The sequence below is a fragment of the Hypanus sabinus genome, chromosome 6 (genome assembly GCF_030144855.1).
Source record: "Hypanus sabinus isolate sHypSab1 chromosome 6, sHypSab1.hap1, whole genome shotgun sequence".
Taxonomy (NCBI): domain Eukaryota; kingdom Metazoa; phylum Chordata; class Chondrichthyes; order Myliobatiformes; family Dasyatidae; genus Hypanus; species Hypanus sabinus.
The window spans coordinates 119745708-119870570 of record NC_082711.1 but is presented as its reverse complement, the minus strand read 5'-3'; the positions used below and the strand labels follow the sequence as shown (position 1 = coordinate 119870570).

The following is a 124863-nucleotide window of genomic DNA, read 5'->3' as shown; positions in this document are numbered from 1 at the left end:
TTGCTTTGCAGACGCAGTACAGAGAAATGCATAATTTTAAAGAACTATAAATTACAATGAGTACATATAAAATAAAATTAAATACGTAGTGCAAAAATACAGGGAAAAATGGTGAGATAGTGTTCATGGGCACGATTGAGAGCATCCTGACTGGCTGCATCAATGCCAGGTGTGGGAACTGTACTTCCCTCAATCGCAGGACTCTGCAGAGAGAGGTGCGGACAGCCCAGCACATCTGTAGATGTGAACTTGCCTCTAATCAGGACATTTACAAAGACAGGTGTATAAAAAGGATGTAATGAAGGATCATTGGGGACCTGAGTCACCCCAACCACAAACTGTTCCAGTTGCTACCATCTGGGAAATGATACCGCAGCATAAAAGCCAGGACCAACAGGCTCCGGTACAGCTTCTTCCACCAGGCCATCAGACAGATGACCTCACGCTGACTTCAGTATAGTTCTATGTTACATTGATGGTTCTATTTATTATAAATTACTATGATTGCCATTGCACATTTAGACAGAGATGTAATGTTAAGATTCTTACTCCTCATGTACGTGAAGGATGTAAGAAATAAAGTCAGTTCAATTCATTCAGTTCCACTCAGAAATCTGATGGGGAAGGGGAAGAAGCTTTTCCTGAAATGTTGAGTGTGTCTTCAAGCTCCTGTACCTCCTCCATGATGGAATAAGTGAGAAATGGGCAGGTCCTGGGTAGTGGGGGTCATCGATGCTGGGGAGGTTCGTGTCCATGATGGAGCTGGCTGAGTTGACAACTCTGCAGCTTTTTCTGAACTTGTGCAGTGACCCCTCACACCAGATAATACGTACACGATGCTGGAAGAACTCAGCAGGTCAGGCAGCATGGGTGAGAAAACAGTAGCCAAAGTTCTGGGCCGAGACCCTTCATCAGGAATGGGGGGGAAGAGAGAGCCGAAGCCCAGTAATAGAGACAGGGGAGGGGGAAGGCCTAGAGGCGTCAGGTGGAAAACCAATCAGAGGAAAGATAAAGGGGGGAGGGGATAAGCATGAAAGAACTGTGGAGATAAAGGAGCAGAAAGTTGAAAGGAGAGAGAGGCAGAGAGGGACCTTGGATAGGGGAAGGGGGAGGGGGAGGGAATAACCAGAAATGGGAGAATTCAATGTTCATACCACCAGGCTGGAGGCTACCCAGACGGTATATGAGGTGTTGCTCCTCCAACCTGAGTTTGGCCTCATCATCGCAGTAGAGGAGACATTGTATGGACATATCTAGATGGGAATGAGAGGCAGAGTTGAAGTGGGTGGCAACCGGGAGATCCTGTCTGTTGTGGTGGAGGTGCTCGACGAAGCAATTCCCCAATCTGCGTCGGGTCTCGCCAATGTAGAGGAGGCCGTACCGTAATAGACAACTCCAGCAGACTCACAGGTAAAGTGTTGCCTCACCTGGAAGGACTGTCTGGGGCCCGAAATGGTGGTAAGGGGGGAGGTGTGGGGACAGGTGTAGCATTTGCACTTACAGGGATAAGTGCCGGGTGGGAATTCTGTGGAGAGGGACGTATGGACCAGGTAGTCGTGGAGGGAACGATCCCTGCGAAAAGCTGAGAGGGGTAGGGAGGGAAAGATGTGCTGGGTGGTGGGGTCCTGGTGAAGGTGGGGGAAGTTGTGGAGGATAATGTGTTGCATCCAGAGGCTGGTGGTGTGGTAGGTGAAGACAAGGGGAATCCTGTCCCTGTTGTGGTGACGGGAGGATGGGTTAAGGGCTGAAGTGCGGGAGGGCATCTTTGATGACACCAGAAGGGAAACCAGATAGTGTTGCACCCTGTCAGAATGCTCTCCTCGGTACACAAGGTACAGCTTTTTCCGATCCTGTGCAGTGTCCCCTCACCCCAGCTGGTGATGGAACCAGTCAGAATGCTGTCTTCAGTACATCTATGGAAATTTGCGAATGTCTACCTAACATATCTGGGCTACTATTTCCCTCTGCTCACTCCATCCTTGTCATTATTCCCAACCCTCTCCTTCTATGCCTCACAGCTCACCCACCACTGATCTCTCACTTGGCACACCTCGACCAATGTTCTTTCAGTGTGGCCCTCCCCCTTCTACTCCCCATCCTTTCTTTTTATTCACCACCCTCTCCCTTGCTTTCTAACCCCGGAACTGCCCTCTGGCCCCAAGTCCCTCCCTCCCTCCATCCAATCCCATTCTATTCCTCTGTCCAAGTTTCCTCCCATCCCTCCCTCCATCCAATCCCTCTCCATTCTGCCTCCGCCCTCTTCTTCCCTGCTCTAACCTTCTTCCTCCTCCCTCCCCTTCATTCCTCCTTACTTTCCCTATTGCATCCCTTCCATCTCCCTTAATCTACCCTCCCCATCCTTTTCTCCCTCCACTGCTCACTCTCCCACTACCCTCCATCTCTCATCAGTCTGCTTCCCCATCCCATCCCTCCCTCTTACCCCTCTCCTCAGCCATGATCCTCCCTAGCCTTTCCTTTCCCTTCCCTCTTTCTCTATTTCTCCTCAACTCCTGTTCATCTCGCATGCCTCCCCTTGACATCCCTCTCCCTCCCCTACAACTTCATTCTCCAAGTACCACCACACTTGTTTTTGTTTGTGATTTTATTGGGAATCATCTTGGTTAAAGCAACACACAACAGAAGAAAGGTGGGGCTTGCAGCTGGGGCAAGTTGTGCATAGAAGTGGGGCCAAACTGAACCCAAGGTGCCTTTGGCCGAGCGGGATGTCTCTGGACAGCCGAGAAAGCATTTGCACGTCCCCATTGGCCCATCTCGGACCCTGGGCTCTCACTGCGGGTGGCTGACAGAAGCTCAGCACCTTCTGCTCAAGAGGAGCCAGGCTGACCATCCCAAATAAGGCCCGGCTGGATTTAGGTGACTGAATTCCGGCAGCCCCGGGTCTGGCACAGTGCCCATGTCTCTGGACACTGGGCAGCTGCCCGAGCCAGGGCAAGAGCTTGCCATCAGCAACTCTGGTAGGCCAGCAATCGGTGGGAGTCGTGTTAAAACCCCAGATAAGTGAGGTCTTTTCCGGAAAGGTTCTTGATGGGCAGTGTGCCCCTTTGCACTGTAGGGGGCGCCAGAGACAGACGAGATAGGAATATAACAAAAAGAGGCAGAACACACCAACAACTAAGGAACATTACTTAACTTTCAAAGATCACCAGTGATCAGCCGGTGGTTTCCACTGATGGTGAATGGTGATTGATCTCACAAGCAAGAAATTCAAACATACAGTGCCCCTATTCTGGAACTGCTTGCTGATTTTCCTGTTCAGACTTCGGAAGTGTGGTGACTGGGGCCGCGCACAAGCAAAATGACCTGTGGCTGAGAAGTCAGTGCGGGCGTGCTCTCCGTCCAGTTATGCAGCGACGGCAGACTCGAGAATGCCTCCTCTGCTGAACTGCAGACTGGTGGGCTATCTGTCAGTGACGGTCCAAACCAGCACATCACCTTACCATTCCCCTTGCACTGCTTTGTTCAGTGGGCTGGATTGTTCAGCTCATTTCCAGTACACAAGTGTAAAGGAGAGTGAAATCATTGTTACTCCGGATGCCGTGGAGCACAAAATAAACACAAGATAATGAAGGCAATAATAAAAATCAGAAAAATATAAATATATAGGGCAGCTAATATCGAGAGTGTGACCATTATGTCCAGTCAGTGATGCTAGACACAGAAGTATCTGTACTTAAGGGGACTCTGACAGGAAATGATACAGTAGTGGTGGTTGGGAGTGTGGAGGGGTGGAGGTGTTGATCAGCCTTACTGCTTGGGGGCAAGTACCTGTTTTTGAGTCTGGTGTGGATGTAGCCTCCTCACTGGACTAACAGTCCATGAGCAGGGTAGGTGGGATCCTTCATGGCTAGCATGAGAGGGCACAGGTTCAAGGTGCTTGGAAGTAGGTACAGAGGAGATGTCAGGGGTAAGTTTTTTTACACAGAGAGTGGCGAGTGTGTGGAATGGGCTGCCGGCGACGGTGGTGGAGGTGGATACGATAGGGTCCTTTAAGAGACTCCTGGATAGGTACATGGAGCTTAGAAAAATAGAGGGCGATGGGTAAAGCCTAGGTAGTTCTAAGGTAGGAACATGTTTGGCACAGCTGTCTGGACCAAAGGGCTTGTATTGTGCTGTAGGTTTTCTATGTTTCTACGATGTTACTGGCCTTTCCTCAGCACCTTTCTGTATATATGTGCTCGATGGTGGGTAGGCTGGTGCTGGTAATGCGTTGGGCCCCCTACATATCACCTCCACTGCACTGAGCACCCTATCCTGGCTAATCACCCCTTTCTCCCTGAAAGATCCCTCTTGTAGCCATCTTCCCTGCAACATTATCACCTCTCATTTTCCCCTCCCAGCCTCTGACTCCGGCTCTGCTGGCTGAACAGCCTTCTCAAAATGCTGGAGCAACTCAGCAGATTGGGCAGCATCTACGGAGAGGGATATAGAGTCAATGTTCCAGACTGAGACCCTCCATCAGGGGTACGAGGGAAGGGGTCAGAAGCCAGAAGAATATAGAAGCACAAACTGACAAGTGATTGGTGAAACCAGCTGAGGGTGAAGGTGGGGGAGGAGGGATGAATTGTGAAGATGGGAGGTAATAGGTGGAACTGTCACAATCAAGAGAAAATCTGCAGATGCTGGAAATCTGAGCAAAACACACAAAATGCTGGAGGAACTCAGCAGGCCAGGCAGCATCTAAGGAAAGAGTACAGTCGATGTTTTGGACCGAAACCCTTTGGCAGGACTGGAGAAAAGAAGCTGGCGAGTCAGAGTAAGGTGGGTGGAGGGGAAGAAGAAGCACAAGGTGAGAGGTGAAACCGAGGGTGGTGGGGGGGGGGGGGTTGGGAGTAAAGAACTGGGAAGTTAATTGGTGAAAGAGATAACAGGCCAGAGAAGGGGGAATCTGACAGGAGATGACAGAAGGCCAGACAGGAAAGAAAAAGGGGAGAGGAAATGGGCAGGGAAGATGAGAGAGGGAAATAGTGAAGCGGGGACATGACCGGAAGTTCAAGAAATCAACGTTCATGTCATCAGGAGTTGCGTCTCTAGTCTGAGTGTGGCTTCATCACGACAGTGGAGGAGGCCTTGGGCTGATAAGTCGGATTGGGAATGGGAAGAGGAATTGAAATGAGTGGCCACCAGGAGATCCTGTTTTCCCTGGCAGACGGAGCGAAGACCCTCACAAAGTGGTCTGTGCTGGGTCTCACTGATAGACAGCAGGCACTGAACACAGTAAATTACCCCAACAGACTCACAGGTGAAGTGTCGCCTCACCTGGAAGGACTGTTTGGAACCCTGAATAGTAGTGAGGGAGGTGGTGTAGGGGCAGGTGAAGCACTTGTTCCATTTGCAAGGATGAGTGCCAGGAGGGAAATCAGTGGGGAGGGACAAATGAACAAGGAAGTTGTTTAGGACATGCTTGGTGGTGGGATCCCGTTGGAGATGGCGGAAGTTATGGACTATTATGTACTGGATGGGGAGGCTGGTGGGTGGAAGGTAAGGACAAGAGAAACCCTTCCCCTGCTGGTGTGGTAGGAGGATAGGGTAAGAGCAGACATGCTGAAATGGAAGAGATGCGGTTGAGGGCAGCGTTGATGGTGGAGGAAGGGAAGCCCTCTTCTTTGTAAAAAGGAAGCCAGCTCCTTCATTCTAAAATGAAAAGCCTTATTCAGAGAGCAGATGCAGCAGAGTTGGAGGAATTCAGAGAAGGGCATGGCACTTTTACAAGTAGCAGGGCGGGACGAGGTGTAGTCCAGGTATCTGTGAGAGTCCGTGGGTTTCGTACAGACATCAGTGGAAAAGCTGTCCCTGGAGATAGTGACCATGAGATCGAGAAAGGAAGGGAGATGTTGGAAATGGAACAGGTGAATTTGAAAGCAGGGTGGGTTTTAGAGTCAAGGTGGATGAAGTCGACAAGTTCAGCCCAGGTGCAGGAAGCAGCAACAATGCAGCCGTTGATGTAGCGTAGGAAAAGTGTGGGACGGTCACCAGTGTAGGCGTGGAACATAAACTGTTCCATGTTGCCGACAAACAGGGAGCTGTAGCTGGGACCCATGCGAGTGTCCATAGCTACCTCTTTTGTTTGAAGGAAGTGGCAGAAGCCAAAGGAAATTATTTAGAATAAGGACAAGTTCTGCTAGGTGAAGGAGACTGGTGGTGGAAGGGAGCTGGTTAGGTGTGGTGTCCAGAAAAAAATAAAGAGCTTTGAGGCCTTCCTGGTGGGGGGTGGAGGTGGAAAGGACTGGACATCCATAGTGAAAGTGAGATGATGGGGGCCAGAGAAATTGAAATCATTGAAAAGATCCAGAGCCTGTGAAGAGTCACGGATGCAGGTAGGAAGGGACTAAACTTGGGGGCATAAAACAGAGTTGATGTAAGCCAATATGAGTTCAGTGGGGCAGGAACAAGCTGCAACAGTGGGTCTACCAGGACAAGCATATTTGTGGATTTTGGGTAGGAGGTAGAAATGATGCAGGGTGCAGGAACTATGAGGTTGGTGGCAGTGGATGGGAGATTCCCAGAGTCAATAAGGTTGGTGATGGTGTGGACGACCATGGCTTGATGTTCCTTAGTGGGGCCCTGTTCGAGGGGTAAGTAAGAGAAGGTGTTTGAGAGTTGGTGCTGAGCTTCAGCAAGGTATAGGTCAGTACACCAGGTTACTAAAGCAACTCCCTTATCTGCAGTTTTGATGGTGAGGTTAGGATTGGCGGAGGGAGTAGAGAGCAGAGTGTCTGGAAGGAATGAGGTTGGAATAGGAGAGAGGGATATTAAAGTCTCGATGGTTAATGTCCTGTCCGCAGTTGGCAATGAAAATGTCCAGATGGGCAGAAGATCAGGACGTGGTGTCCAGGAAGAGGAACAGTGTTGAAGCTGGGAGAAGGGGTCATCGTTACTGGATGGGGAGTCCTTGCTAAAGACATGGGTTCAGAGATGGAGGGGGTGGAAGACGACCTCAGTGTCATGGCGGGTGCAGAACTCACTGAGGAGTGGGCACAGCGGGACAAAGGTGAAGCCCTTACTGAAGACAGAACCTTCTGCCTCAGAGAGGGGAAGGTCGCAGGGAACTGTGAAAACCCAGCATGGATGAGAGTTGGGATTGGAGGGCGAAGGGGTTGGTAGTGTCTGAGGGGAAGGGAGGTTTGGGGTGTTCAGGGGTGAGAGGAAGATGGAGTCTCCGAGGACCCGAGAGCTGCTGGTGGAATCTGAGAAACATGGGATTGTGTCTCTCATGGGAGGTGATATGTGGAAGGTAAAGAGCTGGAGAAGAACGAATCTGATAGGAGACATCAGAGGATCATGGAATAAAAGGAAGGAGGAGGGGTACCAGAGGGAGGCGATGGACAGGTACGGGGAAGAGAAAGGGTGAGAGGGGAATCAGAATGGGGAATGGAGCAAAGAGGAGGAAGGGGGACAAAATGCTGGGTTAGGGTAATCAGGTTGGCTAACCTGAACGAATGAGGTGTTGCCCCTCCACCTTGGTCGAATACGAGGTGTTGCCCCTCCACCTTGGTCGAATACGAGGTGTTGCCCCTCCACCCTGATCGAATACGAGGTGTTCCCCTCCACCCTGATCGAATACGAGGTGTTGCCCTTCCACCCTGATCGAATACGAGGTGTTGCCCTTCACCCTGATTGAATACGAGGTGTTGCCCTTCACCCTGATCGAATACGAGGTGTTGCCCCTCCACCCTGATCGAATACGAGGTGTTGCCCTCCACCCTGATCGAATACGAGGTGTTGCCCTTCACCCTGATTGAATACGAGGTGTTGCCCCTCACCCTGATCGAATACATGGTGTTGCCCCTCCACTCTGATCGAATACGAGGTGTTGCCCCTGCACCTTGGTCGAATACGAGGTGTTGCCCCTCCACTCTGATCGAATACGAGGTGTTGCCCCTCCACCTTGGTCGAATACGAGGTGTTGCCCCTCCACCCTGATCGAATATGAGGTGTTGCCCCTCACCCTGATCGAATACGAGGTGTTGCCCCTCACCCTGATTGAATACCAGGTATTGCCCCTCCATCCTGATCGAATACGAGGTGTTGCCCCTCACCCTGATCGAATACGATGTGTTGCCCCTCCATCCTGATCGAATACGAGGTGTTGCCCCTCACCCTGATCGAATACGATGTGTTGCACCTCCACCCTGAGTTGGCCTCACAATTTCCCCTCCATAGATGGTGCTGACCTGCTGAGTTCCTCCAGCATTTTGGGTGTGTTGCTGAAGATTTTCAGCATCTGCAGCATGTCTGTAGTTTAACCTTCTCAGCCAGTCCCGGATTGAGAGGGAACAAAATGGGACGAGCTCCCTCTGTCCAGTGAGGTGGGACAATGTGGGATTAGTTGGGATGAAATGGGACGAGGTCACCCTGTCCAGTGAGGTGATATGAAGTGGGTCAAGCTCCCTCTGTCCTGTGAGGTGGGATGGTGTGGGACAGTGTGGGACGAGGTGGGATGGTGTGGGATGAGGTGGGATGGTATGGGACGAGGTGGGACGGTGTGGGACAGTGTGGGATGAGGTGCGACGGTGTGGGACGAGGTGGGAGGGTGTGGGACGAGGTGGGACGGTGTGGGTCGAGGTGGGAGGGTGTGGGATAGTGTGGGTCGAGGTGGGACAGTGTGGGACGGTGTGGGACGAGATGGGAGGGTGTGGGACGGTGTGGGGCGAGGTGGGAGGGTGTGGGACAGTGTGGGACAGTGTGGGACGAGGTGGGACGGTGTGGGACGAGGTGGGAGGGTGTGGGACGAGGTGGGAGGGTGTGGGACAAGGTGGGAGGGTGTGGGACGAGGTGGGAGGGTGTGGGATAGTGTGGGTCGAGGTGGGATGGTGTGGGACGAGGTGGGAGGGTGTGGGACGGTGTGGGGCGAGGTGGGAGGGTGTGGGACAGTGTGGGACGAGGTGGGACGGTGTGGGACGAGGTGGGACGAGGTGGGACGGTGTGGGATAGTGTGGGTCGAGGTGGGACAGTGTGGGTCGAGGTGGGACAGTGTGGGACAGTGTGGGACGGTGTGGGACAAGCTTTCTCTGTCCAGTGAGGTGGGATGGGGTGGGACGAAATGGGACGAGCTGACCCTGTCCGGTGAGGTGGGATGAGGTGGGACGGTGTGGGATGAGGTGGGATGGGGTGGGACGAGGTGGGACGAGCTGACCCTGTCCGGTGAGGTGGGATGGGGTGGGATAGTGGGGGACGAGGTGGGATGGGGTGGGACGAGCTGACCCTGTCCGGTGAGGTGGGATGGGGTGGGATAGTGGGGGACGAGGTGGGATGGGGTGGGACGAGCTGACCCTGTCCGGTGAGGTGGGATGGGGTGGGACGAGGTGGGACAGTGGGGGACGAGGTGGGATGGGGTGGGACGAGCTGACCCTGTCCGGTGAGGTGGGATGGGGTGAGACAGTGGGGGACAAGGTGGGATGGGGTGGGACGAGGTGGGACGAGCTGACCCTGTCCGGTGAGGTGGGATGGGGTGAGACAGTGGGGGACGAGGTGGGATGGGGTGGGACGAGGTGGGACGAGCTGACCCTGTCCGGTGAGGTGGGATGGGGTGAGACAGTGGGGGACGAGGTGGGATGGGGTGGGACGAGGTGGGACGAGCTGACCCTGTCCGGTGAGGTGGCAGGAGGTGGGACAAACTCCCTTATCCGGTGGTGTTGGGATTAAACCTGGTGTTGCTCTATTCCCATCAGATGGTGCCATGCCATCTCCCTACACCCCACCATGGCCTGCTGACCCCCTCTCCCACCACACCGATTTCTCAATGTGTCGCCATCGGCCTCCTACGGTTGGTCGTCACAAGGCAGACTCATTGAGGCTGCCGTTGGGTTGCTGGGTCACATCCCCTTTCCCTTCCTTCTCGCCCTCGGCCGTCACGGACGCAGGGAGGGCTCCCTCCTCCAGCTGGGAGCTCCTCAGCCTCGGGGGCCGAGTGACGGACCAGTAGAGCTGTGCCTCGGCCTCGGCCTGACGCTCGGCCAGATCGCGGGCGCTGCAAGTGGGGGTGGACACCTCGAAGGTCTGGTGGAACATGCTGTAGTCCACCTGGTAGTGGCCGTCCTCCAGCGACAACACCGAGGTGAAGCGGTGGCCCCACAACACCTCCTCACACAGGTACGAACTCCGTGCCTGGCATGTCATCCCTGCAGCACGAGGGGAGGGGCAGTCAGCATGGGGGGGGGGGGGGGGGGAGAGAATCACATCCCTCTGACCCAAATGCAGATCCTCCAGGACTTGCATCACCACCCGCCCACTGACCGTCCAAAACCCTATCCCTCCTTCTCAACCCTCCACCCTTCCAATAACTTCCACCTACCTCCCATACCCTCCTCTTCTGCACCCCACGCTCAGGCTCAGCCTTCGGCATCCTTCAGTCCCTCGACCTCTCTCCTCTTCCTCATCCCCAAAGTCTACTGGCCACTACAAATTCCCATGTGTCATCTTGCCTCATTCCTCCATCTCTACACTCACCAAACCCCTCCCTCCTCCCTCTTTTCAAACCTCACCGCTCCCTCTCTCCACTCAGCCCACGGACCGTCCCTGGTTCCTCCCCTCTACCTCCCTCTTCCCTACCTGTTGCGTCCCACTCACTCTGGGCCTTGCTTTCTCTCGCCCCCCCCCCCCCACAATCCCCCCACCTATCCCATTCCCTGCCCCTCTCACACCTCCCCTTCCTGGACCCCACCTTCACTTCCTCAGCCTTGATCTCTCCTCTTTTCCCACCTGAGGCCTCCTTCCCAAACCACTCCCACCTCTTACCCCTACCCACCCTGAGGTGGCCTCATCCAACCCTTCCCACTTCCCTTCCTCATTTTCTGCCCTCCCCTTCCTCTCTTTTTCTCCCACACACTCCTCCCCTCCCTCTTGCCACTCCTGCCTCTCTCACATTCCTTACTCCCTCCAATCCTCCTTCTCCTCTTTATCACACCTCCCTTCTCTACCCTACAACCTCCTCTACCTCTCGTACCACCCCTTTTCTCCACTACCTGTTATCTCCACCAACCCCTCCTCCCTCCTCACCAATACACCTTCCTCCTATACACCCCCCACCTGCTCCTCCACCAGCAGCCCCTCCCTACCCGATCTGCCTTCTCCCCACGACTCTCTCCATGTCTGCTCCTTCCCTCCCTCACTCTCCTACCTGTCGTCGCCACCAACCCCTCCTCGTTGCTCACTAACACATCCTCCTCCGATCCACCACCCCTGACCTCCTCCTCCATTTCATCAGCCCCTCTCCTCACACCTCTCCTCATCTCCTCCTCCCCTCCCCTCACTCTCCTCCTCAGGAACCCCTCCTCATCTCCTCCTCCCCTCCCCTCACTCTCCTCCTCAGGAACCCCTCCTCATCTCCTCCTGCCCTCTCCTCCTCAGGAACCCCTCCTCATCTCCTTCTCCCTTCCCCTTACTCTTCTCCTCAGGAATCCCTCCTCATCTCCTCCTCCCCTCCCCTCACTCTCCTCCTCAGGAACCCCTCCTCATCTCCTCCTCCCCTCCCCTCCTCCTCAGGAGCCCCTCCTCATCTCCTCCTCCCCTCCCACTCTCCTCCTCAGGAACCCCTCCTCATGTCCTCCCCTTCCCTCACTCTCCTCCCCAGGAACCCCTCCTCATCTCCTCCTCCCCTCCCCTCACTCTCCTCCCCAGGAACCCCTCCTCATCTCCTCCTCCCCTCCCCTCACTCCTACCTGTTGCCTCCACCATTCCCTCCAGGATGACCACGATCTCGAAGTCCTCGGCCTGCAGCCGCTCCTTGCTCATCTCCCAGAAGGGGCTGCGGGAGTCAATCTCGTGGCAGATGATGAGGGGCGAGACGAGGAAGAGGCGGTCATCACCGGTCTCCAGGCCCACGCCCACTTCGGTCTGGTCGAGGGGGATGAACTCGCCCTCAGCTGTCTGCTTCGAGCGGATCAGCTTGGCGCGGATGGAGGCCTCGACGATGTGCGAGCGCCGGAGGTCTCCCACCCGGAACATCAGGCAGAGGCAGCCGTCCCGCAGGGACACCACCGCCCGGTCAGAGAAAACCAGCGTCTCGGCGCGCTTGGTGGGCTGCGAGATCTTGACAAACATGCAGCCCACCATGAAGGCATTGACCATGGAGCCCAGGATGGCCTGGAGGAGGAGCAGGGCGATTCCCTGCGGGCACGAGTCAGCAATCACCCGGAAGCCGTACCCGATGGTGGTCTCCGTTTCGATGGAAAAGAGGAAGGCAGAGACGAAGCCGTTGAGGTTGTGCACGCACGGTGTCCAGGCCTTGTCGCCCAAGTGCTCCAGGTCACCGCGGCAGTAAGCGAGCAACCACCAGACGAGGCCGAACGAGAGCCAGGTCAATGTGTAGGCCAGCACGAAGACCAGCAAGCTGACCCGCCAGCGCAGGTCCACCAGCGTGGTGAAGATGTCGGTCAGGTAGCGGTATGTCTCCAGCACGTTGCCGTGTTGCACGTTGCACTTGCCGTTCTTCTCCACGTAACGCTGCTTGCGACGCCCGCTGGACCCCCGGCCCTCCCTGCACTGTCTCCGGCCGCCGGCCGCTGGCGGGGAGCCCGCCAGGCCACAGTACGTACCGTCGCGGCCCATGGGAGAGCGGGCGGGATCAGCGGCCAAGGTGGCAGGCAGCCTGCAGCATCGTCCGAGGCCTGTGGGAGTTGGGCAGAGAAAGAGGATGGGTCAAGGGTCAAGGGTCAGCAAGCGAGCAGGGAGGGCGGGGATGAATGGTCCATGAAAAAAGCAAGGAGGGATGGAAACAGGAGGGGCGGCCCACTAAGGAGTGAGAAGAGAGGGAGCGGTAAAGGGTCTGGGAGGGAGGGAGAGACTGGGGATCCACGTGGAAGAAGAAGGGACAGAGGGAGAGAGAGATGGATGAGAGACAGGAGACAGGTGGCGAGGGATGACAGGGAGTTGTGCCAGAGAAAGGTGGGGAAAGGCGAGACACAGGGAGAGATGGGGAGCGAGTGAAAGGGTGTGTGATGCGAGGGGTTAAGAGAAGGGGAAAGTGAGGAGTAGTCAGAGCAAGAGGTTGGGAGTGGAGGATTAGACGTGGAGGGAGGTGAAGGTAGGGAGTGAGGAGGAGTGTGTGAAGAGGGTGCGTGGGGAGAGAATGAGGAGGAACAGAGGTGAATGAGAGTGGTGGGGGAGGTGAGCGAACGGTATGGTAGTGGGGGTGGTTTTGAGGGAGTGGACGGTGGGGCTGAGAGTGTAAAAGATGATATTAGATCATAAGATCGTAAGACATAGGAGCAGAATTTGGCTATTCAGCCCATCGAGTCCGCTCTGCCATTTCACGTGGCTGACTTATTATCCCTCTCCTTCCTTCTCCCTGTAACCTTTGCCCTTGCTATCACAAACCCATCAGCCTCCACCTTAAACCCAGCGGATTCCACTCAGCTCACCGGGTCAGCCCTTTATTTGGAACAACTCTTAAAGAACAAAACTAATTGAGAAAATTGCCCAGTTTCTCTTCATTTATTTGTGACACCTCTGCTTAATTGCGACAGGACGCTTGCCAAATGGTTTCTAACTAGCAACAGTTATGTTGTGTGTTTTTTCTGTTCGAAGAGCAGAGGTTTTTGTCACTGATCATCGGTGAGAAATAAGCAGTGAGACAATTCAGAACTGACTTGCTCAGTGTGGTTTCAAGCATTCAGGCTCGGAGATGCCAGAAACAGCCAGGAGTGAAAATAAAATTATGTCCCTACTTCAGCAAGTTAGGACCTATGAAGAATTTGAAAGTATCTTGAAGGTTACACTGAAAATGAAGGTGTGTAGGATGTAATTGTTAAAAGCATTGTATGAAGACAGTCCACTATCTGCACGAGGTGTCTGTGCTATTTTCACTCATTCACAGTCAATCAAAAGAACACAGCACTGTACAGAGGATGAATTCCTCCAATGATAACTATTAGCAACTAATAGTTTTATAGTATTGATAGTGTTCCAATCCATTCTGTACTTCATTGAAATATGTAACATTATTCAGTTATGTGGTAATTTGTCTTTTTTTCACACCCTTTAACTATGCAGTAGAGGGCTATGTGTAAACCTAGGTAATTTCAAAAATAAATACATGGTCTGCACACTTTTGTGGGCTGAAGAGCCTGTATTGTGCTGTAGGCTTTTCGATGTTTCAATGTCCCTGTTCCCTTGAAACTTGATTCAGCTGCTCCTGATTAATCATAATCCACAGTGACTTGTCCTCCACAGATGTCTGTGGTAATGAATTCCACTGACTCAACTCACCACCATCTGGCTGAAGAAATTCCTCCTCGCCTCCAGACAGCCATCCATTCTGAAGCTGTGCCCTCTGATCCAGACACCCCCATTACAGCAAACACCCTCTCCACATCCGCTGAATCTAGGCTTTTCAATATTGAATAGATTTCAATGAGATCCCTTCATTCATAAACTCCAGTGAATACAGATCCAGATCCTCACATATAACCCTTTCATTCCGGGAATCATTCTGGTGAGCCTCCTCTGGACCATGTCCAGTGGCAGCACATGCTTTCTGCTCACAATATTCAAAGCGTGGGCTGACCACTGCCTTATACATCCTTGTGTTTACACCCTAGTCTTCTCAAAATGAATGCTACCACTGCACCTGCCTTCCCTACCACCAACTTAACCTGCAGGTTAACCTTCAGGGAGTTCTGCATGAGAACTCCCAAGTCTATTGGCACCTCTGATTTTTGAAATTACTCCCCATTTAGAAAATAGTCAACACCATTATTGCTCTGGCTGGCTTCTCTGCACTATGTGTCATCGGTCACAGCTTTGTCCATCTCCCACTGTCTTTCTGCAGGCATGCTGCTTCTTTAACACCACCTGTCCCATCAACTATCCTCCTATAATCTGTAAACTTGCTCACAAAGCCATCAATTCTGTCATCCAAATCATCGACACTTAACAAGAAAGCAATCAGAGTAGATAAATCCCCAGGACCTGACAGGGTACTCCCTCGGACCTTGAAGGAAAGTGTTGAAATTGCAGGGGCTCTGGCAGATGTATTTAAAATGTCCGTATCTATGGGTGAGGTGCCGGAGGATTGGAGGATAGCTCATATCATTCCGTTGTTCAAAAAAGGCTCTAAAAGTAATCCTGGAAATTATAGGCCGGTAAGTTTGATGTCGGTAGTAGGTAAATTATTGGAAGGAGTACTAAGAGATAGGATCTACAAGTATTTAGATAGACATGGCTTTGTGCATGGTAGGTCATGTTTAACAAATCTGTTAGAGTTTTTCAAGGAGGTTACAAGGAAACTGAATGAAGGGAAGGCAGTGGATGTTGTCTACATGGAGGCCTTTGACAAGGTCCTGCATGCGATGTTAGGAAGATTCAGTCGCTAGGTATACATGGTGAGATAGAAAATTGGATCAGACATTGGTTCAATGGAAGAAGCCAGAGAGTGGTAGTGGAGGATTGCTTCTCTGAATGGAGGCCTGTGACTAGTGGTGTGTCACAGGGATCAGTGCTGGGTCCATTGTTATTTATCACCTATGTCAATGATCTGGATGATAATGTAGTAAATTGGATCAGCAAATTTGCTGATGATACAAAGACTGGAGGTGTAGTAGACAGTGAGGAAGGTTTTCAAAGCTTGCAGAGGGATTTGGACCAGCTGAAAAAATGGGCTGAAAAATGGCAGATGAAGTTTAATACAGACAAGTATGAGGTATTGCACTTCGGAAGGAAAAACCAAGGTAGAACATACAAGGTAAGTGGTAGGGCACTGAGGAGTGCAGTAGAACAAAGGGATCTGGGAATACAGATACGTAATTCCCTAAAAGTGGCGTCACAGGTAGACAGGGTAGTAAAGCGAGCTTTTTGTACATTGGCCTTTATAAATCAAAGTATAGAGTAAAGAGTTGGAATGTTATGGTGAGGTTGTATAACCCTATAACAATTTCAGCACGGAAACAGGCCATCTCGGCCCTTCTAGTCCGTGCCGAACGCTTACTCTCACCTAGTCCTACCGACCTGCACTCAGCCCATAACCCTCCATTCCTTTCCGGTCCATATACCTATCCATTTTTACTTTAAATGACAATACCAAACCTGCCTCTACCACTTCTACTGGAAGCTCGTTCCACACAGCTACCACTCTCTGAGTAAAGAAATTCCCCCTCCTGTTACCCCTAAACTTTTGCCCCCTAACTCTCAACTCATGTCCTCTTGTTTGAATCTCCCCTACTCTCAATGGAAAAAGCTTATCAATGTCAACTCGATCTATCATCATCATAATTACCTCTACCTCTATCAAGTCCTCCCTCAACCTTCTACGCTCCAAAGAATAAAGACCTAACTTGTTCAACCTTTCTCTGTAACTTAGGTGCTGAAACCCAGGTAACATTCTAGTAAATCTCCTTCGTACTCTCTCTATTTTGTTGACATCTTTCCTATAATTCAGTGATCAGAACTGTACACAATACTCCAAATTTGGTCTTACCATTGCCTTGTACAATTTTAACATTTCATCCCAACTCCTATACTCAATGCTCTGATTTATAAAGGCCAGCATACCAAAAGCTTTCTTCACCACCCTATCCACATGAGATTCCACCTTCAGGGAACTAAGGTAAGGCATTGGTGAGGCCGAATTTGGAGTATTGTGTACAGTTTTGGTCACCCAATTACAGGAAGGATATTAATAAGGTTGAAAGATTGCAGAGAATGTCTACAAGGATGTTGCTGGGACTTGAGAAGCTGAGTTACAGAGAAAGATTAAATAGGTTAGGACTTTATTCCCTGAAGCATAGGAGAATGAGGGGAGAATTGATAGAAGTATACAAAATCATGATGGGTATAGATAGAGTGAATGCAAGCCGGCTTTTTCCACTGAGGCTAGGGGAGAAAAAAACCAGAGGTCATGGGTTAAGGGTGAAGGGGGAAAAGTCTAAAGGGAACATTAGGGGGGCTTCTTCACGCAGAGTGTGGTGGGAGTGTGGAATGAGCTGCCAGATGAAGTGGTAAATGTGGGCTCACTTTTGACATTTAAGAAAAAACTTGGACAGGTACATGGATGAGAAGGCGCATGGAGGGATATGGTCCAAGTGTAGGTCAGTGGGACTAGGCAGAAAGATGGTTCGGCACAGCCAATAAGGGCCAAAAGGCCTGTTTCTGTGCTGTAATGTTCTATGGTTATAAAAGAAGCAGTTCTAATTTCAACCCCTGCGGAACACCACATGGTAATCAGTCAACCTTTATTCCCGCTCTTTGCCACCTGTCAGTCAGCCAACAGATATTCCTGTTGATACCATGGGTTCTTATCTTGGTACGCAGCCTCATGTGTGGCACCTTGTCACTTGCCTTCTTAAAATCTAAGAAAACAGCAACCACTGACTCTCCTGCTTATCATTTCTTAACTTAAATTCCAACAGATTTGTCAGGCAAGATTTCCCTTAAGGAAACCATGCTGATTTTGATTCACGTTATCACAGGCCTCCAAGTACTCTGAAACCTCATCCTTAATAATGGATGCCAACTATTGAAGTCAGGCTAACTGGCCCATAATTCTCTTTCTTGGGCCTCCCTCCCTTCTTAAGGAGATCATTCCAGAATCTGGTGATTCTTGATATATCACTACTATAGCCTCTACAATCTCTTCAGCTGCTTCTTTCAGAACCCTGGGGTGTAGTCCATCTGGTCCAGGCGAATTATCTACCTTCAGACCTTTCAGCTTCCCAAGCACTTTCTCCTTAGTAATAACAACTACACTCACTTCTGCCCCCAACACTCTCAAATTTATGGTATACTGCTTATGTCTTCCATAGTGAAGACTGATACAATTTCCAGATTGCCCCCAGAAACTCCAGCCATTATTGTTCTGCCATCGTCCCTGCTAATGCCCCCTTCCAATCAACTTTGGCCAACTCTCTCATACCTCTGTAATTCCCTTTGTTCCACTGTAATAGTGATACCTACGACTTTAGCTTCTTCCTCTCAAACTGCAGGGTGAATTCTGTCATGTTATTATCCTTCCCTCCCATGTGTTCCTTTACCTTAAGCTCCTGATTCAAACCTGGTTCATTAAACAACATCCAAGCCAGATTTGCCTTTTCCTCTAGTGAGCTCAACCACAAGCTGTTCTACAAACATGTTTCATAGGAACCCTACAAATTCCTTCCTTTGAGATCCAGCAGCAAGCTGATTCTCCAACTCTTTCTGCACACTGAAATTCCAGTGGCCATGATAACTTTGCCCTTCTGACATACTTTTTCTATCTCCCCTCCTCATTTGTGGCATACATCCTGGCTACTGTTCGCAGGCCTGTATTTAACTCTCATCAGGGATATTTTTACCCTTGCAGTTTCTTAAATCTACCCACAAGAATTCTGCAACTTTTGATCCTATGTCAACACTGGTGCTTGATTTTCCAGAGTCTGCAGATTGTCTCCTTTGTCACTGCTCTAAGGATTCGATTTCCATTTTTTTGCCAACAGAGCCAGTCACCTCTCTCTCTTTCTCCTCTCCCTCTCCCCCTCGGCATCCCTCTTCCACTCCCCTACACTTCCCACCCCTCCCTTTTCCCAGATTCTCTTCGCTAGCGGTCACGCGCACGAGAGCGCGCAGAAGCATACAAATGCATGTTCACACGTTTATGTATGTCCGGGGACACAGAGACACACACGTTTATGTATGTACCGGGACACAGAGACACACACGTTTATGTATGTCCGGGGACACAGAGACACACACGTTTATGTATGTACCGGGACACAGAGACACACACGTTTATGTATGTCCGGGGACACAGAGACACACACATTTATGTATGTCCGGGGACACAGAGACACACACGTTTATGTATGTCTGGGGACACAGAGACGCTCCCACGGACCCCGATCTCTTTCTCACACACACGGACTGCCATTGACACACACCGGGGGCGCGGGGGAGGGGGGGGGTACGTGCACACTTACATAATCACGAACACATTGGCTACAAACACAGACATGCACACGGATACGCATGAGACCCACACAGGTTCAGGTACAAACACTGCATACTGCGGTCACATACGAGCTCCGCGCACGGCACCTCGGCCTATGCCCGCTTTCACATACACGGGGAACGAGCCGGAGCCCCCTGTCGCAGCTCAAAGCCGTCCGCATCACCCCTATCCCTTCCCGCGGCTCACCGTGATCCGCCGGGTTCGGCTGCTGCTCTCGCTGCCCGTGAGCAGAGAAATCTCGCCGTCTGCCGAGGAGGTCGGCACAGCCGGGCCGCTGGAAAGGGGTCTTTGCTCCCCAGGGCTCAGATTCGAGGCGCTTCCGCAGCCGCAGTGAGCGACGGCCGGCCTGACGCACCGCTGCTCCCTCCAACCTCCCGCCCACTCCTCTTTCTCCTCTCACCTGTCCTCCCCATCTCTCCTCCACTCTCCTCATCCCCTCCCTCCTTCTCCGCTCCCCATTTCTTCCCTGTCCTCATCCCCTCCCCCCTCAACTCAACTCTCCCCTTGTCCTGCACTCCCCCTCACCCTCCTCCCTCTCCACCACCTTCACCTTCCGCTCCGCCACCTGCTCCTCCCCTTCCATTCCTCCACCTAACACCCTCCGCCACCTTCCCCTTCCTCCAAACCTCTCCATTTCCTGCATTCCTCCACCTCCCCACCTCCTTCCTTCACCTCCCCCTCCTCCCTCCACCTCCCCTCCTCCACCTCCCCCTCCTCCCTCCACCTCCCCTCCACCTCCCCCTCCTCCCTCCACCTCCCCCTCCTCCCTCCACCTCCCCTCCTCCACCTCCCCCTCCTCCCTCCACCTCCCCTCCTCCTTCCTACACCTCCATCTCCCCTTCCATGCCTGCTCCTTCCCTGCCCTACACCTCTCCCTCCACTTCCCCTTTCCCCTTTCCCCCTCCCCCTCCCCCTCCCCTTTCCCTTTCCCCCTCCCCTTTCCCCCTCCCCCTCCCCTTTCCCCCTCCCCCTCCCCTTTCCCCCTCCCCCTCCCCTTTCCCCCTCCCCCTCCCCTTTCCCCCTCCCCTTTCCCCCTCCCCTTCCCCCTCCCCTTCCCCCTCCCCTTCCCCCTCCCCTTCCCCCTCCCCTTTCCCCCTCCCCTTTCCCCCTCCCCTTTCCCCCTCCCCTTTCCCCCTCCCCTTTCCCCCTCCCCTTCCCCTCCCCTTTCCCCTTCCCCCTTTCCCCCTCCCCTTTCCCCCTCCCCTTCCCCTCCCCTTTCCCCCTCCCCTTCCCCTCCCCTTTCCCCTTCCCCCTTTCCCCTTCCCCCTTTCCCCCTCCCCCTTTCCTTCCCCATCCCCTCCCACTTCCCCTTTCCCTTTCTTTTCTCCCAACCACTCCTCTGCTCTCCTCCTGCCTCATCCTGTCCTCCCCCCTCCCTCCTCCTTCCCCTCCATCCTTCCTTTTCTCCCACCCACTCACTCCTCTCCTCTCCTTCCCTTCCTCCCCTCCACCCTTTACCCTCCTCTCCTCTCCCCCTCCCCCTTTCTCCCCTCACCTGCCCACCCTATCCTCTAGCTCTCCTTCACCTCCCACCCTTCCATTTTTCCTTTCCCTTCCACTCCTTTCTCCTGCTCTCCCTCCCTTCCTCACCGCCACCCCTACACTCTCCTCCCCTCCCCTCTCATCCTTTCTTCATCCCTTCCCTCCCCATTCTCAACCTTTCCCCCTCTGCTCCACTTCCCTCGCTCCTCTGCTCCCCGTTCTCTAACCCCTCCTCTCCTCCCCTCCTACATCCTCCCCCCTCCACCTGCACCCCTACCCTCCATCTATCCTCCCATCTTCCCTCCTGGTCTCCTTCTCCTCTCCTCTCCTACACCCTCCTTCCCATGTCCTACTCTATTCTCCTCCACTCCCCTCCCCCTCCTCCTCATCTTTCTCCACTCTGCCCTCCTCCCCTCCACCCTCTCCCTGCCCTCTTTCCCAATCACCTGCCCCTCATCCCCACCCCGTCTCCTCGTCCCCTTCCTTCCCCAACCTCCTCCACCCTCTTCTCTCCCTGCCCTCCCCACCATCTCTCCCTTCTTCCTTCCTCTCATCCCTCCCCATTCCCTCCATTCCTGTCCTCTCCTCCACTCCACTCCCCCTCCCTCCCCCACTTCCCCTCCCCATCTTTCTCCTCCTCTCCCTCCTCCCTTCACTCCCTCCTCTGGTCACCCTCCTCCCCTCTCCTCCTTCCTCCCCCTCTTTGTTGCCCCTCCCTATTTCTTCACCACTCCTCCTCTCCTTCATTGTCCCTTCCCTTCCCTTCCTTGTCCCTCCCTCACAATCGTCACTCCTGTCACCCTCACCATGCTGATTTTTTCCCACCCCTTTCCACTCTCCCACTTTCCTTCCCTGACTCCCCTCCTTCCCCACTAATCCCAGACCTCCCTTCAACTCCTCCCTGCTCTGCAACCCTCCACCACGATCCCCTCCCTCCTGTAAGGTCCATGGCCATAAGTCAAAGAATTAGGCAATTTGGCCCATCAAATCTGCTCCACCATTCCATCATGGCTGATATATCATCCCTCTCAACCCTTTCTTCCCATAACCTTTGACACCCTGACTTGCCCACACGCCCCTTGAGGTGCACTTGTGATGAAACAGCATTTAGGGTGGCACGGTAGTGTACTGGTTAGCACAATGCTTTACCGTCCCAGTGACCCGGGTTTGATTCCCATCGCACGGTAGTGTACTGGTTAGCACAATGCTTTACCGTCCCAGTGTCCCGGGTTTGATTCCCATCGCACGGTAGTGTACTGGTTAGCACAATGCTTTACCGTCCCAGTGACCCGGGTTTGATTCCCATCGCACGGTAGTGTACTGGTTAGCACAATGCTTTACCGTCCCAGTGACCCGGGTTTGATTTCCATCGCACGGTAGTGTACTGGTTAGCACAATGCTTTACCGTCCCAGTGACCCGGGTTTGATTCCCATCGCACGGTAGTGTACTGGTTAGCACAATGCTTTACCGTATTACTATTACCATAAGCAGCTGTGCCATGTTTCTCGGAATAATGGATCTGTATTCTCAGATCCCTCCGTCCTGCCAAACTGCTTTGTGACTTATTGTTTGTGGTCTCAGCCCGACCCTGGTTGTTCAAGACCCCCACATTTTTCTGCATTAAATTCCATCCTCCATTTTTCAGCCCATTTTTCCAGCTGGTCCAGATCCCACCTCAAGCTCTGATAGTCTTCCTTGCTGTCCACTACATCTGCACCCTTGGTTTCATCCACAGATTTGCTGATCCTGTTTACTTCATTATCATCCAGCTCATTGGTAAAGATGACAAACAACTATGGACCCAGCACTGATCCCTGATGCACACCATTAGTCACAGGCCTCTAGTCAGATAGGCAGCCAATTCTCTGGCCTCTTTCACAAATTCAATGTTGAATCCAATTTACTACCTTAACCTGAATGCAAAGTGACCAGACCTTCCTGACCAACCTCCCATATGGGATCTTCTCAAAGGCCTTGCTGAAGTCCATGTGGACAACACATAAAGGCCTTTCCTTTATCAACTTTCCTGGTATCTTCCTCAAAATAGTCTATTGATTGGTTAGCCATGACCTGTAAAAAACCAAACACACAAAATGGTGGAGGAACTTCCCTTTGACTATCCATAATTAGTCCCTGTCTATCCAAATACATTTCTTTTTATCCAGCCCCTTATAATACTTTCCAATAGCTTACCCAGGCTCATCAGCCTATAATTTCTCAGCCATGGCTAAAAATATTTACATACTGCTGGTAGGTTCACTGCAGATTCTGAACATGCCTTTCATAAGGTCACCCTGTTATGCATTGGGGATTTATCTGCTGTAATTTGCCTCAAGAAATTAAACACTTCCTCGTTTGTACCTTTTAGAAACATAGAAAACCTACAGCACAATACAGGTCCTTCGGCCCACAAAGTATCAGCAACCCGGGTTTGATTCCCATCGCACGGTAGTGTAGTGGTTAGCACAACACATTACAGTCCCAGTGACCAGGGTTCAATTCCCACAGTTGCCTGTAAGGAGTTTGTACATTCTCCCAGTGTCTGCAAGGGTTTCCTCCGGGTGCTCCGGTTTCATCCCACAGTCCAAAGGTGGGGGGGGGGGGGTTGGGAGGGGTATAGGTTGATTGGTCATTGATCATGTGATTAGGCAAAGGTTAAATCGGGGGTTGCGGAACAGCCCTTCCAGCTCCGAGGGGTCGGAGATGCCCGCTCTGTGCCATGTCTCAATTAAAACATAAAAATAAAGAAATAAAGTGATACTTTACTGCATGAGAAAGCGTCCTTGACTTTATTGTGTTAATAGGCATACACGGCAACATCAGAGAGAGAGGACACTTCTCAGTATGCGTTCTTGCAGCCCCGCGATCGGAGAGACTTGTCTAAAGTGTGCAGGAGTGCGAGCTTCAACTCTGGGGGGGGGGAGCAGATGGACGGGGGGGGGTGGAGAAATGGGCTGGGCAGTGGTCACTGAGAGTGATGGATAGAGAGTGAGAGGGACAAAAATAATGTGGGTGGGTGAGGGTATTAATCCCAGAGTTCTTAGCTGCTGTTTGTGTATGAATGCCAGCATTACCAGAGAGTAGAAATGTCCGTTTGGAGCGAGGGTGCCAGAGAGGGTTTACAGAGACAGGCAGGGGTGGAGGAGGTTACAAGGATAGGGAGATTACAGAGACAGGGAAGGGTGTAGGGGCCAAAGGGAGTTACAGAGACAGGAGGGGTGTAGGGGAGGCAGAGCATTACGATGCCTGAGCATAGCTGACCGGGGTGAAGGGGTGTCTGTGTTACTGGGACACCTTGAGAGAATGAAGCCTGTTTCCAGACATCTGAGATGGTGGATGTTTCGGTTGAAGTTGGAACGTGCAGTGGGTGTGGCTGATGCCAGATCTGACCTTTAGTCTATGTGGGTGTCCAGCCTGTTGGGGGGGGGGGGGGTGGTTCTGGAAACGTTGTCTGTGTCGCAGAAGGAGCCAGGGTTGTGCTGACCTGGACTCGGGCACTGAAGACTGTGGTGGAGAGGGTGTTGTGTCTGCTGGTCTCCAGTGGTGGGAGACGAAGGAGGAGGTTGTTACTGGTGGGCATCAATGGGAGATGTGAAATAGTACATTATACACAGGTGTTTGCATCGAGCAAGACCCTTGTCCGGGGCACCAGCAAAGGTTGAAGTCAATAGGACAAATGGCCTTCAGCTGTTTGGGTCCGTCACCATGGCATTCAGTTATCACGGAGTCTCCTGTGTGCTCCTGCCTCTGATTAGGGTGATGCCATAACAGCTCAGATTTCAATTCCAACGTCACCTGTACGACCTCCCCATGGGACTGTGAGGGTTATCAATCAGTAGGGTTGCTGGGCGGTACGGACCACTGTGCTGGAAGGGCCCAGCGGACACACAGAATCATACTCCCCTGGAGCTTGGTATAGACAAGCACCTAGTTCAGGAACTCAGGAGATATATGCACTCAATATTTTCCAGTGTATTCTGGGAGCTTGTTACACGAGGGGAGGCAATCCAGGGGTTCAGCAGGTATACCTACTCAGAGGTGCATTACAGACTGGGATTTAATTGAAGGTTTCAGGAGGGGTTTTATGTAAAGAACAACCAATCTAGTCTGGAATCTAGTCATTGGGTCAGGAAATTTATATGTACAGGGTGACAGCTATCCAGGGGCGAGCAGGAAGCTGGAATTAAATCCAGAGCCTTGGGCGTTTGATTTTTAACGTAGCCTGGGCGTGAGCTGGCGATTGCTTCCTGCTTAGGTCTTGGCTTCTTCTTGCAGGGAGACCTCTTCCATGGTAGCTGAGAAGGTCACAGTAGGCTCACTGCCGGCCGCTGGCTTCTGGAGGGTGTTATAGGTGTTGTCCTCGTCCTTCACCAGGGCCTGATACATCGGGTCTAAGGGATGCAGAGGTAAACATGAGCAAAACTCACAAAGGCACAATCTGCTTCAGGACAGAACAAGAGACCTTCGTGCACAGCCTGTGGCCACTGACAGACCAGAGCTGGTCTCCCAACAACTCCACGCTCTTGCCCCTGTAGAGCGGTGAATGGCGGGCTTTACATTCCCCTTCATACACGAGCATCGTGGCACTGGATTTCTTAGGGTTATCCTTGGCTAATGTGAAAATAAACCGGCCTCTGTCCTACCTCTAAATTCCACACCACTGTACACCTTCCTTTACCAGTCCATGACAACCTTTAAACTCATCAGTGCCACCCCTCACCCAGAACCGGCCTCTCTGACTGGAATATGCTTTTGCTGAAATTTACAAAGTATCCCCTTAAAATTCTCATTCTCTCTCTCTCGCTCTCTATTTCTCTCTGTCCCTCCCTCTGTCTGTCTGTCTGTCTCTCTCCCTCTATGTCTCCACATTCACCTCTCTCTCCCTCGCTTTCACTCTTGCTCGCTCCTGCTCCCTCTGTCTCTATATACCTTCTGATAGCTCTCTCTTTCCCAATGGCCTCTCTCAGAACAGGTACTTCGTTAGATATCTCTGTTTCTATCTTTCTGTCTTTCTCTTCTATCTCCATCCCTAAATCTAGTATTTAATCTCTCTCTCTGTCTGCCCTTCACTCTCTGTGTCAGTGTGCCCAGCCCTGACTCCAGGTTCATGTGCTACCTTGGGCTGAGGCTGCGGTTGCTACCGGTGTGAGCATACTGTAATCATTGTTCTTCTCTGTCTTCTGCAGGCTCTGGTAGGTGGGATTGACAGTCTGTTTATCTTGGCTGGGCCCAGGCTTCTCCTCCTCTTGCTGTGGGTTGTCTTCGGCACCAAGGTCAGACATTCCCACGTGCGAGTAGATTCCTTCCTCTGTAACTGTGGGAAGAAAAGGCAGGGATGGATCGGGAGGTGGTAACTCAAGATATACATCTTGTTTCCCTGGTCCTTCAACCTACTCTGAGAGCAATCTAAGCCCCTCCCTCACAGCCCTGCATTTTTCAATGATCCGCGTGCCTAACAGTCTCATAAATGTTCCAAATGTATCTGCCTCTACCACAGCCCCTGCCATTGAATTCCACACACCCACCACTCTGTGTGAAAAACTACCTCTGCCATCACGCCAATGCTTCCCTCGAAAATTATAACCCCTTTTCTGCTCTGGGAGAAAGTTCAAAATTTGAATTAAGTTTAATATCAAACTACATATATGTCACCAAATACAACAGTATTTTCTTGCAGGCATTCAGAGTAGAACAATGAAATGCAATAGGATCAGTGGAAAACTCTGCAGAAACAGGCTGACAAGCAACTAACGTGCAAACAAATACAAATATAAATAAATAACTGGATGGATAAGTGGATAGATAGATAGATAGATAGATAGATAGATAGATAGATAGATAGATAGACCGACAGACAGACAGATACATGGATGACTGGATGGATGGATAGACAGATAGACAGATACTTGGACAGATAGGTACATGGATAGATACATGCATACATGCCAAGAGCATGAGTTATAGGGTCCAGGAAACTGTCTATAGTTTGTGGTATCAGTTTTGAGTTGAAATGAATAAAGTTATCCACACCAATACAGGAGCCTGATGTCGAAAGGGTAATAACTGTTCCTGAACTTGGTGGTGTGGGACCTAAGACACCTTCCTATGCTTCCTGCCTGATGGTAGTGACAAGAAGAGAGCATGGCCTGTATAGCATGGCATGGCCTGAAAGTCTCTGGCTATCCACTCGATCTACGCCTCTGATCACCTGCTACACCTTAATCAAGATACCTAGTGCTGTAATATCATTTTGTTACTGCACTGTCTGCCTCAAAGCCTTCCTCTCCTCCGTAGGGAAGAAAGTTGCTCTTCATTTTATTAGGAAATGGGCAACCTCTTGTTTTTTAAAGCAGCGGTTCTCTGGTTCTTGTTTTTCAACAGTGTTGCTTTTCTTTCTGTGGCAGTTTCCAGTGGGAGCTTTTAGAAAAGGCCTTTTGCAAGATGGGTACTGTCTCAGGATTACACTAATTTCTCTTCAGTCCCTTCTCACCCTTGTAAACAGTAGCAGAATTAACTCTTCCAATGCTACATCAACAACTGTATTGGGGCTGTTCCTGCACCTATGCCGAGTTTGCGATTTCATCAACTTTGCCTCTAACTTCCACCCTGCTCTCAAATTTACCTGATCTGTTCCTGACACCTCTCTCCCCTTTCTCAATCTCACAGTCTCTATCTCTGGCACTTTTAAGAATGCCATTCTCTTCTCTCAGTCACATTTCCACCACATCTGCTCTCAGGTTGAGGCTTTTCAATCCAGAAAACTGAGATGTCCTCCTCCTTTGAAGAAAAAGGTTTCCCTTCCTCCACCACCAACGCTGCCCTCAATCACAGATCTTCCATTTTCCACACGTTTGCCCTTAGCCCATCCTCCCACTGCCACACCAGGGATTGAGTCCAGCACATAATTCTCCATAACTTCTGTCATCTCCAATGAGATCCCATCACTGAGCACATCTTTCCACTTTCTGCAGGGATCCCTTGTCCACTTGTCCCTCCCCACTCAGCCTCAGAACAGAGGGATGTCCAATAGAATAGAAATGAGGAAGAATTTCTTTAGCCATAGGGCAGTCCATTGTTATTTTATTTCAGTAATATTTGAGTAATATTGTAGCTGTAATGTTTGATTAAGCATTCTTTGTTGTTTACATAAGTCACTGTGGGTTATGTGTAAAAGTATGTGAGTGGCATACGTCATCATGCCACCACATCACATGTGTGCACCTCACTAAGAGTAGAAATGAAGAGGGTACACACCACCTGCAGATCATGTTTTCCCTTCAATTTGTTTTACATTTTGGAGTTATAAAACATAACAGTGGTGACAAGTAAGTTTTAAAACAAACCCAAGGCAACTACCTAGCTTTGATGTACAGCGCATTTTTTCTTTGCTAGAGGAGAGAGACAGTTGAGTTAAAATAAAGGATGAAAATGGAAACAATTGATGGGTTCATAAATAGCATGTATTGGATAATAATAATAATTTTAAAAAAGCAGAATGGCTGTCTGCATTGGAGATTTAGTCATGTTCAATTGCATGATGGATAACTGGATATTGTACACTGAACAAATTGAGCAGAATTTTGAGGCAAACAAAATAGTTAATGAGAAATGAGTGCAAGCTTTACTGAGTGCAATTGGTGGAAGAGTGTATAGTTTCTGTTTAGAAGTTTAACTGCTTCAATCAAGCCAGCCAAAGTTAGCCTTGCTGGTATTGTGAAAGCAATGCGGGAACATTTAGAAGTGAAACCAATGTTGATTCAGAATGCTTTAGGTTTCATAAGCAGAAAGAAGGGAAGTCTATTTTGCCTTATGTGGTTGAACTTTAAAAATTGTCTCAGCGTTGTCATTTCAGTGATTGGTACTAAGAGATAATTTAGTTTGTGGAATCTTACAAAAGAGCATTAAAAATAGCTCCTAACAGAAGTGCAACTCATACTTAAAAGAGAAGTTGAATTTGCTGTTTCATGGAAACAGCAGACAGATGCAATTGAGTTGCAGGCAGGAATGAACATGAGTGTGAGCAAAATTGCTACATCTAAACAGAAACCAGACTAACCAATCGTGTTACTAATCGTGTTCCCATTGTGGTAGGGGGTAACATACACCGGACCAATGCAGCTTTCAAGGTGGAACTTGCAGAAAAAACAACACATATGAAGAGCATGCCTGGCACAGGGAAGAGAAAAATATAAAAAGTCAAGTTGCAGTTTCAAACACAGCACTAATCTGCATGCTGATTTTAAAAGATCTGATAATGGTGAGAGTGGCACAGGACTGAGAATCCTTGAGATTTACAGTGTGAAATCCAACAATAGACAAGTAATATGGCTTACACCAGAAATGGACGGCAAATTAATTAAAATAGAATTGGACACTGTCTTGGCTGTTCCAGTCATTCCACAAAATGAGTTTGAACGGCATTTCAAAGATACTGAACTGAGGTCTGGAGATATCTAACTAAGAAGTCGTACTGGAGAAAAGATAACTCCTGTGGGAATGACATTCATCACAGTGAAATACAATCACCACCATGCCATATTGGGTTGTATGTGGTAAAAACAGGAAGATCAGCATTGTGGGGCTGTGATTGGCTGAGACAACTACAACTTGATTGGAGATCCATCGACCAGTTGCATGCCACATTCCTTGCAATAGAGTCAACTGAAAGTGAGTTAAGGAAGGTACTGAATGATGCCACAGCAGTGTTCAAGGATGGCACTGCAAAACTCAAACATTTCAGAGCAAAATAGCATTAAATAAAAATGCCACACCATGTTTTACAAAGTCTGTTCAGGTCCTTATACCATTTGTGACAAGGTAGCCAGTGAGCTAGGTTGCATGGAGGCTGTAGCAATTCATTCCAAGGTTGAGAGGATATCTTTGCAAGCAGTTCTGGAGTGAAACCCTTCAGCAAAGTGGACTTAGCCAAGGTCTACCTACAGATGGAGATAAAAGAGTCCAAAGTGTTTCTCACCATAAACACTCACAAAGGGCTTTATAGCTAAAATTGGCTGATTTTTGGAGCAGCATTGGCACTTGCGCTCTGGCCAAAAGCTATAACTTTTGCCACAGGTCTGCCCAGGCATTTGGTATTACCTGGATTCCATCATTGTTACTGGTAAGGATGACAAGGAACTTCTCCAAACTCTTAAGACACTGTTAAAAAGGTTAGATTATGTGCTCAGAGCATAACACAACAAGTGTGAATTATTTAAACCAATCATCACTTACTGTAGCCACACTATTGACGTACAAGTTCTTGCACAAGTGTGCTGAGAAAATTCAAGCAGTGTGGATGCCTCTAGGCCAAAGGAAGTGTCACAATTGTGGTCCTTTTCAGGGATCTGTCAGTTACTATAACAGGTTCCTGTTAAACCTGGCTACTGTGCTTCACCCCTTGAACTCATTTCTACAGATCAGGAAGAAATGGCAGTGGAAAGAATAGTGTGAGGTGGTTTTCCAAAAGGTAAAGGGAATGATGATATTAGACACTGTACTCACACAGTGAAGCTTACTCGTGATACCTCTCCTTACTGCATTTACTCATGGTTTACTCATGCCTCATGTTCAGAGCAACGGAAGTGAACTTTGCATCACGCTCTCTAACTGCTGTAGATAAAAATCATGCATAGCTTGACAGAGAGGCCTTGAATCTGGTTTGGGGTGTAAAACATTTCAACCAGTATTTGTATGGGAGAGAGTTCACCCTCATTATTGATCATCAACCACTAGTGTCTATTTTCAATTCACTGTTCCACTAACAGCAGCAGCATGAATGTAGAGATGGGCCCTGTTTCTTGGAGGACACAATTACAAGATCGAATTCGTGATGGTGACTAATCACGGAAAAGCCGATGGATTCTCCCATTTGTCCTTGGAAAAGGAAATGCCTGAAGCATTTACAAAGGACACTCGACGTATTCTCCCTAATGCAAATTGAATGCCTCCCTATTGCGGCAGAAATGATCCAAAGAGAAACCGGAAAAGGCCCCACACTGTCCCAGGTCCACATGGAAATCCAAAATGGCTGGAAGAGGCGGCAGAGATTCCAGTTTCCCCATTTTTAACAGCACTGGGTTGAACTTGCCCTTGACAGGGGATGCCTTTTGCCTTTTGTGGGATTGAGAGTTATTATAGCAACCAAGCTGAGAGCTAAAGTGTTAGAGGAGTGACATGCCAGTCATCTAGGTGTGGCCAAAGTGCAAGTGTTGGCTCGAAGCTTTTGTCTGGTGGTCTGATAGGTCAGCAGATCCAGCAGCACTTCCTGATGCCAGCACGTCCAGAAGATGCCAAGAACAGTATCTCTCCATGCCTGGGAATGGCCTGCATTACCCTGGCAGAGAATTCACGTGAACTTTGCCAAACCATTCATGTGGGCACATTTCAAGATGGAAGCAGATGTAGCTACAAAGTGGCTGGAACTGCTCCCAAAAGTCTTCGCTCCAGCCTCACACACTGTTGAAGTGTTGAGCAGCTTCTTGTCAAGGACTGGTGTTCCAAAACACTTAGTCAGTGACAATGAACCACAGTTTGTTGTGGAACAGCTTCAGTCGTTCCTGAAAATGAATACAATAAAGCGTATTATGTCTGTCCCATACCACCCAGCTACAAGTGGGCTGGTCGGCAGGTTTGTCCAGTCTAAAGAACAATGTCAGTGGAACACACTACACTGATGCTGAATCAGAAGCTGGCTAATTTCCCCCTCGCATATCGCAATGCCACACACTCCACAACCAACAATTCAGCAGCTGGGCTGTTCCTGGGTTGTCCTTTGTGCTCACACTTGAATCTCCTCAAGCCCATTCTCTGAAGGAGTCTACAGAGCATCAGCTGCGACAGACTGAGGGCTCCTCAAACAAGGAGGTTCACTGTTTCACTCCTGGACAAGCTGTTCTGACGAGGGACTACAGAGGTGATCAAACATGGGTAGCTGGAAAGATTAAGGACAGAACTGGATCACTCTCCTACAGAGTGAAGATTGTGTCTGATATCATCTGAGGATCACATGGATCAGTTGAGGAGAGAAAGGTCAATTGTTAGAGGGGAAAGTTCTCCAGATCTGTCAGAACCACCTCCCGCAGTTCCAGAGTCAAATCCTACAACCACCAGAGAGGAGGCCCCAGAAGCTGGGATTGTTCCACAGCCTCATATCTCACCTCCCGAGCAGAGTGAACCCCCTCCCTGGTCAGGAACGACATTATCCCACAAGAGTAAGAAATCCTCCACAGCGATTAAATCTTTAGGCCTGAATGGGACAACGTACTATGCTGCGGATGTCTGTATAAGAGCTGTATTGTGCGATATTATGTGTATATAGTTGAGATGCATTCTCTACTGAGTTGGAGTTTATTGCTATTAACGTTTGATTAAGCTTTCTTTGTTGTTTACGTAATTCATTACGGGTTATATGTAGAAGTATGTGAATGGCACACATCACACCACCATGCCAAGTGTATGTACCTCGCTGAAAGTAAGAGTGGAGACCCTACACATTACCCTGGCTCCATGTTTTCCTTTTGTGGTGAACTCTGTGCCTGTCTGGACACGCCCCCTGCTGACTGCTCCTGTGGCTCCGCCCACAGGCCCCTGTATAAAGGCGATCTGAGGCCTGACGCTCGGCCTCAGTCTCCAGGACATAGTATGATGGACACTCACTCCTGGTTCCTTCTGCCAGTCAATAAAAGCCGATATCTCGCCTTACGATTAGTTTTATGTTTTGAGCTACAAACATACCAGTGAATCTGTGGAGGTCATTGCCACATTCGGCTGTGGAGGCCAAGACATGGAATATATTTAAAGTGGAGCTTGATTAGGAAGGGTGTCAAAGACTGTGGGGAGAAGGCCAGAGAATGTTGAGAGGGAAAATAAGTCAGCCATGATGGAACAGGGGAGCAGACTCAGTGGGCAAAATGGCCCAATTCTGCTCCTAATGTCTTATGGTGAACTGCCCCCACCAGCACAAACCTAATCCCCACAACCACCTAGATCACCTCTCACCAAGGTGGATTTTTTATTTTTCCAATTGTGTCCTTTCTTTAAAAGGAAGTATATATTTATTTATTTTTATATATATATTTATTCTTATGGCTTTTGGGGATCAGCAAATCCTGTGGTCAATGCTGAGCATCAAGACCCAAGGGTCGGTTCAGAAGTTCAGAGCCTACAGACATTCTTGGGATTAGAGGACTGGTGTGTGGGTGGAAGTGAGGAAAGCGGCTTGTTTTGTTGCTTGCTGTCGCTCTACCAAACATTGTGTGTAAGCTATACTGGCACTGGATGTGTGGCCACACTCGTCCTCAGCTGTGTCGGTCCTGTACGTGTTGATGTACACATGATAAGTAAACTGCAATATAATTGATGTCTTTCTTCTGAGTGTTGCAAATATATCCCATGTGCCTGTGATGCAGATGCCACAGTAGCGTAGAGGTTAGCACGATGCTGTTACAGCTCAGAGCATCAGAGTTCAGAGTTCAATCCTGAAGTAAAGAGTTTGTACACCCTATGTAACGTGTGACTTTCTTCCGGGTGCTCCGGTTTCCTCCCACAGTCCAAAGACATACTGGTTAGTGGGTTAATTGGTTGTTGTGAATTGTCCTGTGATTAGGCAAGGGTTAAATCGGGGGTAGCTCAGCTCGAAGGGCCAGAGGTGCCTGTACTGCTTTAAATTAATTAATTATGCTGAAAGTAAGATTTCATTGCATACATGTAACTGTACACAGGACAATAAACTCTTAACACCCTTTCCTTACTTAGGGAGGCCAGTAATGCAGAGATGTGATCTCAGTAACTGGGGCATGGCCACAGCACACTGATGCTCACACCCCCGTCAGCCCTCTGCAATCTGCAGTGGGACGCTCAGGTCAGTCTGGCTCCCTGATCTCTGCAGTCTCACTCTGTAAGGATAACATGTTTTCTTTTAGTTTTTCTTCAAAAGTTTCACATTCTCCACTTTTACCAATTCCTTGCTACTCACAAATTCAATATGTTTCCATGACATGTATTATCTCATGATAAAGAAAAGGCCATTCAGTCTACTTGTTGCAGTACAAACTCAATATTCAGTTCCAGTACAAACTCAATTAATTCTGGGCACATATTTATCACATAATTCTCACATTAGGACAGATTACAGCAGGTGATACCCTGCTGAGCCCAACCTCTTTGGGATGTGTTCAAGTTCAGTTTATTGTCATACAACCATTACCATTTATACAGCAAAACGAAACAACATTCCTCTGGAACAAGGTGCACAACACAGTACATACAACTCACACACAGCACAACACAGTACATACAACTCAAATACAGCACAACACAGTACATATAACACACACAACACACAACAGTACATAGAACTCACACAACAGTATATATAACTCACTCACACACAACACAACACAGTACATATAACTCACACAAAATACTACACAAAATAATATCCACAAGAAAATTAACAAATAATCAGGAGCATTAAAGACACAAGTTAAACAGTTCAATACAACTGCAGCTTTCTGCATGACGAGACCTGGGTGGCGCAGGGAGCTGAGTCGTCTCATGGCCTGGGGGAAGAAGCTGTTTGCCATTCTGATCCTAATGGTAGAAGGTGAAATAGATTGTGGGATGAATGGGTGATGGGGGGAGGGAGAATCACTGACAATAGTAAGGGCTCTGTGTACTGAGAGATACCTGTGTAAATTAGAGCAAAAGAGATCCTAGAGAGAACAGACAGGCAGGACAGAGGTGGGTTGAGCCCAGAGATCAGGGACTGGAAGGCAACCGCTCTTACCACTGTCCCTCTGTGGTACCCTGGGTGTCTGGGCTGCTCTAGCAAGGGTAATTCTGCTGCAGTGCAGGGGTATCGTCAGACGAGAGGTAGGGGATGTAGGACACACACAGGGATGGAGAAATGGGCAGGCAGAACCCTGACACACACATTGGGGGAGTGGTTACTGAAGGTGAAGAGGCAAGAGTAATCCCCTTACCTTTGGTATTCTTTCCTGTAGCCTTCTGACCTGGATCAGGAGAGACAGAGGGGCAGTTAACGCCCACAGCCGAGGCAAGTATGTTTCCCTCCCTCCGACCATCTACCTCACTCCGACCCACTTGAACACTGCACATTGTGAGAATCACACCCTCCTTCCACCAAGTTCACCTATAACCCTCGCTCTTCAACTAAATCACACTGTGGCTCTCATTCCTCACCTACCTCTCTGTGACACTCACTGACCAAGTTTGAGTTTACCCCAGTCAGCATTCTCCTGGATTGAGACACTCCCCCATCCCTGAATTATCCAAAAACATTTCCATATCCAGCTGGTGAAGTGGGATTCAAACTCATGCCTCCAGTTATTGTGCCCAGGCACCAATGACTGATTCCTTTACTCAGCTCTACCCCTCCCAACACTGCTGCCCCTCTCATCATCATCACCCCTCCCATCACTGCTACACCTCTCAACACCACTACCCCTCTCAACACCCCTCCCATCACCACTACCTTTCCCTTCACCTCTACCCCTCTCAACACTACTACCCCTCTCATTACTGCTACCCCTCCCATCATCATCAAACCTCCCATTACCACTCCCCTCCCATCACCGCCACCCCTCCCATCATCGTCAACCCTCCCATCACCGCTACCCCTCCCATCACCCCTCCCCTCCCATCACCGCCAACCCTCCCATCATCGTCAACCCTCCCATCACCATCAACCCTCCCATCACCATCAACCCTCCCATCACCGCCACCCCTCCCATCACCGTCAACCCCTCCCATCACCGTCAATCCCTCCCATCACCGTCAACCCTCCCATCACCGCCACCCCTCCCATCATCATCACCCCTCCCAACATCATCATCCCTCCCAACATCATCACCCCTCCCATCATCACCCCTCCCATCATCAACCCTCCCATCATCATCACGCTTCCAATCATCATCATCCCTCCAATCATCATCAACCCTCTCATCATCGCCAACCCTCCCATCACCGCTACCCCTCCCATCACCGCTACCCCTCCCATCATCAACCCTCCCATCACCACTACCCTTCCCTTCACCATTACCCCTCCCATTACTACTACCCCCATCATCACCCCTCCCATCACCACTACCCCTCCCATCATCATCACCCCCCATCACCGCTACTCCTCTCAACACTACTACCCCTCTCATTACTGCTACCCTTCCCATCATCATCAACCCTCCCATTACCACGCCCCTCCCATCACCACCACCCCTCCCATCACCGCTACCCCTCCCATCACCACTCCCCTCGCATCACCGCTACCCCTCCCATCACCACTCCCCTCCCATCACTGCCACCCCTCCCACCACCGTCAACCCTCCCATCACCGCTACCCCTCCCATCATCATCAACCCTCCCATCATCACCCCTCCCATCATCAACCCTCCAATCATCCACCCCTCAATCATCATCACCCCTCCCATCAGCATCACCCCTCCCATCAGCATCATCCCTCCCATCATCACCCCTCCCATCATCACCCCTCCCATCATCACCCCTCCCATCATCATCAGCCCTCCCATCGTCATCAGCCCTCCCATCGTCATCAGCCCTCCCATCGTCATCAGCCCTCCCATCATCAACCCTCCCATCATCAACCTTCCCATCATCATCAACCCTCCCATTACCACACCCCTCCCATCACCACTACCCCTCCCATCACCACTCCCCTCGCATCACCGCTACCCCTCCCATCACTGCCACCCCTCCCACCACCATCAACCCTCCCATCACCGCTACCCCTCCCATCATCATCAACCCTCACATCATCACCCCTCCCATCATCAACTCTCCCATCATCACCCCTCCCATCATCGCCCCTCCCATCATCATCACCCCTCCCATCATCATCACCCCTCCCATCATCACCCCTCCCATCATCATCACCCCTCCCATCATCATCACCCCTCCCATCATCATCACCCCTCCCATCATCAACCCCCCATCATCAACCCTCCCATCATCATCACCCCTCCCATCATCATCATCCCTCCCATCATCATCAACCCTCTCATCATCATCAACCCTCCCATCACCACTACCTCTCCCATCACCGTCAACCCTCCCATCATCACCCCTCCCATCATCATCATCCCTCTCATCATCACTACCCTTCCCTTCACCATTACCCCTCCCATTACCTCTACCCCTCCCATCACCACTACCTTTCCCTTCACCATTACCCCTCCCATCACCACTACCCCTCCCATCACCATCACCTCTATCCCTCCATCAGCTCTATCACTCCATTACCTCTATCCCTCCGTCACCATCACCTCTATCCCTCCGTCACCTTGATCCTTCCGTCACCTCTATCCCTCCGTCACCATCACCTCCACCCCTCTACCATCTCTATCCACGATGCCTGCACGTAACTGGTCTTTCTGTTGCAGTAGTAAAAGGTATATCCCAAGATTCCGAGCCACAGGCACAGTAAGGCGATCTTCATGGCCAGCAGTCCCCTGGAACAGCCGCCCAAGGAGCCTGCAACTCAGAGAAATCATTAGCAGGACTCTGTCCCAACCCCTAGCGGAGCGCTTTGTGCCTTATGTGGCTGTACGTGAGTTTCTTTACATACAACAGTGTCTGTGTGAGAGAGACAAAGTGAACGAGACAGAGGATTGAAGGAGTATTCAGAATAGAGAAAGAGGGATAGAGAATCAAAGAGAGGGAGAGGTGCAGAAAGAGTTTTCTGCTGAGGTGACGAGGGTTTACAAGGACTTTAGTAAGGTCCCTCAAGGCAGCAATGGAAATTGTCTGTTTCGACTAAGCAGTGGCTTGTGCATATTAGGCTGTGTGTAGTGATCAAAGAGGCTTGTCTGTTATTGATGATGTTTTGCAGGGATCTGAGCTGGGACCTCAGCTGTTCATGATGTATATAAACGACCTGGATTAAAGTGTAAGTTTGGTTAGGAAGTTTGTGGGTGACATCAGGAAGGGTGGAGTTGTGGATAGTGTCAAGGACTGGCAAAGAATATAGCATGATATAGGTCACTTGCAGATTTGGTCTGAGAACCTGGTGGAATGTGAAGTGTTGCACTTTGGTAGGGAAAAAGCAAGGAGACAGTAACAGTGTTGATGTGCAAAGAGATCTTGGGGTCTAAGTTCATAGCTCCCTGAAGGAGGTTGCACAGGTTGATAGGGTAGTTTAGAGGGCATATGGCATGCTTGCTTTATTAGTCAAGCCAATAAGATCAAAGTCAGAACATTACGTTGCAGTTTGATAAAACTCCGGAGTATTGCATGCATTTCCTGTTGCCCCACCAAAGGAAGAACGTTGAGGCTTTGGAGAGGGTACAGAAGAGGTCTGCCAGGTTGCTGTCTGGATTAGAGGGCACGTGCTCTAACAAGAGGTTGGACAACCTTGGGTTGTTCCCTCTGGAGGAACAGAAGAGATCTCATCGATTATGAGAGACATAGATAGAGTAGACAGACATTATCTTTTGCCCAGGCTTGAAACATCTAATCCCAAAGGCATGTATGTAAGGAGAGGAGACAATTTCAAAGGAGATGTGAGGAGCAGGTTTTTTTTACACAGTGGTGGTGCTGGAGTGCTCTGCCTGGGCTGGGAGAGGCAGATACATTAGGGTCTTTTAAGAGACATTTAGACAGGCACATGAATGTGAGGAAAATGGAATGGTATGGACACTGTGTAGGCTGAAGGGATTAGCTAGTTGATCTCTAATTTAACTGGTTCAGCACAATGTGGTCAGCTGAGAGACCTCTCCCTGTGCTGTACCGTTCTGTGTTCCAAGTTCCACCAGAGAGAGACAGAGTACATAAGAGATGGAGAAAATGAGAACATTATAGAGAAAGAGAGAGACAGAGACAAAGAGGGAGAGAGACAGACAGACAGAGACAGGGACAGAGTGAGAGAGAGGAAAAGAGAGAAAGAGAGACAAACAGAGACAGAGTTCCTTTCTAGTGTGTGTTTGTGTGAGTACGCTTGTGTATGGGTTTGTGTGTGTGTGGGGGGGGTGGGTTTCTGTGTGTGTCTGTTTCTGTGCGTCTGCGTGTATTTGTGTGGGTTTTTGCGTGTGTGTGTTTGTGAGCAAATGTGTATATGAGTATGTGTTTGTGTGTGTGAGTTTGTGCACGTGGGTATATGTATGCGTGTGGGGGGGGGGTCATTGTGTGTTCACCCAGACACACAAACCCACACACACAAACACACTCACACAATCCACCTCACACACAGAGTCCAAATCTCTCTCTCTCTCACACACACACACACTCATACACACACAAACTCACCCACACAAATCTTATGTGTGTGTTTGTGTGTCTGCGAATATGTGGGTTTGTGTATGTGTCTGTGTGTGTGTCCGTGTGTATATGTTTCTGCTTGTGGGTTTGAGAGTGTGTATGTCTGGATGTGTGCATGTGTTTTTTGTGTGCGCATGTGTGTGTGTGGTGGTGTTCGTGAGTGTGTTTGGTGTGTATGTGGGGTTGTATGTGATGAGACAGTATGCCTGTCTATATAAGTGCATGTGATTGTGTAACTATCCCTTTGCCGCAGTCTGTTTGCTCTGCTTGCATATACATTGAGTGGCTTGACGCTCCTTTGTTTAATGAAGTGGCCACTCAGTGTATGTTTGTAGTCTATTGCTGTCATTTCAAGGTTCGATGAGTTGTACGTTCAGAGATGCTCTTCAGCAAACCACTGTGGTCACGTGTGGTTATTCGAGTTACTGTCACCTTCCTGTCAGCCTGAACCAGGCTGGCCGTTCTCTGCGGATCTCTCTCATTAACAAGGTGTTATTGCCCACGGAACTGCCACCCACTGCATGATTTTTTGCACCGTTCTCTGTAAATTCTTGAGACTGTTGTACGAGAAAATCCAGGAGATCAGTGGTTTCTGAATAACATCCAGCACCAACAATCACTCCACTGTGAAAGTCACTGAGGTCACAGTTCTTGCCCATTCTGATGTTTGGTCTGAACATCTTGACCTTGAATACGAGAACCTTGGAATGTCATGTTGATAGTGGTATCCAATATTATGGCTGGTATACAAGCAGGCGGTTTCCACTGAGGCAGGCTGAGAGTAGAGCTAGAGGTCATGGATTAAAGGTGAAAGGTGAAGAGTTGAAGGGGAACATGAGGGGCAATTTCTTCACGCAGAGGGTCATGAGAGTGTGGAATAAGCTGCCAGCACAAGTGGTGCATGTGAGTTCAATTTCAATTATTAAGAGAAGTTTGGATAGGTACACGGATGGTAGGGGTGTGGAGGCCACAGGTCTGGTGCAGTTCGACGGGAGTAGGCAGTTTAAATGGTTTAGCATGGACCAGATGGGCCAAAGAACCTGTTTCTGTGTTGTTCTTTTCTATGACTCTATGTTGGCATGCTTTTATGCATTGAGTTGTTGTCACATGATTGGCTGATTAGATATTTGTTGTTCCCTAGTGCAGTGGATGAGTACTGTGTGTGTGTGTCAGGAGAACTTTTCTGTTGCAATCCGCCTTCCCTTTCTCCCACCCTCCATTGCTGAGCTGCTCACATCCAGAGTGCAGGCTTCAGATCGTAGATGGGTGACCAGCAGGAGAAGTAAGGGAGTGCTGGGCTGCCCTGTGGCCATTTCCCCTCAGCAACGTTTACCCCGTGGATACCCTGGGGGTGGGGAGTAGGCAGTCAGTACTGGGCTGCCCTGTGGCCATTTCCCCTCAGCAGCAAGTATACCCTGTGGATACCCCGGGGGTGGGGAGTAGGCAGTCAGTACTGGGCTGCCCTGTGGCCATTTCCCCTCAGCAGCAAGTATACCCTGTGGATACCCCGGGGGTGGGGAGTAGGCAGTCAGTACTGGGCTGCCCTGTGGCCATTTCCCTCAGCAGCAAGTATACCCTGTGGATACCCTGGGGGTGGGGAGTAGGCAGTCGGTACTGGGCTGCCCTGTGGCCATTTCCCCTCAGCAACGTTTACCCTGTGGATACCCCGGGGGTGGGGAGTCGGCAGTCGGTACTGTGCTGCCCTGTGGCCATTTACCCTCAGCAATGTTTACCCCGTGGATACCCCGGGGGTGGGGAGTAGGCAGTCAGTACTGGGCTGCCCTGTGGCCATTTCCCCTCAGCAGCAAGTATACCCTGTGGATACCCCGGGGGTGGGGAGTAGGCAGTCGGTACTGTGCTGCCCTGTGGCCATTTCCCCTCAGCAGCAAGTATACCCTGTGGATACCCCGGGGGTGGGGAGTAGGCAGTCGGTACTGGGCTGCAGCAACACTATGGCTAGATCTGAGGTTCAGCAGGAAAGGGTTATGTCGGGCAGAGAGATAGTAGTGGGATGGGCAGGAGATTCTGAAAGGAAAAGCCAGGGTGGCGTATTGCCTCTTGGATGCCAGGGCAGGCTGCAAACGATTCTCAAGGAGAGTGAGGCCATGACGCACGTTGGCATCAATGATACAGGTAGAAAGGGGGACGAGGTCCTGTACAGTGAGTACTGTATAGGGAATTAGGGAGAGCCTGGAGCAGGATCCCAAAGGCACTAATCACTGGATTATTCCCAATACTATGCCCGAGTCAGGGCAGGAATAGGATGACTAAGGGGCTGAGGAATTGGTGCGGGGAGGGGGCAGAGTTTCAGATTTCTGGATCATTGGGATCTCTTCTGGGAATGGTGTGACCTGTTACACCCGAACCCGAAGGGGGTCCAATGTTCTTGCAGGCAGGTTTGCTAGAGCTGTGGGGGGAGGCTGCGAGCTAATTTGACGGGGTGGGTACTGGAGTGGTAGAGCTGAGGAAAGGGCTGTTGGTTTATGGTATGTAGTGAGTGTGAGGAAGGACAGGCAGGTGACAGGGCAAAATTACAGTCCTGGGATGAGTTGAAGTGTAGCATTGGGGGCAAAATCGAAAAGGGTGAAGAATGGCAGACAAACTGAATAAGCATTTTGCGTCAGCCTTCATTGTGGGAGACGCTAGCAGTGTGTCAAAGATCTGAGTGTCAGGGGCAGAAAGGAGTGTAGTTGCCATTAATAAGGAGAAGCTGAAAGGGTTAAAGGTAGATACGTCATCTGGACCAGATGATCTACATCCCAGTGTTCTGAAAGAGGTAGCTGAAGAGATTAGTAAAGATCACTAAATTCTGCAACAGTTCCTGAGGACTGGAAAATGACAAATATTGTTCCGCTCTTTAAGAAAGAAAGGAGTAGAAGGAAGGAAATTATCAGCCAGTAGCCTAACTTCAGTGGTTGGGAAGATGCTGGAGTCCATTATTAAGAATGAGGTCTCAGGGTTCTCGGAGGCCCAAGATAAAATATACCAGAGTCAGCATGGTTTCCACAAATCTCGTGGAATTCTCTGAAGAATTAACAAGCAGAATAGACAAAGGAGAGGCAGTGGATTTTCAGCAGGTCTTTAACAAGGTGCTGCACATGAGGCTGTTGAACAAGTTAAGAGCCCATGGTTTTTCAGGAAAGATACAACTAGTCTGCAGAAGGACAGACAGATTGGGAGAATGGGAAGAGAATGGCAGATGGAATATAGTGTTGGGAAGTGACTGATCATACATTTTGGTAGAAGGAATAAAGGCGAATATTGTTTTCTAAATGGGAAGAAAATACAAAAATTAGATGTGTAAAGGGACTTGTGCACACATACAGATGAAAACATCTAGTGAGCGGCAGTTCTGTGGTGAAAACAACTGTAATGAAAGGTCAGAGGAGATTGGCCAGGCTGGTTCAAACTGACAGGAAGGTGACAGTATTGACCTGAATTGAATTGAATTGACTTTAATACTTACATCCTTCATATACATGAGGAATAGAAATCTTTATGTTACATCTCCGTCTAAATGTGCAATGTACAATTTATAGTAATTTACATTAAATATTATGTACAACAGGATAATCAGTATAACATAGAAATACAGTAGCGTTAGCATGAATGATGACCTGGTGGAAGAAGCTGTTGGTCCTGGCTTTTATGCTGTGGTACCACTTCCTGGATGGTAGCAGCTGGAACAGTTTGTGGTTGGGGTGACTCGGGTCCCCAATGATCCTTTGGGCCCTTTTTACACACCAGTCTTTGTAAATGTCCTGAATAGAGGCAAGTTCACATCTACAGATGTGCTGGGCTGTCCGCACCTCTCTCTGCAGAGTCCTGAAATTGAGGGAAGTACAGTTCCCAAACCTGGCAGTGATGCAGCCAGTCAGGATGCTCTCAATCATGCCCCTGTAGAAACTAACCACTCATTACAATAGTGGTGTACAGAAGGACAGCTCTGAATGCACAACACAGTGAATGTTGAAGTGGATGGGCTACAGCAGCAGATCGTAGACTACAATCAGTAGCCACTTTGTGAGATAGCTCCTGTACATCAGTGTGCTGGTGTGTCTGTGCGTGCACACATGTGAGTGTGTGTGTACGTCTGTGTGTGCACAGTAAGTACGGGACTTCTACCATGTTTGGGACAAGGCAGGGATCGCTGGGGAGAAGGGCTTAACACCAGAAGACTCCTACCTGTTTTCGTCACGGTGGGGTCCGTGAAGCCGCAGGTCGGGGCCACATCGACGGACATCTGCTCCTCGGGTGACTTCTCGAGGGAGCACTTGTACTGGGTGTTGGTGTGGTCCGGTGACACAGTCAGCAGCATACCACCAAAGGTCACCTTGTGCCTATCGTCATTGGACACAAGCATGTCTCCCTCGTGCCACTGAAACTTTTCAAAGCTCATTTTCTTGGAGCAGCGTATCTCCAGCTGGCAGGGGCTGCCCTTGGAGCTGAGTTTCTCAACCGTGATGCTGACCTTTCCAGCAGTACCTGGATGGGAGAGAGAGCCGGAGGGGTTCAGAGTCCAGGCAAGTTCCTGACTACAGCATGAAGCACTTCCAGCTGGCTCGGGAGTCACTGGGCACAGCTGTGGGAGAGAGTCCGTGGCCTGTGGGAGGGGAATCAGTGGGTCAGGGGAGAGTCAGTGATGGGGGAGAGTGTCTCTGGGCTGTTGGGGAGGGGTTGATTCAGTGATAGAGAAGAATATCCACAGGCATAAGGAGAACATTCCATGAGTGGGGTGTGTGACTAATCTAGGATGGGAAGTCCTAATGCCCAGTTGTTTTTTTAATAACCGGTACGTGACATGATCGTTTCCAAAAATATTGATTACACAATCGAAACTCAAAATGAGATCTTCCATTCACTTCTCTTTCAGTCTCAGTGTCTCTCTCTCCCTCTCTCTGCCCCTCTCTCTCTCTCATCCTCTCCACCACACACTCTCCCTCTTTAAACTCTCTATCCTTCAAACATTCTCTGTCCCTCCCTGTGCCCTCTCACACTCTCTCTGCCCTTTCCCACACATTTTCTCTCTCTCTCTCTTAGATTCTAACACCCTTTCACAACCCTCTCTCTGCTCTCCATCCTGTCTCACAATCCCTCGCACTCTCTCCCTCCCTGCCTGTGCCCTCTCAGACTATACCCTCTCACAAACGTTCTCATTCTCCCTCACCTTCTCTCACACTCTCCCTGGGGCTCTCTCACTCTCCATCACACTCACTCTCTCACTCCCCCTCACACTGTATCACACTCACTCACTGTCTCTCTGGCCTCTCTCACACTCCATCACACTCTCCCTCTCACACTCCCTCACACTCACTCTCTCACTCTCCATCACACTCACACACAATCACACTCTCTCACACTCCATTTCACTCAGTCTCACACACAATAACACTCACTCTCTCACTCTCCATCTCAGTCACTCTCCCTCACACTATCACACTCACACTCTCACACTGTATCACACTCACTCACTGTCTCTCTGGCCTCTCTTACACTCCATCACACACTCTCTTCCTTTCTCTCACACTCACTCTCATCCCACACACTCACTCATTGTCTCTCTGGCCTCTCTCACACCATATCACACTCATTCACCCACTCTCCACACACACTCTCTGGCCTCTCTCACACTCATTCGCTCACTCCCCCTGTCAGGAACGCAGCCGGATGGACCCAAACGCAGGACGCAGACACTGAAGTACCAGGGGGAGGACAGGATGGGGATGTCATGGCAGTTAAGGGTAGAGCTGGGGTTCAGGTCAATAGAGTGTCAGGCAGGCAGAGCGGAGCGGGCCCCCGGGGTTCAGGCGAGCAGGCAGGTCTAGGTGTCTAGATAGGCTGGCGGAGAGCCCTCCCTGGGCGGGCCGCATATATCCCGGTTAGGGCCACCTCCCAGGCGGAAACACCGGAGGCCTGGGCACGACGCGGACCCCTAGGCGGGTGCGGGGTACAATCCCAGGGTTCGGGCGGAAGAGGAGGACGGGGCAGAACCTCCGCCGGGCAGCGGCAGACCGGCCGGGCCTGCCCGACGGAGGCAAGGGGTAGGAATGGGCAGAACCATCCAACGAGTGGAGAAGCAGGACCAACGCATGGGAAGAAAGGTGGAGGAGCGGACCAACCTGACAGTACTGGTACGGGGCAGAGAAGCATGATGAGGAGTAGATCTGAGCCTGGGCAGGATAACAGAATGCAGAGAAGAGTTCAGAGCCGGCAGAAAAACAGAACAAAATGACCACTCGCCTGGTCCCAGTTCCAAGGCCCCTTATAAACACCTGCAGCTCAATGAGTTACAGGTGTGTCTCCTTGAGCCAGGAGGGTCCTAACTAGTTCACAGGTGATGGGAGGGACAACTGCAGGACCCTGAGTTCCGAGCCCCCAGACCGGATCAAAACCTGGAACGTGGATTCCAGACCGGACCAGACTCTGACACCCCCTCACATTCACTCTTCATCACACTCACATACTCCATCACACCCACTCTCTCACATTCACTCTCTCTCACACAACCACACTCTCTGTCTCACACTCCATCACACTCACTCTCTCACAGCATCACACTCATCCTCTCACACTTTATCACTCTCCATCACACTTTCTCACAGTATATCACACTCATTCATTCACTCTCCCACTCTCCTTCACACTCACTCGCTGACCTCTCTCACACTCCATCACACTCATTGGCTCACTCCCCACACTCACTCTCTCCCTCTCCATCACACTCTCCCTCTCACACTCCATCACACATTCCCTCACACTCCATCACACTTTCTCACACTATATCACACTCATTCACTCACTCTCCCTCACAATCACTTTCCATCACAGCCACTCTCTCACAGTCACTCTCTGGCCTCTCTCACACTCCATGACACTCATTCACTCCCCCTCACACTCATTCTCTCATACAATCACAATCTCTGTCTCACACACTCATCACACTCACTCTCACTCTCCATCACATTCTCCCTCTCACACAATCACTCACTCATTCTCCATCACACTCACTCTCTCACAAAATCACACACACTCTCTCACACTCTCACACACTCCATCACACTCACTCTCTCACTCTCTATCTCGCTCACTCTGCCTCACACTCACTCTCTCACTCTCCATTACACTCACTCTCTCACTCTCCATTACACTCACTCTCTCACTCTCCATTACAGTCACTCTCTCACACTGCATCACACTCACTCTCTCACTCTCCATTACACTCACTCTCTCACTCTCCATTACACTCACTCTCTCACTCTCCATTACAGTCACTCTCTCACACTGCATCACACTCACTCTCTCACTCTCCATTACACTCACTCTCTCACACATTCCTCTCTCTCCCTGTCTCAGTCACATGAATGACTGTGATCAGATGCATACAGGAGAGCATGTGGTGAGCAGATCACGTGTGCTGACAGGAAATGTTGGTTCTGTGCAGACATACAGGAGACATTGTTATCCACTGAGATACAGGGAAAGGTCACACACCTGAGATGTTAACCGTCCCTGTACCCACCAGGCGCAATCTGAATGTGCATATTTCACACTCGCAGTCTGACTGCCTCCTGGAACCTCGATGCAGTCTGAACGAGGTGCATATTTCACACTCGCAGTCTGACTGCCTCCTGGAACCTCGATGCAGTCTGAACGAGGTGCATATTTCACACTCGCAGTCTGACTGCCTCCTGAACCCTCGAAGCAGTCTGAACGAGGTGCATATTTCACACTCGCAGTCTGACTGCCTCCTGGAACCTCGATGCAGTCTGAACGAGGTGCATATTTCACACTCGCAGTCTGACTGCCTCCTGAACCCTCGAAGCAGTCTGAACGAGGTGCATATTTCACACTCGCAGTCTGACTGCCTCCTGAACCCTCGAAGCAGTCTGAACGAGGTGCATATTTCACACTCGCAGTCTGACTGCCTCCTGAACCCTCGAAGCAGTCTGAACGAGGTGCATATTTCACACTCGCAGTCTGACTGCCTCCTGAAACCTCGAAGCAGTCTGAACGAGGTGCATATTTCACACTCGCAGTCTGACTGCCTCCTGAACCCTTGATGCAGTCTGAACGAGGTGCATATTTCACACTCGCAGTCTGACTGCCTCCTGAAACCTCGAAGCAGTCTGAACGAGGTGCATATTTCACACTCGCAGTCTGACTGCCTCCTGAACCCTCGATGCAGTCTGAACGAGGTGCATATTTCACACTCGCAGTCTGACTGCCTCCTGAACCCTCGAAGCAGTCTGAACGAGGTGCATATTTCACACTCGCAGTCTGACTGCCTCCTGGAACCTCGATGCAGTCTGAACGAGGTGCATATTTCACACTCACAGTCTGACTGCCTCCTGAACCCTCGAAGCAGTCTGAACGAGGTGCATATTTCACACTCGCAGTCTGACTGCCTCCTGAACCCTCGAAGCAGTCTGAACGAGGTGCATATTTCACACTCGCAGTCTGACTGCCTCCTGAACCCTCGAAGCAGTCTGAACGAGGTGCATATTTCACACTCGCAGTCTGACTGCCTCCTGAACCCTCGAAGCAGTCTGAACGAGGTGCATATTTCACACTCGCAGTCTGACTGCCTCCTGAAACCTCGAAGCAGTCTGAACGAGGTGCATATTTCACACTCGCAGTCTGACTGCCTCCTGAACCCTTGATGCAGTCTGAACGAGGTGCATATTTCACACTCGCAGTCTGACTGCCTCCTGAAACCTCGAAGCAGTCTGAACGAGGTGCATATTTCACACTCGCAGTCTGACTGCCTCCTGAACCCTCGATGCAGTCTGAACGAGGTGCATATTTCACACTCGCAGTCTGACTGCCTCCTGAACCCTCGATGCAGTCTGAATGCTCTTAGGTTTCTCCCGCAGCCCAGCACCCTCGAAGGACGTCACTTTGGAGAATTTCCTTCACCAGAGGGTGGTGAATCTGTGGAATTTATTGCCACAGACTGTGGAAACCAGATCATTGAGGAGATGTAAACCAGAGGTTGATATGTGTTTGGTTCTGAGGGAGAGACAGACTGAGGGAGCTCCACACTGTGGGACAGACAGTACTGAGGGAGAGGCAGAACTGAAGGAGCTCCACACTGAAGGAGACACAGTCCTGAGGGAGAACCACACTGAGGGAGGCAATACTGAGGGAGAGACAGTACTGAGGGAGCTCCACACAGAGGGAGACACAGTACGGAGGGAGCTCCACACTGAGGAGACACAGTCCTGAGGGAGAACCACATGGAGGGAGAGGCAATACTGAGGGAGAGACAGTACTGAGGGAGCTCCACACTGAGGGAGAGACAGTACTGAGGGAGAGGCAGAACTGAAGGAGCTCCACACTGAAGGAGACACAGTCCTGAGGGAGAACCACACGGAGGGAGAGGCAATACTGAGGGAGAGACAGTACTGAGGGAGCTCCACACAGAGGGAGACACAGTACTGAGGGAGATCCACACTGAGGGAGAGACAGAACTGAGGGAGCTCCACACAGAGGGAGACAGTACTGAGGGAGTTCCACACTGAAGGAGAGACAGTACTGAGGGAGCATCACACTGAGGGAGCTCCACACTGAGGGACAGACAGTACTGAGGGAGAGGCAGAACTGAAGGAGACACAGTCCTGAGGGAGAACCACACTGAGGGAGAGGCAATACTGAGGGTGCTCCACACTGAGGAAGAGGCACAGAGGGAGCTCCACACCGAGGGAGAGGCAGTCAGAGGGATCTCTACACTGAGGGAGAACCTCACTGAAGGAGAAGCAGTGAGAGGGAGACTCAATCTGAGGGAGAGACAGCTTGAGGGAGCTCCATACTGAATGAGCTCCACACTGAGGGAGAGGCGATCTGAGGGAGCTCCACACTGAGGGAGAGGCAGTCTGAGGCCAGTACTGTGGAACGTGTGTGTCCAGGAGTACCACACTGCCAGAAGGCAGAAGAGCATTCCACATTCATTGCCACAAAAGTTCGAGTCTCTGAGAGTCAGGAGTTTCAGCAGGAAAGTTACACCCTCCAGGCCAAATACAGGTCAAGTGGCTCAGTCACAATGTACAGCACTGACAAGATGGGCTGAATTGCCTGTTTTGATGCTTTATCTTGGTGACATTCAGGGGATGAGCATTCATTAAGATCTCAGAATGGTTGCAAAGGACGGAGGCAACTGGCCAATTGAGCCTGTACTCTGCGTCTGCAAGAGCATTGCAGACAGCCCCTGCTGACCCTCTTTGCAGATCTTTAACCCGACCTGCTTTGAACTCTACAGAAGGGTGCCAAGAAAGGGCCAGTAACATCATGAAGGATCCCACCTGCCCTGCTGAAGGACTGTTTGTCCTGCTCCCTTCAGGGAGGAGGCTATGTAGCATGTATATGTATATGTATATGTATATGTAGCATCCATAGACCACTAGACTCAAAAAATCCCCAACCACCCCTCCACACCCCCACCACCACTACTTCATCATTTCCTACAGACGTTCTTGTGTCTAGTGTCATTTTATGGACATGTATTTATTGTGTAGATTTACTTCTATCGTGTTCCTTTTCCCATTGTGTTTCTGTGCTCCACAGGATCCGGAGTAACAATTACTTAGTTCTCCTTTACACTTGTGTAGTGGAAATGAGCTGAACAATCCTGACCGTTGTATTCATAAGAGCCTGACTACACGCATCTTACGCACAACGACCATGTCTAACTCTATCGCCTCCAGAAAATCCACACAGCTAGTACTTTCCAAGTGAACGAAAACACTGGTCTGATGAAGTTCCTCTGCTGGCTTTAAAGTTAAACATTTGAATATTTTATACTTCCTCCCTGGGGAAAATGGACTCTGACCATCTACCCTGTCTATGCCTCTCAAATATTTTATAAACCTCTAAGAGGTCTGCCCTCAGCCTCCAGCACTCCAGAGAAAACCAAAGTTTGCCCGACCTTTCCACTTCGCTGGTACTCTCCAACCAGGGCAACCCGTTCGGCACTCTCTCCATGGTGTGGAGACCGGAAACACATACAATACTCAAATCAAACCTGCACCATGACTTCACAACCCTTTGTTCAATGCCTCAACAAATGAAGGCATGTCATAAACACAAGAGAATCTGCAGATGCTGGAAACCATCAATAACTCTCTCTGAGATGTGAGGCGAGATATTGGCTTTTATTGACTGGAAGAAAGAACAAGCAGCAATTGACCACCATGCTACATCCTGGAGACTGAGAGGCCGGGCTCAGGCCTCAATCGCCTTTATACTGGGGTCTGTGGGAGGAGCCACAGGAGCAGTCAGCGGGGGTGGGGGGGCATGTCCAGACAGGTATATGTAGTTCACCACAGCAACACACACAAGCTGCTGCAGGAACTCAGCTGGTCAGGCAGCATATACGGAGGGGAATAAAGCAGTGGACGTTTTGGGTTGCGACCCTTCAACAGGATTGGAAAGGAAAGAGACAGAAGGCAGAATAAGAAGGTGGAGAGGGGCAGAATAGGAGAGGGATGTGGGCCATAGGAGAAAGGGAAGGAGGAGAGGCTTCAGAGGGAGGTGATGGGCAGGTGAAAAGAAGGGAAGGTGTGAGAGGGGAACCTAAATGGGGAATGGTAAAGGAGAGAAAGGGTGGGAAAGGGTACCAGAAGCTGGAGAAATTGATCTTCATGCCATCAGTTTGGAGGCTACCCAGGCAAAGTATGTTATGTTGCTCCTCCAGCATGAAAGTGGTCTCAAGGTGGCAGTAGAGGAAGCCATGGCCCGACATCATAAATGAAGACAAGAATTCCGTACACGTTCTTTGCCACCCTGTCTACTAGTGCTGGCACTTTCAAAGAGCTTTTGGCTTGGATCTGAAGATCTGACTGTTCATCAGTGCTCCTGAGGGTCTTCCCCCTTCTGTTTGATCTTCCGAAGCACACCAGTCCAGACGAAACTCCACCGCGTACTGAATGGCCCATGAACCCAAAACAATCCTATTCCTCACGATTTGTTGAGTAATAAACTAATTTATTATGCCTGCACAGTACTGTTGCCTCAAAACAACAACCTTCAGGACTAGTGTCAGTGAGAATGAACCAAAATTCAGATTCTCCACCCACATTTCCAACTGGTTCCTCGCGCATTCTGCCTCACTATCAATAACTCCGAGGATCTTTTTGTGTCATCTGCATAACTGCTTCTCACATGCCGGAAATGAGCTCCATTTTAGTCTATAAAACATAGAAGCAGCTGGCCCATCGAGTCTGCTCCGTCATGGTTGATTTATTATCCCTCTCATCCCCACTCTCCTGCCTTCTCCCTGCAATCTTTGATGCCCTGACTAATCAATAACCTATCAACCTCCGCTTTAAATATACCCAATGACTTGGCCTCCAAAGCCATCTGTGGCACTGAATTCACTACCCTTTGGCTAAAGAAATCCCTCCTCATCTCTGTCCAAATGGATGACCCTCTGAGGCTTTGCCCTCTGGTCTAGACTCCCCCACTATAGGAAACATCCTCTCCACATCCACTCTCTCTGTGTCCTCTGGTCCTTAACTCCCTCACTATAGGAAACATCCTCTCCACATCCACTCTCTCTGTGTCCTCTGGTCTAGACTCCCCCACTATAGGAAACATCCTCTCCACATCCACTCTCTCTGTGTCCTCTGGTCTAGACTCCCCCACTATAGGAAACATCCTCTCCACATCCACTCTCTCTGTGTCCTCTGGTCTAGACTCCCCCACTATAGGAAACATCCTCTCCACATCCACTCTCTCTGTGTCCTCTGGTCCTTAACTCCCCCACTATAGGAAACATCCTCTCCACATCCACTCTCTCTGTGTCCTCTGGTCCTTAACTCCCCCACTATAGGAAACATCCTCTCCACATCCACTCTCTCTGTGTCCTCTGGTCTAGACTCCCCCACTATAGGAAACATCCTCTCCACATCCACTCTCTCTGTGTCCTCTGGTCTAGACTCCCCCACTATAGGAAACATCCTCTCCACATCCACTCTCTCTGTGTCCTCTGGTCTAGACTCCCCCACTATAGGAAACATCCTCTCCACATCCACTCTATCTGTGTCCTCTGGTCCTTAACTCCCCCACTATAGGAAACATCCACTCCACATCCACTCTCTCTGTCCCCTCTGGTCCTTAACTCCCCCACTATAGGAAACATCCTCTCCACATCCACTCTGTCTGTGCCCTCTGGTCTAGACTCCCCCACTATAGGAAACATCCTCTCCACATCCACTCTCTCTGTGTCCTCTGGTCCTTAACTCCCCCACTACAGGAAACATCCTCTCCACATCCACTCTCTCTGTGTCCTCTGGTCTAGACTCCCCCACTATAGGAAACATCCTCTCCACATCCACTCTCTCTGTGTCCTCTGGTCCTTAACTCCCCCACTATAGGAAACGTCCTCTCCACATCCACTCTGTCTGTGTCCTCTGGTCCTTAACTCCCCCACTATAGAAAACATCCTCTCCACATCCACTCTGTCTGTGCCCTCTGGTCTAGACTCCCCCACTATAGGAAACATCCACTCCACATCCACTCTCTCTGTGTCCTCTGGTCCTTAACTCCCCCACTACAGGAAACATCCTCTCCACATCCACTCTCTCTGTGTCCTCTGGTCTAGACTCCCCCACTATAGGAAACATCCTCTCCACATCCACTCTCTCTGTGTCCTCCGGTCTAGACTCCCCCACTATAGGAAACATCCTCTCCACATCCACTCTCTCTGTGTCCTCTGGTCCTTAACTCCCCCACTATAGGAAGCGTCCTCTCCACATCCACTCTATCTGTGTCCTCTGGTCCTTAACTCCCCCACTATAGGAAGCGTCCTCTCCACATCCACTCTCTCTGTGTCCTCTGGTCCTTAACTCCCCCACTATAGGAAGCGTCCTCTCCACATCCACTCTCTCTATGTCCTCTGGTCTTTAACTCCCCCACTATAGGAAACATCCTCTCCACATCCACTCTATCTGTGTCCTCTGGTCCTTAACTCCCCCACTATAGGAAACATCCTCTCCACATCCACTCTCTCTGTGTCCTCTGGTCCTTAACTCCCCCACTACAGGAAACATCCTCTCCACATCCACTCTCTCTGTGTCCTCTGGTCTAGACTCCCCCACTATAGGAAACATCCTCTCCACATCCACTCTCTCTGTGCCCTCTGGTCCTTAACTCCCCCACTATAGGAAGCGTCCTCTCCACATCCACTCTATCTGTGTCCTCTGGTTCTTAACTCCCCCACTATAGGAAGCGTCCTCTCCACATCCACTCTATCTGTGCCCTCTGGTCCTTAACTCCCCCACTATAGGAAGCGTCCTCTCCACATCCACTCTATCTGTGTCCTCTGGTCTAGATTCCCCCACTATAGGAAACATCCTCTCCACATCCACTCTATCTGTGTCCTCTGGTCTAGATTCCCCCACTATAGGAAACGTCCTCTCCACATCCACTCTCTCTGTGTCCTCTGGTCCTTAACTCCCCCACTATAGGAAACATCCTCTCCACATCCACTCTATCTGTGCCCTCTGGTCCTTAACTCCCCCACTACAGGAAACATCCTCTCCACATCCACTCTATCTAGGTTTTCAATATTTGAATGGTTTCAGTGAGATCACTACACCCCAATTCTTCTAAACTCCAGCAAGCACTGGTCCCAAGCCATCAAATACTCCTCATTCATGAACCCTTTCATTCCCAGGGGGATCATCCTTGTGAACCTCCTCTGGACCCTCTCCAATGCCAGCACATCTTTTCTTAGATACGACGCTGACAGTATTCCAAATGTGGTCTGACCACTGCCTGATAAACCCTCTTCCTCCTATCCCATTCCACCTGCTGGTCTCCCATCTCCCTGAGGTCTAGCACTGTCATCTTGACAGTTCACCACACCTTCTGTCACCCAAGTTTAAAGCAAATCCTACTCAACGGACCTCAAAGGAGTGGACACCTCTACATCACTCAGCAGCCACTGACCCCCACGCCCCAGAGCAGCGAATGGCTCCACTCTCTCCACCTGTGCCCTCAGCTCCTTGGCTAGCTGAGAATGAGACCAAATGTAGGAAGGGGTGTGGTGGGTGGGGATGAGAAAGCTAGGGGGAGAGATGTATCTGAGAAGAGAGAAGTGAACGAGGAAAAACCTGGGCGATGTATTCTGGCCAGGGTGGTCATTGGATTGCCAGGGGATGGAGAATGAGCTGGGTCCCCACCCCAGAGAGACAGAAAACATAGAGAAACAGACGCCATATGTCCTCTACTTCCGCATCAGTACACCCTGCAGAAATACCACTTTCTCTTATCTGAAGACCCAGCGACACTTGGCCCTTCCCTCCTCTTCTGTCAGATTTCCCTGTCTGGTCTAGTCTTCCCTCTTTCCTTCCTTCCCACACCTCCTCTCCCTCTCAATCCCTCTTTCCTTCCTTCCCACTCCTCCACTCCCTCAATCCCTCCTTCCTTCCTTCCCACTCCTCCTCTCCCTCTCTCTAAACCCAAAAAAGCCCCTCTCAGTTTGTCCTCTGCCCGGTTCCTTCCATCACCTTCCCTCGCTCCGACTCTTTCCCCTATCTCAAGTTCAAGTTTGTTGTCATTTGACTGTACTACCAAATTAAAAACTTTCCCCAGACCACAAAACACCCCTCCTTCCCTCTCTCACATCTCCCATGTCCTTGCTTCCTTTTCTCCCTTGCTGTCTCCCTCCATCCCTCTCACTTACCAGTCCACACAGAGAGCAAGATGATGACTCCCAGGGTATCCTTGACCACCGGACCCATTGTTCCTTGGCTGTGTGAGATCCCAGGAGAGTGCGGCGCTAACTGTGACTGTTGTGTGTGGTCAGAGATCACGGACTGGGAGAGAGAGAAGCAAGGAGGTTTACAGCAGTCAAGAAACCGCAAGAATCGAGACTTCCTGACCCAGCAGTACACAACCAAAATAAAAGCCACAGAGACTCAGCCCACGGCTGCTCCGGGAGCTGCGAGGGTGGGAGAGGGAGGAGGGGGGAAGAGGAGAGGGTGAGAGAGTGGTAAGAGGAGGAGAGGGGAAGAAGGAGAGAGAGACAGGGAGTGAGAGTGAGGGAGTGAGTAGATGAGAGAGAGGAGAGGGGATATAGATGGGGAGAAAGTGGGCAGAGGGGGAGTGGGGAGAAAGAGGAGGGAATGAGATGAGGAGAAGGGGAGGGAGAGGACGGAGAAACGGTGGGGAAGAGTGAAGGGAAGGAGGAAGATGGGGTGGAAATGGAGGAGCAGTGTGAGTGGGATAACAGGAGAGAAGTGGGGGAGAGGGGATATACAGAGGGAGGCTGAATGAGCAGGTAGGGAGGGTGAAGTAGGAAGTACTGGTGGAGAGGGAGAGGTGTGTGGGACAGAGTGGGGAGGGGAGGGAGAGGGTGTGAGGGAGATAGTGAGGAGGGGAGGGAGAGGGTGTAAGGGAGAGTGGGGAGGGGAGGGAGAGAGTGTGGAGGCGTGGCAAGAGTGGAAGGGGTGAGAGAGGGAGCAGGGTGATGAAGAAGAGGAAGTGTGAGGGAGAATGAGATGGAGGACAGGTAAAGGTTGCAGAGGGGGTTGGGTAAGAGATGGGAGAGGGGCATAGAGTGTACTCGGAGCCCAGATAGAGAGGGTGACAAGAGGGAGATGAGGAGCAAATGGGGTAGGGAGTAAAGCTGGTGGAGATGGTCGAGTGGGAGGCAGTAAAGGGTGTGTAATGGGGAGGAGGGGATGGGTAGGCTGGGAGGAAAGAGAGACAGGGTTATGAAGGAGGGCAGAGGAGTTAAAGGGGTGGATGGGGTTAGAGGAGGAGAAGGGTGAGGAAAAGGGGGTGGATGGGATGAGGGGGCAAATACAGAAGATAAAGAGTGGACTGCAGGGGCAGGGAGGGAGAGAAGTGGAAGGCAAATGAATAAAGAAAGAAGGTACAGTAAGAAAGGGGGAGGGGACAGGAGGGGTAAATAGAGAACAAGGTGCAGTTGAAAAGGGGGAGGGGAGGGGTAGTAGAGAAGGACAAGGTACAGTGAGAAAGGGGAGGGCAGGTGATAAATAGAGAGGAGTTTGGATGAAAGATATAGCAGCAGGGAGAAAGGAGGATGTGACAGGGAAATAATGGAGGGAGTGTGGGATAGAGAGAGAGAGAGAGAGAGAGGGAGAGAGATGGGGGCAATGCTCCCTCTAATTTGTAATGACCAGTGAATACAAAAATCTTGTGCTGTGCAATTTTTTGCCCCGTGACAACAACATGTGCACACTGTATTTTATATAGCAAGCTGTTCATTCTAACGGCGAGCAAAACACTGTCAGTAAGAACTTTGATCTCCTCTGGGTTTGATCATTTTCACTCTCGTTCATCTACACTCTTACAAAACATACGTATCAGGCCTGTAGCGGGTAATGAAGGATTTTATCGCTGGAACTTTTGCACATTGTCCGTATATGATTTGCTTGCTAAATGACATTTTAAAAAGTCAAGTTTCCAAATATCACTCCACTTCTTCCCATTTGCAAATTCTCCAGCTTCTTTTGCATCATGACAACATACACAGATAGCACCAGTTTCTGTGTTGTACATAAATATTTCTCTTGGCTGCACGTTCCTGACCTCATGAGATTTCAGTGTAGCAGTTTCGTTAAGCCATTCTGCTGTAAATGAGCGAGCAGTCTTTTTCTGCTTCACACCATTTGCTTCTTTGGAATTTGACATAGTGACTCAATAACTTCTTCAGTAACAAGAGTATAAACAATCCAGTTCTAAAATTTGCAGACAAATCAACACCATCTGCATCAGAAACCAGGAAAGGAAATGTGACTGTGTACGATCATAAAATATTCTTAACATGCCAACAAGGCAGAGGGTGACAATGTTTTGTCTGCAGCTTAAATTCCTCAGTGTACTAGTAGCAAAAGATGTGTGTGCACACACTCACTCACCTCGGACGGAGGGGAGGAGGCAGTGAAGAACAGGGGAAATGCGTAAGGAGGAGGAAAGGACAGAGACGGGGATGAGGCAGTGTGAGAGTGAGGTAGGGCCAGAGAAAAAGTCACAAAGGAGGTGGTGAGAAGATTATGGAGAGAGGGAGAGACCAAGAGATGGAGATATATTCACAGAGACGAGGCAAAGGGAAGGGGGAACCAACAGAGTGAGAACAAAAATGGAGTCAGAGCGCGACGGCGATGGGGAAGATGGGACAGGGGTGTGTATATATATATATTAGAGAGTAAGGATAGAGACAGAAAGAGGAAAGCAGAGATGGAAGGAGTGAATGGGAAGAAGGCAGTGAAAGACAGATGGAGAGAGAGAAAAAGAAGGAGTGAGGGAGAGAGAGGCAGAGGGAGAGGGAGAGAAAGGAAGTACAGAGGGGGGAAGAGAAGAGGGGAAGGTGTGGAGAAAGAACCATAGAGAGGGAGTGGCAGAGAGATGGAGGGAGGGAGGGAAAGTGTGGAAAGGGGATGGACAGGGAAGGGGAGGGAGAGAGAGAAGGCCAGGGATTGTGGGGAAAAGAGAGGGCGGGAAGGACGTTGGGCAGCACATCGACATAACGGATGGAGAAAAGCTACTACAATACCAGTGACCCAGGTTCAATTCCCTGTGAGGAGTTTCTTGATCCAGACCCTCATGGGATCTCCCTCGAGTGCTCTCGTTTCCTCTCTCAGTGCAAAGATGTCCCAGTTAGTAAGTGAATTGTTTACATGAGGTTAATTGGCTGGATTGGGTGGTGTGACTGGGACTGTGAAGTGACAAACTCTCAACACCATATTGCTTACACTCCAGGGGTTGAGGCATGCATCTGCTGAGATCTAGTCATCAGCTTCCAAAGATCTCGGGTACTGGCCATCGGAGGAAAGCAAATGACATTGAAGAAAGGAAGAAAGAAACAAATATCTCTCCACGTGTCACACCCCTTGCATCCTCCCTCTCCTTCTGTCTCCCTCTCTTGTTCTTTCTCCCTTTGCTTCACTGCCCTCCCTTAATCCCCTTTTCTTTCACTGCCTCCTTCCTATCATTTCTCCTTCTTCTCCCTTTCTGCCCTCTGTCCTTAGATTTCCCTTTCTATTTTTCAAAAGTGAAATAAGGGGAATATGAGGGGGAACTTCACTCAGGGTGGTAAGACTGTGGAATGAGCTGCCAGCAGAAGTGGTGGATGTGGGTTTGATTTCAACATTTAAGATAAATTTGGATAAGCATATGGTTTGGGTGAGGGAAGAATGTAATATCCTGGTATAAAACCATGTACTATTTTATTAGTACATTATGCTGTAAGGCATTTTATTTTCTGCAGATATTTATATTTTTGTCTACTTTGCCCTCATATTTCATCTTTTCCTTTCTTATAGCTTTTCTAGTTGCCACTTGCTGGATTTCAAAAACCTCCCAATCATCCAACTCCCTACTCACTTTTGCTGCTTTATATTTCCTTTTCCTTGCTTTTATATGGTCCTTAACTTCGCTCGTCAGCCACGATTGCCCAGCCCTGCCATTTGAGAACTTCAGACCAAGAAGGCCGTGAGTGAACTGCTGATTTTTCAGAGCGAAAACAATCATTTACTACTCGGGGTAAAAGAGAAGCGAGATTGCGCAGGTGCATGACGTCAGCCAGTAGAGCAGGAAAGCTTTAAAAGGAAGACCATCATATCCAGCGGGCAGTGGAGAGAGAGGCAGCAGAGTGGTAGGGCTTAGGGACGAGGCGAGGAAGGAAGTACGTGTGTGAGGCCAGTTTTCTGTGCTCGGTGTCAGTTGCGGGGGGTCCTGGAGTGTCCCAGCCTCCCGGGTGGCCATATCTGCACCCAGTGTGCTGAGCAGCAGCTCCTAAGGGCCTGAGTTAGGGAACTGGAGATGCAACTCGATGAACTTCAACTGATCAGGGAGAGCGAGGAGGTGATAGAGAGGAGTTATAGGTAGGTGGTCACACCAGGGCCACGGGAGACAGACAAGTAGGTCACAGTCAGGAGGAGGAAGGGAAAGAGTCAGGTACGAGAGAGTACCCCTGTGGCTGTACCCCTTGACAATAAGTACTCCTGTTTGAGTACTGTTGGTGGGAACAGCCTACCTGGGGGAAGCGGCTGTGGCCAGGGCTCTGGCACAGAGTCTGGCCCTGTGGCTGCGAAGGGTAGGGTAGGGAAGAGGAAGGCAGTAGTGATAGGGGACTCTATATTTAGGGGATCAGACAGGCGATTCTGTGGACGCAAGAAAGAAACTTGGATGGTAGTTTGCCTCCCAGGTGCCAGGGTCCGGAATGTTTGGGATCGCGTCCAAGATATCCTGCGGTGGGAGGGAGAACAGCCTGAGGCCGTGGTACATATTGGTACTAATGACATAGATAGGAAAAGGGAAGAGGTCCTGAAAAAAAGACTACAGGGAGTTAGGAAGTTGAGAAGCAGGACCGCAAAGGTAATAATCTCAGGATTACTGCCTGTCCCATGCAACAGTGAGAACAGAAATAAAATGAGGTGGAGGATAAATGCGTGGCTGAGGGTTTGGAGCAGTGCACAGCGATTCAGATTTCTGGATCATTAGGACATCTTTTGGGGCATTGTGACCTGTACAAAAAGGACGCGTTGCACTTGAATCCCAGGGGGACCAATATCCTGGTGGGGATGTTTGCTAAGGCTACTGGGGAGAGTTTAAACTAGAATTGTTGGGGGGGGTGGTTGGGAACCAAACTGAAGCGACTGGGGAAGAGGAAGTTAGCTCACAAATAGAGAAAGCTTGGAGACAGTGCAAGAGGGAGGATAGGCATGTGATAGAGAACGGATGCGCTCAGACCAAAGGCTTGAGATGTGTCTATTTTAATGCAAGGAGTATTGTGAACAAAGTGGATGAGCTCAGAGCTTGGATCAGTACTTGGAGCTATGATGTTGTGGCCATTACAGAAACATGAATGGTTCAGGGACATGATTGATTACTTCAAGTGCTGGGTTTTAGATGTTTCAGAAAGGACAGGCAGGGAGGCAATAGAGCTGGGGGCGTGGCACTGTTGATCAGAGATAGTGTCACGGCTGCAGAAAAGGTGGACGCCATGGAGGGTGTGTCTATGGAGTCTCTGTGGGTGGAGGTTAGGAACAGGAAGGGATCAATAGCTTTACTGGGTGTTTTTTATAGGCCATCCAATAGTAACAGGGAAATTGAGGAGCAGATAAGGAAACAGATCCTGGAAAGGTGTAATAATAACAAAGTTGTCATGATGGGAGATTTTAATTTCCCAAATATCGATTGGCATCTCCCTAGAGCAAGGAGTTTAGATGGGGTGAAGTTTGTTAGGTGTGTTCAGGAAGGTTTCTTGACACAATATGTAGATAAGCCTACAAGAGGAGAGGCTGTTCTTGATCTGGTATTGGGAAAAGAACCTGGTCAGGTGTTGGATCTCATGGTGGGAGAGCATTTTGGAGGTAGTGACCACAACTCTATCTCCTTTATCATTGCATTGGAGGGAGATAGGAGCAGACAATTTGGGAAAATATTTAGTTGGGATCTCATGGTGGGAGAGCATTTTGGAGGTAGTGACCACAACTCTATCTCCTTTATCATTGCATTGGAGGGAGATAGGAGCAGACAATTTGGGAAAATATTTAGTTGGGATCTCTCAGTGGGAGAGCATTTTGGAAATAGTGATCATAATTTTATCTCCTTTACGGTAGCATTGGAGAGAGATAGGAACAGATAAGTTGGAAAAGCAAACACAAGGAAATCTGCAGATGCTGGAAATTCAAACAACACACACAAAATGCTGGTGGAACAGCAGGTCAGGCAGCATCTACAGGGAGAAGCGCTGTCAATGTTTCAGGCCAAGACTCTTCATCAGGACTAACCGAAAGGAAGGATAGCAAGAGATTTGAAAGTAGTGGGGGGAGGGGGAAATGCAAAATGATAGGAGAAGACCGGAGGGGGAGGATGAAGCTAAGAGCTGGAAAGGTGATTGGCAAAAGTGATACAGAGCTGGAGAAGGGAAAGGATCATGGGACGGGAGGCCTCAGGAGAAAGAAAGGAGGGGGGAGCACCAGAGGGAGATGGAGAACAGGCAAACAACTAAATATGTCAGGGATGGGGTAAGAAGAGGAGGAGGGGCATTAACGGAAGTTAGAGAAGTCAATGTTCATGCCATCAGGTTGGAGGCTACCCAGCTGGTATATAAGGTGTTGTTCATCCAACCTGAGTTTGGATTCATTCTGACAATAGAGGAGGCCATGGATAGACATATCAGAATGGGAATGGGATGTGGAATTAAAATGTGTGGCCACTGGGAGATCCTGCTTTTTCTGGTGGACCAAGCGTAGGTATTCAGCGAAATGGTCTCCCAGACTGCGTCGGGTCTCACCAATATATAAAAGGCCACACTGGGAGCAACGGACGCAGTATACCACACCAGCCAACTCACAGGTGAAGTGTCGCCTCACCTGAAAGGACTGTCTGGGGCCCTGAATGGTGGTGAGGGAGGAAGTGTAAGGGCAGGTGTAGCACTTGTTCCGTTTACAAGGATAAGTGCCAGGAAGGAGATCGGTGGGAAGGGATGGGGGGGACGAGTGGACAAGGGAGTCATGTAGGGAAAAGGGATCCCTGTGAGAAGCAGAAAGGGGGGGGGAGGGAAAAATGTGCTTGGTAGTGGGATCCCGTTGGAGGTGGTGGAAGTTACGGAGAATTATATGTTGGACCTGAAGGCTGGTGGGGTGGTAGGTGAGGACAAGGGGAACCCTATCCCGAGAGGGGTGGCGGGTGGATGGGGTGAGGGCAGATGTGCAGGAAATGGGAGAGATGCGTTTGAGAGCAGCGTACGCATGATGCTGAACTCTACTTCCGCCGGTTCCGTCTCCGAGCTTACATCTTTGACAAGGATTCTCCTTCCCCCACCGATGACCCTTTCTCCCGTCTTCAACCCTCCTCCTCTTCATGGACACCCCGCTCTGGTCTTCTGCCTGCTCTGGATGTCTTTATTGCTAATTGCCGATGGGGCATCAACCGTCTCGACTTCACCTGTTCCAATTCCAACCTCACTCCTTCCGAACGCTCTGCTCTCCGCTCCCTCCGCACCAATCCCAACCTCACTATAAAACCCGCTGATAAGGGGGTAGCCGTTGTTGTCTGGCATACTGACCTCTACCTGGCCGAGGCACAGCGACAACTCTCTGATACCTCCTCTTATTTACCCCTCGATCATGACCCCAGTAAGGAACATTGTCTCCTATACCATCACCAACCATATCAGCTCTGGAGATCTCCCATCCACTGCCACCAACCTCATAGTTCCCACACCCCTCACTTCTCATTTCTACCTCCTACCCAAGATCCACAAACCTGCCTGTCCAGGTAGACCTATTGTCTCAGCTCGCTCCTGGCCCACTGAACTCATTTCTGCATACCTTGACACTGTCTTATCCCCTTAGTTCAATCTCTTCCCACCTATGTTCGTGACACTTTTCATGCTTTGAATTTTTCAATGATTTTAAGTTCCCTGGCCCCCACCGTCTTATTTTCACCATGGACGTCCAGTCCCTATATACCTCCATCCCCCACCAAGATGGTCTCGAAGCTCTTTTTTGGATTCCAGACCTAACCAATTCCCCTCTACCGCCACTCTCCTCCGTCTAGCGGAATTAGTTCTTACTCTCAATAATTTCTCCTTTGGCTCCTCCCACTTCCTCCAAACCAAGGGTGTAGCCATGGGCACCCGTATGGGTCTCAGTTATGCCTGCCTTTTTGTTGGCTTTGTGGAACAGTCCATGGTCCAAGTCTATACAGGTATCCATCCCCCTCTTCTCCTTTGCTACAGCGACAACTGCATTGGCGCTGCCTCCTGCACGCATGCTGAGCTCGTTGACTTCATTAACTTTGCCTCCAACTTTCACCCTGTTCTCAAATTTACCTGGTCCATTTCTGACACCTCCCTCCCCTTTCTTGATCTTTCTGTCTCCATCTCTGGAGACGGCCTATCTACTGATATCTACTATAAGCCTACAGACTCTCACAGCTACCTGGACTACTCCTCTTCCCACCCTGTCTCTTGCAAAAATGCTATCCCCTTCTCGCAATTCCTCCGTCTCTGCCGCATCTGCTCTCAGGATGAGGCTTTTCATTCCAGGACGAAGGAGATGTCTTCCTTTTTTAAACAAAGGGACTTCCCTTCCTCCACTATCAACTCTGCTCTCAAACGCATCTCTCCCATTTCCTGCACATCTGCCCTCACCCCAGCCATCTGCCACCCCACTCGGGATAGGGTTCCCCTTGTCCTTACCTACCACCTCACCAGCCTCCAGATCCAACTTATAATTCTCCGTAACTTCCGCCACCTCCAATGGGATCCCACTACCAAGCACATCTTCCCCCCCCACCCCCCACTCTTTCTGTCAGGGCCCCAGACAGTCCTTGCAGGTGAGGCGACACTTCACCTGTGAGTTGGCTGGTGTGGTATACTGCGTCCGGTGCTCCCGGTGTGGCCTTTTATATATTGGTGAGACCCGATGCAGACTGGGAGACCGTTTCACTGAACACCTACGCTCTGTCCGCCAGAGAAAGCAGGATCTCCCAGTGGCCACACATTTTAATTCCACGTCCCATTCCCATTCTGTTATGTCTATCCATGGCCTCCTCTATTGTCAAAATGAATCCAAACTCAGGTTGGAGGAACAACACCTTATATACCGGCTGGGTAGCCTCCAACCTGATGGCATGAACATTGATTTCTCTAACTTCCGTTAATGTCCCTCTTCCCCTTCTTACCCCATCCCTGACATATTTAGTTATTTGCCTGTTCCCCATCTCCCTCTGGTGTTCCCCCCCCCTTACTTTCTCCTGAGGACTCCCGTCCCATGATCCTTTCCCTTCTCCAGCTCTGTATCACTTTTGCCAATCACCTTTCCCGCTCTTAGCTTCATCCCACCCCCTCCAGTCTTCTCCTATCATTTCGCATTTCCCCCTCCCCCCACTACTTTCAAATCTCTTACTATCTTTCCTTTCAGTTAGTCCTGACGAAGGGTCTCGGCCCGAAATGCCGACAGCACTTCTCCCTACAGATGCTGTGTTCACCAGCATTTTGTGTGTGTTGAAGTTCGAAAAGCATTTGATTGGTGTAAGGGGAATTATCAGGATATCAGGCAGGAAATCGGAAGCTTAAATTGGAAACAGATGTTCTCAAGGAGAAGTACGGAAGAAATGTGGCAAATATTCAAGAGATATTTGTGTGGAGTTCTGCATAGGTACGTTCCAATGAGACAGGGAAGTTATGGTATGGTACAGGAACCATGGTGTACAAAGGCTGTAATAAATCTAGTCAAGAAGAAAAGAAAAGCTTACAAAAGGTTCAGAGAGCTAGCTAATGTTAGAGATCAAGAAGATTATAACACTACTAGGAAGGATCTTAAAAAGGAAATTAGGAAAGCCAGAAGGGACCATGAGAAGGCCTTGGCAGACAGGATTAAAGAAAACCCCAAGACATTCTACAAGTATGTGAAGAACAAGAGGTTAAGACATGAAAGAACAGGACCTATCAAGTGTGATAGTGGGAAAGTGTGTATGGAACCGGAAGAAATAACAGAGGTACTTAATGAATACTTTACTTCAGTATTCATGATGGAAAAAGATCTTGGTGATAGTAGTGATGACTTGCAGCAGACTGAAAAGCTTGAACATGTAGATATTAGGGAAGAGGATGCACTGGATCTTTTGGAAAACATCAAGTTGGATAAGTCACCAGGACCGGATGAAATGAACCCGAGGATACTATGGGAGGCGAGGGAGGAGATTGCTGAAATTCTGGCAATGATCTTTGCTTCATCAATGAGAACAGGTTCCAGAGGATTGGAGGGTTGCGGACATTGTTCCTTCATTCAAGAAAGGGAGTAGAGATAGCCCAGGAAATTATTGACCAGTGAGTCTTACCTCAGTGGTTGGTAAGCTGATGGAGAAGATCCTGAGAGGCAGGATTTATGAACATTTGGAGAGGTATAATATGATTAGGAGTAGTCAGCATGGCTTTGTCAAGGGCAGGTCGTACCTTATGAGCCTGACTGAATTTTTTGAGGATGTGACGAAACACATTGATGAAGGAAGAGCAGTAGATGTAGTGTATATGGATTTCAGCAAGACATTTGATAAGCTACCCCATCCAAGGCTTATTGAGAGAGTAAGGAGGCATGTCCAAGGGGACATTGCTTTGTGGATCCAGAACTGGCCTGCCCACAGAAGGCAAAGAGTGGTTGTAGATGGGTCTTATTCTGCATGGAGGTCAGTCACCAGTGGAGTGCCTCAGGGATCTGTTCTGGGACCCTTACTTTTCGTGATTTTTATAAATGACCTGGATGAGGAAGTGGAGGGATGGGTTAGTAAATTTGCTGACAACACGAAGGTTGGGTGTGTTGTGGATAGTGTGGAGGGCTGTCAGAGGTTACAATGGGACATTGATAGGATGCAAAACTGAGTTGAGAAGTGGCAGATGGAGTTCAACCCAGTTAAGTGTGAAGTGGTTCATTTTGGTAGGTCAAATATAATGGCAGAATATAATTTTAATGGCAAAACTCTTGGCAGTGTGGAGGATCAGAGGGATCTTGGGGTCCGAGTCCATTGGATGCTCAAAGCAGCTGGGCAGGTTGACTCTGTGGTTGAGAAGACGTACGGTATATTGGCCTTCATCAATCGTGGAATTGAACTTAGGAGCTGAGAGGTAATGTTGCAGCTATATAGGACCCCGGTCAGACCCCCCTTGGAGTACTGTGCTCAGTTCTGATCACCTCACTACAGGAAGGATGTGGAAGCCATAGAAAGGGTGCAGAGGAGATTTACCAGGATGTTGCCTGGATTGGGGAGCATGCCTTATGAGAATAGGTTGAGTAAACTCAGCCTTTTCTCCTTGGAGCGAAAGAGGTGACTTGATAGAGGTGTACAAGATGATGAGAGGCATTGATCGTGTGGATAGTCAGAGGCTTTTTCCCAGGGCTGAAATGGTTGCCACAAGAGGACACAGGTTTAAGGTGCTGGGGGGGGTAGGTACAGAGGAGATTTCAGGGGTAGGTTTTTCACTCACAGAGTGGTGAGTGCATGGAATGGGCTGACGGCAACAGTGGTGGAGGTGGATACGATAGGGTCTTTTAAGAGGCTTTTAGATAGGTACATGGAGCGTACTAAAATAGAGGGCTATAAGTAAGCCTGGTAATTTCTGAGGTAGGGACATGTTCAGCACAACTTTGTGGGCCGAAGGGCCTGTATTGTGCTGAAGGTTTTGTATGTTCTATGTTCTTCTGGGGACATACCTATTCTGTGTCCTGTGAAATATTCCCAGAAACTTCTGCTCTTCTGTCCTCCTCCAGTATCCTGACTTCCTTTGTCAGCCATGGTTGCCTACCCCTGCTAGTTGAGAACTTTTTCTTCTGTGGGATATATCTATCCTGCACCTTGCGAATCATTCCCAGAAACACCAGCCATCTCTGCTCTGCTGTTATCCCCACCAGTATCCTTCTCCAATCCACCTGGGCAAGCTCCCCCTTCATGCCTCTCTTTAATTCCCTTTAACCATATACCCATATAACAATTACAGCATGGAAACAGGCCATCTCGGCCCTTCTAGTCCGTGCCAAACGCTTACTCTTACATAGTCCCACTGACCCGCACTCAGCCCATAACCCTCCATTCCTTTCCTGTCCATATACCTACCCGATTTTACTTTAAATGACAATACCAAACCGGCCTCTACCATTTCTACTGGAAGCTGGTTCCACACAGCTACCACTCTCTGAGTAAAGAAATTCCCCTCGTGTTACCCCTAAACTTTTGCCCCCTAACTCTCAACTCATGTCCTTTTGTTTGAATCTCCCCTACTCTCAATGGAAAGAGCCTATCCATGTCAACCCTATCTATCCCCCTCATAATTTTAAATACCTCTATCAAGACCCCCTCAACCTTCTACGCTCCAAAGAATAAAGACCTAACTTGTTCAGCCTTTCCCTGTAACTTAGGTGCTGAAACCCAGGTAACATTCTAGTAAATCTTCTCTGTACTCTCTCTACTTTGTTGACATCTTTCCTATAATTCGGTGACCAGAAATATACACAATACTCCAAATTCGGCCTTACCAATGCCTTGTACAATTTTAACATTCCATCCCAACTCCTATACTAAATGCTCTGATTTATAAAGGCCAGCATACCAAAAGCTTTCTTCACCACCCTATCCACATGAGATTCCACCTTCAGGGAACTATGCACCATTATTCCTGGATCTCTCTGTTCTACTGCATTCTTCAATGCCCTATCATTTACCATGTATGTCCTATTTGGATTATTCCTACCAAAATGTAGCACCTCACACTTATCAGCATTAAACTCCATGTGCCATCGTTCAGCCCATTTTCCTAACTGGCCTAAATCTCTCTGCAAGTTTTAAAAACCTACTTCATTATCCACAATGCCACCTACTTTCGTATCATCTGCGTACTTACTAATCCAATTTACCACCCCATCATCCAGGTCATTAATGTATATAACAAACAACATTGGACCCAGTACAGATCCTTGAGTCACACCACTAGTCACCGGCCTCCAACCTGACAAACAGCTATCCACCACTACTCTCTGGCATCTCCCATCCAGCCACTGTTCAATCCATTTTACTACTTCAATAATAATACCTACTGACTGAACCTTCCTAAATAATCTGCCGTGCAGACCATTGTCAATGGCCTTACTGAAGTCCATATAGACAAAATCCACTGCTTTACCCTTGTCAACTTTCCTTGTAACCTCTTCAAAAAATTCAATAAGCTTTGTCAAATATGACCTTCCATGCTCAAATCCATGCTGACTGTTCCTAATCAGACCCTATCTATCCTGATAATTATATATACCATCTCTCAGAATACTTTCCATTAATTTACCCACCACTGACATCAAACTGACAGGCCTATAATTGCTAGGTTTACTCTTAGAACCCTTTTTAAACAATGGAACCACATGAGCAATACGCCAATCCTCCGGCACCATCCCTGTTTCTAATGACATTTGAAATATTTCTGTCAGAGCCCCTGCTATTTCTACGCTAACCTCCCTCAAGGTCCTAGGGAATATCCTGTCAGGATCTGGAGATTTATCCACTTTTATTTTCCTTAAAAGCACCAGTACTTCCTCCTCTTTAATTGTCATAGTTTCCATAACTTCCCTACTTGTTTCCCTTACCTTACACATTCAATATCCTTCTTCTTAGTGAATACCGAAGAAAAGATATTGTTCAAAATCTCCCCCATCTCTTTCGGCTCCACACATAGCTGTCCACTCCGATTCTCCAAGGGACCAATTTTATCCCTCACTATCCTTTCGCTATTAATATAACTGTAGAAAAACTTTGGTTATATTTTCACCTTACTTGCCAAAGCAACCTCATATCTTCTTTTAGATTTTTGAATTTCTTTCTTAAGATTTTTCCTACATTCTTTATATTCCTCGAGCACCTCATTTACTCCATGCTGCCGATATTTATTGTAGATCTCTCTCTTTTTCCTAACCAAGTTTCCAATATCCCTTGAAAACCATGTCTCTATCAAACTTTTAACCTTTTCTTTCAAACTAACAGGAACATAAAGATTCCGTACCCTCAAAATTTTACCTTTAAATGATCTCCATTCCCTCTTACATCCTCCCCATAAAACAAATTGTTCCAATCCACTCCTCCTAAATCCTTTTGAATTTCCTCAAAGTTAGCCTTTCTCCAATCAAAAATCTCAACCCTGGGTCCAGTTCCATCCTTCTCCATAATTATATTGAAAATAATGGCATTGTGATCACTGTACCCGAAGTGCTCCCCAACACATACCTCCATCACCTGACCAATTTCATTCCCTAACAGGAGATCCAACACTGCCCCTTCTCTATTTGGTACCTCTATATATTGCTGCAAAAAACTTTCCTGCACACATTTTACAAACTCCAAACCATCCATCCCTTTTATAGTATGGATTTCCCGGTCTATGTGTGGAAAATTAAAATCTCCCACAATCACAACCCTGTGCTTACTACAAATATCTGCTATCACCCTACAAATTTACTCCTCCAATTCTTGCTCCCAATTAGGTGGTCTATAATACACTCCTATAAATGTTACTACACCTTTCCCATTCCTCAAGTCCAGCCAAAAAGCCTCCTGAGACGAGCCCTCTAATCTATCCTGCCAGAGCACCGCTGTAATATTTTCTCTGACAAGCAATGCAACACCTTTCCCTCTTGTCCCTCCGATTCTATCACACCTGAAGCAACGAAATCCAGGAATATTTAGTTGCCAATCACACCTTTCCTGCAACCATGTTTCACTAATAACTATAACATCATATTTTCAGGTATCAATCCATGCTCTAAGCTCATCCACCTTTCTTACAATGTTCCTAGCATTAAAATAAATGCATTTAAGAAATTCTCCACCTCTTCCTCTCTGTTTATCTCTAACAGTACAAAGAACTTTACTGTCTTCTTTTTCTTCCTTCTTCCATACATCTGTTCCTACACTCTGGTTCCCCTCCCCCTTCTTATCTAATTTAAATCCACTGGAGCCTCTCTAGCAAACCTACCTGCAAGAATATTTGTCCCCCTCCAGTTCAGATGTAAACCGTCCGTCGGAACAAGTCCCACCTTCCCTGGAAAACTGCCCAATTATCTATAAATTTGAAGCCCTCCCTCCTGCACTATGTCGTCAGCCACGTGTTGATCTGCACTATCTTACTATTTCTAAACCCACCTGCACGTGGCACTGGTAGCAATCCTGAGATTGCTATCCTGGAGGTCCTGTCCTTTAACTTGGTACCTAGCTCCATAAACTCACCTTTTACGATCTCCTCACTTTTCCTATCCACATCATTGGTCCCTACATGGATCATGACATCTGGCTGCTCACCCTCCTTCTTGAGAACACTGAGAACTCGATTCGCGATTTCGTGGACCCTGGCACCAGGGAGGCAACAGACCATCCAGGATTCTCGATCTCTTCCACAGAACCTCCTATCTGTCCCCCTAACTATAAAATCCCCTATCACTACTGCTCTCCTCTTTTTCCTCCTTCCCTTCTGAGCTGAGGGTCCAGTCTTGGTGCCAGAGTCGTAACCTCTGCAACTTGTCACTGGTAGGTCGTCCCCATCAACAGTATCCAAAATGGTATACTTTGGGAACGGCCACAGGGGTGCTCTGCTCATTCTGTCTAATCCCCTTCCCTCTCCTGACAGTCACCCAACTACCTGTCTCCTGTCTCCTAGGGGTGACTATCTCTCTGAAACTTCTGTCTATTTCTGCCTCTGCCTCCTGAATGATCCAAAGTTCATCCAGCTCCAGCTCCAGTTCCAGTTCCCTAACGTGGTTTGTCAGGAGCTGCAGCTGGATGCACCTTTTGCAGGTGTAGTCATCAGGGACAGCTGTGCTCGCCCTGACTTCCTACATACTGCAAACGGAGCACTCTACTGCCTCCATTACTGCTGCCTCCATTACTACTCCTAAGCTAATTAGATTAATTAAAGGAGCTTACCTGGCCTTACCTCACCTGGAGTGAAGCTCGTACTCAGCCTCTGCTCACTTTTAAAATTCCCCCGCTGATCTCAAAGGCCGACTTTCACGCGCTTGTGCAGTCGTGCCCCGTTCAAACCTCGCCTCTGCCTGTTCTTGCTGACAATGCCGCTATGATGATGGCTGCTGTATATGGCGGTCTTTCTTTTAAACCTTTGGTGCGCTACATCACGCGCCTGCTCAGTCTAGCCTCTTTGCCTCGATCAGTTAAAAAAATAGCTTCTCTCCGAGCTTCTTTTACCTCTTCCCTCTCCACCACTTGCTTTGATTTATTCCATTGTGATACTGATACGTGTAACCTGTGCTTCTCCCCCTCAAACTGCAGTGTGAATTCAATCATATTGTGATCACAGCCTCTTAAGGGTTTCGTTACATTAAACTGACTAATAAAATTTAGGTTATTACACCACACACAATCTAAGATAGCCTTTCCCCGAGTGGGCTCAAGCACAAGCTGCTCTAAAAAACTATCTCGTAGGCATTCAACAAATTCTCTCTCTTTCAATCAAACACTAACCTGATTTTCCCGATCCTCTTGCATATTGAAACATAGAAAACTTACAGCACAATACAGGCCCTTCGGCCCACAAAGCTGTGCCGTACATGTACTTACTTGAGAAATTACCTAGGGTTACTCATAGCCCTCTATTTTTCTAAGCTCCACGTACCTGCCCAGGGGTCCCTTAAAAGACCCTGTCGTATCCGCCTCCAACACTGTTGCTGGCAGCCCATTCCACGCACTCACCACTCTCTGCATAAAAAACTTACCCCCGATATGTCCTCTGTACCTACTTCCAAGCACCTTAGACCTGTGCCCTCTCATGCTAGCCGTTTCAGCCCTGGGAAAAAGCCTCTGACTATCCACATGATCAATGCCTCTAAGCATCTTGTACACCTCTACCAGGTCACCTCTCATCCTCCATCACTCCAAGGAAAAAAGGTCAAGTTCAATCAAACTATTCTCATAAGGCATGCTCCCCAATCCAGGCAACATCCTTGTAAATCTCCTCTGCACCCTTTATATCCTTTCTGCAGTGAGGAAACCAGAACTGAGCACAGTACTCCATGTGGGGTCTGATCAGGATCTGAAATAGCTACAACATTAACTCTTGGCTCCTAAACTGAACGATTGAGGAAGGCCAAAGCACCGTATGCTTTTTTAACCACAGAGTTAACCTGCACAGCAGCTTTGAGTGTCCTATGGACTCCGACCCCAAGATCCCTCTGATCCTCCACACTGCCAAGAGTTTTGCCATTAATATTCTGTCATCATATTTATTGTACCAAAATGAACCACCTCACACTTATTTGGGTTGATCTCCATCTGCCACTTCTCAGCTCAGTTTTGCATCCTATCAATGTCTTACCTCTTACAACCCTCCACACTATCCACAACACCTCCAACCTTTGTGTTATCAACAAATTTACTAACCCATCCCTCCACTTCTTCATCCAGGTCATTTATAAAAATCACGAAGAGTAAGCGTAACAGAACAGATCCCTGAGGCACACCACTGGTGACCGACCTCCATGCAGAATATCACACATCTACAATGATAGAGAGTTAGAAGATTATAAGTCTAGAAGGAAGGAGCTCAAGAAAGAGCTCAAGAAGGCTTTGCCTTCTGTGGGCAAGCCAGTTCTGGATCCACAAAGCAGTTTCCCCATGGAACCCATGCCCCCTTACTTTCTCAATAAGTCTTGCATGGGATATCTTGTGAAATGCCTTACTGAAATCCATATACACTACATCTACTGCTCTACCTTGTGTTTAGTCACATCCTCAAAATATTCAATCAGGCTTGTAAGGCATGACCTGCCCTTGACAAAGCCATTCTGATTATTCCTAATCATATTATGGCTCTCCAAATGTTCTTAGATCTTGTCTCTCAGGATCTTCTCCAGCAACTTACCAACCACTGAAGTAAGACTCACTGGTCTATAATTTCCTGGGCTATCTCTACTCCCTTTCTTGAATAATGGAACAACATCCGCAACCCTCCAATCCTCCGGAACCTCTCCCATCCCCATTGATGATGCAAAGATCATCGCCAGAGGCTCAGCAATCTCCTCCCTCGCCTCCCAGAGTAGCCTGGGGTACATCTCATCCAGTCCCGGTGACTTATCCAACTTGATGCTTTCCAAAAGCTCCAGTACATCCTCTTTCTTAATATCTACATGCTCAAGCTTCTCATTCCGCTGTAAGTCATCCCTACAAACACCAAGATCCTTTTCCATAGTGAATTCTGAAGCAAAGTAATCATTAAGTACCTCTGCTATTTCCTCCAGTTCCATACACACTTTTCCACTTTCACACTTGATTGGTCCTATTCTCTCACGTCTTATCCTCTTGCTCTTCACATACTTGTAGAATGTCTTGAGGTTTTCCTTAATCCTGTCTGCCAAGGCCTTCTCATGGCCCCTTCTGGCTCTCCGAATTTCTTTCTTGAGCTCCTTCCTTCTAGCCTTATAATCTTCTAACTCTCTATCATTACCCAGCTTTTTGAACCTTTCATAAGCTTTTCTTTTCTTCTTGACTAGATTTACAACAGGCTTTGTGCACCACTGTTCCTGTACCCTACCATCCTTTCCCTGTTTCATTGGAACATACCTGTGCAGAACTCCACACAAATATCCCCTGAACTGGTCCAAATCCCTCTGCAAGCTCCTTCTTGCCACATCCTTTGATGTCCTGACTGATCAGGAAATGATCAACTTTTGCTTTAAATATACATATGGACTTGGCCTCCACTGCAGCCTGTGACAAATCATTCCACAGGTTCATTATTCTCTGGCTAAAAAAATTCCTCCTTACCTCTGTTCCAAAAGGTCGCCCCTCATTTTAAGGCTGTGCCCTCCAGTTCTGCATACCCCCATGAAAGGAAACATCCTCTCCACATCCACCCTATCTAGTCCTTTCAACCTTCGGTAGGTTTCAATGAGATCCCCACGCATTCTACCCCGCCAGATTTGTTCTGTACATTTCCCTGAGATCATCTGTTTCCAATGTATGCTTACAAGTTCCTGTCTGATAGCCTCATATTTCCCCTCACACCAATTAAACACTTCCCTAACTTATCTGTTCCTATCCCTCTACCATGCTATGGTAAAGGAGATAGAATTGTGATCACTCTCTCTAACCTGTTCTCCCACTGAGAGATCTGATACCTGACCAGGTTCATTTCCCAATACCAGATCAAGTACAGCCTCTCCTCTTGTAGGCTTATCTACATACTGTGTCAAGAAACCTTCTTGACCACACTTAACAAACTCCACCCCAACTGAACCCCTTGCTCTAAGGACATGCCAATTGATATTTGGGAAATTAAGATCCCTCACCACAACAACCCTGTCATTACCTAGCTTTTTGAACCTTTCGTAAGCTCTTCTTTTCTTCTTGACTAGATTTATTAAAGCCTTTGTACACCATGGATCTTGTATCCTACCATCCTTTCCTTGTCTCATTGGAACATACCTATGCAGAACTCCAAGCAAACCCAATCTGCTAAGGACATGCCAATTGATATTTGGGAAATTAAAATCTCCCACCACGACAACCCTGTTATTAATACAACTTTACAGAATCTCTGTCTCTATCTGCTCCTTGATGTTCCTGTTAATATGTGGTGTTGTTTAAAAAACACCCAGTAGAGTTATTGACCCCTTCCTGTCCCTAACTTCCACCCACAGAGACTCTGTAGACAATCCCTTTGTGACTTCCTCCTTTTCTATGACTGTGACACTATCTCTGATCAACAATTCCCCACTACAATTGCGTCATGCCTTTTCCAGCTCCCTTTGCAATCTTAATCCCACATCTTGGCTACTATTTGGAGGCCTATATACGATTCTTCACTTCACCCACAAGCATTCGACACTCGTCATTTTCACCGTTTTCATTGTTATCCCCATTCATCGTATTACATTGCTGTTAGTTTGTATTCACAGTAATGGGTAACTCGTTATCAGCCTATGGTGACAGGGTTGCATTTCTAAGTGCTCGTCCCGGGTAGATGCTCATAAGATCTAAGGCTGTACTATGGTAGTACAATGAATGGAAGGTTTGCTCATCGGTGCTCACGCCAGTGCTACACGGTGATCTTATTTAGTACTGTTTGAAGTGCACCATAATTCAGACACTGTGATATGGACGTGCTGAGGTGAAGATGTTCAGCTGGTTTCTCTCTTTTCTGAGGAATTTTCTGACTGACACTAAAAGTCCTTCAGCTGTTGATCTAAATTCTGAGCAAGTTTCTGCTATCACGTCACCGGTCAGTCAATGCCATTGTGTACCTTCTGGGATCCAAGGTTATCATTAACTGAGAATGTTCTTTAGAGTCAAGCCCAGACCCGAAGGGGAAGAAGAATATGTGGCATAGGTTAATCAGGTATCTCAATTACCAGATGAATGGCAGTGCTCAGATAATGTAAAGAAGCAGTGACTTGTAGAGAGTTTAAAGGATCCTGCTACTGATAGTGTGAGGTTCCAGAGAACGAATATCCTTCAGCCTTGTCAGCTAACTATACTCAGGCTCTGGAAAATGTCTCTGGCATTACTGAAGGTTCAGCTGATCTCATGGTGAAGTTCAGACACATATTCTAAGCTCTCTGCCAACATTTTCAGTCTTGCATTGCTTGGGGGCTTGAGATCAGGGCATGGATCAAAAACCTGGAATTATGATATTGTAGCCATGAGTGAGATGGTTGCAGGAGAGGCAGGACTGGCAGCCCAGTATTCTGGGCTCCCGTTGTTTTAAATGTGACAGAGTGGGGGGATTGAAGGAGGAAGTGTGGTGTTATGGTAGGTGATTTTAATTCTCCACACATTGACTGGGACTCCCATACTGACAAAGGACTAGATGGCACAGAAGTTGTAAAATGTGTTCAGGAAAGTTTCCTTAATCAGACCCAATGAGAGAGTGTGTGATATTGGATCTGCTATTGGGGAATGAGAAAGTGCAGGTGATAGGAATTTGTGTAGGGAAACACTTTGCATCTTGTGACCACAATGCCATTAGTTTCAAAGTAAATATGCAAAACGATAGGTCTAGTCCATGGGTTGAGATTCTAAATCGGAGAAATGCCAATTTTGATGATATCAGAAAGGATCTGGCAAGTGTGGTTTGGGACAGGCTGTTCTCTGGCAAGTGGTTACTGAGTAAGTGGGAGGCCTTCAAAAGAGAAATTTTGAGAGCTCAAATCTTGTATGTTCCTGTTAGAATAATAGTTAAAGATAACAAGTGTAGAGAACTCTGGTTTTTAAGAGATATTGAGGCCTTGGTTAAGAGAAAAAATGAGGTGCATAGCTGGTATGGGCAAGTAGGAACCAAAGAAGTACTGATGGAGTATAAGAAATGCAAGGGAAATCAGGATGCTTAAAGAAGGCATGAAGTTGCTCTTGTAGACAAGGTGAAGGAGAATCCTGAGGGATTCTACAGATATGTTATTACTAAGGATAACATATTATTAATAAGGATGAGGTTTCTGGGTACTTGGAGACTAATGATAAAATAAGTTGAAGTCAGCATGGTTTCTGTAAAGAGAAATCTTACCTGACAAATCTGTTAGTGTTCTTTGCATAAGTAACAAGCAGGATGGACAAAGGAGAGGCAGTGGTTGTCATTTACTTGGATTTTCAGAAGGCATTTGATAAGGTGCCACACTTGAGGCAGCTTGACAAGATAAAATCTGATGGCATTACAGGAAAGGTACTGGCGTGGATAGAGGAATGGCTGACAGGCAGGAGGCAGCAAGTGGGAATAAAAGCAGCCTTTTCTGGTTGCTGCCAGTGACTAGTGGGTTAGTGTTGTGACCACTACTTTTCACATAGTTTGTCAATGATTCGGAAGGTGGAATTGATGGCTTTGTGGCAAAGTTTGTGGATGATACAAAGATGGGCAAAGGTGTAGGTAGTGCTGAGGAGGAAATGCGATTGCAATAGGATTTAGACAGATTGGAAAATTGTCAAAAAAGTGGCAGATGGAATATAGTGTTGGGAAATGTATAATAAAGTATTTTAGTAAAAGGAATAATAGTGCGGACGATTATCTAATTGGGGAGAAGGTTCAAACATCAGAGATGCAGAGAGACTTAGGAATCCTCGTGCAAGACTCCCAGAAGGTCAATTTACAGACTGAGTCTGTGGTAAAAAAGACAAATGTAATGTTGGCATTTATTTCAAGGGAATTGAATATAAAAGCAAGGAGAAAATAGTTAGCCTTTATAAGATACTATATAACCATATAAAAATCACAGCATGGAAACAGGCCATCTCGGCCCTCCTAGTCCGTGCTGAACTCTTAATCTCACCTAGTCCCACCTACCCACACTCAGCCCATAACCCTCCACTCCTTTCCTGTCCATATACCTATCCAATTTTACCTTAAATGACACAACTGAACTGGCCTCTACTACTTCTACAGGAAGCTCATTCCACACAGCTATCACTCTCTGAGTAAAGAAATACCCCCTCGTGTTTCCCTTAAACTTCTGCCCCCTAACTCTCAAATCATGTCCTCTCGTTTGAATCTCCCCTACTCTCAATGGAAGCAGCCTATTCACGTCAACTCTATCTATCCCTCTCAAAATTTTAAATACCTTGATCAAATCCCCCCTCAACCTTCTACGCTCCAATGAATAGAGACCTAACTTGTTCAACCTTTCTCTGTAACTTAAGTGCTGAAACCCAGGTAACATCCTAGTAAATCGTCTCTGCACTCTCTCTAATGTATTGATATCTTTCCTCTGGTATTGGCGAGACATCAAATTTGAATGGCTTTGATGTCAGCTTCCAAGACCCAGGGGAATGTTTCTCTTCCTTTTTCTCCACTGGAAATCGAGAAACCTTCGCCATAGGAAAGATGAGTGCCTCGATTGAGGGTGACTCTCTCCCTGAGGTGTTCCTGACAATCACTGTTGTCCTGTTGGAGTAGGCAGTGGAAAGTTTCTGCATTTCGGCTGTCAGCAGCACAACTGCAGGTAAGAGTGACCCTCCTTCCTGATCGTTAGGAATGGCTGGGGCGCTGGGCACTCGTGAAAATTTGGGTGTACCCTTCACTCTAGTTACTCCTCCAGGATGTATTGTGACCGGTTTAGACTCAATAGACCACACAGTTCCTCTTTCATGCTCATTATCCTGCATCGGAGAGAGTTATTCTCGAAAGTGTCTCTGAAAACAGGGTGAACAGTCAAGGTTCCCAGAAAGTTCTGTCCCTTTCTCTTTTCATATACTCCCATGAACCTTCTCACAGAGGAAGTGTCTGTTCACACAAGAGCGGAAGCTTCACCTTTTACGACCAGATCTGGGCAGACCAGCTCTGGAGAATGAATAATCTCAGATGCTTCCAAAAATTCAAGACTCTATGAGAAATAACCATCACAAGAGTAATCAGCAGCACTGAGCCCCAAATCTCAAGGACACTGATAGAAGTCAAATGGCAGTTGTAAAAGGATCTGTAGAGTAAAGCAACTTGAGAACCTGTGTCAAGTATGGCTCTAACATGAATGCCTTCAATACATGGGAACTTGGGCCGACAAGGCCTTCAGATACAGAATTTCTGTAGATTGGAATGTTTTTGCTCCAGGGCATCAGGCCATTCCCTCACTGGGTTCCTCTGCAGTTTCCCACCTTCTTTTTCTGTTTGATTGACCACTGGTTTACTTTTTGAAGATCTTACTGTCCATCGCAACCTTGTCCATCTTCCCCACATTTTTAACAGAAAATCCCAGGCCTATCCTCGGCCAGGGATCTTTTGGCAGCGGCATTCCTCAGCTTTCTGATTTCCTCTGGAGGGTCGGACTTTCCAGTGGACGTGTCACAGTTATCTGCAACACCAACGGAGTTAGCTCAGCTCGAATGTTTTCCACCTCATTTTTCAAAAGCTTGATTTCTGTGGTATCAGAGGTCGTAAAGAAAGTTTTTGGCACATTGGTCTTCATAGATTGTATTAAGTACAGGAGATGGGATGTTATGATGAAGTTGTATAAGAAGTTGGTGAGGCCTAATTTGTAGTATTGTGTGTAGTTTTGGTCAACTACCTACAGGAAAGATGTAAACAAGGTTGAAACAGTACAAAGAAAATTTACAAGGAGGTTGCTGGGTCTGGAGGACCGAGTTATAAGTGAGGATTGAATAGGCTAACAGGGGTCAGCAACCTTTACCGCTGAAAGAGCCACTTGGACCCGTTTCCCACAGAAAAGTAAACATTGGGAGCCGCAAAACCCGTTTGACATTTAAAATGAAATAACACTGCATACAACGTTTTGTTTTGCCTTTATGCTATGTATAAACAAACTATAATGTGTTGCATTTATGAAATTGATGAACTCCTGCAGAGAAAACGAAATTACATTTCTGCATGCAACAAAAACATTTTGAACTCCGAAAAAAAGACGTTGGGTTGAAGGTTACTTTTAAGTAAAATACTCAACGTCTATTTGAGTCCTTCTTGTATTTATGAAAAACGCCAAACTTAAATTTGCCACCAGCAGCAAACCAAAAATAATGTCAGCCAGCTGTCAACCTGAAAAATAAAAGGACTATTTCACTGAACAATGAAAACATATGAATATACGTAAAATAATAGGCAATTAAAATATATATCATACTTGTTCAGGTTGACTCACACCTGACAATGCAGTCGTATTCAGTAGGGATGGATCGATGCTTAGGGGAGTGACCGGGAAGGATAATGTGTTTTTTTCCTCTCTGAACTCACAGAAGCGTTTCCCAAACAATGTTTGCATTGCGATGATTGCAGAATGTAAATACTCCGAATTTATCATGTCGTGACCTTGTTTGAACTCTCTCAAATTGGGGAAGTGAGACAAAGTGCCTTTCTGTAAATCTCTGGCAAGCAACGTCAACTTGCGCTCGAATGCCAAAACATCCTCCAACATGTGCAGGGCTGTACGTCCTTACCCCGTTGAAGAGCTGTGTTCAGCGTGTTCAGGTGCGCTGTCATGTCTACCATGAAGTGTAGCTTTTCCAGCCACTCTGGCTGTTCCAGCTCAGGAAAGGTGAGCCCTTTGCTGCCCAGGAAAGTTTTCACTTCTTCCAGACACGCGACAAAGCGTTTCAGCACCTCCCCTCTGGACAGCCAGCGATAAAAACACGTTGTAGCGGTGTGCTACACGCAGTCAGTAAACTGCAGTCAAAGATAGCTTTATTCGAACTAAACAGCCTTGCTTTTAAGCCTCCCTCAACCCGCCCCCCCCATGGGCGCGGATGCTCCAAAAGACACGTACTCACAAACCCCCGTAGGCTATCTCCCTTAGCCTGAACGCTGGCTAATTGTGAGCCGGTTCGGATGTGTCAGAAAATGGGTCGCCACAACGTCTTATTTAGATTGTACAAGATCACCATAATCTTCAAATTTAGATTTACATTTCAAAAACTAACAAACTAACATAAAATACATTTTAATTAAATACTGACCATGTAGCGGTGTGCTACACGCAGCGCTAAAATTACGACACGGAGTCGTTAACTGCAGTCGAAGGAAAAAACTTTATTCGAAATCTTCAGCCTCACTTTTAAGCCTCCCTCAACCTGCCCCCCCCCCATGGCGCAGAGGCTCCAAAGCTCTGTGCTCGCAAACCCCCGTAGGCTATCTAATTGTGAGTCGGTTCGGATGTGCCAGGAAAAGGGTCGCCACAACCAATTATTTCCCAAAGCAACAGGGAGCCGCAGCACAGACGTAAAAGAGCCACATGTGGCTCCGGAGCCGCGGGTTGCCGACCCCCGGGCTAGGACTACAGTCTTTAGAATGCAGAAGTTTGAGAGGAGATTTGATAGAGGTATACAAAATTAATAGGGGAGGCTTTTTCCACAGAGGTTGAGTGGGAATACAACCAGAGGTCATGGGTTAAGGGTGAAAGGTGAAAGGTTTGAGGGGGAACCTCTTCATTCAGAGTGCCATGAGAGTGTGGAGTGAGCTGCCAGCACAAGTGGTGCATGTGAGCTCTATTTCAACGTTTAAGAGAAGTTTGGATCGGTACATGCATGGTATGGGTATGGAGGGGCTATGGTCCTGGTCCAGGCTGATGGGAGTAGGCAGTTTAAGTGGCGTCAGCATGGACTAAATGGGTTGAAGGGCCAGTTTCTGCACTGTACATCACGATGTCTCTATGAATACAACTGTCTGAAATAAATTGTCCGAGTGTGGAGCAAGTTGTGCAGGGTGCACTGTCAGAAGACATGGTGGCCCACAGGGTGTGTGATCCACTGTCTTGTGTGACCCTATCTGCCTGTGATGCCACTTTCAATGAATTATGTACCTGTATTTCCAGATCCCTTTGGTCTACCAAACTCCTCAGTGTAGAAGACCTACCCTGCTGGCCCTACCGTAGTGCAAAATTTAGCATTTGTATGCCAGTTTTCAGTCAATTTTTCCAGCTGATTCAGATCTTTCTGCAAGCCACAATAGCCTGTCTTGCTATCCAATGCACCCCCAATCTTGGTATCATCCACAAATTTGCTGATCCAGTTAACCACATTATCATCCAAATTGTTGATATAGATGAAAAACAACAACAGACCCAGCAATGATACCTGTAGCACTCCATTAGTCACAGGCATCCAGTCAGAGAGGCAATCATCTACTACCACTCTCTGGCTTCTCCCACTAGGCCAATGTCGAAACCAATTTACTGCCTCACCTTGAATGCCGAATGACTGAACCTTCCTGACCGACCTTGTCAAGAGCCTTTCTAAAGTCCATGTAGACAACATCTACTACTTTCCCTTCACCCACTTTCCTGGTAATCTTCACAATTAGTTAGGTACAACCTACCATGCATGAAGTCAGACTGTCCTTAATCAGTCCATGTCTATCAAAATACGTGTCTATCTGGTCTCTCAGAATAACTTCCAATAACAACACGACTGATGTCAGAGTTACCAGCCTATAATTTCCTGGTTTATATTTACAGCCTTTTTTAACCTCTCCTGTCACGAAAGATAATTTAAGTATTTCTTCTCAGCCCTGGCAATTTCTGTACTTGCCTCCCGTAAAGCTTGTCAGGTCCTGGGGGCTTATCCTCCTTGATTTGCCTCCAGATAGCAAACATCTCCTCCTCTGTAATCTGGATAGGGTCCAAAAGGTTGATACCACTTTGCCTCACTTCTATAGACTGTGTGTCCATCTCCTGTCTGCCATCGCTGCACACACGGATTACCCTTTTGATTTTCCAGACGACCAATTTTCTCCCTGGTAATTCTTTTGCTCTTAACTTAAGACCAAAGGACCATAAGGCATAAGAGCAGAATTACGCCATTCAGCCCATTGAATCTGCTCTGGTATTCCATTATGGCAGATCCAAGATCCCACTTATTCCCATACACCTGCCTTAGAGCTATAGAAACAGCACAGAAACAACCCTTTTGGCCCTTCTTGGCTGTGCCAAACCATTTTTCTGCCCAGTGCCACTGACCTGCACCCGGGCCTTATCCCTCCAAACCCCTCTCATCCATATACCTGTCCAAGTATTTCTTAAATGTCAAAAGTGAGCCCGCATTCACCACTTCATCTGGCAGCTCACTCCACACTCCCACCACTCTCTGCATGAAGAAGCCCCCACTAATGTTCCCGTTAAATTTTTCCCCCTTCACCCTTAACCCAAGACCTCTGGGTTTTTTTCTCCCCTAGCCTCAGTGGAAAAAGCCTGCTTGCATTCACTCTACCTATAACCATCATAATTTTATATACTTCTATCAAATCACCCCTCATTCTCCTATGCTCCAAGAAATAAAGTCCTAACCTATTCAACCTTTCTCTGTAACTCAGTTTCAAAAGTCCCGGCAACATCCTTGTAAACCTTCTCTGCACTCTTTCAACCTTATTAATATCCTTCCTGTCATTAGCTGACCAAAACAGCACACAATACTCCAAATTCAGTCTCACCCATGTCTTATACAACCTCACCATAACATACCAACTCTTATACTCAATACTTTGATTTATAAAGGCCAATGTACCAAAAGCTCTCTTTACGACCCTATCTACTTGTGACGCCACTTTTAGGGAATTTTGTATCTGTACTCCCAGATCCCTCTGTTCTATTGCACTCCTCAGTGCCCTACCATTTACCTTGTATGTTCTACCTTGGTTTGACCTTCCAAAGTGCAATACCTCACACTTGTCCCCATTAAACTCCATCTGCCAATTTTCAGCCCATTCCTCCAACTGGTCCAAATCCCTCTGCAAGCTCCTTCTCGCCACATCCTTTGATGTCCTGACTGATCAGGAAACAATCAACTTTTGCTTTAAATATACATATGGACTTGGCCTCCACCGCAGCCTGTGACAAATCATTCCACAGGTTCATTATTCTCTGGCTAAAAAAATTCCTCCTTACCTCTGTTCCAGAAGGTCGCCCCTCATTCTAAGGCTGTGCCCTCCAGTTCTGCATACCCCTATGAAAGGAAACATCCTCTCCACATCCACCCTATCTAGTCCTTTCAACATTCGGTAGGTTTCAATGAGATCCCCAAGCATTCTTCTAAATTCCAGTGAGTACAGGCCCAAAGCTGCCAAATGCTCCTCATGCCTTAACCCCTTCATTTCCAGAATCATCTTCATGAACCTCCTCTGGACTCTCTCCAATGACATCACGGCCTTTCTGAGATATGGGGCCCAAAACTGCTGACAATACTGTGTGCGGCCTGACTTTTGGAAGAAGACAGCGAGGCTTTGAGAGGAAGGGCGGCGGCAGCCATTTTCAAATTGCTTCTCAGATCGGAGTTCTGAGAGGCGGGACTGCACAAGTGCGTGAAGGAGGCCTGGGAAGGATGGAAGATATAAAAAGAACGCAGCCTTAAGCAGCGGGCAGCTTCATTTGCGGGCAGCGGAGTGCGCCGTGAGCAGAGTGTAGGGCTTGGGCTCAGAGGGCTTAGGCGGAAGAGGGCAGAGTAGACTTATCTTTTAGTTCTCCTTGTTATTTTCAGTTATTCGGGAAGTATGAGTGTGAGGGCAGCTTGTTGTTCTCGGTGTCGGATGTGGGAAATCCTGGAGTCTCCGAGCCTCCCGGACGTCCACATCTGTGCCAGGTGCGCCAGGGGGGATTTGATCGAGGTATTTAAAATTTTGAGAGGGATAGATAGAGTTGACGTGAATAGGCTGTTTACATTGAGAGTAGGGGAGATTCAAACGAGAGGACATGATTTGAGAGTTAGGGGGCAGAAGTTTAAGGGAAACACGAGGGGGTATTTCTTTACTCAGAGAGTGATAGCTGTGTGGAATGAGCTTCCTGTAGAAGTAGTAGAGGCCAGTTCAGTTGTGTCACTTAAGGTAAAATTGGATAGGTATATGGACAGGAAAGGAGCGGAGGGTTATGGGCTGAGTGCGGGTAGGTGGGACTAGGTGAGATTAAGAGTTCGGCACGGACTAAGAGGGCCGAGATGGCCTGTTTCCATGCTGTGATTGATTGTTATTGTTTGTTAATGGAGAAAGAGACTGACTGATCAGACGTTGGAACGTTTTCTCTACTGATGACTTTGTTAATGGTTTCTCCAAGAGTCCTCGCCACACTATCAGAGAGACAGAGAGAGGTTAGCACCAGCAGGTGTTGAAGAGGTTGGGCTGCACCTATTGAAGTTGGAATTATCACTGAATCACGGAGTCCCTTTACACCGTCTATAGTGGTTGTGAAGAAAAAGAATGGGAAAATACAAATGTTTGTTGAACATTGAACACTAACCAGATGTCCAATCCCAGGCCAACGTACAGTTCCATAGACTGAGGATGCTCAGGCCTGCTTAAGTGGATGCAAATGATTCAGTGTGTTGGACCTAAGGAATGGGTATTACCAAATACCCACGAGTGAAGCTGATAAAGTGAGCACAGCATTTATATGTCCTTTTGAATTATTTTCCATTTGAAAGGATGCCTCAGGGCATATCGGGAGCATCGGCCACCTTCCAACACGTCATGAAGCAGTGCTGGAGACATGAGCCTGCTTGAAGTGCTTGTGTACTTGGAAGATGTCATAGTGTTTGAGTCAACACTCGAGGGGTGTGAGACTAGGCCACTCAGGGTGTTGGACCACCTGAAAGCTGGAAGTTTAAACGTGTCACTGGGCAAGTGCCAGTTCTGTAAGACATCGGTCAACCATGCTAGGGCACACAGTGTCTTAGAATGAGTCACTACAGATCCATCTAAGATAGAGGCAATGACCACATGGCCAAGACCCAGAACTGTGAGCGCTCTGTGCTCCTTCCTTGGAAACTGTTGCTACCACCTGATAGTTGTGGAGCTAAGCCAGAGTGAGCCACCTTCTGAATCAACTGCTGTGTGGTTATCTCTCCTCAACAAAGAAAGGGAGAAAGCCACAGGGGAAAGAATTCAAGGTTTATCTTAATCCTTCAGAGGCTTTCAGGGAAAGATAGGATGTAAAGTGTGTAAAGGCATTTCAGACACTTAAAGAGCTGCTGACTGAAAAACCCATGCCTGCCTTTGCAAACCCCCAGGTTGCCGAAGTATTGCACCCAGAAGCTAGCCGTGAAGGGTTTGGTGGCATCTTATAGGTGATGACCTGAGGTCGTTAGCCGGAGTTCAGCACTATGCACACCGAAACTACCCTGCTCACAAATTGGAGTTTCCGGCATTGAAATGGGCAGTGGTGGAGAAACTTAATGACTAAGTGGGGTGATTGATAAGTTCGTGGCCCAAGGTAGAAGGAGATACAGTATACAGATCTCATTACAAGCACATGCAGTTCAACTCTTTGAGTGATTTTGCAGAAAGTTTGAAGTTAATAACATCAGTTAATAACTCATTGGGGTAATTGATAAGTTCGTAGCCTAAGGTAGAAGGAGATGAGTTATACAGCTATCGTTACATGCACGTGCAAGTCAACTATGTGAGTGATTATGCAGAAAGTTTGGTTAATAACTCATCTCCTATCATAGGCTACAAACTTATCAATCACCCAATGAGTTATTAACTGATGAGTTATTAACTTCAAACATTCTACATAATCACTCAAAGAGTTGAACTGCATGTACATGCAACGAGACCTGCATACCTCCTTCTACCTTAGGCCATGAACTTATCAATCACTCCTGCTGTGGACACTTTTTGGAGGTCCAAGATCCGTATGCTCCACGACCGCTGGACTAAGTGTGTAAATGTAAGAGGGGACTCGGTTGAATAATTAGTGTACTAGATTTTCTAAAATTGACTCCTTTTACCTTAGGCCACGACCTTATCAATCACCCCTCATATGTGGTGCCAAGTTCAGGCTAAGAACTGGCAACCACCCATTAATATATGATCTGACCTCAGCAAAACTGAATCCCACAGGTGGCTGGCGGTGTTGTCTGTCTATGACAATACTGGCAGGAAGTCAGACATTAACACAGATGTGTTACCACAACACTCTTACGAGATGCCAGTACCTGACCAAGAGTGGGAGGACATTCCTGCCTCAGCAACGTGACAATTTTGCACAGCTGGCAAATCAGAGCAAACACTATGGTCTGGTAGAGCTGTTGATTGTCTGGGCAATTCCCTACTGACGGAAGAGTAAGAAATTCTGGAGTTGAGGAACAAAGGGTTACTTCTCCAAGTCGAACTCGGTGTTGTCAGTTGATTTTGCCTGAGAAGTACAGGAGGGTTCTACTGAGGTCACCTGGGATTTGATATGACTTGCGGATTAGTCAGGGATTGTTTCTATTGACCATGAATAAAGCCTGAAGTTAAGGGTCACCATAAGGCATGCGTTCATTGTATTCACTACCTGAAAGAGTTGCTCTTTCATCCTACATGCAAAGCACTGGCTGAGTTCCTCCAGCATTTTGTGTGTGTTGCTCGGATTTCCAGTATATGCAGATTTTCTCTTGCTGGTGATTGGACCACTTGATCTAGTGGGTATGGATATTCCTTCCATCGAGCCCGATTCAAGTAAGACTGCAAATGTCTTGGTCATCACTAAACCAGATAGGGTCAAGCATTTCCCACAAAGGATCAGGATACATCCATAGTTGCAAAAGTGCTGCGGGAGCAGTATTTCATTCATTATGGTCTTCTGAGAGGGATACACAGTGAACAGGGAAGGGGTTTTGAAAGCCGCCCCATAATTGAGTTACTGAACATGTTTAGAGTTGCGAAGTTACAGACCACACCATTTCATCTTCAACACAATCCTCAGCCTGAACGATTTAATGGGATGTTGTGAGATATGTCTAACACACGAGTGGAGTCAGATAAATTAGTCAAAAGTATCAAGCTCGTATCCTGCATGTGGGAAGGATTCTGGATCCAGAGATGCAGGGTCTCCCTCTGTCACTGGTCCTGGGAATGGGGTAGTTCAGGTCTCGCGTTAGGGCTACTGTGAGGAGTGAGGTGGTCACATCAGGTGCAAATGACGACTTCTTGGAGGGTGACGAGAGCGTTGGACACGGTGAAGGGGAAGAGGGAGACCCTTTTGAGGCCGAGATGGTACCCAGTCACAGGCCGAATCTCCGCAGGCGATCCGGTAGTTCATGGGGGACTACTGGTGGAAACATTTCAAGGTCTGGGATGGGTCGTCCAGTCGATCCTCACGACCCTCCAAAAGAAGGGGAGGGGAGCCGAGTAGACCCGCAAGGAGCGGCGTCAGTTTAAGAGGCTCCCGTTGAAGGTTGTAGGGCGAAGACGGGAGGAGGCTCAGAGGAGAGCTCTGCTCCTTCTCCCAGAGACTCTGTGAGGGGTTCAATAAGATGCATCATGAAGCAAAATGCAGCAATCCTCAATGTCAGTGGCGGTTGTGATGGGGGGGGGGGCCCTCCGCAGATTCCATCATCGCCCTATCCTCCTGGATGAAAGATATGGAGTGAGCTGGCTCCTGGAATGGCGGGGGTTTGGGATCCACATGTGCCACCTCAGCTCCACTTTCAGCGGGGTGGCCATCTTGTTCGCCCCCTTTCCTCAGCCACAAATAGAGAAGGTTCAGGAACTCGTACCAACTCGTGCCAATGCACTTTGTGAAAGTGCACGCCCCTGAGCCCCGGCCGATGCAGTGGCGCCTGTTCCGAGAGGTGTCTGCATTGCTGGGGTCCATAGATCGTAGCAAGAGCGTTATCCTGGGGAGATTTCAAATGCACCCTCGAGGAGAGGGATCGCACTGGTCCCCAGAGTAGCCGAGCATCGGTAAGAAGCCTTCACGCAGGTGTCCCGGGTGTCGGCCGCCTCCAAGCTCGGACCACCCGCACAGGTGGGGTCCGCGTACTGGCATTTCAACAACCGGCTGCTGGAGGACGGCCGTTTCCGGGATTCGTTCCGTCAGTTTTGTAAGTCCTAGCAGGAGGGACGGGGGAGTTTCCCCTCCCTGCGGCTCTGGTGAGACGTGGGTAAGGCTCACATCTGACAATTCTGCCAGGAATATGTTCACGGGTCGACCAGACGGCGGATGTCCAGGATGGATCGGCTCGAGATGGAGCGGATTGACCCGGAGTCCCGGCTGGGGCCAACCGATGGGATCAGCACCAACGGACGAAGGAGATGCCGAGGCACCTGCAGTGTGAGCAGTCCCGAGGCGCCCATGTGTGGTGGCGGGGCCAGATGCTGCAGGATCTGGACTACGCTTCGCCCTTCTGTTCTGTCGGGAAGGGAAGGGGTGTCCGCAGGCAGCTCATGGAGCTACTGGCAGGAGATGGCTCCTCCGCCACGGATGCGGCGAGAATTGTGGTGAAAGTTCATACCTTTTGTGAGGCTCTCTTCTCGCCTGACTCGTGCAGTGAGGATGCACGCAGGGCTCTGTGGGACGACTTGTCAAGTGTCAAGTATCAAGTCCAAAGAAGAAACATATAAATTAGCAAAAAAAAAGCGGCACACCTGAGGTCTGGGAAAAATTCAGAGACCAGCAGAGGAGGACAAAGGGCTTAATTGGGAAACGGAAAAAAAGGTTATGAGAGAAAGCTGGCAGGGAACATAAAAACTGACTGTAAAAGCTTTTATAGATACGTGAAAAGAAAAAGATTGATCAAGACAAATGTAGGTCCTTTACAGTCAGAAACAGGTGAATTGATCATAGGGAACAAAGACATGGCAGACCAATTGAATAACAACTTTGGTTCTGTCTTCACTAAGGAGGACATAAATAATCTTCTGGAAAAAGTAAGGGACCAAGGGTCTAGTGAGATGGAGGAACTGAGGGAAATACATGTTAGTAGGGAAGTGGTGTTAGGTAAATTGAAGGGATTAAAGGCAGATAAATCCCCAGGGCCAGATGGTCTGCATCCCAGAGTGTTTAAGGAAGTAGCCCAAGAAATAGTGGATGCATTAGTGATAATTTTTCAAAACTCCTTAGATTCTGGATTAGTTCCTGAGGATTGGAGGGTGGCTAATGTAACCCCACTTTTTAAAAAAGGAGGGAGAGAGAAACCGGGGAATTATAAACCAGTTAGTCTGACATCGGTGGTGGGGAAAATGCTAGAGTCAGTTATCAAAGATGTAATACCAGCACATTTGGAAAGGTGAAATCATCGGACAAAGTCAGCATGGATTTGTGAAAGGAAAATCACGTCTGACGACTCTTATAGAATTTTTTGAAGATGTAACTAGTAGAGTGGATAGGGGAGAGCCAGTGGATGTGGTATATTTAGATTTTCAAAAGGCTTTTGACAAGGTCCCACACAGGAGATTAGTGTGCAAACGTAGAGCACACGGTATTGGGGGTATGGTATTGATGTGGATAGAGAATTGGTTGGCAGACAGGAAGCAAAGAGTGGGAGTAAATGAGACCTTTTCAGAATGGCAGGCAGTGACTAGTGGGGTACCGCAAGGCTCAGTGCTGGGACCCCAGTTGTTTACAATATATATTAATGATTTAGATGAGGGAATTAAATGCAGCATCTCCAAGTTTGCAGATGACACGAAGCTGGGTGGCGGTGTTAGCTGTGAGGAGGATGCTAAGAGGATGCAGGGTGACTTGGATAGGTTAGGTGAGTGGGCAAATTCATGGCAGATGCAATTTAATGTGGATAAATGTGAGGTTATCCACTTTGGTTGCAAGAACAGGAAGACAGATTATTATCTGAATGGTGGCCGATTAGGAAAAGGGGAGGTGCAATGAGACCTGGGTGTCATTGTACACCAGTCATTGAAGGTGGGCATGCAGGTACAGCAGGTTGTGAAAAAGGCAAATGGTATGTTGGCATTCATAGCAAAAGGATTTGAGTACAGGAGTGGGGAGGTTCTACTGCAGCTGTACAAGGCCTTGGTGAGACCGCACCTAGAATATTGTGTGCAGTTTTGGTCCCCTAATCTGAGGAAAGACATTCTTGCCATAGAGGGTGTACAGAGAAGGTTCACCAGATTGATTCCTAGGATGGAAGGACTTTCATATGAAGAAAGACTGGATTGACTAGACTTATACTCACTGGAATTTAGAAGATTGAGGGGGGATCTTACTGAAACGTATAAAATTCTAAAGGGATTGGACAGGCTAGATGCAGGAAGATTGTTTCCGATGTTGGGGAAGTCCAGAACGAGGGGTCACAGTTTAAGGATAAAGGGGAAGCCTTTTCGGACCGAGATGAGGAAAAACTTCTTCACACAGAGAGTGGTGAATCTGTGGAATTCTCTGCCACAGGAAGCAGTTGAGGCTGGTTCATTGGCTATATTTAAGAGAGAGTTAGATATGGCCCTTGTGGTTAAAGGGGTCGGGGGTATGGAGAGAAAGCAGATACGGGGTTCTGAGTTGGATGATCATACTGAATGGTGGTGCAGGCTCGAAGGGCCGAATAGCCTACTCCTGCTCCTTGTTTCTATGTTTCTAGAAGGGTGTGACAGGATCTCCTGTTAGGGAGTGAGATAAGGTGACCAAGAGAAGGCTGTGACAGGATGGACCACGGGTACCTTTTTGGGACTCTGTGAGCGCAGCGGCTCAGGCCACATTTTGCGGCCCGTATCGGACTGTCGCACGCCGCAGCGGAGCGAACGTGTCCTTCAGAGCGCCCTTGTGCTTTGGGAGGGGGTGGGTCAGGGGTGCCCCATGTTGGGACAGCTGTACTTGTTTGCGTGGAACCATTCCCGTGCCTTCTGCCCAAGAGGTTAACGGGCTTGTTCTACGCCAACCAGACATGGAGGTCGTCCTTTCAGCTTACGCCGATGACACCCTCTTCAAGGTCACCGACCCAGTTGGCTTGCAGTGGATGCGAGACTGCCAGCAGATCTCCTCGGCCGGGTCAGCTGGGAGAAGTGTGCAGGCCTCTTGGTGGGTCAATGGCAGATGGACTCCCTCGCGGACCGGTTGAGAGCATTTGCGTGAAGCACCACGAACCTCCTCTACTTGGAGGTCTACCTGAGCTAGACGGAGGGGGACTGGCCGGCGAACGGGTGGGATTTGGAGACAAAGATCTCTGACCGGCTGAGGCGCTGGTCGGGCCTCCTTCGGACGATCTCATACCGGGGGTGGGCGTCGGTTATAGGTTAGCTGGTCGCCTATATGATATGGTACCGACTGATTACTTTAGTCCCGCCCACTGTTTTTGTCTCCAGGGCCCAGAAGAGGCTGGTGGGCTTCTTCTGGGGCAACAGGAGGCATTGGGTCTCTGCTGCAGTCCTTAGCCTTCCGATGGCGGAGAGCGGTCATTCATTGGTGTGTACGTGCACCCATCTGGCGGCTGTCCGCGTCGGGACTCTGCACGGTGTCACCCTCCGAGATGGCATGCGCTGGCCACGCACTTTCTCCGCCGGGGACACTGCCTGCAGGAGGGCACGGGGCTCCCAGCGGCGCTCCCTCGTTTTACCGAGAGCTGTTGAGGGTATGGGATCTAGTCTCATCCAGACGGAGCCGCTGGAGGACTGTCCTCTTCCCCATCCTGTCAGGAAGGGTGTCGAGGGGGCTTGGGGAAGTGGAGCGGCCCCGGCGGCACCACCACCCGATGGGCCGGAATTCCCTGTCGGACCCAGGCCTCGGGATGCAATGTGGGAGTGGTGCCACATAGCGTGTGCCGTCTCGCCGGGGTGACCACTGAGCTGTTCCGTGACGCCCCACAGCGTTTCTTGCACACCTTCCACACCTTCCACTTCTCTGCCGACCGGACTCACCCAGGTGGGCAGTTTCACCATCTGGCGGCGGAGGGGTGCTTCCCCTGTACATTGGGCAGATGCACTCCCTACCGGAGAGCATTTGCTTGAAGCACCACGTACCTCCTCTACTTGGAGGTCTACCTGAGCTCGACATTGGGTGTTGCATCGGGCAGTAGCGTACAACAGGTCTTTAAGCAGGAACAGTGACAGCCCGTCCAGCTGTCCATTTTGTTTATATGGAGTGTGAGAGGTTTGAGTATCTGACGGGGCTGCTGCTCACATTCTGGTTAGACTCCAGCCCCGCGCTTCTCATGTACGGGCCCCCAGTACGGAAGGGGGCGGGTTGTGAGGAGGATCTACTGTGGGCTTGCTTCTAGGCCCGGGCAAGATGGCCATTCATCGATCTAGGCGGCGGATAGTCAAGAGCTCGATAGTCGACTGTCTGCCCCTCTTCGTGCCCGCTGTCCTTGGAGAGGGAGCGTGGGTACAGATGTGGATTTCCGAGAGCGGTGACCCCTCAGATTGACTGATTTATGGACAGTAGTGAACATATTTTAATAGAGTTTACTCACTCTCTTGTAAAGGCTGCGTGTTTGTATTTTGTGTATTTATCGTGTAATTAAACTGTTATAGTTTTGTAAGGGAGGTGGCGTGTGAGCTGCCGGGGAAATACGCCTGAAGAACAGTGAGGAAGACGGGGGAAGGTGTACAAGAGAGATGTCTCATCTTTGGCGGTGGACTGCAGCAATTTTCTTCTCTAAGTAAGGCTGTTTGGCCGAGTCTTTGCTCAGGCTGCCAGTGGCTGGCGGCTTGACACGCTGCCGCTGTGCCGCAACCCTCAGTGGGAGCTGGAACGGAGTTCTCCGGAACCCCTTCCCACCTGGCGTACTCGGCTCAGGACGGCCGGGTGATGGGTTTTGCGGCAACTCCTTGGACGGAGGAACATCGGAGCAGTCGAGCTGCCCACAGCGAGGATCAGCGCTGGGAATTCATCACTGACTTCCGTGTGTGTCTGGAGGAGACCCAGACCCAGACGGCTCTTCGAGAGACTGATAAGTGTTGTGACTGAGTTTATATTCGAGTGTTTTGATCGCTGACTGCATGGCGCTTAAACATGGTGGCCGCTGCTTCAAAATGGCGAGACCTATTTTCTATGCGGGAGCCGTGGCTTCGGGTGGAACTCTTGCAGAGCCGTCGGCGTTCAGACACTTGTCCCGTGAGTGCAACGGCAGAAGTTGCCTATTATGCCTGCGTCTGGCTGTGGGAATGAGGGCGTTAGTGGGAACAACAAGACGCACCAAAGTACACTTTTCTGCCTGCAGTCCAGGAGAGAGGTGTCCCTGGCCTGAGAAGGGGGGTAAAAGTGGCTTGGGTCTTTGTGCCAGCGGAGCCGGTGACGGGCTCTATACAGAAGGTGACACTCGATAATATACACCTTTACCGACATGAAGTAGACTTCCTCCCTCACCTGCGTTTTTGGGTGAGGTGAGGTCGCTGGTCACCCGCCAGATGGAGGTCATTTTTGGGCGAGTTTTTACCAGCCACCGCAAGGTATTCATGGAGCGGATGCTCCAGGGTACTTTCAGATGTGACACGGAAGGGAGTATTACTCGATCTGCTGGGATAGGGGGCAACACAGTGCCATGCCAATAGGGAGTTCCAACATACTCATAAGAGTTGCCCAAAATGCCAGACTGTGAACTCCACTGTGGCGGCATAGGAGGGCTCTGCAGCCACACCCCCGCAACCCCGTTGTTCCTCCTAATGGTGTGGCGGAGATGAACGGCGCACGGTTGGCGAGGAGCGGTGAGTTGAGGTAAAGTGCAGGAAGACAAAAAGGAAGAGAAACCATCTCCAGGCCTCTCCACCACAGGAGAAGGAACCTGGTTTACAGCTGGAAAGCACAGGTATCTCTGTGTCTCAGCAAGGACCTTGCGGCACCGGTATCTCTGTGTCTCAGCAAGGACCTGGTGGCACAGGTACATCTGTGTCTCAGCAAGGACCTGGTGGCACAGGTATCTCTGTAGCTCAGCAAGGACCTGGTGGCACAGGTACATCTGTGTCTCAGCAAGGACCTGGTGGCACAGGTACATCTGTGTCTCAGCAAGGACCTGGTGGCACAGGTATCTCTGTGTCTCAGCAAGGACCTGGTGGCACAGGTTTCTCTGTAGTTCAGCAAGGACCTGGTGGCACAGGTATCTCTGTAGTTCAGCAAGGACCTGGTGGCACAGGTATCTCTGTGTCTCAGCAAGGACCTGGTGGCACAGGTACATCTGTGTCACAGCAAGGACCTGGTGGCACAGGTATCTCTGTAGTTCAGTAAGGACCTGGTGGCACAGGTATCTCTGTGTCTCAGCAAGGACCTGGTGGCACAGGTACATCTGTGTCACAGCAAGGACCTGGTGGCACAGGTATCTCTGTAGTTCAGCAAGGACCTGGTGGCACAGGTATCTCTGTGTCGCAGCAAGGACCTGGTGGCACAGGTATCTCTGTAGGTCAGCAAGGACCTGGTGGCACAGGTATCTCTGTAGCTCAGCAAGGACCTGGTGGCACAGGTACATCTGTGTCTCAGCAGGACCTGGTGGCACAGGTATCTCTGTAGTTCAGCAAGGACCTGGTGGCACCGGTATCTCTGTGTCTCAGCAAGGACCTTGCGACACAGGTATCTCTGTGTCTCAGCAAGGACCTGGAGGCACAGGTATCTCTGTGTCTCAGCAAGGACCTGGTGGCACAGGTATCTCTGTGTCTCAGCAAGGACCTGGAGGCACAGGTATCTCTGTGTCTCAGCAAGGACCTGGTGGCACAGGTATCTCTGTGTCTCAGCATGACCTGGTGGCACAGGTATCTCTGTAGTTCAGCAAGGTCCTGGTGGCACAGGTACATCTGTGTCTCAGCAAGGACCTGGAGGCACAGGTATCTCTGTGTCTCAGCAAGGACCTGGAGGCACAGGTATCTCTGTGTCTCAGCAAGGACCTGGTGGCACAGGTATCTCTGTGTCTCAGCAAGGACCTGGAGGCACAGGTATCTCTGTGTCTCAGCAAGGACCTGGTGGCACAGGTATCTCTGTGTCTCAGCAGGACCTGGTGGCACAGGTATCTCTGTAGTTCAGCAAGGACCTGGTGGCACAGGTATCTCTGTGTCTCAGCAAGGACCTGGTGGCACAGGTACCTCTGTAGTTCAGCAAGGACCTGGTGGCACAGGTATCTCTGTGTCTCAGCAAGGACCTGGTGGCACAGGTATCTCTGTGTCTCAGCAAGGACCTGGTGGCACAGGTAATTCTGTGTCTCAGCAAGGAGCTTGCGGCACAGGTACATCTGTGTCTCAGCAAGGACCTGGTGGCACAGGTACATCTGTGTCTCAGCAAGGACCTTGCGGCACAGGTATCTCTGTGTCTCAGCAAGGAACTGGTGGCACAGGTATCTCTGTGTCTCAGCAAGGACCTGGTGGCACAGGTATCTCTGTGTCTCAGCAAGGACCTGGTGGCACAGGTATCTCTGTGTCTCAGCAAGGACCTGGTGGAACAGGTATCTCTGTGTCTCAGCAAGGAGCTGGTGGCACAGGTATCTCTGTAGTTCAGCAAGGACCTGGTGGCACAGGTATCTCTGTGTCTCAGCAGGGACCAGGTGGCACAGGTATCTCTGTGTCTCAGCAAGGACCTGGTGGCACAGGTATCTCTGTGTCTCAGCAAGGAGCTGGTGGCACAGGTATCTCTGTAGTTCAGCAAGGACCTGGTGGCACAGGTACATCTGTGTCTCAGCAAGGACCTGGTGGAACAGGTATCTCTGTAATTCAGCAAGGACCTGGTGGCACAGGTATCTCGGTGTCTCAGCAAGGACCTGGTGGCACAGGTATCTCTGTAGTTCAGCAAGGACCTGGTGGCACAGGTACATCTGTGTCTCAGCAAGGACCTGGTGGCACAAGTATCTCTGTAATTCAGCAAGGACCTGGTGGAACAGGTATCTCTGTAATTCAGCAAGGACCTGGTGGCACAGGTATCTCTGTAGGTCAGCAAGGACCTGGTGGCACAGGTACATCTGTGTCTCAGCAAGGACCTGGTGGCACAGGTATCTCTGTAATTCAGCAAGGACCTGGAGGCACAGGTATCTCTGTGTCTCAGCAAGGACCTGGTGGCACAGGTATCTCTGTGTCTTAGCAAGGACCTGGTGGCACAGGTATCTCTGTGTCTCAGCAAGGACCTGGAGGCACAGGTATCTCTGTGTCTCAGCAAGGACCTGGTGGCACAGGTATCTCTGTAGTTCAGCAAGGACCTGGTGGCACAGGTACATCTGTGTCTCAGCAAGGACCTGGTGGCACAGGTATCTCAGTAATTCAGCAAGGACCTGGAGGCACAGGTATCTCTGTAGTTCAGCAAGGACCTGGAGGCACAGGTACATCTGTGTCTCAGCAAGGACCTGGAGGCACAGGTATCTCTGTGTCTCAGCAAGGAACTGGTAGCACAGGTATCTCTGTAGTTCAGCAAGGAACTGGTTGCACTGGTATCTCTGTAGTTCAACAAGGACCTGGTGGCACAGGCATCTCTGTAGTTCAACAAGGACCTGGTGGCACAGGTATCTCTGTAGCTCAGCAATGAACTGGTGGCACAGGTATCTCTGTAGCTCAGCAAGGACCAGGTGGCACAGGTACATCTGTAGTTCAACAAGGACCTAGTGGCACAGGCATCTCTGTACCTCAGCAAGGAACTGGTGGCACAGGTATCTCTGTAGTTCAACAAGGACCTGGGGGCACAGGTATCTCTGTACTTCAGCAAGGACCTGGTGGCACAGGTATCTCTGTGTCTCAGCAAGGACCTGGTGGCACAGGTATCTCTGTGTTTCAGCAAGGACCTGGTGGCACAGGTATCTCTGTGTCTCAGCAAGGACCTGGTGGCACAGGTATCTCTGTGTCTCAGCAAGGACCTGGTGGCACAGGTATCTCTGTGTCTCAGCAAGGACCTGGTGGCACCGGTATCTCGGTGTCTCAGCAAGGACCTGGTGGCACAGGTATCTCTGTGTCTCAGCAAGGACGCGGTGGCACAGGTATCTCGGTGTCTCAGCAAGGACCTGGTGGCACAGGTATCTCTGTGTCTCAGCAAGGACCTGGTGGCACAGGTACATCTGTGACTCAGCAAGGACCTGGTGGCACAGGTATCTCTGTGTCTCAGCAAGGACCTGTTGGCACAGTTACATCTATGTCTCAGCAAGGACCTGGTGGCACAGGTATCTCTGTGTCTCAGCAAGGACCTGGTGGCACAGGTACATCTGTGTCTCAGCAAGGACCTGGTGGCACAGGTATCTCTGTGTCTCTGCAAGGACCTGGTGGCACAGGTATCTCTGTGTCTCAGCAAGGACCCGGTGGCACAGGTACATCTGTGTCACAGCAAGGACATGGTGGCACAGGTATCACTGTGTCTCAGCAAGGACCTGGTGGCACAGGTATCTCTGTGTCTCAGCAAGGACCTGGTGGCACAGGTACCTCTGTTGTTCAGCAAGGACCTGGTGGCACAGGTATCTCTGTGTCTCAGCAAGGACCTGGTGGCACAGATATCTCTGTGTCTCAGCAAGGACCTGGTGGCACAGGTATCTCTATGTCTCAGCAAGGACCTGGTGGCACAGGTACCTCTGTAGTTCAGCAAGGACCTGGTGGCACAGGTATCTCTGTGTCTCAGCAAGGACCTGGTGGCACAGGTACATCTATGTCTCAGCAAGGACCTGGTGGCACAGGTATCTCTGTGTCTCAGCAAGGACCTGGTGGCACAGGTCTCTCTGTAGTTCAGCAAGGACCTGGTGGCACCGGTACCTCTGTAGTTCAGCAAGGACCTGGTGGCACAGGTACATCTGTGACTCAGCAAGGACCTGGTGGCACAGGTATCTCTGTGTCTCAGCAAGGACCTGGTGGCACAGTTACATCTATGTCTCAGCAAGGACCTGGTGGCACAGGTATCTCTGTGTCTCAGCAAGGACCTGGTGGCACAGGTACATCTGTGTCTCAGCAAGGACCTGGTGGCACAGGTATCTCTGTGTCTCAGCAAGGACCTGGTGGCACAGGTATCTCTGTGTCTCAGCAAGGACCCGGTGGCACAGGTACATCTGTGTCACAGCACGGACATGGTGGCACAGGTATCACTGTGTCTCAGCAAGGACCTGGTGGCACAGGTATCTCTGTGTCTCAGCAAGGACCTGGTGGCACAGGTACCTCTGTGTCTCAGCAAGGACCTGGTGGCACAGGTATCTCGGTGTCTCAGCAAGGAACTGGTGGCACAGGTATCTCTGTGTCTCAGCAAGGACCTGGTGGCACCGGTATCTCGGTGTCTCAGCAAGGACCTGGTGGCACTGGTATCTCTGTGTCTCAGCAAGGACCTGGTGGCACAGGTATCTCTGTGTCTCAGCAAGGACCTGGTGGCACAGGTATCTCGGTGTCTCAGCAAGGACCTGGTGGCACAGGTATCTCTGTGTCTCAGCAAGGACCTGGTGGCACAGGTATCTCTGTGTCTCAGCAAGGACCTGGTGGCACAGGTACATCTATGACTCAGCAAGGACCTGGTGGCACAGGTACAACTGTGACTCAGCAAGGACCTGGTGGCACCGGTACCTCTGTAGTTCAGCAAGGACCTGGTGGCACAGGTACATCTGTGACTCAGCAAGGACCTGGTGGCACAGGTATCTCTGTGTCTCAGCAAGGACCTGGTGGCACAGTTACATCTATGTCTCAGCAAGGACCTGGTGGCACAGGTATCTCTGTGTCTCAGCAAGGACCTGGTGGCACAGGTACATCTGTGTCTCAGCAAGGACCTGGTGGCACAGGTATCTCTGTGTCTCAGCAAGGACCTGGTGGCACAGGTATCTCTGTGTCTCAGCAAGGACCCGGTGGCACAGGTACATCTGTGTCACAGCAAGGACATGGTGGCACAGGTATCACTGTGTCTCAGCAAGGACCTGGTGGCACAGGTATCTCTGTGTCTCAGCAAGGACCTGGTGGCACAGGTATCTCTGTGTCTCAGCAAGGACCCGGTGGCACAGGTACATCTGTGTCACTGCAAGGACATGGTGGCACAGGTATCACTGTGTCTCAGCAAGGACCTGGTGGCACAGGTATCTCTGTGTCTCAGCAAGGACCTGGTGGCACAGGTACATCTATGTCTCAGCAAGGACCTGGTGGCACAGGTATCTCTGTGTCTCAGCAAGGACCTGGTGGCACAGGTCTCTCTGTAGTTCAGCAAGGACCTGGTGGCACCGGTATCTCTGTGTCTCAGCAAGGACCTGGTGGCACAGGTATCTCTGTAGTTCAGCAAGGACCTGGTGGCACCGGTATCTCTGTGTCTCAACAAGGACCTGGTGGCACAGGTACATCTCTGTCTCAGCAAGGACCTCGTGGCACAGGTATCTCTGTGTGTCAGCAAGGACCTGGTGACACAGGTATCTCTGTAGTTCAGCAAGGACCTGGTGGCACAGGTATCTCTGTAGTTCAGCAAGGACCTGGTGGCACAGTTATCTCAGTGTCTCAGCAAGGACCTGGTGGCACAGGAATCTCTGTGTCTCAGCAAGGACCTGGTGGCACAGTTATCTCGGTGTCTCAGCAAGGACCTGGTGGCACAGGTATCTCTGTGTCTCAGCAAGGACCTGGTGGCACAGGTATCTCTGTAGCTCAGCAAGGACCTGGTGGCACAGGTATCTCTGTAGTTCAACAAGGACCTGGTGGCACAGGCATCTCTGTAGCTCAGCAAGGAACTGGTGGCACAAGTATCTCTGTAGTTCAGCAAGGACCTGGTGGCACAGGTATCTCTGTGTCTCAGCAAGGACCTGGTGGCACAGGTATCTCTGTAGCTCAGCAAGGACCTGGTGGCACAGGTATCTCTGTGTCTCAGCAAGGACCTGGTGGCACAGGTATCTCTGTAGTTCAGCAAGGACCTGGTGGCACAGGTATCTCTGTGTCTCAGCAAGGACCTGGTGGCACAGGTATCTCTGTAGTTCAACAGGGACCTGGTGGCACAGGTATCTCTGTAGTTCAGCATGGACCTGGTGGCACAGGTACATCTGTAGTTCAGCAAGGAACTGGTGGCACAGGTACATCTGTGTCTCAGCAAGGACCTGGTGGCACAGTTATCTCTGTAGGTCAGCAAGGTCCTGGTGGCACAGGTATCTCTGTAGCTCAGCAAGGACCTGGTGGCACAGGTATCTCTGTAGCTCAGCAAGGACCTGGTGGCACAGGTATCTCTGTAGGTCAGCAAGGACCTGGTGGCACAGGTACCTCTGTGTCTCAGCAAGGACCTGGTGGCAGAGGTATCTCGGTGTCTCAGCAAGGACCTGGTGGCACAGGTATCTCTGTGTCTCAGCAAGGACCTGGTGGCACAGGTATCTCTGTGTCTCAGCAAGGACCTGGTGGCACAGGTATCTCTGTGTCTCAGCAAGGACCTGGTGGCACAGGTATCTCGGTGTCTCAGCAAGGACCTGCTGGCACAGGTATCTCTGTGTCTCAGCAAGGACCTGGTGGCACAGGTATCTCTGTGTCTCAGCAAGGTCCTGGTGGCACAGGTACATCTATGACTCAGCAAGGACCTGGTGGCACAGGTACAACTGTGACTCAGCAAGGACCTGGTGGCACAGGTACCTCTGTAGATCAGCAAGAACCTGGTGGCACAGGTACATCTGTGACTCAGCAAAGACCTGGTGGCACAGGTATCTCTGTGTCTCAGCAAGGACCTGGTGGCACAGGTATCTCTGTGTCTCAGCAAGGACCTGGTGGCGCAGGTACATCTATGTCTCAGCAAGGACCTGGTGGCACAGGTATCTCTGTGTCTCAGCAAGGACCTGGTGGCACAGGTACATCTGAGTCTCAGCAAGGACCTGGTGGCACAGGAATCTCTGTAATTCAGCAAGGGCCTGGTGGCACAGGTATCTCTGTAATTCAGCAAGGACCTGGTGGCACAGGTACATCTGTGTCTCAGCAAGGACCTGGTGGCACAGGTATCTCTGTAATTCAGCAAGGACCTGGTGGCAAAGGTATCCCTGTGTCTCAGCAAGGACCCGGTGGCACAGGTACATCTGTGTCACTGCAAGGACCTTGTGGCACAGGTATCTCTGTGTCTCAGCAAGGACCTGGTGGCACAGGTATCTCTGTGTCTCAGCAAGGACCTTGTGGCACAGGTATCTCTGTGTCTCAGCAATGACCTGGTGGCACAGGTACCTCTGTAGTTCAGCAAGGAACTGGTGGCACAGGTATCTCTATGTCTCAGCAAGGACCTGGTGGCACAGGTACATCTATGTCTCAGAAAGGACCTGGTGGCACAGGTATCTCTGTGTCTCAGCAAGGACCTGGTGGCACAGGTCTCTCTGTAGTTCAGCAAGGACCGGGTGGCACAGGTACATCTCTGTCTCAGCAAGGACCTGGTGGCACAGGTATCTCTGTGTCTCAGCAAGGACCTGGTGGCACAGGTATCTCTCTGTCTCAGCAAGGACCTTGTGGCACAGGTATCTCTGCAGTTCAGCAAGGACCTGGTGGCACAGGTATCTCTGTAGTTCAGCAAGGACCTGGTGGCACAGTTATCTCAGTATCTCAGCAAGGACCTGGTGGCACAGGTATCTCTGTGTCTCAGCAAGGACCTGGTGGCACAGGTATCTCTGTAGTTCAGCAAGGACCTGGTGGCACAGGTATCTCTGTAGCTCAGCAAGGACCTGGTGGCACAGGTATCTCTGTAGTTCAACAAGGACCTGGTGGCACAGGCATCTCTGTAGTTCAGCAAGGACCTAGTGGCACAGGTACATCTGTGTCTCAGCAAGGACCTGGTGGCACAGTTATCTCTGTAGGTCAGCAAGGTCCTGGTGGCACAGGTATCTCTGTAGCTCAGCAAGGACCTGGTGGCACAGGTATCTCTGTAGCTCAGCAAGGACCTGGTGGCACAGGTATCTCTGAAGGTCAGCAAGGACCTGGTGGCACAGGTACCTCTGTGTCTCAGCAAGGACCTGGTGGCACAGGTATCTCGGTGTCTCAGCAAGGAACTGGTGGCACAGGTATCTCTGTGTCTCAGCAAGGACCTGGTGGCACCGGTATCTCGGTGTCTCAGCAAGGACCTGGTGGCACTGGTATCTCTGTGTCTCAGCAAGGACCTGGTGGCACAGGTATCTCTGTGTCTCAGCAAGGACCTGGTGGCACAGGTATCTCGGTGTCTCAGCAAGGACCTGGTGGCACAGGTATCTCTGTGTCTCAGCAAGGACCTGGTGGCACAGGTATCTCTGTGTCTCAGCAAGGACCTGGTGGCACAGGTACATCTATGACTCAGCAAGGACCTGGTGGCACAGGTACAACTGTGACTCAGCAAGGACCTGGTGGCACCGGTACCTCTGTAGTTCAGCAAGGACCTGGTGGCACAGGTACATCTGTGACTCAGCAAGGACCTGGTGGCACAGGTATCTCTGTGTCTCAGCAAGGACCTGGTGGCACAGTTACATCTATGTCTCAGCAAGGACCTGGTGGCACAGGTATCTCTGTGTCTCAGCAAGGACCTGGTGGCACAGGTACATCTGTGTCTCAGCAAGGACCTGGTGGCACAGGTATCTCTGTGTCTCAGCAAGGACCTGGTGGCACAGGTATCTCTGTGTCTCAGCAAGGACCCGGTGGCACAGGTACATCTGTGTCACAGCAAGGACATGGTGGCACAGGTATCACTGTGTCTCAGCAAGGACCTGGTGGCACAGGTATCTCTGTGTCTCAGCAAGGACCCGGTGGCACAGGTATCTCTGTGTCTCAGCAAGGACCCGGTGGCACAGGTACATCTGTGTCACAGCAAGGACATGGTGGCACAGGTATCACTGTGTCTCAGCCAGGACCTGGTGGCACAGGTATCTCTGTGTCTCAGCAAGGACCTGGTGGCACAGGTACATCTATGTCTCAGCAAGGACCTGGTGGCACAGGTATCTCTGTGTCTCAGCAAGGACCTGGTGGCACAGGTCTCTCTGTAGTTCAGCAAGGACCTGGTGGCACCGGTATCTCTGTGTCTCAGCAAGGACCTGGTGGCACAGGTATCTCTGTAGTTCAGCAAGGACCTGGTGGCACCGGTATCTCTGTGTCTCAACAAGGACCTGGTGGCACAGGTACATCTCTGTCTCAGCAAGGACCTCGTGGCACAGGTATCTCTGTGTGTCAGCAAGGACCTGGTGACACAGGTATCTCTGTAGTTCAGCAAGGACCTGGTGGCACAGGTATCTCTGTAGTTCAGCAAGGACCTGGTGGCACAGTTATCTCAGTGTCTCAGCAAGGACCTGGTGGCACAGGAATCTCTGTGTCTCAGCAAGGACCTGGTGGCACAGATATCTCGGTGTCTCAGCAAGGACCTGGTGGCACAGGTATCTCTGTGTCTCAGCAAGGACCTGGTGGCACAGGTATCTCTGTAGCTCAGCAAGGACCTGGTGGCACAGGTATCTCTGTAGTTCAACAAGGACCTGGTGGCACAGGCATCTCTGTAGCTCAGCAAGGAACTGGTGGCACAGGTATCTCTGTAGTTCAGCAAGGACCTGGTGGCACAGGTATCTCTGTGTCTCAGCAAGGACCCGGTGGCACAGGTACTTCTGTGTCACAGCAAGGACCTGGTGGCACAGGAACATCTGTGTCTCAGCAAGGACCTGGTGGCACAGGTATCTCTGTGTCTCAGCAAGGACCTGGTGGCACAGGTATCTTGTGTCTCAGCAAGGACCCGCTGGCACAGGTACATCTGTGTCACAGCAAGGACATGGTGGCACAGGTATCACTGTGTCTCAGCAAGGACCTGGTGGCACAGGTATCTCTGTGTCTCAGCAAGGACCTGGTGGCACAGGTATCTCTGTGTCTCAGCAAGGACCCGGTGGCACAGGTACATCTGTGTCACAGCAAGGACATGGTGGCACAGGTATCACTGTGTCTCAGCCAGGACCTGGTGGCACAGGTATCTCTGTGTCTCAGCAAGGAACTGGTGGCACAGGTATCTCTGTGTCTCAGCAAGGACCTGGTGGCACAGGTCTCTCTGTAGTTCAGCAAGGACCTGGTGGCACCGGTATCTCTGTGTCTCAGCAAGGACCTGGTGGCACAGGTATCTCTGTAGTTCAGCAAGGACCTGGTGGCACCGGTATCTCTGTGTCTCAACAAGGACCTGGTGGCACAGGTACATCTCTGTCTCAGCAAGGACCTCGTGGCACAGGTATCTCTGTGTGTCAGCAAGGACCTGGTGACACAGGTATCTCTGTAGTTCAGCAAGGACCTGGTGGCACAGGTATCTCTGTAGTTCAGCAAGGACCTGGTGGCACAGTTATCTCAGTGTCTCAGCAAGGACCTGGTGGCACAGGAATCTCTGTGTCTCAGCAAGGACCTGGTGGCACAGTTATCTCTGTGTCTCAGCAAGGACCTGGTGGCACAGGTATCTCTGTGTCTCAGCAAGGACCTGGTGGCACAGGTATCTCTGTAGCTCAGCAAGGACCTGGTGGCACAGGTATCTCTGTAGTTCAACAAGGACCTGGTGGCACAGGCATCTCTGTAGCTCAGCAAGGAACTGGTGGCACAGGTATCTCTGTAGTTCAGCAAGGACCTGGTGGCACAGGTATCTCTGTAGCTCAGCAAGGAACTGGTGGCACAGGTATCTCTGTGTCTCAGCAAGGACCTGGTGGCACAGGTATCTCTGTAGCTCAGCAAGGACCTGCTGGCACAGGTATCTCTGTGTCTCAGCAAGGACCTGGTGGCACAGGTATCTCTGTAGTTCAGCAAGGACCTGGTGGCACAGGTATCTCTGTGTCTCAGCAAGGACCTGGTGGCACAGGTATCTCTGTAGTTCAACAGGGACCTGGTGGCACAGGTATCTCTGTAGTTCAGCATGGACCTGGTGGCACAGGTACATCTGTAGCTCAGCAAGGACCTGGTGGCACAGGTACATCTGTGTCTCAGCAAGGACCTGGTGGCACAGTTATCTCTGTAGGTCAGCAAGGTCCTGGTGGCACAGGTATCTCTGTAGCTCAGCAAGGACCTGGTGGCACAGGTATCTCTGTAGCTCAGCAAGGACCTGGTGGCACAGGTATCTCTGTAGGTCAGCAAGGACCTGGTGGCACAGGTACCTCTGTGTCTCAGCAAGGACCTGGTGGCACAGGTATCTCGGTGTCTCAGCAAGGACCTGGTGGCACAGGTATCTCTGTGTCTCAGCAAGGACCTGGTGGCACAGGTATCTCTGTGTCTCAGCAAGGACCTGGTGGCACAGGTATCTCTGTGTCTCAGCAAGGACCTGGTGGCACAGGTATCTCGGTGTCTCAGCAAGGACCTGCTGGCACAGGTATCTCTGTGTCTCAGCAAGGACCTGGTGGCACAGGTATCTCTGTGTCTCAGCAAGGACCTGGTGGCACAGGTACATCTATGACTCAGCATGGACCTGGTGGCACAGGTACAACTGTGACTCAGCAAGGACCTGGTGGCACAGGTACCTCTGCAGATCAGCAAGGACCTGGTGGCACAGGTACATCTGTGACTCAGCAAGGACCTGGTGGCACAGGTACATCTGTGACTCAGCAAAGACCTGGTGGCGCAGGTACATCTATGTCTCAGCAAGGACCTGGTGGCACAGGTATCTCTGTGTCTCAGCAAGGACCTGGTGGCACAGGTACATCTGAGTCTCAGCAAGAACCTGGTGGCACAGGAATCTCTGTAATTCAGCAAGGACCTGGTGGCACAGGTATCTCTGTAATTCAGCAAGGACCTGGTGGCACAGGTACATCTGTGTCTCAGCAAGGACCTGGTGGCACAGGTATCTCTGTAATTCAGCAAGGACCTGGTGGCACAGGTATCCCTGTGTCTCAGCAAGAACCCGGTGGCACAGGTACATCTGTGTCACTGCAAGGACCTTGTGGCACAGGTATCTCTGTGTCTCAGCAAGGACCTGGTGGCACAGGTATCTCTGTGTCTCAGCAAGGACCTTGTGGCACAGGTATCTCTGTGTCTCAGCAATGACCTGGTGGCACAGGTACCTCTGTAGTTCAGCAAGGAACTGGTGGCACAGGTATCTCTATGTCTCAGCAAGGACCTGGTGGCACAGGTACATCTATGTCTCAGAAAGGACCTGGTGGCACAGGTATCTCTGTGTCTCAGCAAGGACCTGGTGGCACAGGTCTCTCTGTAGTTCAGCAAGGACCGGGTGGCACAGGTACATCTCTGTCTCAGCAAGGACCTGGTGGCACAGGTATCTCTGTGTCTCAGCAAGGACCTGGTGGCACAGGTATCTCTCTGTCTCAGCAAGGACCTTGTGGCACAGGTATCTCTGCAGTTCAGCAAGGACCTGGTGGCACAGGTATCTCTGTAGTTCAGCAAGGACCTGGTGGCACAGTTATCTCAGTATCTCAGCAAGGACCTGGTGGCACAGGTATCTCTGTGTCTCAGCAAGGACCTGGTGGCACAGGTATCTCTGTAGTTCAGCAAGGACCTGGTGGCACAGGTATTTCTGTAGCTCAGCAAGGACCTGGTGGCACAGGTATCTCTGTAGTTCAACAAGGACCTGGTGGCACAGGCATCTCTGTAGCTCAGCAAGGAACTGGTGGCACAGGTATCTCTGTAGTTCAGCAAGGACCTGGTGGCACAGGTATCTCAGTGTCTCAGCAAGGACCTGGTGGCACAGGTATCTCTGTGTCTCAGCAAGGACCTGGTGGCACAGGTATCTCTGTAGCTCAGCAAGGACCTGGTGGCACAGGTATCTCTGTGTCTCAGCAAGGACCTGGTGTCACAGGTATCTCTGTGTCTCAGCAAGGACCTGGTGGCACAGGTACCTCTGTAGTTCAGCAAGGACCTGGTGGCACAGGTATCTCTGTGACTCAGCAAGGACCTGGTGGCACAGTTACATCTATGTCTCAGCAAGGACCTGGTGGCACAGGAATCTCTGTGTCTCAGCAAGGATCTGGTGGCACAGTTATCTCGGTATCTCAGCAAGGACCTGGTGGCACAGGTATCTCTGTGTCTCAGCAAGGACCTGGTGGCACAGGTATCTCTGTGTCTCAGCAAGGACCTGGTGGCACAGGTATCTCTGTGTCTCAGCAAGGACCTGGTGGCATAGGTATCTCTGTAGTTCAGCAAGGACCTGGTGGCACAGGTATCTCTGTAGCTCAGCAAGGACCTGGTGGCACAGGTATCTCTGTAGTTCAACATGGACCTGGTGGCACAGGCATCTCTGTGTCTCAGCAAGGACCTGGTCGCACAGGTATCTCTGTAGCTCAGCAAGGACCTGGTGGCACAGGTATCTCTGTGTCTCAGCAAGGACATGGTGGCACAGGTATCTCTGTGTCTCAGCAAGGACCTGGTGTCACAGGTATCTCTGTGTCTCAGCAAGGACCTGGTGGCACAGGTACCTCTGTAGTTCAGCAAGGACCTGGTGGCACAGGTATCTCTGTGACTCAGCAAGGACCTGGTGGCACAGTTACATCTATGTCTCAGCAAGGACCTGGTGGCACAGGAATCTCTGTGTCTCAGCAAGGATCTGGTGGCACAGTTATCTCGGTATCTCAGCAAGGACCTGGTGGCACAGGTATCTCTGTGTCTCAGCAAGGACCTGGTGGCACAGGTATCTCTGTGTCTCAGCAAGGACCTGGTGGCACAGGTATCTCTGTGTCTCAGCAAGGACCTGGTGGCATAGGTATCTCTGTAGTTCAGCAAGGACCTGGTGGCACAGGTATCTCTGTAGCTCAGCAAGGACCTGGTGGCACAGGTATCTCTGTAGTTCAACATGGACCTGGTGGCACAGGCATCTCTGTGTCTCAGCAAGGACCTGGTCGCACAGGTATCTCTGTAGCTCAGCAAGGACCTGGTGGCACAGGTATCTCTGTGTCTCAGCAAGGACATGGTGGCACAGGTATCTCTGTAGTTCAGCAAGGACCTGGTGGCACAGGTATCTCTGTAGTTCACCAAGGACCTGGTGGCACAGGTATCTCTGTGTCTCAGCAAGGACCTGGTGGCACAGGTATCTCTGTAGTTCAACAGGGACCTGGTGGCACAGGTATCTCTGTAGTTCAGCAAGGACCTGGTGGCACAGGTACATCTGTAGCTCAGCAAGGACCTAGTGGCACAGGTACATCTGTGTCTCAGCAAGGACCTGGTGGCACAGTTATCTCTGTAGGTCAGCAAGGTCCTGGTGGCACAGGTATCTCTGTAGCTCAGCAAGGACCTGGTGGCACAGGTATCTCTGTAGCTCAGCAAGGACCTGGTGGCACAGGTATCTCTGTAGGTCAGCAAGGACCTGGTGGCACAGGTACCTCTGTGTCTCAGCAAGGACCTGGTGGCACAGGTATCTCGGTGTCTCAGCAAGGAACTGGTGGCACAGGTATCTCTGTGTCTCAGCAAGGACCTGGTGGCACCGGTATCTCGGTGTCTCAGCAAGGACCTGGTGGCACTGGTATCTCTGTGTCTCAGCAAGGACCTGGTGGCACAGGTATCTCTGTGTCTCAGCAAGGACCTGGTGGCACAGGTATCTCGGTGTCTCAGCAAGGACCTGGTGGCACAGGTATCTCTGTGTCTCAGCAAGGACCTGGTGGCACAGGTATCTCTGTGTCTCAGCAAGGACCTGGTGGCACAGGTACATCTATGACTCAGCAAGGACTTGGTGGCACAGGTACAACTGTGACTCAGCAAGGACCTGGTGGCACCGGTACCTCTGTAGTTCAGCAAGGACCTGGTGGCACAGGTACATCTGTGACTCAGCAAGGACCTGGTGGCACAGGTATCTCTGTGTCTCAGCAAGGACCTGGTGGCACAGTTACATCTATGTCTCAGCAAGGACCTGGTGGCACAGGTATCTCTGTGTCTCAGCAAGGACCTGGTGGCACAGGTACATCTGTGTCTCAGCAAGGACCTGGTGGCACAGGTATCTCTGTGTCTCAGCAAGGACCTGGTGGCACAGGTATCTCTGTGTCTCAGCAAGGACCCGGTGGCACAGGTACATCTGTGTCACAGCAAGGACATGGTGGCACAGGTATCACTGTGTCTCAGCAAGGACCTGGTGGCACAGGTATCTCTGTGTCTCAGCAAGGACCTGGTGGCACAGGTATCTCTGTGTCTCAGCAAGGACCCGGTGGCACAGGTACATCTGTGTCACAGCAAGGACATGGTGGCACAGGTATCACTGTGTCTCAGCAAGGACCTGGTGGCACAGGTACCTCTGTAGTTCAGCAAGGACCTGGTGGCACAGGTATCTCTGTGACTCAGCAAGGACCTGGTGGCACAGGTACATCTGTGACTCAGCAAGGACCTGGTGGCACAGGTACATCTGTGACTCAGCAAAGACCTGGTGGCACAGGTATCTCTGTGTCTCAGCAAGGACCTGGTGGCACAGGTACATCTCTGTCTCAGCAAGGACCTGGTGGCACAGTTATCTCTGTGTCTCAGCAAGGACCTGGTGGCACAGGTATCTCTGTGTCTCAGCAAGGACCTGGTGGCACAGGTATCTCTGTAGTTCAGCAAGGACCTGGTGGCACAGGTATCTCTGTAGTTCAGCAAGGACCTGGTGGCACAGTTATCTCAGTGTCTCAGCAAGGACCTGGTGGCACAGGAATCTCTGTGTCTCAGCAAGGATCTGGTGGCACAGTTATCTCGGTGTCTCAGCAAGGACCTGGTGGCACAGGTATCTCTGTGTCTCAGCAAGGACCTGGTGGCACAGGTATCTCTGTGTCTCAGCAAGGACCTGGTGGCACAGGTATCTCTGTGTCTCAGCAAGGACCTGGTGGCATAGGTATCTCTGTAGTTCAGCAAGGACCTGGTGGCACAGGTATCTCTGTAGCTCAGCAAGGACCTGGTGGCACAGGTATCTCTGTAGTTCAACATGGACCTGGTGGCACAGGCATCTCTATAGCTCAGCAAGGACCTGGTGGCACAGGTATCTCTGTAGTTCAGCAAGGACCTGGTGGCACAGGTATCTCTGTAGCTCAGCAAGGACCTGGTGGCACAGGTATCTCTGTAGTTCAACAAGGACCTGGTGGCACAGGCATCTCTGTAGCTCAGCAAGGAACTGGTGGCACAGGTATCTCTGTAGTTCAGCAAGGACCTGGTGGCACAGGTATCTCAGTGTCTCAGCAAGGACCTGGTGGCACAGGTATCTCTGTGTCTCAGCAAGGACCTGGTGGCACAGGTATCTCTGTAGCTCAGCAAGGACCTGGTGGCACAGGTATCTCTGTGTCTCAGCAAGGACCTGGTGTCACAGGTATCTCTGTGTCTCAGCAAGGACCTGGTGGCACAGGTACCTCTGTAGTTCAGCAAGGACCTGGTGGCACAGGTATCTCTGTGACTCAGCAAGGACCTGGTGGCACAGGTACATCTGTGACTCAGCAAGGACCTGGTGGCACAGGTACATCTGTGACTCAGCAAAGACCTGGTGGCACAGGTATCTCTGTGTCTCAGCAAGGACCTGGTGGCACAGGTACATCTCTGTCTCAGCAAGGACCTGGTGGCACAGTTATCTCTGTGTCTCAGCAAGGACCTGGTGGCACAGGTATCTCTGTGTCTCAGCAAGGACCTGGTGGCACAGGTATCTCTGTAGTTCAGCAAGGACCTGGTGGCACCGGTATCTCTGTGTCTCAGCAAGGACCTGGTGGCACAGGTATCTCTGTAGTTCAGCAAGGACCTGGTGGCACCGGTATCTCTGTGTCTCAACAAGGACCTGGTGGCACAGGTACATCTCTGTCTCAGCAAGGACCTCGTGGCACAGGTATCTCTGTGTGTCAGCAAGGACCTGGTGACACAGGTATCTCTGTAGTTCAGCAAGGACCTGGTGGCACAGGTATCTCTGTAGTTCAGCAAGGACCTGGTGGCACAGTTATCTCAGTGTCTCAGCAAGGACCTGGTGGCACAGGAATCTCTGTGTCTCAGCAAGGACCTGGTGGCACAGTTATCTCGGTGTCTCAGCAAGGACCTGGTGGCACAGGTATCTCTGTGTCTCAGCAAGGACCTGGTCGCACAGGTATCTCTGTAGCTCAGCAAGGACCTGGTGGCACAGGTATCTCTGTGTCTCAGCAAGGACAATGTGGCACAGGTATCTCTGTAGTTCAGCAAGGACCTGGTGGCACAGGTATCTCTGTAGTTCAGCAAGGACCTGGTGGCACAGGTATCTCTGTGTCTCAGCAAGGACCTGGTGGCACAGGTATCTCTGTAGTTCAACAGGGACCTGGTGGCACAGGTATCTCTGTAGTTCAGCAAGGACCTGGTGGCACAGGTACATCTGTAGCTCAGCAAGGACCTAGTGGCACAGGTACATCTGTGTCTCAGCAAGGACCTGGTGGCACAGTTATCTCTGTAGGTCAGCAAGGTCCTGGTGGCACAGGTATCTCTGTAGCTCAGCAAGGACCTGGTGGCACAGGTATCTCTGTAGCTCAGCAAGGACCTGGTGGCACAGGTATCTCTGTAGGTCAGCAAGGACCTGGTGGCACAGGTACCTCTGTGTCTCAGCAAGGACCTGGTGGCACAGGTATCTCGGTGTCTCAGCAAGGAACTGGTGGCACAGGTATCTCTGTGTCTCAGCAAGGACCTGGTGGCACCGGTATCTCGGTGTCTCAGCAAGGACCTGGTGGCACTGGTATCTCTGTGTCTCAGCAAGGACCTGGTGGCACATGTATCTCTGTGTCTCAGCAAGGACCTGGTGGCACAGGTATCTCTGTGTCTCAGCAAGGACCTGGAGGCACAGGTATCTCTGTAGGTCAGCAAGGACCTGGTGGCACAGGCATCTCTGTAGCTCAGCAAGGACCTGGTGGCACAGGTATCTCTGTAGTTCAACAAGGACCTTGTGGCACAGGCATCTCTGTAGCTCAGCAAGGACCTGGTGGCACAGGTATATCTATAGTTCAGCAAGGACCTGGTGGCACAGGTATCTCTGTAGCTCAGCAAGGACCTGGTGGCACAGGTATCTCTGTAGTTCAGCAAGGACCTGGTGGCACAATTATCTCTGTGTCTCAGAAAGGACCTGGTGGCACAGGAATCTCTGTGTCTCAGCAAGGACCTGGTGGCACAGGTAGCTCGGTGTCTCAGCAAGGAACTGGTGGCACAGGTATCTCTGGTTCTCAGCAAGGACCTGGTGGCACAGGTATCTCTGTGTCTCAGAAAGGACCAGGTGGCACAGGAATCTCTGTGTCTCTGCAAGGACCTGGTGGCACAGGAATCTCTGTGACTCAGCAAGGACCTGGTGGCACTGGTATCTCTGTGTCTCAGCAAGGAACTGGTGGCACAGGTATCTCGGTGTCTCAGCAAGGAACTGGTGGCACAGGTATCTCTGTGTCTCAGCAGGGACCTGGTGGCACAGGTATCTCTGTGTCTCAGCAAGGACCTGGTGGCACAGGTCTCTCTGTAGTTCAGCAAGGACCGGGTGGCACAGGTACATCTCTGTCTCAGCAAGGACCTGGTGGCACAGGTATCTCTGTGTCTCAGCAAGGACCTGGTGGCACAGGTATCTCTCTGTCTCAGCAAGGACCTTGTGGCACAGGTATCTCTGCAGTTCAGCAAGGACCTGGTGGCACAGGTATCTCTGTAGTTCAGCAAGGACCTGGTGGCACAGTTATCTCAGTATCTCAGCAAGGACCTGGTGGCACAGGTATCTCTGTGTCTCAGCAAGGACCTGGTGGCACAGGTATCTCTGTAGTTCAGCAAGGACCTGGTGGCACAGGTATCTCTGTAGCTCAGCAAGGACCTGGTGGCACAGGTATCTCTGTAGTTCAACAAGGACCTGGTGGCACAGGCATCTCTGTAGCTCAGCAAGGAACTGGTGGCACAGGTATCTCTGTAGTTCAGCAAGGACCTGGTGGCACAGGTATCTCAGTGTCTCAGCAAGGACCTGGTGGCACAGGTATCTCTGTGTCTCAGCAAGGACCTGGTGGCACAGGTATCTCTGTAGCTCAGCAAGGACCTGGTGGCACAGGTATCTCTGTGTCTCAGCAAGGACCTGGTGTCACAGGTATCTCTGTGTCTCAGCAAGGACCTGGTGGCACAGGTACCTCTGTAGTTCAGCAAGGACCTGGTGGCACAGGTATCTCTGTGACTCAGCAAGGACCTGGTGGCACAGGTACATCTGTGACTCAGCAAGGACCTGGTGGCACAGGTACATCTGTGACTCAGCAAAGACCTGGTGGCACAGGTATCTCTGTGTCTCAGCAAGGACCTGGTGGCACAGGTACATCTCTGTCTCAGCAAGGACCTGGTGGCACAGTTATCTCTGTGTCTCAGCAAGGACCTGGTGGCACAGGTATCTCTGTGTCTCAGCAAGGACCTGGTGGCACAGGTATCTCTGTAGTTCAGCAAGGACCTGGTGGCACAGGTATCGCTGTAGTTCAGCAAGGACCTGGTGGCACAGTTATCTCAGTGTCTCAGCAAGGACCTGGTGGCACAGGAATCTCTGCGTCTCAGCAAGGATCTGGTGGCACAGTTATCTCGGTGTCTCAGCAAGGACCTGGTGGCACAGGTATCTCTGTGTCTCAGCAAGGACCTGGTGGCACAGGTATCTCTGTGTCTCAGCAAGGACCTGGTGGCACAGGTATCTCTGTGTCTCAGCAAGGACCTGGTGGCATAGGTATCTCTGTAGTTCAGCAAGGACCTGGTGGCACAGGTATCTCTGTAGCTCAGCAAGGACCTGGTGGCACAGGTATCTCTGTAGTTCAACATGGACCTGGTGGCACAGGCATCTCTGTAGCTCAGCAAGGACCTGGTGGCACAGGTATCTCTGTAGCTCAGCAATGACCTGGTGGCACAGGTATCTCTGTAGCTCAGCAAGGACCTGGTGGCACAGGTATCTCTGTGTCTCAGCAAGGACCTGGTCGCACAGGTATCTCTGTAGCTCAGCAAGGACCTGGTGGCAGAGGTATCTCTGTGTCTCAGCAAGGACATGGTGGCACAGGTATCTCTGTAGTTCAGCAAGGACCTGGTGGCACAGGTATCTCTGTGTCTCAGCAAGGACCTGGTGGCACAGGTATCTCTGTGTCTCAGCAAGGACCTGGTGGCACAGGTATCTCTGTAGTTCAGCAAGGACCTGGTGGCACAGGTATCTCTGTGTCTCAGCAAGGACCTGGAGGCACAGGTATCTCTGTAGGTCAGCAAGGACCTGGTGGCACAGGCATCTCTGTAGCTCAGCAAGGACCTGGTGGCACAGGTATCTCTGTAGTTCAACAAGGACCTTGTGGCACAGGCATCTCTGTAGCTCAGCAAGGACCTGGTGGCACAGGTATATCTATAGTTCAGCAAGGACCTGGTGGCACAGGTATCTCTGTAGCTCAGCAAGGACCTGGTGGCACAGGTATCTCTGTAGTTCAGCAAGGACCTGTTGGCACAATTATCTCTGTGTCTCAGAAAGGACCTGGTGGCACAGGAATCTCTGTGTCTCAGCAAGGACCTGGTGGCACAGGAATCTCTGTGTCTCAGCAAGGACCTGGTGGCACAGGAATCTCTGTGACTCAGCAAGGACCTTGTGGCACCGGTATCTCTGTGTCTCAGCAAGGACCTGGTGGCACACGTAGCTCGGTGTCTCAGCAAGGAACTGGTGGCACAGGTATCTCTGGTTCTCAGCAAGGACCTGGTGGCACAGGTATCTCTGTGTCTCAGAAAGGACCAGGTGGCACAGGAATCTCTGTGTCTCAGCAAGGACCTGGTGGCACAGGAATCTCTGTGACTCAGCAAGGACCTGGTGGCACTGGTATCTCTGTGTCTCAGCAAGGAACTGGTGGCACAGGTATCTCGGTGTCTCAGCAAGGAACTGGTCGCACAGGTATCTCTGTGTCTCAGCAGGGACCTGGTGGCACAGGTATCTCTGTGTCTCAGCAAGGAACTGGTGGCACAGGTACCTCTGTGTCTCAGCAAGGACCTGGTGGCACTGGCATCTCTGTAGCTCAGCAAGGACCTGGTGGCACAGGTATCTCTGTAGTTCAGCAAGGACCTGGTGGCACAGCTATCTCTGTAGCTCAGCAAGGACCTGGTGGCACAGGTATCTCTGTGTCTCAGCAAGGACCTGGTCGCACAGGTATCTCTGTAGCTCAGCAAGGACCTGGTGGCACAGGTATCTCTGTGTCTCAGCAAGGACATGGTGGCACAGGTATCTCTGTAGTTCAGCAAGGACCTGGTGGCACAGGTATCTCTGTGTCTCAGCAAGGACCTGGTGGCACAGGTATCTCTGTGTCTCAGCAAGGACCTGGTGGCACAGGTATCTCTGTAGTTCAGCAAGGACCTGGTGGCACAATTATCTCTGTGTCTCAGAAAGGACCTGGTGGCACAGGAATCTCTGTGTCTCAGCAAGGACCTGGTGGCACAGGAATCTCTGTGTCTCAGCAAGGTCCTGCTGGCACAGGAATCTCTGTGACTCAGCAAGGACCTTGTGGCACCGGTATCTCTGTGTCTCAGCAAGGACCTGGTGGCACAGGTAGCTCGGTGTCTCAGCAAGGAACTGGTGGCACAGGTATCTCTGGTTCTCAGCAAGGACCTGGTGGCACAGGTATCTCTGAGTCTCAGAAAGGACCAGGTGGCACAGGAATCTCTGTGTCTCACCAAGGACCTGGTGGCACAGGAATCTCTGTGACTCAGCAAGGACCTGGTGGCACTGGTATCTCTGTGTCTCAGCAAGGAACTGGTGGCACAGTTATCTCGGTGTCTCAGCAAGGAACTGGTGGCACAGGTATCTCTGTGTCTCAGCAGGGACCTGGTGGCACAGGTATCTCTGTGTCTCAGCAAGGAACTGGTGGCACAGGTACCTCTGTGTCTCAGCAAGGACCTGGTGGCACAGGCATCTCTGTAGCTCAGCAAGGACCTGGTGGCACAGGTATCTCTGTAGTTCAGCAAGGACCTGGTGGCACAGGTATCTCTGTAGCTCAGCAAGGACCTGGTGGCACAGGTATCTCTGTGTCTCAGCAAGGACCTGGTCGCACAGGTATCTCTGTAGCTCAGCAAGGACCTGGTGGCACAGGTATCTCTGTGTCTCAGCAAGGACATGGTGGCACAGGTATCTCTGTAGTTCAGCAAGGACCTGGTGGCACAGGTATCTCTGTGTCTCAGCAAGGACCTGGTGGCACAGGTATCTCTGTGTCTCAGCAAGGACCTGGTGGCACAGGTATCTCTGTAGTTCAGCAAGGACCTGGTGGCACAGGTATCTCTGTGTCTCAGCAAGGACCTGGTGGCACAGGTATCTCTGTACGTCAGCAAGAACCTGGTGGCACAGGCATCTCTGTAGCTCAGCAAGGACCTGGTGGCACAGGTATCTCTGTAGTTAAACAAGGACCTTGTGGCACAGGCATCTCTGTAGCTCAGCAAGGACCTGGTGGCACAGGTATATCTATAGTTCAGCAAGGACCTGGTGGCACAGGTATCTCTGTAGCTCAGCAAGGACCTGGTGGCACAGGTATCTCTGTAGTTCAGCAAGGACCTGGTGGCACCGGTATCTCTGTGTCTCAGCAAGGACCTGGTGGCACAGGTATCTCTGTAGTTCAGCAAGGACCTGGTGGCACCGGTATCTCTGTGTCTCAACAAGGACCTGGTGGCACAGGTACATCTCTGTCTCAGCAAGGACCTCGTGGCACAGGTATCTCTGTGTGTCAGCAAGGACCTGGTGACACAGGTATCTCTGTAGTTCAGCAAGGACATGGTGGCACAGGTATCTCTGTAGTTCAGCAAGGACCTGGTGGCACAGTTATCTCAGTGTCTCAGCAAGGACCTGGTGGCACAGGAATCTCTGTGTCTCAGCAAGGACCTGGTGGCACAGTTATCTCGGTGTCTCAGCAAGGACCTGGTGGCACAGGTATCTCTGTGTCTCAGCAAGGACCTGGTCGCACAGGTATCTCTGTAGCTCAGCAAGGACCTGGTGGCACAGGTACATCTGTGACTCAGCAAGGACCTGGTGGCACAGGTACATCTGTGACTCAGCAAAGACCTGGTGGCACAGGTATCTCTGTGTCTCAGCAAGGACCTGGTGGCACAGGTACATCTCTGTCTCAGCAAGGACCTGGTGGCACAGTTATCTCTGTGTCTCAGCAAGGACCTGGTGGCACAGGTATCTCTGTGTCTCAGCAAGGACCTGGTGGCACAGGTATCTCTGTAGTTCAGCAAGGACCTGGTGGCACCGGTATCTCTGTGTCTCAGCAAGGACCTGGTGGCACAGGTATCTCTGTAGTTCAGCAAGGACCTGGTGGCACCGGTATCTCTGTGTCTCAACAAGGACCTGGTGGCACAGGAATCTCTGTGACTCAGCAAGGACCTGGTGGCACTGGTATCTCTGTGTCTCAGCAAGGAACTGGTGGCACAGGTATCTCGGTGTCTCAGCAAGGAACTGGTGGCACAGGTATCTCTGTGTCTCAGCAGGGACCTGGTGGCACAGGTATCTCTGTGTCTCAGCAAGGACCTGGTGGCACAGGTCTCTCTGTAGTTCAGCAAGGACCGGGTGGCACAGGTACATCTCTGTCTCAGCAAGGACCTGGTGGCACAGGTATCTCTGTGTCTCAGCAAGGACCTGGTGGCACAGGTATCTCTCTGTCTCAGCAAGGACCTTGTGGCACAGGTATCTCTGCAGTTCAGCAAGGACCTGGTGGCACAGGTATCTCTGTAGTTCAGCAAGGACCTGGTGGCACAGTTATCTCAGTATCTCAGCAAGGACCTGGTGGCACAGGTATCTCTGTGTCTCAGCAAGGACCTGGTGGCACAGGTATCTCTGTAGTTCAGCAAGGACCTGGTGGCACAGGTATCTCTGTAGCTCAGCAAGGACCTGGTGGCACAGGTATCTCTGTAGTTCAACAAGGACCTGGTGGCACAGGCATCTCTGTAGCTCAACAAGGAACTGGTGGCACAGGTATCTCTGTAGTTCAGCAAGGACCTGGTGGCACAGGTATCTCAGTGTCTCAGCAAGGACCTGGTCGCACAGGTATCTCTGTAGCTCAGCAAGGACCTGGTGGCACAGGTATCTCTGTGTCTCAGCAAGGACAATGTGGCACAGGTATCTCTGTAGTTCAGCAAGGACCTGGTGGCACAGGTATCTCTGTAGTTCAGCAAGGACCTGGTGGCACAGGTATCTCTGTGTCTCAGCAAGGACCTGGTGGCACAGGTATCTCTGTAGTTCAACAGGGACCTGGTGGCACAGGTATCTCTGTAGTTCAGCAAGGACCTGGTGGCACAGGTACATCTGTAGCTCAGCAAGGACCTAGTGGCACAGGTACATCTGTGTCTCAGCAAGGACCTGGTGGCACAGTTATCTCTGTAGGTCAGCAAGGTCCTGGTGGCACAGGTATCTCTGTAGCTCAGCAAGGACCTGGTGGCACAGGTATCTCTGTAGCTCAGCAAGGACCTGGTGGCACAGGTATCTCTGTAGGTCAGCAAGGACCTGGTGGCACAGGTACCTCTGTGTCTCAGCAAGGACCTGGTGGCACAGGTATCTCGGTGTCTCAGCAAGGAACTGGTGGCACAGGTATCTCTGTGTCTCAGCAAGGACCTGGTGGCACCGGTATCTCGGTGTCTCAGCAAGGACCTGGTGGCACTGGTATCTCTGTGTCTCAGCAAGGACCTGGTGGCACATGTATCTCTGTGTCTCAGCAAGGACCTGGTGGCACAGGTATCTCTGTGTCTCAGCAAGGACCTGGAGGCACAGGTATCTCTGTAGGTCAGCAAGGACCTGGTGGCACAGGCATCTCTGTAGCTCAGCAAGGACCTGGTGGCACAGGTATCTCTGTAGTTCAACAAGGACCTTGTGGCACAGGCATCTCTGTAGCTCAGCAAGGACCTGGTGGCACAGGTATATCTATAGTTCAGCAAGGACCTGGTGGCACAGGTATCTCTGTAGCTCAGCAAGGACCTGGTGGCACAGGTATCTCTGTAGTTCAGCAAGGACCTGGTGGCACAATTATCTCTGTGTCTCAGAAAGGACCTGGTGGCACAGGAATCTCTGTGTCTCAGCAAGGACCTGGTGGCACAGGTAGCTCGGTGTCTCAGCAAGGAACTGGTGGCACAGGTATCTCTGGTTCTCAGCAAGGACCTGGAGGCACAGGTATCTCTGTGTCTCAGAAAGGACCAGGTGGCACAGGAATCTCTGTGTCTCAGCAAGGACCTGGTGGCACAGGAATCTCTGTGACTCAGCAAGGACCTGGTGGCACTGGTATCTCTGTGTCTCAGCAAGGAACTGGTGGCACAGGTATCTCGGTGTCTCAGCAAGGAACTGGTGGCACAGGTATCTCTGTGTCTCAGCAGGGACCTGGTGGCATAGGTATCTCTGTGTCTCAGCAAGGACCTGGTGGCACAGGTCTCTCTGTAGTTCAGCAAGGACCGGGTGGCACAGGTACATCTCTGTCTCAGCAAGGACCTGGTGGCACAGGTATCTCTGTGTCTCAGCAAGGACCTGGTGGCACAGGTATCTCTCTGTCTCAGCAAGGACCTTGTGGCACAGGTATCTCTGCAGTTCAGCAAGGACCTGGTGGCACAGGTATCTCTGTAGTTCAGCAAGGACCTGGTGGCACAGTTATCTCAGTATCTCAGCAAGGACCTGGTGGCACAGGTATCTCTGTGTCTCAGCAAGGACCTGGTGGCACAGGTATCTCTGTAGTTCAGCAAGGACCTGGTGGCACAGGTATCTCTGTAGCTCAGCAAGGACCTGGTGGCACAGGTATCTCTGTAGTTCAACAAGGACCTGGTGGCACAGGCATCTCTGTAGCTCAGCAAGGAACTGGTGGCACAGGTATCTCTGTAGTTCAGCAAGGACCTGGTGGCACAGGTATCTCAGTGTCTCAGCAAGGACCTGGTGGCACAGGTATCTCTGTGTCTCAGCAAGGACCTGGTGGCACAGGTATCTCTGTAGCTCAGCAAGGACCTGGTGGCACAGGTATCTCTGTGTCTCAGCAAGGACCTGGTGTCACAGGTATCTCTGTGTCTCAGCAAGGACCTGGTGGCACAGGTACCTCTGTAGTTCAGCAAGGACCTGGTGGCACAGGTATCTCTGTGACTCAGCAAGGACCTGGTGGCACAGGTACATCTGTGACTCAGCAAGGACCTGGTGGCACAGGTACATCTGTGACTCAGCAAAGACCTGGTGGCACAGGTATCTCTGTGTCTCAGCAAGGACCTGGTGGCACAGGTACATCTCTGTCTCAGCAAGGACCTGGTGGCACAGTTATCTCTGTGTCTCAGCAAGGACCTGGTGGCACAGGTATCTCTGTGTCTCAGCAAGGACCTGGTGGCACAGGTATCTCTGTAGTTCAGCAAGGACCTGGTGGCACCGGTATCTCTGTGTCTCAGCAAGGACCTGGTGGCACAGGTATCTCTGTAGTTCAGCAAGGACCTGGTGGCACCGGTATCTCTGTGTCTCAACAAGGACCTGGTGGCACAGGTACATCTCTGTCTCAGCAAGGACCTCGTGGCACAGGTATCTCTGTGTGTCAGCAAGGACCTGGTGACACAGGTATCTCTGTAGTTCAGCAAGGACCTGGTGGCACAGGTATCTCTGTAGTTCAGCAATGACCTGGTGGCACAGTTATCTCAGTGTCTCAGCAAGGACCTGGTGGCACAGGAATCTCTGTGTCTCAGCAAGGACCTGGTGGCACAGTTATCTCGGTGTCTCAGCAAGGACCTGGTGGCACAGGTATCTCTGTGTCTCAGCAAGGACCTGGTCGCACAGGTATCTCTGTAGCTCAGCAAGGACCTGGTGGCACAGGTATCTCTGTGTCTCAGCAAGGACAATGTGGCACAGGTATCTCTGTAGTTCAGCAAGGACCTGGTGGCACAGGTATCTCTGTAGTTCAGCAAGGACCTGGTGGCACAGGTATCTCTGTGTCTCAGCAAGGACCTGGTGGCACAGGTATCTCTGTAGTTCAACAGGGACCTGGTGGCACAGGTATCTCTGTAGTTCAGCAAGGACCTGGTGGCACAGGTACATCTGTAGCTCAGCAAGGACCTAGTGGCACAGGTACATCTGTGTCTCAGCAAGGACCTGGTGGCACAGTTATCTCTGTAGGTCAGCAAGGTCCTGGTGGCACAGGTATCTCTGTAGCTCAGCAAGGACCTGGTGGCACAGGTATCTCTGTAGCTCAGCAAGGACCTGGTGGCACAGGTATCTCTGTAGGTCAGCAAGGACCTGGTGGCACAGGTACCTCTGTGTCTCAGCAAGGACCTGGTGGCACAGGTATCTCGGTGTCTCAGCAAGGAACTGGTGGCACAGGTATCTCTGTGTCTCAGCAAGGACCTGGTGGCACCGGTATCTCGGTGTCTCAGCAAGGACCTGGTGGCACTGGTATCTCTGTGTCTCAGCAAGGACCTGGTGGCACATGTATCTCTGTGTCTCAGCAAGGACCTGGTGGCACAGGTATCTCTGTGTCTCAGCAAGGACCTGGAGGCACAGGTATCTCTGTAGGTCAGCAAGGACCTGGTGGCACAGGCATCTCTGTAGCTCAGCAAGGACCTGGTGGCACAGGTATCTCTGTAGTTCAACAAGGACCTTGTGGCACAGGCATCTCTGTAGCTCAGCAAGGTCCTGGTGGCACAGGTATATCTATAGTTCAGCAAGGACCTGGTGGCACAGGTATCTCTGTAGCTCAGCAAGGACCTGGTGGCACAGGTATCTCTGTAGTTCAGCAAGGACCTGGTGGCACAATTATCTCTGTGTCTCAGAAAGGACCTGGTGGCACAGGAATCTCTGTGTCTCAGCAAGGACCTGGTGGCACAGGTAGCTCGGTGTCTCAGCAAGGAACTGGTGGCACAGGTATCTCTGGTTCTCAGCAAGGACCTGGTGGCACAGGTATCTCTGTGTCTCAGAAAGGACCAGGTGGCACAGGAATCTCTGTGTCTCAGCAAGGACCTGGTGGCACAGGAATCTCTGTGACTCAGCAAGGACCTGGTGGCACTGGTATCTCTGTGTCTCAGCAAGGAACTGGTGGCACAGGTATCTCGGTGTCTCAGCAAGGAACTGGTGGCACAGGTATCTCTGTGTCTCAGCAGGGACCTGGTGGCACAGGTATCTCTGTGTCTCAGCAAGGACCTGGTGGCACAGGTCTCTCTGTAGTTCAGCAAGGACCGGGTGGCACAGGTACATCTCTGTCTCAGCAAGGACCTGGTGGCACAGGTATCTCTGTGTCTCAGCAAGGACCTGGTGGCACAGGTATCTCTCTGTCTCAGCAAGGACCTTGTGGCACAGGTATCTCTGCAGTTCAGCAAGGACCTGGTGGCACAGGTATCTCTGTAGTTCAGCAAGGACCTGGTGGCACAGTTATCTCAGTATCTCAGCAAGGACCTGGTGGCACAGGTATCTCTGTGTCTCAGCAAGGACCTGGTGGCACAGGTATCTCTGTAGTTCAGCAAGGACCTGGTGGCACAGGTATCTCTGTAGCTCAGCAAGGACCTGGTGGCACAGGTATCTCTGTAGTTCAACAAGGACCTGGTGGCACAGGCATCTCTGTAGCTCAGCAAGGAACTGGTGGCACAGGTATCTCTGTAGTTCAGCAAGGACCTGGTGGCACAGGTATCTCAGTGTCTCAGCAAGGACCTGGTGGCACAGGTATCTCTGTGTCTCAGCAAGGACCTGGTGGCACAGGTATCTCTGTAGCTCAGCAAGGACCTGGTGGCACAGGTATCTCTGTGTCTCAGCAAGGACCTGGTGTCACAGGTATCTCTGTGTCTCAGCAAGGACCTGGTGGCACAGGTACCTCTGTAGTTCAGCAAGGACCTGGTGGCACAGGTATCTCTGTGACTCAGCAAGGACCTGGTGGCACAGGTACATCTGTGACTCAGCAAGGACCTGGTGGCACAGGTACATCTGTGACTCAGCAAAGACCTGGTGGCACAGGTATCTCTGTGTCTCAGCAAGGACCTGGTGGCACAGGTACATCTCTGTCTCAGCAAGGACCTGGTGGCACAGTTATCTCTGTGTCTCAGCAAGGACCTGGTGGCACAGGTATCTCTGTGTCTCAGCAAGGACCTGGTGGCACAGGTATCTCTGTAGTTCAGCAAGGACCTGGTGGCACAGGTATCGCTGTAGTTCAGCAAGGACCTGGTGGCACAGTTATCTCAGTGTCTCAGCAAGGACCTGGTGGCACAGGAATCTCTGTGTCTCAGCAAGGATCTGGTGGCACAGTTATCTCGGTGTCTCAGCAAGGACCTGGTGGCACAGGTATCTCTGTGTCTCAGCAAGGACCTGGTGGCACAGGTATCTCTGTGTCTCAGCAAGGACCTGGTGGCACAGGTATCTCTGTGTCTCAGCAAGGACCTGGTGGCATAGGTATCTCTGTAGTTCAGCAAGGACCTGGTGGCACAGGTATCTCTGTAGCTCAGCAAGGACCTGGTGGCACAGGTATCTCTGTAGTTCAACATGGACCTGGTGGCACAGGCATCTCTGTAGCTCAGCAAGGACCTGGTGGCACAGGTATCTCTGTAGCTCAGCAATGACCTGGTGGCACAGGTATCTCTGTAGCTCAGCAAGGACCTGGTGGCACAGGTATCTCTGTGTCTCAGCAAGGACCTGGTCGCACAGGTATCTCTGTAGCTCAGCAAGGACCTGGTGGCAGAGGTATCTCTGTGTCTCAGCAAGGACATGGTGGCACAGGTATCTCTGTAGTTCAGCAAGGACCTTGTGGCACAGGTATCTCTGTGTCTCAGCAAGGACCTGGTGGCACAGGTATCTCTGTGTCTCAGCAAGGACCTGGTGGCACAGGTATCTCTGTAGTTCAGCAAGGACCTGGTGGCACTGGTATCTCTGTGTCTCAGCAAGGACCTGGAGGCACAGGTATCTCTGTAGGTCAGCAAGGACCTGGTGGCACAGGCATCTCTGTAGCTCAGCAAGGACCTGGTGGCACAGGTATCTCTGTAGTTCAACAAGGACCTTGTGGCACAGGCATCTCTGTAGCTCAGCAAGGACCTGGTGGCACAGGTATATCTATAGTTCAGCAAGGACCTGGTGGCACAGGTATCTCTGTAGCTCAGCAAGGACCTGGTGGCACAGGTATCTCTGTAGTTCAGCAAGGACCTGTTGGCACAATTATCTCTGTAGTTCAGCAAGGACCTGGTGGCACAGGTATCTCTGTAGTTCAGCAAGGACCTGGTGGCACAGGTATCTCTGTGTCTCAGCAAGGACCTGGTGGCACAGGTATCTCTGTAGTTCAACAGGGACCTGGTGGCACAGGTATCTCTGTAGTTCAGCAAGGACCTGGTGGCACAGGTACATCTGTAGCTCAGCAAGGACCTAGTGGCACAGGTACATCTGTGTCTCAGCAAGGACCTGGTGGCACAGTTATCTCTGTAGGTCAGCAAGGTCCTGGTGGCACAGGTATCTCTGTAGCTCAGCAAGGACCTGGTGGCACAGGTATCTCTGTAGCTCAGCAAGGACCTGGTGGCACAGGTATCTCTGTAGGTCAGCAAGGACCTGGTGGCACAGGTACCTCTGTGTCTCAGCAAGGACCTGGTGGCACAGGTATCTCGGTGTCTCAGCAAGGAACTGGTGGCACAGGTATCTCTGTGTCTCAGCAAGGACCTGGTGGCACCGGTATCTCGGTGTCTCAGCAAGGACCTGGTGGCACTGGTATCTCTGTGTCTCAGCAAGGACCTGGTGGCACATGTATCTCTGTGTCTCAGCAAGGACCTGGTGGCACAGGTATCTCTGTGTCTCAGCAAGGACCTGGAGGCACAGGTATCTCTGTAGGTCAGCAAGGACCTGGTGGCACAGGCATCTCTGTAGCTCAGCAAGGACCTGGTGGCACAGGTATCTCTGTAGTTCAACAAGGACCTTGTGGCACAGGCATCTCTGTAGCTCAGCAAGGACCTGGTGGCACAGGTATCTCTGTAGCTCAGCAAGGACCTGGTGGCACAGGTATCTCTGTAGGTCAGCAAGGACCTGGTGGCACAGGTACCTCTGTGTCTCAGCAAGGACCTGGTGGCACAGGTATCTCGGTGTCTCAGCAAGGAACTGGTGGCACAGGTATCTCTGTGTCTCAGCAAGGACCTGGTGGCACCGGTATCTCTGTAGTTCAACAAGGACCTTGTGGCACAGGCATCTCTGTAGCTCAGCAAGGACCTGGTGGCACAGGTATCTCTGTAGTTCAACAAGGACCTTGTGGCACAGGCATCTCTGTAGCTCAGCAAGGACCTGGTGGCACAGGTATCTCTGTAGCTCAGCAAGGACCTGGTGGCACAGGTATCTCTGTAGGTCAGCAAGGACCTGGTGGCACAGGTACCTCTGTGTCTCAGCAAGGACCTGGTGGCACAGGTATCTCGGTGTCTCAGCAAGGAACTGGTGGCACAGGTATCTCTGTGTCTCAGCAAGGACCTGGTGGCACCGGTATCTCGGTGTCTCAGCAAGGACCTGGTGGCACTGGTATCTCTGTGTCTCAGCAAGGACCTGGTGGCACATGTATCTCTGTGTCTCAGCAAGGACCTGGTGGCACAGGTATCTCTGTGTCTCAGCAAGGACCTGGAGGCACAGGTATCTCTGTAGGTCAGCAAGGACCTGGTGGCACAGGCATCTCTGTAGCTCAGCAAGGACCTGGTGGCACAGGTATCTCTGTAGTTCAACAAGGACCTTGTGGCACAGGCATCTCTGTAGCTCAGCAAGGTCCTGGTGGCACAGGTATATCTATAGTTCAGCAAGGACCTGGTGGCACAGGTATCTCTGTAGCTCAGCAAGGACCTGGTGGCACAGGTATCTCTGTAGTTCAGCAAGGACCTGGTGGCACAATTATCTCTGTGTCTCAGAAAGGACCTGGTGGCACAGGAATCTCTGTGTCTCAG

The 124863-nt window shown here is 50.3% G+C and overlaps 2 protein-coding genes across 7 annotated transcripts; both read right to left on the bottom strand.

The window, feature by feature from the left end:
- Positions 1-4849: 4849 nt before the first annotated feature.
- On the bottom strand, positions 4850-19404 carry LOC132395790 (G protein-activated inward rectifier potassium channel 3-like). 6 transcript variants are annotated; one of them, XR_009512742.1, is made up of 4 exons: positions 19124-19404; positions 11679-12626; positions 7540-10139; positions 4850-7477 (listed from the first exon to the last, which is right to left on the bottom strand). XR_009512742.1 is itself a non-coding variant. In XM_059972829.1 (3 exons), the coding sequence occupies exons 1-3, from the start codon at positions 19368-19370 to the stop codon at positions 9793-9795; spliced, it is 1542 nt and encodes a 513-aa protein (XP_059828812.1). In that variant the 5' UTR covers positions 19371-19404; the 3' UTR covers positions 4850-9792. The 6 variants fall into 6 exon arrangements, 2 of the variants coding, with proteins under 2 accessions (XP_059828812.1, XP_059828813.1); XR_009512741.1 differs by having other exon boundaries at positions 4850-7508; positions 7570-10139; XR_009512740.1 differs by having other exon boundaries at positions 7570-10139.
- A 3789-nt stretch (positions 19405-23193) lies between these two features.
- On the bottom strand, positions 23194-58155 carry LOC132395789 (uncharacterized). The gene is made up of 7 exons (XM_059972828.1): positions 58059-58155; positions 54391-54523; positions 42894-43193; positions 36819-36926; positions 34403-34432; positions 25537-25734; positions 23194-24811 (listed from the first exon to the last, which is right to left on the bottom strand). The coding sequence occupies exons 2-7, from the start codon at positions 54446-54448 to the stop codon at positions 24672-24674; spliced, it is 834 nt and encodes a 277-aa protein (XP_059828811.1). The 5' UTR covers positions 54449-54523; positions 58059-58155; the 3' UTR covers positions 23194-24671.
- Between the last annotated feature and the right edge of the window lie 66708 nt (positions 58156-124863).

Coding starts and splice junctions, on each gene's coding strand:
- LOC132395790 (XM_059972829.1), bottom strand. CDS start 19,370: ATGAGGAGAGTGGAGGAGAGATGGGGAGGACAGGTGAGAGGAGAAAGA. Junction 12,627..19,123: donor GCCGAACCCGGCGGATCACG/GTGAGCCGCGGG, acceptor CAACTCCCACAG/GCCTCGGACGATGCTGCAGG. Junction 10,140..11,678: donor GGGAATGGTGGAGGCAACAG/GTAGGAGTGAGG, acceptor CTCGTGCTGCAG/GGATGACATGCCAGGCACGG.
- LOC132395789 (XM_059972828.1), bottom strand. CDS start 54,448: ATGGGTCCGGTGGTCAAGGATACCCTGGGAGTCATCATCTTGCTCTCT. Junction 43,194..54,390: donor CTTGCTCTCTGTGTGGACTG/GTAAGTGAGAGG, acceptor TCTCCCATCCAG/GTACTGCTGGAAAGGTCAGC. Junction 25,735..34,402: donor TACAGGAAAGAATACCAAAG/GTAAGGGGATTA, acceptor TTCTTCCCACAG/TTACAGAGGAAGGAATCTAC.